Raw genomic sequence first — 114,684 nt, 5'->3', positions numbered from 1 at the left:
TCAGCAGTTGACTTTAATTCCTTCAAGCGATTGCTCAAGACTCATCTGGTGTTATTGCGTTATGACTAGTATACAAGCCCCTCATTGTGTATATGTATATTATTTATTGACTTTGTTAGCGCATTGTGTATGGAAAAGGGTATTATTAGCTCACATTATTGTTATTCAATTATTTTGTTTGACATTTTCTCATTCTTTAGTTCTTATATAAAGTTTTGTCGTACCGCGTTAACGCCAAGGTTTTCCTGTTTTGGCCATCTGTCCAAAATGGCATACGTGGGACTCACCATACATCCTCGTACGGGCGCCATTCAATTTATTTCATAGACAGATACGTATTTGTAAGATCTTTCACAGTATTCTTCCAAATAACAGTCTCTTTATTAATCGGTTGAACTGGGAATTACGCTTGCAAGCTGGGAAGGGTGCACGGCATCGTGAGGATAGAATCGTTTGACAAATGAAGGTGCAAAGAACATAGTTACAAGGGCGCTGAAATTCCAAATTCCAATTCTGTAAAAGAAATACATACGTACACACATACGCACGCGCTCACACACATATACTTATGTATGTATATACATACGTACGTAGCCACCTAGCTGCCTACACGCAAGCATGCATGAAGCACATACATGTACATCCATCCACCCATCCATCCATCCATCCATCCATCCATCCATGCATCTATGCAATTAAGATTCGAGATTCTGAAAAAAATATTAAAGGTCACATGCAACCAAAAAAATCAAACATAATTAAAACACATTTATCACTTATTCATGACATATAATATACATTGCTGCTTTTAAAAAAACAAATAAACAAAATTATAAGCGTACAATCGCGATTCAAAAGTGCAATATTTTGTACTTGGGCTTACTTCCCCCGAAACGAAGCCAGTCATAGCGGATGGATATGCACTCAAGTGTAACGACGGCTTCCGATTGGCTGTTCCATTTGCTGGTTTAGAAAATACATGTTCTCTGAATCCTCGATCCAATAAAAAATCATGTCAGTAGAGATGGTAAACTACTGCGTGGCTGGAATCTGTCATTCGTCCAAGTACAAAAGAGGACTGGAATCTGGAGTTTGCACCAGTTTCCGTCAGATCGAGTCATCCGAATAAAATGAATGTAGTTTGTTTGCAACCCACAGACATAAAAACATGTCATGTGTATCCTACGTGCCTAATTACATAATGTGGCAGAGACGGGACTCGGGTGCACGAGTCATAAATCAACTTATTTTTCTTTATGTCGTATAGTCTGATAGGTGTTACGTTCAAATTGCACGTTGTCAATGATTGAAGCTGTGTATTGCATGTTGTCTTTAGCAGACAGACATGTAGGTGTGAATAAACCAGACACTGAGTTTTCTCTGTGACAGAGACTGCTTACCACAATCAACAAGTTGTTTTACGTAAAGAGTAGATTATTTACTTGTTTGTGTACACAACCAAGACTAAACTACTGCTCACGACCTCAGACGCTGGGCATGCATACTGTTTCAAGCTCCGCGAACCTATTCACAGCGCATGCGTTATGGACGCAGCGCAGCACAGCTGTTGAAATCAGTTTTCCCCCCAGCGCTGGGGGAAATTTAGTGAAACGTTTGAACTCCGATTTCGCGGGCTTTTTTTTTCATCGCGGTTTTTTCAACTTTACAGGTTGAATTGGCATTTTTTATGATTTGTTTCGGTAAGTGCACACCGAAAGGTACCAGAATCTGCAAAGTTGTGTTTTACGTTGCATGTGACCTTTAAGATTCGGGATTCGTAGTGGTTGATATGGAGGTGTTGTTCCATGTAGTGTCGGTGGTGGTGGTGTCCCATGAAGTGGTGTGTGTGTGGTTGTGCCCCATGTAGTGCTGGTGTTTTTCCATGTAGTTGTGGATGTAGTTGTAGTGTTCCATGTGGTGGTAGTTGTGGCGTTATACTCTATAGTGGTGGATAAGGTGATGTTGTCCAATGTAGTACCGGTGGTGTGGTGTCTCCTGAAGTGGTGGCATTGTACCAAGTCATATTGGATGTGGTTGTGGTGCCTCATGTTGTAGTGGACGTGGTCGTGGACCCCATATAGTAGTGGATGTGATTCTGATGTCCCAAGTAGTAATGGATGTGGTTGTGGTGTCCCATGTAGTGGTGGATGTGGGTGTGGTGTCCAGTGTAGTGGTGGATGTGGGTGTGGTGTCCAGTGTAGTGGTGGATGTGGGTGTGGTGTCCCTTGTAGAGGTGGATGTGATTCTGATGCCCCATGTAGAGGTGGGTGTGGTTTTGGTGTCCCATGTAGAGGTGGATATGGTTGTGGTGTCCAGTGTAGTGGTGGATGTGGTTGTTGTGTACAGTGTAGTGGTGGGTGTGGTTGTGGTGTACCATGTAGAGGTGGGTGTGGTTGTTGTGTACCATGTAGTGGTGTGTCTGGTTGTGGTGTCCAGTGTAGTGGTGGATGTGGTTCTGATGCCCCATGTAGTGGAGGATGTGGTTCTGATGCCCCATGTAGTGGTGGATGTGGTTCTGATGCCCCATGTAGAGGTGGGTGTGGTTGTGGTGTCCCATGTAGAGGTGGTTGTGGTTGTGGTGTCCCATGTAGTGGTGATTGTGGTTGTGGTGTCTCATGTAGAGGTGGATGTGGTTGTGGTGTCCCATGTAGAGGTGGTTGTGGTTGTGGTGTCCCATGTAGAGGTGGTTGTGGTTGTGGTGTCCCATGTAGAGGTGGATGTGGTTGTGGTGTCCCATGTAGAGGTGGATGTGGTTGTGGTGTCCCATGTAGAGGTGGTTGTGGTTGTGGTGTCCCATGTAGAGGTGGATGTGGTTGTGGTGTCCCATGTAGAGGTGGTTGTGGTTGTGGTGTCCCATGTAGAGGTGGTTGTGGTTGTGGTGTCCCATGTAGAGGTGGTTGTGGTTGTGGTGTCCCATGTAGAGGTGGTTGTGGTTGTGATGCCCCATGTAGAGGTGGATGTGGTTCTGATACCCCATGTAGAGGTGGATGTGGTTCTGATACCCCATGTAGAGGTGGATGTGGTTCTGATACCCCATGTAGAGGTGGTTGTGGTTGTGGTGTCCCATGTAGAGGTGGATGTGGTTCTGATACCCCATGTAGAGGTGGATGTGGTTCTGATGCCCCATGTAGTGGTGGATGTGGTTCTGATGCCCCATGTAGTGGTGGATGTGGTTCTGATACCCCATGTAGAGGTGGATGTGGTTCTGATACCCCATGTAGAGGTGGATGTGGTTCTGATACCCCATGTAGAGGTGGGTGTGGTTCTGATACCCCATGTAGAGGTGGATGTGGTTCTGATACCCCATGTAGAGGTGGATGTGGTTCTGATACCCCATGTAGAGGTGGATGTGGTTCTGATACCCCATGTAGAGGTGGATGTGGTTCTGATACCCCATGTAGAGGTGGGTGTGGTTCTGATACCCCATGTAGAGGTGGATGTGGTTCTGATGCCCCATGTAGTGGTGGATGTGGTTCTGATGCCCCATGTAGTGGTGGATGTGGTTCTGATACCCCATGTAGAGGTGGATGTGGTTCTGATACCCCATGTAGAGGTGGATGTGGTTCTGATACCCCATGTAGAGGTGGGTGTGGTTCTGATACCCCATGTAGAGGTGGATGTGGTTCTGATACCCCATGTAGAGGTGGATGTGGTTCTGATACCCCATGTAGAGGTGGATGTGGTTCTGATACCCCATGTAGAGGTGGGTGTGGTTCTGATGCCCCATGTAGAGGTGGATGTGGTTCTGATACCCCATGTAGTGGTGATTGTGGTTGTGGTGTCCCATGTAGAGGTGATTGTGGTTGTGGTGCCCCATGTAGAGGTGGATGTGGTTCTGATACCCCATGTAGAGGTGGTTGTGGTTGTGGTGTCCCATGTAGTGGTGATTGTGGTTGTGGTGTCTCATGTAGAGGTGGATGTGGTTGTGGTGTCCCATATAGTTGTGAATGTGGTTGTACTGTAGTGGTGGATATGGTTGTAGTGTCCCATGTAATGGTGCATGTGGTAGTGGTGTCCCATGTAGTGTACTTAGTGGATGTGGTCCCTTATAATTGTGGAAGTGATGTGGGAGTGTGGTGTCCCTTGCAGTGTCTGTAGAGTTGGTGTTCGTTGTGGTGATGGTAGTTTCGTCCCATGTAATGGTGAATATGGTGGTTTCCCATGTAGTGGTGGATGTGGTAGTAGTGTCCTATTTAGTGGTGGATGTGGTTATGGTGTCCCATCTAGCGATGGATGTGATGGTGTCCCATACAGTATAGATGGCGGTCGTGTCCCCTGTGGCGGCGGCATTGCACCGGGTCTTGTTGGATGTGGTGGTGTTGTCCCCCGTGGTGATGGTGTCCTGTGGAGTAGTCTATGTGGTTGTGGTCTACAATGTAGTGGTGGAATGTGGCAGTGCCCTATGTCGTGGAGGTGCTGTTCCATATTGAGATGTGGTCGTGATGTCCAATGTAAGTGATGGCGTTATCCCATGTATTGGTGGATGTGGTTTTGGCGTTTGATGAAGAGGTGATGTTGGTGTCCCATTCAGTGGTGGATATGGTTGTGGTGTCCCGTGTACTGGTGGTGAACCCACATGTGGTTGTGTGTTATTTAGAGTTGGGTATGGTTTGGGTGTTCCATGTAGTGGTGGATGTAATGGTATCGCAAATAGTAGTGTCTATGGTGGTGTCCTATGTAGTGGTATATGTGGTGGTGCGGATCGGGTGGTCAGACTGGCTTGAACAAAAACTGACGAAGTCGCTCAGGATAATCTCAACCGAACCACGATTTGCTCCATTGTGCTGTTTTATCACATGTTACCTGTTTGTAATTGTCAAATTGGTAGTTCTTGCATTACAGCTTCGTTGCTTTCGTTTACACTTTTGTTTTTGTACTGGAACTTAAACTACCTGGTTAGCACCTTTGCAAATCTAAAACAGATTTGGGGAGTAATTAAAAACTCTTCACAAACATACAAGCATTACTGAGATGGCATAGAAGAACTCACAAGCTGCTTCTGGTAGTCTCAAATCTAAAATTCTCAAATTCTGCGACGAGCGCATGGTGTCCTCCACAAGATCTCCGATGAACTTTGACATGTTTTTGGATCATTTTTGTGCATCTATTCAGAGTTATTACAACTGAAATAAAATGTTATTTTAGTTGCCTTTCCAAAGGAAATCAGTTTGTGATACTTTAAACGGTTTTAGAAATTTTGGACAGTAAATAGTGAAAAGCTGGTTAGAGTATGCTTTCAACAAATCATCATCATTGTCATTGTTTTCAAGCGTTTCCGTCATCTCTGTTATTGTACTTGTTTGAAGTAGTTCTGGTGTTCATACATCAATATGAAATCGGTTTTGAGCTAGTCCCAGAATAACACGAGTGGGTCATGATTGCCATAAGCAGTGACAGGCACATGAAACTTTACAATTTCCCACCCACGGACGACATTTGATTTAATTTGTGACACTTTGGTTTAATTAATCTGCATTGAGTGAGCCAAAGATCTATGTCGCTATTGGCTTTTAAATTTTCAATGCATCGTACCCGTATTGTAATACCCGTTGATTGTGTTTTAATTATATTGAGTTACAAAAATTCATAAAAGACCTGCAATTAATCTTTAGACATTTTGTTTCATTTTGTTTCAATAATAAAGAAAATTATTATCAGGTTTTACCTGGCTCAAGCTAAATAGGAAAAAAATGTCTCTGTGCAAACACTTGTAACTGAAATGTTTCAAATAGATTTAATTAACTCTTTGTTTCAGGTTCGGCAACTGGGATTAGGTTACATAAGGTGGATGGTTTGCTCTCTGCCGTCTCCAGTTGCATATTTTTAATATTCAGATTAAATCTAGTCTCCACGACTCGTCATCTGTGTGGGAAGAATAAATGATGTAAAATATTCTTTACCTTTATTACTGAGACCGTCGTCCAGGGAAGCAACAAAATGCATTCTTGTTTACCATGACGAAGTAAAAAGTAAAAATAATTACACTCGTTCTATACTTTTTCTTATTTGTTTCACATTTTAAATTTGAGAGGTTGATAGATTTACAACCACCTTTTCAAGAATGTCTAGCATTAGAAATACTAATGTCATTGTTAAAAAATGCTCAGCTTGAAAACTGAATTGGTTTAATTCATGTATATGGAAACATAAAGACATGTTGATTGTGATGGGCAGGCTCTGTCACAGACCAAAGACCATACAGTGTCAGTTGTATTGACACCTATGTGCTTAGCTTGCCTTTTTAGAGGAATGAATGTTTGCATGTGCGCTGCTACCCCTTCCTTCTCCGTGACCATCTCGATGCTGGGTTCTTCTTGCAAAGGAGGACGAAGATGTATACTTTCCCTAACACTAAGTGCTGGACTTTAATGGATCTGTAGCTGGGCCCATCTCCGGCCATGTACGTATATGCATACACTGTATTGTGTGTGGTGTATGTGTCCAAGGTGTATTGCAGTTCGGATATCAGGAAATGATAGCTGGATTTTGTAACAGCAACGCAGCTGGACTATGCAGTGTGTTCAGTGTTCACCACTTATCCATGTCCTGTTTCATCGGAATGAGAGTCGAAATTCTACCCGTACGCATGTTCGTTGGCTGCATTACGTGAATGTTTGACTGTTCTGACATTTTGTGACAATGTAGTATGCGTGTCTATTGCTGAAAACCACTGGCTGCAGTATGTGGATATTCAAAGGTTATTCAAAGGTTCATTTTGTGACAATGTATTATGCGTGTCTACTACTGTAAACCCTCCAGTAGGATAGGTACTGTTGCATACGTTTACGGAACACGGTTCCCGATTACAAACCAATAGTTACAATACAAAATGCTATCAACATTACCAGACCACATCGCATAGACTACTTTTATAATAACGATTCCTTACTATTGTATGTCCACATTAAAGGATGTTAACAGATAAGGCGCTCATTTTAGAAAAAAAATGAAAAAAATATATATACTATACAGTTTTCATATGCTGACCTTTCGATTTGGTCGTGAGTCTTCCTATCTCATTCCATTCTCTTCCCACGGTGGTTACTTGTCATATCTTCCTACGTAACCTCTGTTCTAATACGACCCATTCATGATGCGAGAGTTCACGATTCGTGATTGGAGGCAATCAGATTTAGTAGTGCAATCAATCAGCGACATTGTTTCAAAACTGATCGTTCGCAAGGTGTCGGTAATTTCTGGATGCATCGTGAAAACTAGAACCACTGCGATCGCGATACTCAAATGTTTCTTCTAGATAGAACTCAGTCATGTCATATTTGTTTCTCCACACTGCTTGCATTTGTCAAGTTGAGTCTAGGTCGATGTAACACGTGTTCTGATTGGATAGTAAAAAGGGAGATAAATCTGCTGCTATTTTTGCCGCTTGGGGATGCTATGAGAACCGCCAAATATGGCCGTGTTAGATCAGAGGTTCGTAGGAAGATATGACAAGTAACCTCTGTGGGAACAGAATGATCTCATTCCCACTAAAGTGATGCCTTATGTTCTTTGATTCGTATGTTGAGTGTTTTACCAGTGCAGTTGCTGCTATAGTCAAAGCTGATGTTGAGACCACACCTTTTGGATTATCACTCAATCCCCAAATAACTCACATTCCAACCACTGGTTTCCCACTAATTACCTTCCGCAATTACTGTCTTTTGATCCAGCAGTGATCGCAGACGCCAGAGCTTATGTCACGTGATACATATCCTACGAATTCAGCCCGTGTGTCCAGGCGCATATTCTATACAAGGGTTTTATCACCTGGTAATGTTAGAATTTTGCAGTCATCAACAGTCTTCCATAAACATGTACTGCGCCAGTCATAATGTGTCAAACAGATGCTCATAAAGAATATCTCTTGCGTCAGATAACGCTGTACAATATACGAGTTGGTGTTTTATTATAGTATTGCACTCTTCTTTACACAATAAACACTGTCCTGGTGTCATTGGTAGCAATGACACCTTTTACAAGTTTTATCAGTTGTAGTCCATAGTTTATATTTCTTTGCTACACTGGGAAGATCGTGTGCTACAGACTCGCATTTGTATGTGGCTGTTAAATGTCGCTGGCATTTTGGAACAGGGTTTACGAGGAATATTTGTTCCTCGAGTTACATAAAAGCACGACATTGTGGATGAGGTGCGAGATACTGCAGGTTAACATCTTATAAATACGTCACGTGACACTCTGATCAGGGCCTTAGGATAAATTAAGAATGCTTTGGGTTAGTCAGGACATGACCCTCGGACAGGACAACCGCTTGGCAAGCTGGCGGACCATCGCTTCCCAAAATGCGCCTAGCCCTTGATACATCATGTAGTTGTATGGCGATTATATCATGAATAAAGTGTTGTGGACCCACTGATGGACTTCAGTGTTTGAAGAGACAGTTATCCCATTATCAGCCCGGGATACGTTACGATGTTAAGTTTAACAAAAACGTAAATTGTAATAAAAATTGACGTAAATTTAATACTTTGGGTTCCGGTAAATGTGATAAGTATTTGCGTAAAATACAGTAAATTTTAATCATTCATAAATAAACGTATGTTTGTTTTTCTTTGCATTTCATAATACATCATATAAGCGTGTTGGGGCGATAACACAAGAAAGAAATGGATACTGTTCAAATTTGGTACCATGGGATATTGGCGACATTCACCAACACCAGTTAAATTGCGTGACCTCGAGATACTTTGCAAGGTCACAGCGAAATTCTGAGATAGCGAGTGAGTGAAGTTTTATGTTGCAGTCAGCAATATTCCATCTGTGAATAGTCCAGTCTGGAACAGACAATGCAGTGGTCAACAGCATGAGCATCCATCTATATTTCTCCATTGATAAAATATCCAAAACAGACTATCCCATACTTAAACTGAGATAAAAGTTCTACCTGTCGGTGTTTGACAGCCATGTTCCGTCACTGCCACTGCTTGCAAAAAGGAACTAACCGGACAGTCTAGGGAGTACCGGGTAATCATTCTATTCCCACAGAGGTTACTTGTATTATCTTCCTGCGAACATCTGTTCCAAATTGGTTATTTCCCGCCGGGTTTCGTAAAATCCCCTTGCCGCAAATACGCGCAACATGAATTATCTCCCTTCTTTCTAAAAGACTTATCATGGCTAGCTTCTCCACTGTCAACGAGGGTGATGGAGACGCCATTGATCCGCTTTTACATGACTTGAGTTTTGTCTGGAAGAGACATTTGCGCATGGCAACCTTAAGTATACGAGTTGAGTTTTATGCTGCACTCTGCAATATTCCAGATATATGGCAGTGGTCTGTAAATAATTGTGTCTGGACCAAACAATCTAATGATCGACAGCATAAGCATCGATCTGCACAGATGGGAACCGATGAGTCAAAGTCAGCAAGCCTGACCACCTGATCCTGATAGTCGCTTCTTACAATAAGCATAGTCGCCTATTATGGCAAGCATGGGTTGCTGAAGGCCTTTTTCTACACTGGAATCCCAACCTAGAACAGGTTTTAGTTTCCTGAGGCATACTTAAAGGTCACATGCAACGTAAAACACAACTTTGCAGATTTTGGTACCTTTCGGTGTGCACTTACCGAAACAAATCATAAAAATTGCCAATTCAACCCATGAAGTTGAAGAAAAAAAACGCGATAAAAAAAAGCCCTCGAAATCGGAGTTCAAACGTTTCACTAAATTCCTCCAAGCGCTGGGGGGGGGGGGGGGGACTGGTTTCAACAGCTGTGCTGCGCTGCGTCCATAACGCATGCGCAGTGAATAGGTTCGCGGAGCTTGAAACAGTATGCATGCCCAGCGTCTGAGGTCGTGAGCAGTAGTCTAATCTTGGTTGTGTACACAAACAAGTAAATAATCTACTCGTTACGTAAAAAAAGTGTTGATTGTGGTAAGCAGTCTCTGTCACAGAGAAAGTTCAGTGTCTGGTTTATTCACACCTATATGTCTGCCTGCCTGTCTGCTAAAGACAACATGCAGTACACAGCTTCAATCATTGACAACGTGCAATTTGAACGTAACACCTGTCAGACTATACGACATAAAGAAAATAAGTTGATTTATGACTCGTGCACCCGAGTCCCGTCTCTGCCACATTATATAATAAGCCAGGTGTGATACACGTGCTTTTTTTTGTGTGTATGGGTTGCAAACAAACTACATTCACTTTTTTCCGATGACTGGATCTGACGGAAACTGGTGCAAACTCTTGTCAGTTTCAAGTCCTGCTTTGTACTTGGACGAATGACAGATTCCAGCCACGCAGTAGTTTACCATCTCAACTGACATGATTTTTTATTGGATCGAGCGCAAATTCAGAGAACATGTATTTTCAAAACCCAACATATCTATATATATTCTTCATGGATAACGACTTCTTTTAGTGTGTATGATTTTGTTTGCCAACAGTATATGAATCCATACTGAAACGACGCATCAAGTACACAAAAAGAAGTTGTTATCCATAAAGAATCTTACTTTCTTGTGACTTGCTATGAAGGCCCATCAAACAAATCATCTTTCTGTACACACAATGAACCCTCCGCATATCAGCAAATGAACCAGCCAATCAGAAACCGTCGTTACACTTGAGTGCACATCCACCCGCTATGACTGGGTTCGGTCTCCCGAGTTCTTCGTTTCGGGGGAAGTAAGCCCAAGTACAAAATATTGCACTTTTGAATCGCGATTGTACGCTTATAATTTTGTTTTTTTAAAAGCAGCAATGTATATTATATGTCATGAATAAGTGATAAATGTGTTTTAATTACGTTTGAATTTTTTGTTGCATGTGACCTTTAAATTAAGAAGTCTTGGGAAAAATCACTTTTGACACGTTGCTCGTGGCAAACCAAATCTGATTGCAACCAATCATGAATCCTGAATACTTGCACCACAGAAAGGGCCATATCTGAACAAATGTTCATAGGAGTGAGCTTACTTTTACCAGAGACCATATAATAGAGGGACGGCCCTCAAGCCAATGCGCGAAACCATCAGCGCTACGGCTTGTACTGCTCAGCCTATCCGGAAGCTGCGAGGAACGTGTGTTCACCTCAGTCATAGATTTTGCGTATTTTCATTACAAAGGTAAGATTTAGTTTTTCTCATTTATTCTCATGTACATACATATATTTTTAAGAGTGCATCTGAGGTTTTTAGTGGTGCTAAAGCGTATACATGTCTTTGTATTTGATGAATGCTGTCATGTGTGATCGTTGTTCTGTGAGGACAATGGCGGCGGTGCAAAATCGTCGAAAGTCCCGTTTTTGATTTTCAATAACAGCTACTATTTTTCAATACCAGTCCTTAGTTACCGGGGTGTAATAAAAGCAGATTAGATAAAGTTTGGTTTAGTGGTGTTTATAAATCTGTGGAGGACGTATAATTCCTTAATTTGACTCCTGCAATACGACGAAATGTGAACGTTTTCTGAAATATTTACTGCACAACACTTGATTTCCGCACGCTTTCACAATAACAGCTTACTACCAGCATTTTTAATATAAGTATGTGAACATGTACGGCGAATTCCTCTTTTGCTTGGTACTAAATTTTCATGGCTATGATCGGTATTTTATTTTTTATGATTTTTTACGTAAACCCGCATTTGCATCATGTACTGCACATTTCAGATACCATGTAGCAGACGACACAACATTAATTTTGTTTGTTAATATGACCCGAATATATGTTTAGTCAATTCTTCAAAAGTCCCATGCACTTATGGGTTGTTAATAATTGTACATAGTTCCATTTTTGTTCACTGTGATGATTATGCTTGTAGCAAATATCCTTATTTTTCATGAAATAATATATTTTTCTGTTTTTATCATTTTTCTTCTTAATGAAGTTTAATTACGATTTAAGTTACCTTATTCAACTTTATACTTATATCATTACACCAATCATAACATAAACATATTATTTTGTCTTGTAGATGCCCAGGAAAAAGAAAGTTCAATGAACAGTTCCTGAAGATTGCAGGTAAGTAATAATGGAAGTATTCTTATGTAAGGAAATATACAGTGTTAATTAAGTGCAATATCCCCATCTTGAGAGTAAGTAAACGGATCTTGTTAGAAAGAGCATTGACATCCAGCTATCACATAATTTCAACAAGTATTTAGAGCACTGAATTCATGTTATTTTTTCTTTAATATCAAACTTGATCATCTCCTTTTTCCAGTCCAATAGATGCACTGTGTGACAAACAGTGGAAGTCATTCTTCATTGACCTCACTGATGAACGCACAGACACCCCATGCCAGCAGGATCAGACCGATTATGATCGCGGTTCTGCCATTAACTCTGCGGTTTAGCAAAAACTGGGCGAAGATGTGAATAAGTCTGTGATGGCTGCTGACTTTCTATACAGGTGTGCATACTCCAAATAAAATCTTCCTGTATGCACATCTGATGATATATGATCCAAAGTACCTCTCGAGTGCTTGATAATGAGCTTTCATGGCAAAACCATTGAACACATAGTATAACTTTATTGTCACAATAACTATGAAATAAAGAAATTGACTGTCCAGATAACTTGGTTTTGTCTTCAACTGTAAAATCGTTTGTGACATGGGAATGTCTACTAAGGGCTTTTAGGATTTGAATCAGATCATGACCAAGTATTGAACCTGACTGTGATGCATCCATCATAGGGTTGCAAATACACTATCTTTCAGGCATCCATCATTTGAACTTCACTTGCAAGAGGCAAGACCTTTGAACTGTGTTTTTCATCAGGTTTGAAACTGTGTGGCTTGATGGTTATTCTCTTAAAGATATCCCTGGATGAAGTTGTGTACAGATTTAATATTTTTCATTTCATGTTTTAATATATTTAAAAATTAGTATATTCTTTAGTATTAGTCTCAATTTCAAACAACTGACATTCATATTTGTTTTTAGTGAAAGCTTGAAAGAATATTATCTAAATAGTTGTATTTAGCAATACATATACATTTATTGTTCTTTTATATAACATAACATCATAATGACAATCACACCTGCACAGTCCATGTCAGTTGCAATTCCGGTATTTTCGGAAAGGTATGTGACAAATTTTTATGGTAAGTGTCATGATAAAATTAAAGTTATGAACCCTATGAAAAAAATTAATTTCAACGGGTGGTGTGTTTTTGGGGATGCTTCACGACCTTTATATCACGACAAGTTCAAGTTCTCAAGTCTTTGTTTCATGCCATCTCAATCTACTGTGACAGAAACGGTCAAATGGTCACAAAATCAACTATACACGATTACTGTATGTAATGTACATTGACGTTTGTGAAAATGGTCCTCGTGGCTTTAGTAGTTCTGAGTAGCTTTCCTTTGCAAAAAAAACAAAACATATTATAATGTGCGTAGGTCTCCGTACGGCTCCGAAAGCATTATCACTGTCAGCCCCAAACTGGCATTCAAACAAACATTACTGTAACGTTCGTGGATAACGTGAAATCATGTTTCGTTGGTACTATCAGCTTCATAAAGTTACGCAAATTAATATGAAATCAAAATCAGAGACTAATAGCGTCATTTAGTGAACCACCAACCAGTGGCAACGGATACTTAAAAAAGATCATGAGGTTATGTGATGAAGTTCAGCGAACATCGGGGACATTGACAACAGTGCTGTTACATGACTGGCCTAAAACGGCACGGATTTCGCGAACGATACACATTTTCAGCGATTTTGTCAGTTGACATGTGCGACAGTTGAAAGGTTGACATCTTCTGAGAGACAAGATAGAGATTACGATTATTGTAATCAGTTTATTGGAGCTGTTCATGTAATCTTTGCCTGTCAGTCGCATCCAGTGAAATCCAGCTAAGGAATTAACTCTCGGTCCGGATATTACGCAATATTGTTTACATGGTTACCAGAGTGCTCATTTGCGAATGTCTGCGCATCTGCTGCGCATGTGTTCCGGTTACCGGAAGTTAGCAGCAGGGTGTCGATGCGTATCAGTTACATGCCAGACTGTAGCGCTGATGTTTAATGATAAACTGTTGGAGAGGGCTGTCCCTCTATTATATGGTCTCTGCTTTTACACAGCACTCAGCAATATTCCAGCTATATGGTGGCAGTCTAAATAATCGAGTCTGGACCAGACAATCCAGTGATCAACAACATTAACGTCGATCTGCACAATTGGGAACCGATGACATGTGTCAACCAAGTCCGTGTGCCTGACCACCCAATCATATTTGTTGCCTCTTATGACAAGCATAATCGCCTGAGGTTTGGAGGAAGATATGACATGTCACCTCTGTGTGAAGAAAATGGGGAGTAATATTTTTTCTTTTTCCTTATAAACAAAAACAGTGAACGAATTGAACTTCTTGTTATCCCAGATTTATTTCCTCATTATACAAGGGATAGAAGGTGGAAAAGCTTATTTGCCCTTCTTGGCCTTGATTTTCTTCATGTAGAACTCCAATTCTTTGCCTTCAAGGATATAACCGTCACACCTTCCACACTGCCCAGGACGACTAGCTACCTTGGCTGGAATAAGACAGGCACTGTGAGTTGAATGATGACAGGAATATTTTGCATAACATGTAAACATAGAGCAACACAGCTTTGTAGTTCATCTGTAAGAGAGTAACTGACATCCCTAACCTTTTCTTCAAGAAGTTAATGAAAATACTGCATAAAATGTTGAATAAAATTAATAAAACAAAGTCATCAATATGCCCTGCAACGGCTAAAAACTCTTCACGAATATGTCTACTAATTATGACTATGACTAGAGTATGTCAATGTTTTGGTGTGCAAATGGCAGAGTGGAAGGAGAATATTGTAAAGTTCTGGTCAAGAAAAGAAGACTACCACCAAATTCAGTCAAGGTCAAACCTGTTGCCATGGAAAAAATTTGTTTATTCAAACATCCAAACCGACCAAAATGCACTTCTACACCACCAGACCTACCTATGTGCCAAGTTAGTGAACGGTGAAGAAATAGTGAATGGTATTAAAGTTCTGCTCCAGAAAAGAGTCAAACCATCAATTTCAGTCAAAGTTCTAATCATGGAAACCACAAAAAATAAAATTCACACTCTGGTGTAACCCCCAAAAGACATCTAATGAACATGGTGAACACGTGTACCAAGTTTGATAAAACTAAAGTTTGGGAGATCTGCTCCTGGCAAGATTACACCCTCAAAGCAACCAACGGACAGAACTCGTTTCTATATCGCCCGAAACTTTGTTGCTGCAAGGGATAAACATGTACACTAACAGAAAAAATAACCCTTTCCATAACCAGGTAATTTAGGGACCAGCCTGCATAATTTAGAACAGACTTATGAAGATGTTACCATATTGAGTATAAAGCGCATGAATGCATACTCATATCATGAGTAAGGATTCAGGGGAAAGACATTTCAGTATTATGTGAAAATAGTTCATGTGTTCCCAGTGAATTCTGATTTGAATGAGTGAGTGCGTGAGTTTAGTTTTACGCCGCACTCAGCAGTATTCCAGCTATATGGTGGCGGTCTGTAAATAATCGAGTCTGGACCAGACAATCCAGTGATCAACATGAGCATCGATCTGCGCAATTGGGAACCGATGACATATGTCAACCAAGTCAGCAAGTCTGACTACCCGATCCCGTTAGTCGCCTCTTACGACAAGTTTAGTCGCCTTTTTGATTTGAATGAACACTAAACAAATTTGGTCAATAAAAGGAAGAATTTACATATGAAACTTTGCAAGACAAATATTTACCATCTCTCCTATTCTGGGAGGGAGAGTTATATATGCATAAATTATTACTAACATGAGTATTTCAACATAAGAAGATTGAGAATGCAAGTTGCAGTCAAAACTACGACATGGTATCACAGGACACTACCTGGGCAGAACGCCAGGCATCTGTCTCCTCCATGATTATGTACAATTTGTCATCATTCTGCTACTTACTATCTCATCTTGTCTAATCACCCTGACTAATCTTCAGGAAAAAACCCATATGTAGCATATCGAAGAATATTGTCACTAGCACACAAGTAATAGGACTGGCAATCTGAGTGAGCGACTTGAGTTTTAGGCTGCACTTAGCACTTCTCGAGCTATATGGCTTTGGTATGTAATTAATTTTGTGTGGGGACCAGACAATCCAGTGATCAACAACATGAGCATCAATCTGTACAATTGGGAACCGATGACCAAAATCAACCAAATCAGTGAGCCTGACCACCCAATCCGGTTAGTCGCCTCTTACGACAAGCTGAGTTGCCTTTTATGACAAGCATGGGTTGCTGAAGGCCTATTCTACCCTGGACATGGCATCCTGACCAAATATATACATAATTACCACTTGGTGAACAATGTATGTTACAGTTTCACATTTCCAAGAAGGTTTGAGTCAGAAATATTTTGCTAATGTTCTTTCTCAATGACAGTCAATCGCACTTTTTTATATAAGCATTGATCCACTGAACTGGGATACATTAAGTGTGAGTGAGCAAGTTTAGTTCTACTCTCACCAATATTCCAGCTGTATGGCAGTGATCTATAACTAATCAACTCTGAATCAGACGATCAAGTGATCAAAAACATGAGAATCCATTGGGATACAATTACGTGCCAACCAAGTCTCCAAGCCTGACCACCTGATCCTGTTAGCTGCTTTTTGCAAGCATGAGTCACTGACCTAACATGGATCTTCATGGGGTTTTCCAAAACAGCCAATCAACCTTGACCAAAAGGTGAAACGTACCTTGGGACCTGGGATACTATTACCGTGACCTCCTTCCAGATGGGTAATAAAAATAGCAATGCTTGGGACAGTTAATGGTAGATAAACACAAAAGCCAAGTCTGCAAGAGACCTACTGGCTCTGAAAACTGTCATGAATATATGTTGTTTTTTGAACTGATTAGATAACCTAAGGCAATCAGAGTAACTATGACATGTGCAAGTCTCTGGTAATCACTTTGCAAATACTGCAAACAGAATACCTCCAAGCATAGATATCATCATATTGCCCTCCATTACGTTAATGAGCCAATCTAGAATTAGAATTCTGTTTGTGAAGAAATAGAGGGTAGCTTTGCCATAAAAAAAACCCCTACAGACAAAGACTGCTTGTGAAAGAAGCAAAAAGCCGATTCTCTGAAAAGCATTTTGAAAATTCATCAGCAACATTATTCTGTGAAATTTCAGCTATCTCTTAAGCCTTCTCTTTTACAGTGTGCCTTAAACTGAAAAGTAGGTATGAAAGGCCATTTACTATTAATCTGTTGTACAGACCCTGAAGCAAATACATCAAAGAAAACCCACACAAGTCTAGAAAATGTGGAAGGTCTAGATTTCCAAAGCTTCAGTGTTTGTACCAATCTGCTGGATTCACTAGCCATCACAGGGCTTGTAATTATCAGTTGATCCCTAGCTATCAATAGCAACACATGGTGGCCTCCCCAACCACACTGAAAGACAGCTGCTCACTGAGCCAAGATCTCCTGCCTAACCCCTCACTCCAGACAAGCAACATGTCTGATTTCACTAGACACCTAATGGCTAACAAAACGGAGTATTATTTCTAACTGTTTTATTTTCCACTGGTGAGGAGAGGGAATCATTTCGAAAAGTTTTACCACCTAGGGTAAAAATGAATTGGAACTATGATGTGGATGAAAGTAAACATACATAACATTCATCCAAATCAGAATGCAATGACTGAAAAGTTTTTAAGTGGTGAAGATGTCTTGTTTTGTTCTCTGTCCAGAAGTGGACAATCACTGACAATCAAAATTCTCCCCATTTATACAAGCCAGTAGAAAAGATAAGATCTGCTACTGTCATTGTTGTGTCACCCTTGACTGTATGAAGAAACTGAAAAATATAAAATCATTAGGCTCCAAGCAGTCTGCCTCAATGATGTTGACACTTGGGACTTAAAAAATTTTAAAAATTGAAAAGACTTTGTCATGGGCATCATATGGCACACTGTTATCCCCATAAGAATGAAACTGCAGGGTATATAGAAATGATGTTCTGTCTGTCTATGCATCCGTCAAACTTTGTCCGAAGCATCTCTCTGAAACTACTTGCGATAGCTTAACAAAACTTGGTACACATTAAACCATGATGCATAACCTTTTATCTATAAATAAATAACTTTCTTGGCACTTGTGCACATGATTCTCCAACACCCAGCTGTGCCTTTCTTGGCACGCCTCCCTCTTAATAAACACTGAACTGTAATGAATTATCATTAAAAAACTTTTTTAGTTTTCGGGCAAAACTTCTGAAAAAACCTCACCGAGTTGGTATGGTGTTTTGATTGTGATCAGCGTTTCACTGAGTATGTTACGCTTATTCGTTTTGAGTTGCACTGCAATCCATGGGTCCGCTTTTGAGCCTAACTGACTATACACTCAGTATATAACATGCTATGTTTGTTAGAAAAAGCTTTATTTGGGATAACACTTGTTATATAATGCTATATTTAAGAAATACAGTTGGTTCTACCACCATGTATACTGTATAGTGTATCTTTTCTAAGATGTCGTATTTAATCATTTCTAAGCCTAATTTTGATTAATCTATGGCACATAACAAACGACGATGTCTGTGACCCAAATTACGAATCCTCGCACCGGGCTAACTGACACTGTTCTTCCTACGTGTCAGCCCCCTACGTTAAGACAAACGTTACTAGAACAACAAATGATGAACAGTTTCGTGAAGGTTTATGTGCAGGTTGAATATCTTCTCTTGATCATTTTAATTATATCTGTGAATCTCTTAAGCCATACAAGGTAAAATGACCGTCTCATTTCAGCTACCAATGAAAGCTTAGATCAGTACATTCAGCTGAAGCTGAGTAGTCATGGGACATTCCACGATTGCATTGTGGGAATATAAACACTGCAAACATGTCTCCGTGTCTGATTGAGTTGGACTATGAGACATTTTATATTTCTGAAAACAAACGTTATTTTTCCACCAGTGATGTTAGCTGTGTGATGCAACTGCAAACCAAGAAATGGGATGTGACGAAGCAGTTTACTGTGGGAGGCTGTACGAGGCGATGGCAACTGGCATCCATTGTGACGTTGGATACATTATAAGGTAATGCAAAAAAGTTCAATTACAAAGGGGCAGACTGTAATGGCACAGTGACGTCAACACATTGTGATGTAATGCAAAAAGTGCACATTATCGTCTGATAAAGGATTGTCAATCTTTCACTGAAGCATCCTAGAACTGGGATTACACTCATTAGAAAATGTTATATTTGGGATTAAACTCATTAGAAAATGTTATATTTGGGATTACACCCAGCACATTATATTTAGGATTACACTCAGTATAACAAGAGTCATCAGAAGAAGACATATCCCCCGGCCCCCACATACAGTCAGGCCGCGTTAGTCCGGACCCTGACAATCCAATTCCCGCGATATCAGAACAATAACTTGCTGTAACCAATCTTGTTTACCATGTAAACTCATTACCGGTTGATTCAATAATCTGGTGCTTCACTCTCCATATCCGGACGTTAATTAGCGGTAACAGATTAGCTAATTACACAGTTTTTCTCCATTACTCCGGCGGTACATCAATAAGGTTCGGATAATCCCTCCACACCGTGCTCCCCATTCCGCGGTAATTGTTAAGTGACACTTCAGAGTTGAACATGTCGTTAGTTTGTGATTTTGATCAATTAGTAGGTCTCACTTTCTGTTAGTTTGAGTAATGCCTGTCATGCTTATTTGCTGCATAAAACACCGATCATGTCAAAATGAGATCAGCTGCTCATGACGCTTGTCAGTCATAATGGCAAGTCCTGCCCCTAAGCGTAAAAGATGTGAAATTACTGCCGCACGATAGAGGGAAAACCCTAAAGCCAGTTTCGATCTTATGTGTAAACATTGTGGTCAAGAATTCAGATATTCTATCAGCAAGGGCACAATTTCGGACATTGGACATGTTTTGTGATTGGCTACGATCATTTGGTGGTTGACACGTGATCTTACTTTGTGACAATGCTGCCAGTTTATGCTGCCATAAATGCTTAGTCTCTGAGAAGCACTTCAACTTGTGAAAACTGTCTGGTCCGAAGTAAAAAGCTCCACCATTCAGAACTGTTATCATGTAGATTTCTTTCACAAGTGAGTTTTGTTACGTGTATGTATAATCTATCCAGACATGATTGTATGCATTGATTATCTGTTATATGAATATTCAAGTTGTTATGTCTACAAACTGTAATACAGTCTTTTGGAACTTGTATACCTTCGTATATGTTTTTGAATTGCCATGTCAAAGGGAAGTAACTCTACTGTAGTTGTGTTCAAAAAAGTTCGTTTCATTAGTCCGTACGTTTCACTATCCAAACGTTTCTGATGAAAAACAGAAGTGTCCGGATTAATGCGGTCTCGCTGTGTTTGAAAGGATGAATCATCTGACAAGTTACTTCATGTTTTCTTAGATTAAGTTTGAATCGTTTCCATGGAAATCATGAAAAATATAAATGCCATATATCTGTAAACAGCAAAAGGCACCACTTCAAGATCTGTCTCATATATCTGTCAAGATCTGTTGAAAGATATCAAATGGTTTCCCATTTGTGCTCTGGAACTGAAGCCTATCCATCCCATTCTGTGCTTAAGTCAGAATTGTTTCAATGGAAACCAGGAAAAATAAAAATGCCAAAACACTGCAAATAGCAAATAGCACCACTTTGTGGTCTGCTTCATATATCTGCCAAGTTCTGCTGTAAGATACTGAAAAGTTTTCAAGTTCTGCTCTGGAAACAAAGCCCATCCCTCCATTTTGAGACTAATGCAGAATCGTTTCCATTGTAACTGGGAAAATGATAAATCACAAAAATCTGTAAATAGCAAAAGGCACCACTTTAGGGTCTCCCCTAAATATCTGCTAAGTTTTGCAGAGAGAAATTTAGAAGTTTTTGAATTGTGCTCTGGAAACGAAACCCATCCCTCCATTTTGAGACTAAGTCCGAAACATTTTTATGGAAACAGAGAAAATACTAAATCACAAAAACCTGTCAAGAGCAAAAGGCACCACTTTGGGATCTGCCACACATATCTAACAACTTTTGCTGACAGATATTTAGAAGTTTTTGAGATGTGCTCCGGAAACGAAACACCTCTCACTTTTGAGACTATGTCTGAAACGTTTCCATAGAAACCGAGAAAATAGTAAATCACAACACCTGTAAATACCAAAAGGCATCACTTCAGGTTCTGATTGATATGTCTACCAAGTTTTGGAGAAAAATATAGAACAGTATTTGAGTTCTGCTCCGGAAATGAAACACCTCTCACTTTTGAGCCTTAGTACGAAACGCTTCCATGGAAACCGAGCAACTAAGAAATCACAAAAACCTGTAACTAGCAAAAGGCACCACTTCAGGTTCTGATTGATATATGTACCAACTTTCGCAGAAAAATATATAACAGTTTTTAGGTTCTGCTCCGGAAATGAAGCCCCCCCCACCATTAGACTAACGCCAAAATGTTCCATGGAAAAACAAACGAGTCATCAGAAGATGACATATCCCCCCCCGCCACCCCCCATATTTGAAAGGACAAATAATCCGACAGTTACTCATTGTGTTCAGACCAAATCTGAACTGTTTCCACGGAATTCATGAAAAATATAAATGCCATATATCTGTAATTAGAAAAAGTCACCATTTCAAAATCTGTCTCGTATATCTGCCAAGATCTTTTGAAAGATACGAAATGGTTTTCGAGTTGTGCAAGGGGAACTAAGTCAGCGAAGTGTTCATGGAACCGGAGAAAATAATACATCACAAAAACCTGCAAATAGCAAAAGGCACCACTTTGGAGTCTGCCACACATATCTACAAAGTTTTACTGACAGATATTAAGAAGTTTTTGAGTTCTGCTCCGGAAACAAAACATAACTCTCACTTTTGAGACACTTTTGAAATCACAAAAACCTGTAACTAGCAAAAGGCACCATTGCAGCTTCTGATTGGTTTATCTACCAAGTTTTGCAGAAAAGCATTGAACTGTTTTTGAGTTCCGCTCCGGAAATGAAGCCCATTCCTCCATTTTGAGACTAAGTCCGAAACATTTCCATGGAAACTGAAAAGAATAAATCACAAAAACTTGTACATAGCAAAAGGCACCACTTTGGGGTCTGCCACACATATCTACCAAGTTTTGCAGAAAATATATTAAACGGTTTTTGAGTCATGCTCTGGAAACTAAGCCCACCCCACCATTAGACTAACATCAAAATGTTCCATGGAAAAACAAAAAAAAATTAGAAATGCCAAAACTCTGTAAATAGCAACAGGCACAACTATAGGTTGAGATTATTATATCTATGAAGTTTGGTCTAAAAATATTGAACGGTTTCTGAATTATTGAATTATGCTCCGGAAACAAAGTGATTACGGACGGACGGACAGAGGCGTCCACTATATCCCCCCACATTACATGCCGGGGGGATAAAAAGTTACATTAGGGATTACAGTCACTGAGTGAGTTTAGTTTTATGCTGCTCTCAGTAATATTCCATTTACATGGCGGCAGTCTGTTAATAATAGAGTCTAGACCAGACAATCCAGTGATCAACAGCATGGGCATCGATCTGCACAATTGGGAACCGATGACAAGTGTCAACCAAGTCAGCCAGCCTGACCATCCGATCCTGTTAGTTGCCTCTTGTGGCAAGCATGGGTTGGTGAAGGCCTATTCTACCCCAGACATTCATGGACCAATTACATTCAGCATATAGCATGTTATATTGGGATAACACTCAGTATGTAACATGTTCTATTAGGGATAACGCTCAACACACAACATGTTTTATCATACAATGGATAGTGTTCTCGGCAGGATACAAGTCAACGGATATTTTAGGTATCCGATATGGTCATATGTGGATACCGATGCAAATTAGACAGGTCATATGCAAATTTTAGGGACTACTTTCGCAGTGTAAACAAACATGGCGTCAAGGATTGGTGATCAAGTCCGGTCGTGGTTACGGTACTGTCAGTCCTTTGATCCCAGAAAATTCGTGCCTGGATATGATAGATGGAGTAGGTTATGAAGCAAAGATAGAAATCCATAGTCTTATGAAGATACCAAAGACCAACTGTCAGTGTTAGCAAGAAGACCGCATAGGAATCCAGCTGCACAATGTCACGCAAACATAAAAGTGCATTTGGTGTTCAAAAGGGTATTTAAATTTTCTGAAATTCCACGAGGTTTTTTCTTATACTTTAAACATAAGCTAAGATTTGCTGACAGCAATGCGCTCTTTCACATAAAAGTTTACTGGGAACTAGATGATGTAACACTCAAATGGGTAATCAGTACAAACTTGTGTCACCGAGCTTGTGACGTAATATATATGCAGGCAAATCCCACGAAATTTTGTTTCATGATCTGCGGCAAATGAAAATGCATTTATCAAAAATATAAAGTAAGAATGACACTGTATGATAAATAGGTTATCATGAGACTGTTTGGGGATGGTTAATATTCTGCATTAGGAATAAACACTAAATATGTTTTTTTCCTAATGCAGGATATTAACCATCCCCAAACAGTCGTGTGATAATCTACATATATTTGGCATTACACTCAGCATGTAACATGTTCTATTTGGCATTACACTCAGCATGTAACATGTTCTATTTGGCATAACGCTCAGCACATAACATGTTATATTTGGCATTACAGTCACTATGTAACATGTTCTATTAGGGATAACGCTCAGCACATAACATGTTCTATTAGGGATAACACTCAGCATATAACATGTTTTATCAGGGATAACGCTCAGTATTAAAAACGTTATATTTTGCATTACACTCAGCATATGTTATCTTTGGGATACTGTACAGTCAGCATGTAACATGTTATATAATGGATTACACTTAGCATATAACATGTTATATGGGTTCTGATTAACAAATATTACATGATGAACACCTGTTAGTTTACAGATATACGATCAAGTCAAAACTGACAGGAAAGGACAGAGATTAACAAAGTGATTACTGTATCAGCTTATGCAAGTAAGCTGGGGGTTCACAAGCCATTATGTGTTAAGTGCAAGTGAAATATTCAACATTTAGTCACGTAGAAAAAACCTCCATAATACATCTATTGTCATGACCTGACACACCACTTATTCCATCTTTTTATTTTGAAATTGGGCCACATTTTTTGATGTGATAAGAATGTATTATTAGAAGTCCAGAAAGTCATGTTGAGAAAAATGCAAATCCCAACAATGTTCAAACATTCCTTTCATAAGGAATCCTCCATGTGCAACAAATCTATTATTCCTATTTGTGGAACAGATGCTTATTTCAAATAGTCAAATGACTGCTTGACACACAATTTTACTTTTCAAACAGCTACAGAAACACAAGCTTTTGAAAAAGTATAAATAAATTTACTTACCCAGCACTCTGCCTGTAGCAAATTCTTCTTCAAGAGCCGATTCCACCTTGGCTGTCTTCTTTCTGGCCTTGTACTTCTTCATTGTTTTCTTGGAGCGAACCTTATTCAGAACTTGCTCCTCTTCCTCGGTCTGGAACAAATGAAATACCAGGGCTTAGATGGAAAGAAGAATCAACAAATGAAATACCAGTGCTTAGATGGTATGGACCTGTACAAAGCACATCAACAAATGAAATACCGGTGCTTAGATGGAAGAACCTGTACATAGCACAAATGAAATACCAGTGCTTAGATGGAAAGAAGAACCTGCACAAAGCAAATTCCGTCAGCCAGGCTAATAAGAACCCTACTTGCACTTCATAACTACCAAAACATCTCAAAACGTGCAAAATGTGAGCTGTAAACCAATAAAAAATTATTATCCTTGACAAGATTTTTAACAGAAGTCCTTTGAGTTCAAGAGATGAAATTTGTGATAATTCTCAATACAGGTGACTATTGGGATATAAGGAACTATTGTGATATTGATAGACTATAGCATGTTACTACTGCGAAGTCCATAGACAATTGCAAGCTACTACTGCGATAATTCAGACAAAATTCAAATTTCAGATAATTGTCATTTTCTACCAATTTCTTTTACATTTAACTACTTAAACCATAAAATGTGTTTTTATAATTTTCAGGTCAGTATCTGTCAAGTTATCATGACATCTAGTTAACATGATTTTGAATTAAAACAATTCCACAAGTCAACACAACACATAGGATTTGATACCATTTATTACAAAACTGTGGTTTGCTTACTTTTTGATCCCCATAACTTTGTAAAATAACATACAAAATAGAGAATAAATACTGGCTCTGTGTCCTTCACATTTTTGACAAATGGTCACCTTTAAGTTTCAGAAAACTGTGTGTAAAAGTTGAAAATTATACAGTTCACAGGTACATGGGTTTTATTTTTAACATGAAGATGAAAAAATATAATCAGTGAACTGAACAGTCAGGCTCAACAGATTTTAAGACAACAATCTTGTGTCACTATGAAGGTATCAAGAAATGAAGACTATTACAGTCTGCACTGAATGATTAATCTGGGCACATCTGCTGATTTGCTGATAGGCTACTTCTAATGACATGAAGATGTGTGATGGCTGGGAAACGTGTTTTTGTTTTGTTTTCTTTTTATATCAAAACTGCGATACTGCCAAGAGTGTTACTGCAAGGGTTGCCTGCATCATTATCAAAATTTACACTACATCTCAATTTTCAGATTGGTTGGTTAGTTTGCTGTTCAATGCCACTCAGCAGTGTTCCACCTATATGACAGTGGTCTGTAAATAACAAGAGTCTGGACCGGACAATCCAGTGAGTGAGTGAGTTTAGTTTTACGCCACACTGTGCAATATTCCAGCTATTTGGTGGTGGTCTGTAAATGATCAAGACAATCCAGCCATCAACAACATGAGCATCAATCTGTGCAATTTGGGAACCGATGACAAGTGTCAAAGAAGTCAGCTAACCTGACCATCTTATCTGTTAGCCGCCTTTTATGGCAAGCATGGGTTGTTGAAGGTCTATTCTACCCCGGGACCTTCATGGGTCAGACAATCCAGTGATCAACAGCATAAACACCGATCTACATAATTAAGATACAATCACATGGAAACCAAGTGGGCAAATCTGATCACCTGAATCCATTACTTGTCTCTAACACCATGTATGTGTTGCAGAAAACCAATTCTAACCTGAACTTAATGGGTACACCTTTTAGATAAAGTAGCTGAGAACAATCCAACCAATAGTTTTTCACTGAAGACAAAAGGTGTGTGACATACCAGTTTGACAGTCTTCTTCCTTCCAAGAGGTGTGGCATAATGGGCCTCGTACCACTGCCTGAAAGGAGTGGAGTCAATCTGTAAGATACAGCTCTTTACAAGTGTCTTGGTTCTTACGAGTTCATTGTTGCTGGCATTGTACACCACATCGATGATACGTGTTTTTCTTGTGATACCTGCAATAAATGGAGCAGTGGTTATCTTAAGACTTTATTGACAAGCACTGTAACTAATCAAAGTTAAATAATGAAAGTGAAGGTTGCAGTTTAAGATGAAGTTGAACAGCAACAAAACCATGACTAGTCAATCTCTCTTGATACCATGCACTGTAGTTGTTCAAATGCACACATATTTTCATTGCTAACTTTGACTTTAATCCTCTCAATGCTGCCGTCGAACCCATTCGACAGGAGTCCAGGATAATGACATCTCCAAATAAAACTTGCAATAATTATTCAACAAGTCAGATTTACGTGTCATATGAATTATGTATGGAATGCACGAATTCTCAGCTTGATAAATATATAATCTTTAATATGTATATGTACCTTAAAACGAAACGCCTGCGAATTAAAAATGTTATCGCCAAATTTCTCGGCATGCAGTCGAAAATAATGGCCATTGTTGACTTTCAAGCACACCGCGTTGAGTGGTACCCAGTCTAATATTTTCTTCATAATGAAATATTTTTTGACAGTTCAATCAATATTTTTGTTCTTTGACGAAGAAAAAGCTCACGTCTCCCATTTTCTAAAAATTGTTAACTTTCGGCTTAAATAATTACAAACAAAACCAATCTCAATGTTACATCATAGATTGGACGAACAGGAACGATCATGGCAACGTCGGTAAACAAACAAGTCCACATGCATCATGATGCCGAACAAAATGTGCCATCCTTTTGATATATCCAACTATTTTATCTGGAATTAATTACATGGTGTGAATAGGTAAATGTTATTGTCTCTGCACAGAAATTACCATATTTAGCGAGTTTATTTTGATTTTGTTTGATAAACCTTCGAACATTCACAATGTTGACAGCCGTAGGTGACCCGAAAGGGCGTGGCCAACCTTGCGGTTTTTGTAAGTGACAAGACACAAAGGATGTTTGAAAATACACATTCATAAGCAGAATCTGAATTCATATATATTGAAAATAAAATGACTCAGTACCTATACAATGCAGATCATAAAACAATATCACAATATTTGTAATTGTACCCACTCTTGATGAAACCGGAAGCGTGTACACGGCATGGCACTCGTGGAGGTAAAATATAAACAAGTTGGAAAACAACCATTGATACATTTTCTAAATTGATTCAAATTCCCGTAAGATCCATACTATCCACCAAATTACCTTTCAGTCATCCTCAGTTATTTACTGTTAGTTGTGTTCAATAGCAGTTGTCATTTGTTGCCTGTGTTGTAGTATTTCTTAGTTAGCCGTCAATGTGTTGATCTTTAGTTTAGCAAATCCGAAGTCGATGATTTTCACGGTCTATTTTTTTTCAAAGATTGTTCTGACACAGGGAGACTTAAAAATTCGCAGTGTGTCGTAACAATAACATTATATTGTTCTGTGTATATCGTCACAAGAAGTACAATTTTGATGATTGAAGATGTCATGAATAAAAGCATTTTTGCTTTTGCAGAAACGAACGAAACCAGAGCTAGTGTGAGAATGTAACGTGCAGTAAATGTATTTCATAAAAATTAATTACTGCTTAGAAAACAACTGTCATCGTCTTTGTGAATCAGTATTTGTTTTAGACATTAAAACAGCTGAACATCACATCTTTTGTTCACGAATTTGGAGCAAAATTGAAATTATTTTGTTACTCCAAACAGCAGTGCTTTCGGAGTAAATTCTACCTAGTATAATGCAGGTAATGTTTCAGATCAAATTGTTTGACGTATGTGCATATTTGTATAAAAAAATCATGTCATGTGGCTCAGTCCGTGGCTCCATACCGCTTTTAGATATTGCACTAGTGCAATCTGAACTGCAAAATGTATCTCATGCTTATGGCCATACTTTTTACCTACTTGCACAGTGTCTATGTTCATATTTTACTGTTAAAACAGACTTCATCTGGGAAACAGACTGATGGTCCAAACTCTTGGAGCAATGATTCCACTGACAGTGACTGAAAGACAGACTCATGAAGTAATATGTAATTATCATACCAGACCTAGAATAATTTTGTTGAAGTGATGTTTTGAATATGGAATATCAAAACTACAAGTGACAGATAATTAAGTGTTGAGCAGGAGGTGTAACCTGTGTTAGTCTGTGGCATCACGGTAATCATGTGGTGGCACCAGGGACAAGTAAATTTCTTTTTCCTAATACTGAGCTCTGCAGTGAGTGTTTTTTGTTGTCCAGTTTGGAGCTATTCATTAAGATTTCAATTTGGATTTTTTTCATTGCCATATGTATATGGCAAAGACATATATATCAAATGCTTCCAGATCTTAAACGAAAGACTGCTCAGTCCTTGGCATTTTGTTATTCAAGGAAGACTGTTCTTGATATTTCTTGTTTTATGATGGTTTAGGTTATTGAACACTAAACAATTGGAGTATATCACCATCAGACACTTCAGCAAACAGAAACAATCCTTAAAAGTTCAGTAGACTCATTTCACATTGTGACATTGCTCCTAAACCCAGGAAAGGACAATACGGTAGAATAATATATATTTAAAGAATATGAAGCCTGTTTACTTTCACCAGAGACAATATAACTTATTATATGTATATGGTTTCCTTTCTTATCAAATGATAACATTTTCTGATAAATATACTGTTACTGCAGCAACATAAATGACATTAGTCATGTGTGATTCGTGATAATTCAGCAAACAAAGTGGTACTGTTCAAAACTAAAATAGCTCATCACCCATTTGTAATTGATGTACATTTTGGCACGATATTATAAAGACATAAAATACACAAAATAATATGTAACATCTATCCATATATTTTATGGCATACATGTAGTTGTATTAAAGAATTGTGTAAAATTGTCAGTTTTACACATTACTGAAAGACATTAATTAAAATTTGGTTATTTACACTTTGCTAATGTGCATTGACAGATTTTAAGTGTCTTTGCCCTTGTCTATTTGGGAGAGAAAAATAACTGTCATATTATTAGTATCAGATAGCATATTAAAATATATGAAAATATTTAAAGTTGTAACCAGTTATGAAACAAAGCATTGACAAATCCATCATAATTATTCAACAAGAACGTTAATTTATTGCATAAAATTATGAATGTAATTCAACTTTTCTGAAGTGAGACATATAATTTTTCCAATCATGCAATATGAACGCAATATTTATCAACTCATCTCCGATTTCATGTGAAACTATAACTGAAAATATATTTTAGTTTATAAAACATGTATACTGCAGTTCCTACTACACTGCATCGTCATAAAATGAAAAGCTTGAATGTTATTTTGAAACACAAATGCCACGCCCATATCCGCACACCTGTTGAGAATGATGTTTGTAAACGTTTTTGTGTCGGACCATGTGAAAAAAAAAAGAATAAGCTGGGATCAATATGAATCACAATTACATCTTTGCTATCTTTTATATTCAGTGGACAATAAAGTAATGTGCCTAATATGAACAAAAATTCAAATAAGAGATACTGAAAAACTTGCATCTGCAGTGTTGATCGACTACTGTTTCCGGGTTCACGGGAGCATACAAGGTCAAACTGGTTCGGCTATGTGCGAATTATATGGTCCAAAACACACCAAGAAAATTCTATGAGCTCTGACTTATCATTTTAAACAGTTATTTGTGTTAAATTTGAGTTTGTCAGACAAAATATCTCCAACTTTTCCGTTAATATTCAACAGCGAATGAATTTCATCAGGCAATCCCTGTCTGACATCACGTCCGGTGACCTTTGCACTTACTAGAAAAGAAGTCTGTCTCTCTTCATACTAAACGGAAAATGATACATGGAACACTTGTAGAATGAGAAAATCTCCCTCTTTCGCCAGGTCTTACACAGAAGAGTTCTGTAATCTTTCTTCTGACCAAAAAAGCTATATTTTATGTAGCTGGACGAAGCGCACCATGTTTGTTTTTCGTACGTGTAACATGATCTAACACCGTCTTTTTGCGGGTCTGTGCAAAAATTAATGAACCATAACACTTGAAATTTGCACTCATGAATGTTTATAAATCATGTATTTTATTCTGCTATTTTCATGACATGACACGTTTAAATAAAAAACGTAATAGTGCCATTTCAGTAAGACCTGTCATGACATCGAAAATATGATCTGTTTACGACGAACGTTTTCGATTTTTTTCCCCAGAATTTAGAATTTAATTTGTCGTCGCGCTGATATTTGCCGATACAAATATACCAAATTAAAGTCAGATACTTATGAAATATCAGTAGTAAGAATACTGAAATCGGTTTGCGATAATTGGACAATTTATACGGTTCCTAATATAAAACGGCTGTCAATCGAGTAATTCAGGAAAATTTACTTTATTTATGTTTGTCTTATAATTAATATCTGTACGTTTGAAATTACCTGGATATGTTTTTATAATAATGTTTATTTTTCTATCAAGTATTAATGAGCTGAATATTTTTTCAGTTGTTCCTTATTTAGTGACACATCGACTGTTTGGAATCACCCACCCTCTTACCAACGCCTTATGCTGAAACTAATTCAACAGGCTAAAGGTTAACATGAATGTCATAGTGTATGAAACAGAAAAAGGTAAAAAGGAATTGCTTATTGAAAAATATTCAAGGGAAGTGTTGAAAGTCATAAATCCTGTTGTTCAGTGTATTTGAAATATGAAATTTTATGTTTCTCAACAATACATTAATGGGCACACAGGCTATTGTGTTCTGCTTCCCAATGTACTTTCCCATGCACAAGGAGAAAAACATGCAGAGCTCCAGATAAGCTTTTGCAAATGTGCCCACTCTATTTTCCTGGAGTGGTTATGATGAAAATTAGCTGGGTATTTCAGTTTCCGTTACCAACTGTTTTAAGTGTGTATTTTACTTACCGGAATATGTCATTAGAAACTTTGCAAAACATCAAGTTTGTCTCGGCATGGTATGTTAGCATACACCTAATTAAAGCATTCCTGGACAAAGTGTTGCGACTAAGTGACCAATACGTAAATACACAGCAGGGAGTTGAGATGAGGGGAATGCCAGAAAAATGACATCTTATTCTGGTGACCAACGGATATTAGTAAAGTGTCAGTGAGCAACTGTTTTAGTTGGATATGAGGTGCTACATAAATGCATTTGAGTTAAACAGCTCATAGTATTACTTAAATGTATAACCATTGTTCATGATAAATTGTTGAGTGCTCAAAAATCATCATTGACAAAGCAATAACAAGGCATGGATTATTGACTTCGATTTTATTATTCTGGAACTTGACATCATCCTCATGTTTCCTTCTGTTCACCATTACAGAAAAGTTACAGTCCTTGTGTATTTTGACTAGGTCTGGCTACTGGATTTAGGTACTTTAGCAGCAAGAGACTTGTAAATGTAATCACTGAAAAGTCTCCCTTTACATCTTCGTTTTCTAAACCAGTGATGAATGGAGGGATGGGGGGTTAAATGAACTCACAGGTGGGCCTAACATGAGAAGCAGATCCAATGTGCTGGAACTAAGAAGCCCTGAACTTTGTCTTCAGACGGTTCTGGGCGTTGAAACTCCTCTCACACTCAAAGCTGGTGAGTTGCATACAGAGTGCAATGTTGGCAAGGCATAGCATCTTTTAAGGAGAAGAGTCACTCTTCTGCAGAGCTGTGCTGAGCTGGTGGAAGCTTTCAATATGGGCCACTTATCATACCTTTCAATCTGGGCCACTCATCAAGGAGTTGGGAACTAACTTGTTTTACATGCTCAGCAAGTCCTTCCTGAAGGTTCCCTTCTATCACCTTCACATTTTTCTGGGTGCCATACAAGTCACGGAGATGTACAAATTACTGCAATAGCATCGTCTGACTCTTCACCAGGTACACTGTTGACTGAGCGGCTCCATCACCTTGCTCATGTCCACAAATATGACACTGTCCTCTTCCCTGAACTTGGACTTAATGTTATTTGTCATATTCTTCAAATACTCCATTCTCAGAGTTTCAAATTCTTCATCCATGGTTTGTGGGTACAACAAATCTTACCCACTAACAGATGCTTTGCTGTCATCAATTTGAATCCTTTTTATGTTTTTCAAGCCCTAGCCATCTTGACCCGCCATAGCTTCAACTTTACACAGAGTTCCTTCAATAAGAGGCTTCAGTTCACTGAAGAGTAAGTTTTGCCTCTGCAGACTACAACTCAGAACTGCCAGTTCTGTGTGAACATCAAGCATAAACGCAGTGACAAGTGCTACTTTGTAGCTGGTAAAGTACTTGTGCAAACCTTTGCTGCTGCATTCTTTTTATCTGCAAATTTCGAAAGCCTTGTGAGGACTGATTCATAACTTTCAAACACTGCCTACACAGCTTTCTTCAGTCAAAACCATAGAATAGAATGCGGTTCCTTCACAGTCAGCTCAGGTTACTCCAGCAACTTTTGAATCTTCTTCAATGAAAGTGTCCTACTGCTTGATGCAGTAATGAAATTATGCAGTCCATTAAACTTGTCTCTGAACTTCATCAGGTATTCGTTTTTCTTAATTGAGTCAACACATGCTAGATTTAACCTGTGGGCCACGCAATGGGCTTGTACACTAAATGGTGAGTATTTTGCTTGAATTTGTTCCCTGCACCAGTTCGCTTTCCCACCATTGCTGCAGTGCCATCAGTTGATAGTGACACACATTTTGTTAGGTCTATACCCAAACTTCTCCAACTCAGCTGCCACACAGTTAACAATTATATGGGCACAACCATCATTGATAGGCTCATAACACAAAAACTTGGTGAGAGGTTCTCCTTTTTTCATGTATCTGACACAAATGCTACAATGTTTTGCAACAGTCATATCTGTACTCTCATCAAGCATTATAGCAAATATCCATGATGAATTAATGTCATTTACAAGTGTCTTTGTCAGTATATGGCAAATTGACTTCTGCATATCTGTAACTGTTGACCAGCTGAGATTCTTATATTTCACAGTAGATTGCAACATCAACAATCCATTTACTTTTTATCAGATGGTAACTCTGACTTGGCAGCGTAACAGTGTTAAAAAGAATCTTGTCATCATTAGAACAACTATCCTCATCTTCAATTTCAAGCATATTTACATCGACTCTATCCCATTTCCTCTCCATTTAAAAGTGAGAACTAGCATGTTTGTGTTCCATGCTTTCATTATGTGTGATAATGCTAGAAATCTGTATGTTCGGTGTTCACTTTTGATTGACATCTTACATTTTTCTAATCGACACTTCATGCAGCAGAACTTAATTTCATTTTCAATAGTTTCGAAAAGTAGCCACGGACATTTCTGCTTCCACTTGTTCATTTTTTTTCAGCTTGAGTTTGTTGCCATAGTGTTTTTTGTTTCGATGTAGGTTCATTGATTACTTTGGACAATATATTGTTCAAAATGGGTGATCTTTTTGTTGCGAGGGGCGATAACTCTCCTTTTAAGACGGTCCAACTTCTCGTTTCCGGTCTGGTTCCCGAGTCAATGTGCGCAGCGACAACTTGCTACATGTAAAGACAGAACCCAGCTTACGCGTTGCCGTGTTCACATTAACTAAAAAATATATTGTTTACAACGAAAACCCATTAACTGATGCATGTTTTGTTTTGATTTTTAGTTTAGAAAGGCATCCGTTGTTTAATTTCCAAATTCAGTACGAATTGACACAATAGAAGATAACAGGGAAAACGCCATGAAAAGTCACTATATTGTCACAGCATTTCCTATGACAGAACACGGACAGAGCAAGTCTCCAGTGTCATAGCATGGGTGAAGTAATGAAAATTCTTTTTGTATATGTTATCAGCCCTTATGTTGTTCCCAACAGTAATCCTTTAACTATTGACACTTTAAAATCTTACAAAGAGTTCCTATACAACAACCGATTCAATGTTAAAAAATCAGGGCTACACCTCAAGCAAACAAGCATCCCCTGGAAGTTCTTCATTGAGAATTTATGATCATTACATATTCCTGACAATTGAAAAAATTCTGTATAGAATATAAGTGTTAGTAAAAAACATATATATTACGTTTTAAGCAGCAGTTCCTCACTCATCTGAATCCATTTTGTTTTTAAATTCTGACACTACGTACTGTATATTTTTATGCATATTTATATATATTACTGTATATTTACATATGCAAGTGCCATTCACCTATTATCCAAGCAATTAGTCGGTTGCATCAGAAACATCAGTCATCATAGCTTGAAATAAAATATTTCCTCCTTGAAAAATATGTCCACCGGTCAGTATCGTGAGTTATGTTATATATGTAAACTTATTGGTTCATTTCTTACAAAAGTTTAACACAGCTTAAAGCTCTTAATATAATTAGTCATTTACAGAGATTTCTCTCAGCGAACATATAATTCTGACCGCCCAGGCAGATGTGTATGATAAAGTATATGTTCCTTGTTTGGTAACATTAAGTTGACAAAATATTTCCCATGACAGACAATTTACTATCTAACTTTCTGATTTTCATTCAACAGTTCTTAAAAAATTTTTTAGGCTATGTCTGTCTGTTAGTAATAACACAGAAAATGTGTTTATTATCAAATATATGTTTTAGATGATATAAAATCGAATTTAACCCCACAATTATTATATGAAGCTTATGCATTTATATATTATTACATATTTAACAGTAAAATGTACAATGTCTGAATAAAGTCAAGCATGCGTAATGTAATATAAAAGTACACATGCACCAGCATACAAGGAATCAGATGGAACATTGTACAGTGCAGATACAATGTAAAGTGGGAAAAGATATTGACTTTATTGATATATTTGTTAGAATTTGAAAAATCAATTTAATGCAACAAAACATAAGAGCGAGCTCTAAAAATAAAATGAGCTTTTTCATGACTATTATAATAATCTGAACATTGTGAAGACAAGGTGTATGTAGACACCTTGTCTGCAGGAAAATGTAAACCATTTGATGCTGACAACACTTAACAGTACCATTTATTATGTTAGATATTGAAATATATTATCAGTATGAATGTATGTAATGTTATGTTGTGTAATGAAAATAGAATTGGGAAAGTGCCCTTCAATATGTACTTAACCTAATGGTAGTTTTGCTCCTTCTGTGTCTAAAATAGTATATTCAATAAATTAATGTTTTTAATATTATTTCCTTTATTAAAATGTAAGAAAATCAAAACATGTTAATTCATACACTTAATTGATAATTAAAATGCAATCATTGAAGAAATTTGCAATATCTTTATGTATTATTTGCCTATACAGTGAATTTATATTTCGTGCACCACAAACCCATTACAGACATAAAAAAGCAGATTTTAGTTATGTCCACGTTTATCGCTATTGAAAGTTGGCTACATGTAGGAGATGATTGGCATAATTTGTCCGCTACTGTTATTTTACAATTACTTGACCATTGTTTCTCACTTTCCTCTGTACCTGCTAAATACCTGTGTTGTCCAAAATCTTAACCCCCACCATAAATGACCTGCTGAAATTTACATGAAAAGACTTTCACTTTCACATTTCGCGCACCGCATCAGCTCCCCGCCATTGTAAATTGCATGAATGCAGCCATATCGGCCGTAATACTAAAATGATTTGAGTACATATACACTGAAAATACACCGCAGTTTTAAAAGTGTGTGATACTCAGACATACTGCCAGACTTAAATAACAGATTGTAAAATGTCAACAAAACGACATGCCTATCCAAGGTGTACCATAGAAGCATGGAATAAATATTTTAGGACCTAACACTTGATATATCATCATAAAAGGGAAAAGATGTGCTGTCCATGCACCGGTGTGAACGTTAACGGTGAAGGTGAAGGCTATACTAGTTAACTGTCTCTAAGTGTAACGGTAACACGTACGGATCACATCATTTTTCAATCTGACCAATGGGTGATCATGGGCCAAAACATAGACGCAGCCCTGCGTTCAGCAACAGCAAATTACTAGCAAACATTCAATGTTAAAGATCACTTATACTCTAGTAGGTTACAAATACAAAATCAATTGCTGACATCTCAAACGAAATTTCAACCAATCAGAGCGGCGCGTCTCTGTGACATGATTGTAGGTATAGAAATGAGGGTCTGTGCCGTATTCATCTACATTTCTGGGGTTAAACATTTCGTTTACAGGTTTGTACAAACCTGAAATCGCGAAAGCTGTTGAGAAAAATGAAAGCTGTATGTTCTCACAATCTACTATCATTTAGTTTTGTCTTCTGCTTTGCCTAGTTTTTGAGTTACAACCCTTGTTTTCATAGACGATTCTGTCAAAATCACTTGGTATCGCTAGGTTGTAATGCGTGTTAGGTGGTATAAACTTACCCGTTATTTGTCATCATTCACTTCATGGTCAGTTAATGAATTTATAACAGGTATACTTAGTGGTAACGCCACTTAGATTACCCGACAAAGACCCCCATTTGGCATTTCTTGTGTCTTGGTCTGGTCAAAAGATTAACTGATAACACGCTGATTGATTAATTAGTTTTTCTGTGAATTTAAATCGGGGATTTGTCAAAAGGTAGTGTTTAGATAGATTAGTAAATCAAAATTACTTTTCACTGGCAGTAACATATGTATTTTATTGATGGACATTAGGATTTTACATGACATTGCTTATAACATTACAATTTCACTCTAGGAAGCGGTCAATATAATATTACTTACTATAATATTGTCACTTCGACCACAACCTCGTTTCCGAGGAAGAAAACGTTATATCCATGCAAAATCCTTTTGGTCAGCAATGTGTAGTAAGCAGTCTTGATTTCATTAACTCGATGAAACTTTAACTCCATTTTCTATCCTGGAAGAGTGGTAGGGGGCGAACCATCCGATTTAGTATATACCACAGGCTTCCACAACACTCACTTCACACACACTAGCATCCAATTTAAGCACAAACTACAGGATCTGGTGGAAATCTGTGCATAGTGACACCATCACCCGACCCCAAGGAACAATTGACGGCAAAACAACAATTCGACATGTCTTTGGTGACGTCGAGAAATCAGCAAAATGACGAGCTTCCTACACATTTTCTATTCATTTAACTGAAAATCGTTCCTTCTATGACATGACTGTAGGGCTCTGGTGACAGTGATAAAAAGAGTTCCAAAAAATTGAGTTTAGTTGTTCTTTAAAATAGGATACCCGTAGGCGAACCACGGGTTACTGAACTCTGTGCTGCATTGCTCATTCTACCTGTCAACACCACCTTGGCAATCGATGTCTGTTTCATTACACATGCAAGTTTTAGAAATATATTCCTTACACATGTATGTAAAACCTTTAACATATATGCATTTTTTTTTAATGTGCACCTTTTACAGTACGATTTTTGTTTTCAATGCGTAATTGGTCATTTTCACTGCGTAAAATCCCATATAAGCAGCTTATCCGGAGCTCTGAACATAACTTCTTTCAAATGAAACACCAGCCTAGATGCAAGCAGTTGGGTAGTTGTTGCTAAATCCTGATCCCACTACAGATTCTGACAACACCTCTAGTGGATACAATATCATTCCAGCTGTAAATCGGCTCTCTTCATATTAGGAAAAACAATGTTAACATGCTTTACAAAGTTGAAGAGAGGCACTGTAATAACTTTCTGAGATCATGGCCTGTACCTATTTTCTGACCTGTGATCAGCTGTCTATTCAAAAGAATTCTTACAATACAAAATGAAACAGTGTTTTTTGTCTCTCCTGTCAGACCTTAACCTACCATAGTTGGAACAAACAGTGTCCCTCAGGATGTCTGTGGTAGCAAATTCCAGATGAACTCCTTTTATTACAATATGTAATGAAGGAAATACACTACAGAAGTATTTAGATGTTTTATTCAGAAATTTACCCACTCAAAACTTGACTTGTACCTGGTGATCTATCACGTTTAACTTTGTTATATTAGGTTGCAACAGTGCAAGCAACAAAGCACTAAATCGAGTCCAGGGTAGAGATGTCTATCATCCAAGTTTCTCAAGCTGCACACACAATATAGACATAATTATTCCACTTTGGAAAAGGCAACTGATGGGGAAGCTGATATACTGAAGTCAACAGGTCATATATACCTTGTGTGAATGAATAGTACATTCTGCAAGTTTATGATTTACTATCATGACATTTTATGATGTAATTGTGGGTGTTAACATAGTTAAAAAATGCAACATAACAAGCATTGTTCGCTAGTTTTTCAATATCAGTGTGGCTACTTCAGTAAAACTTTTGGGAAGACAAACAAGCCTTGTGCAAGCCCCAACAATGAATCTGCATACCAATAAACAAGTACCATTTTCTTATACTGTCTGCACCTTCAGCACAAGCACCAACAGATACACCTTTCGGCATTGATGCAGTTAGTCATCTGATGTCTTCTGGGGTGCCTGCCATTATCTTGTCTTGATTTCTACCATTTGTTAAGCACTGACCCCTGCCTCAATAAAATCTGGCAGTTTATCTGGTGCTGAAGATATTCGACACAAGTAAGACGTGACATTCTGGTTAAAATATATCCTGATATGACATGCAGGGTCATGTACATGTAAAATTAGTTTTCTCCACTCCTGTGTTAATGTGATGTGAAAAACACTCGAAATTATTGTCAAGCTCGACACTGAAATTGTTTTTAGTTGATATGAATAAAATTGGTCTGGCCTAAATGTGAAGCAAAACACTAAAACCAAATGTAAGATTCAAGGTTTTCAGCAACTTTAATTTGTTCCGACAATGCTTATACTAATACCGCATGTAAAAATCAGAGCCTAGATGACTTGTATAATTTCAGGCAGAATTAAAGTCAAGATAATGGTAGGATAGGAAAAGTTCACTTTTGGCTTTTAATGGTAAACAAAGAAAAACTTACTCTCTGAACCCCAAGAAAAGTTTCCCTGGTCCAGTCGAAGTCCCCGGAACTTAATGCTGCCACCTCGGGTTCTCACGGTGTGAATTCTCTTGGATCCTAACTGAAGAAGAATTATACGAATATATTTCTGGTTGGCAAAGCAGACTAAATTTCACTAAATCAGTGTAAAATTCTGGGCATTGCAATGGTGCCATTCGTGCACTTAAAGTTCATATGGTGTCTTTAAAAACCTGGCGGGCCATGTTGGCACACTTAAGACATTGAACATAAATCTGAAATGCATTATGAGTTTGTTTTGATGCATGAACTAAAGCAAACTCAAAACGCAGACTTAAGTTTAACTGTAAGAAAATGCACTACCTTCCCCCACTCAAGCAAGCTGTTAATGCTGTGAAGACCAAGAACATTGCACATCACTTTCAGTTTCATTTACAAGCTGTTTCACACGACATTACAAAGCCAACAGTGTTAAGAGAAAATCTGATACACTTTCAAAAACTGATTCCAACTGGTCAGTTTCGAGAGATCCAATCACATTGCATGTAGTTTTATACTTTTGTCATTACAAAACAAATGCATCCATTTTTGTATCCAGAGATTGTTTCAAGGCATTAGTAGTCATAATCTGACTGTGGTTGTAGCAAATCATGTTGGTTTGATGCATTTGCGCAATTAGGAACCGATGACGTGTCAACCAAGTCAGCGAGCCTGACCACTCGATCCCGTCAGTCGCCTCTTACGACAAGCATAGTTGCCTTTTGTGGCACTTTGCAACAAATGCATTGGTTTTATATATATGAACGAATCAATTGCACAGAAGACTTCCAGATAATTTCATGCCCCTAATTGATAGTTTCGAAATCTTTGTTACACTGATTCAAAAGGCTTGATCAACATGCTTGTGATTCCCCAAATCTATCAATCATGCAAAAAAATACATTTGCCATTTCAAAACTACAGCTGCGGCAGTGTTCACGAATAGTGTCTGACCCTCTGACAGATTCACTAGCGGTCAGATAGAAATCACCAACCTGCCAGTCCCAGTGTCTGACTGAATATTTCACAATGTCTTTGTGTGAGGTTGTTATTTGTGGCATATGACACTTGTTTGCTGTTCAGAAATCTTATGTTTGTTATCATATAATGTTAATAATTTCAAGGCCAATTATAAGAAATGTCAAATCTGAAATGTTTGTTAAACTTTATTCTGTGGGTCCTGTGAATTTTCAGTGGGTCAGACAGACATCTGAAACTTACAGGACCCATTGTCCTTTTACTTTGAAACACCATCGTGAACACTGTGCGGGTCTCGGTACAACCTTGATAGAGCAGAACCAATGGGCAATTATTTGTGATTTTGTCAACTTGCACCCACATTTCGCATTAATCCTGATGTGCGTGGATTCTGCCTCCACTATCATTTATTCAAACTTCTAACATTGCATGCTGCCGAGAAACTCACTCAGGGAGCCAGTAAAAGACCTAACTTCGAAGGTATGTTTACGTCTTTACTTTGAATTCGTTAGCAAGTTCATTTTACAGTATGATAACAGGATATGGCCAGCAAATTTCATTCATGACGGGTAAAACTTTAGGTAATTGGACACAGTATGAATAAAGGACACAGTCTCTGATAAAGAACTAAGTAAGGAGAAACTAGTGCTACAATGAATTCACGGTCATGAACGTGATACATATCACAAATGTTGGGCAAAGAATGCAAATAATTACAAGTACAATATTGTAGTTATTGTTGATACACAATAAGGAATGCCTATGCTGTTAATTTGTCAAAGCAATAACCAGTGACCTCATGACACTCAAATTTGGTATGTTATAGCAGTTATAATCTACAGTACCTTGTGCAGCCTTGGCAAACTAACATCACTTGCATTACTGCAAGGGTAGTACATATTCTTTCATATCTTAATTTAAAGAAAGCACACGAGGGTTAGAGCAAATCACACTCCCATATTAAAAAAATTGTAAATATTCATCAATAAACTGTTCTGGTGACCACAAATACTGAACTGATTCTATGAAGGGCTATGGTTCGAGTCACAGAATATGCGAGTGAAATGAAACCGCCTTAGAAGAAACAATGATAATAAAACGGCATGCTTAATGCACACCCCTCTCCCTTCTCCTCAGGGATTGACTTGGGCCGCGATATTGCGATTTTCTCGCACCAGTTGATTTAAAATCGCACTCAAATCTACCTGCAGCGATTTAGAATCGCATCCTGCTCACCTCTATGATAGGAAGTTTTTAAATCTGTTTTACTGAGAAAGGATTTGTCGTTAGTTTGTCCTGTCAAAGATATTCCCGTTGCTTTCTACGTATTTTAATCTTCGAAACATAACTTCTGGTATGGAACATCGAACACCGTTACAGTGCTACACAAAATGAGCTGCGCTGCAAGGAGTATGGCAAACTCTGAACCTCTCAGTACTGTGTTGTTTATGCACTGTGCGACGGCGTACAGAGTTCGCATTCGGAAGTTGTGTTTTGCAACTAACGAAACCGGCATCTTATTCGATATTAAAATCTTTAAATTCTTAAAGACTACGAATGAAAATGAAGAAAAAACTTGACCCATTCAACACCGTAGGCCGAAAAATTGGCCAAGACATCACCAGTCCCCATGAGTAGTAGGTCGAAAAAGCGACCAGTCAGTAGTTGAATCAAAATGATTTATACTTTTAGGAACTTAACTAACATATGATTCATTTATCAAATCTATCACTCTTCATAATGCCTGTCAACACTTATTACATTTCAGATGGCCATATTTTATCGACAAGATTAGAATTGTAAACTATTTTCCGCAATGTTTTTGAAAAAAAACCTCTTCTCATGCTTCGGCAACAGGTCCGTGTCCAAGTTCTCAGCGAGCAAATCAACAATGCGTAGAGGATATAATTAAACAAATCACAGAAACTGAAGAATACAATCAACAACAGTACTCATAAAAATTGTCTAACGAACATCATAACTTACTATTTCAATCTTTATTGTGCGATTGTGTCATGTCATTCTTTTTCGTTTGTAGGGGGTGGGGGTGGGGGTGGGGGTGGGGGAACAGCATCCATTGCTGTTATCTGATTGGCTGACTTGGGTCACTTGTCTGATGTTAACCAATCACGATCCTTACTGCAGACTGAGGCTAAAAAGCGTCATTAGAAACCAATGTTTATCCAATAAAACCGCTTCTTACAACTATGAAAACACTTGGCAAGGATACAGTCATTTTGTTGATGTTCAGAGCTTTCGAATGATACCCGCATTCAAACGAATCGCCTCACATGTTATTCATTACCAGACAAAGATTTTAAAACGGAGGTTTTTCACGCTGTTGTATCACGTTACCAAGCGAATTGCCACTGATATCGGGAAATACACAACCATACATATTACTTCAGAAATCTTTCTTGAATAATTTTCTGATCGTGTATAAATGAACATATGGAAGGAAAAGTGAAGGGGATGTCATGACTTGTTACAAATAGAAAAAAACGCTCCAGGTTTTTCTTTCTCCGTGGTTCATCTAGACATATAAATGTCTACGCCTGCATTTTCATTAAAAGTTAACTTCAGTTGTAGTCGTATTACGTGAAAAATATGATAAAAATAACTTTCATATTTATAAACAGTAAGATTAGTCCTTTCAACTGGTGTATGATATGATTTATAAGTTGATATTTTCTCTTGATAAACAAAAACTTCAACTATGACCTCAGAGTTGCTAGGAATTCGGTGCCATGGCAATATATGTCTCTGGTTGACTGGTGTTGAAAGAGTTAAGTCATTGACCTTGATGACAACCAGAATGCAGACACCAATGGTGATGCTAGTAGATCTACAGACTTTTGATTCATTGCAATTCAGGATTGCTTGACTTGAAATTGATTATGACAATGTCTTATTTGTCTCGTATTCTTTTTCTTCTCAACGATCATGAGCAGTTAAATCTCACAAGATTTGAAAAAATCTCATGATTTTATCTCACATGTTTTCTGAGCCAGGTTTATCCCTGTCTCCTTTACTAGAAGTAAGGACTACACAATTTGGTTGCTTGTTGAATGCCACACAAAGCAATATTCCAGCTATATGGCTGGAATATTATATATAATAGAGTGTCACCATATTGCATTTGCGTATATGCTCATGTTGTTGCTAATTGGATTGTCTTTAAATATATATATATATATATAATCATGCAAATTAAATTCTACCATCAGTAATACAACCGACTGAAACAAGAGCAAAAAAAGAACTTGATCTGGTCAGTTTACCTTGGTTGATGCAGATGGTCTTCCTAGTTCAAACTTTCTCTTTTTTCGCATTTGGTTCATACGACCACCAGTCTTCCTCCTTTTATGCCACTTATCCCGTGAGATACCTGTCAACCAAAACAAATGTAAATAACATGAAGGCATTTTAATGAATCATGCAGCCTCCTTTTTCATCAATACGTACAAGAAGACTTCAGTAATCACTATGTAAAGCTTCTTCAGCCTCAGTCACCATGTGCTATCATGAACAGAGGCTGACCATCAACTATAAGCCTGCAGGACATTTTTTGCTGTTCCTCCTAGCATTGTGCCCCTCCTTTAAAGTCTTTACACCTGTGGTGGGTAAAAAAAATAAAATACAAATAACAGGAGATATATGTTGGGCACATGCATCAAAAAATTTCAAGTCATTTTTCAGATTTGTCATTCTTGCTTTGAGTCAGACTGTACATCCAATGTCTGGACTATAATAATAAAATTGGTTGTGGCCTACAGAAAATTTATGTCTACGTATTTGTCATAAGCAGCGCAATATGTTTTAGGGTCTACAGAGATTGGTCAAGGAATGCAGCTTCAAAAGAATGTGGGTGCCATCTTTCATCAGTTGAATGTGGGTATATACCCCGAATATGCATGGAAGCTTGAGGCTTAAACCAGCCGTGGCAAAGATTATATACTGACAATTAATGCACTCCCTATAAGATTGCATGATAGAAAGGTTGGGAGGGAGAAATGAAAAAGCTTATGAGTAGGAAGGCATAGCACATGGAATGCTATGAACATTCATTGAGCTGATGGTATCCCAATCAACCTGAATACCATAGGTGATTCTCACCATAAACCTTTGCATAATTTTATACACAAACTGCCACTGCAATTCCTTTAGTTCATCTGAACTTCTAGAACGATACATACATTAAACAAGTCATCAGAAGATGACACATCCCCCTGGTACCTACATACTTGAAAGGACAAATCATCTGACAAGTTACTTGATGTTTTCTTAGATTAAGTTTAAATTCGTTTCCATGGAAGTCATGAAAAATATAAATGCCATATATATCTGCAAACAGACAAAGGCACCACTTTAAAATCTGTCTCATATATCTGCCAAGATCTGTTGAAAGATATCAAATGGTTTTCAACCTGTGCTCTGGAAACGAAGAATATCCTTCCATTCTGTGATTAAGTCAGAATTATTTCAATGGAAACCAGGAAAAATAAAAATGCCGAAGCATTGTAAATAGAAAAAGGCACCACTTTGTGGTCTGCTTCAAATATCTGCCAAGTTTTGATGTAAGATATTGAACAGTATTCGAATTGTGCTCCGGAAACAAAGTACATCCCTCCTTTTTGAGACTAAGTCCAAACTGTTTCAATGGAGTGAGTGAGTGAGTTGAGTTTTACGCCGCACTCAGCAATATTACAACTATATGGCAGCGGTCTGTAAATAATCGAGTCTGGACCAGACAATCCAGTGATCAACAACATGAGCATCAATCTGCGCAATTGGGAACCGATGACATGCGTCAACCAAGTCAGCGAGCCTGACCACCCGATCCCGTTAGTCGCCTCTTACGACAAGCTGAGTCGCCTTTTATGGCAAGCATGGGTTGCTGAAGGCCTATTCTACCCCGGGACCTTCACGGGTCTGTTTCAATGGAAATCGAGAAAATAATAAATCACAAAAACCAGTAAATAGCAAAAAGGCACCACTTCAGGCCCTGATTGATGTATCTACAATATTTACAGAAAAATATGGAACGGTTTTTGAGGCATGCTCCGGAAACAAACCCTACCCCACCATAAGACTCACACCAAAATGTTCCATGGAAAAACACACACAACAAAAAACAATAAAAATGCCAAAACTCTGTAAATAGCAAAAGGCACAATCATAGGTTGAGATTATTATATCTATCAAGTTTGGTCTAAAAATATTGAACGGTTTCTGAATTATGCTCCGAAAAAATGATTACGGACAGAGAGATGGACCGACAGACGAGGTGTCGACTATATTCCCCGCATTACATGCTGGAGGGATAACAAAGATTCATACAACAAAACAGACAAAATCACCCTGCAGTGTGTCATTTCCTGTCCCTGGATGTTTTAGACTTGCAGTAATGTGACAGTTCATCAATGAAAATGGGACATCACATGGATGTCAGACATGCAGGTTGCATCTCTGAACCTGGGAAGCTTCACTATGCTCACAGGACAAATTTACACCACTTCAGCATCATTTTGCAGGTACATCTATAAACAATTTGGGTATAAAATGTTTTCTACCAATCACAAAAGTCATTTATTATACACAAAACATATCAATGTCATACATTATGCCGCAAGATAAATAAGATAGATAAGAACTTTAACACTGAAATTTAAATGCAAATGCACATCATCTATTTTTCGGTTAAGAAGGACTTGGCCAGTTTTCGTTTGACTACAGTAATTGTATTTTGAAACAAAACAAAAAAAGACACTGATTGGTTTTGATGTGTCATTGGGTATACACAAAAATGTCAATCAACAATTAGAATTGGATTAAGAGAAACAGTATTTACTTTTATAAATTAACTTTTTATTAAGCAGATCTTTGCTGAACTTTGACTCGAATCTTCAAAAATGTTACTGATCACGTTCAAGTTATTTTTATAACCCTATTTAAACCCTTTCACATGCGGACTTACTTTTTTTCAAGAAAACTTTCTGTTCAAGGCCAACGACCTTAGACACAGGACATTTTCGGAATTTTAGCAACTTTTAATGTCATGGTCGAACAATGTTCAAAGAAAATGAACCGATCTGGCCGATCTGAAAAGCTGGTGAACTTACATCCCGAAATGAACACATTTATAACGAATTAATAGGTGTACTCTTCGACAAGTAACTTCATATGGAATACAAATATTACACTTCACGTGTTTCACAAACATTAAAGTGAGGTGGTAGGGGTGGGCACCTAAGTACTGCGGTTGTATTCGTGAATACACTCGTCTACCATCATGCATGTGTTTGAACTACTCATTTCGTCTTACTATTGCATATTTCGAAGAAAAGCGAACTTCTGTACAAACTGCACCGTCGACAGTACTTATCAGCTATCGAACTTTCGAATATCACAAACAAAACAAATGATTACACGTTTTAAGTGACCGATTGTAATGGATGAATCATTGCTATCAAAGTTTCTGCCATACCCATATTGTTGATGGAGTAGGAAAGGAAGGTCAAGGTCTGTACCACGAGAAAATGAGCATTAGTCAAGGGAGGTAATCGACAAAATCCACGTTGGATGGCCACAATGAAACAACAATACGAAAGCCCACCTCACCATTTCTACATAGATCGTGTAGCTCTTATGGCTTTTACTATATGTATTTCACTGGAAGAAATATAGATACCAACAGATCCTCTCTCTCTCTCTCTCTCTCTCTCTCTCTCTGTGTGTGTGTGTGTGTGTGCAGAGACCATATAATAGATATTGTCTCTGTTGTGTGTGTGCATGGATACTCTAAAACAGGGATAGGTCACTCGCTTGCTTCCTTTACCATTTGTACTAATTAACGTGTGCCTCGTCATGCTCCAACGCACACAGTGACTTGGTTCATTCCCAGCGCAACTTCAGTTGTGTTTAACAGAACTTCAGCCAGTTTATTGTATTAGTCGGAATTTTACAATGAATGAATGAATAAATTATAGTAAGAATTAAGAGCAAGAATTTTGTGAATGAAATGAAAGAAATAAAGAAAAAGAATAAAAGAAAGAAGTCAATATGCGAATAAATGAAAGAATAAATGATACACCTCAGCCTTACCTCCCAGAACATGTTAAAGAAAGCAAGAATATCACAAGAAAACGTGTTAAGATCAGCTGTCCTTTTAAGAAATTTACTTTGAGACATTTTTGTTCACATTAATAATTAATTCAGATATCTTATTGCATTTGGAGAATGGAATGGACATTAACAAAATGTTAACTGACACTGTCACACTGCCCTCAAAAATAAAGTGTAAAACTGTCACAAAGCGTTCTAAAACACCTTTCCAGTTTTGTCAGATAATAAGATCAACAGGAAAGAAAGAAGTCATGGAACTATAACCCTGAAGCATCAATGGTGAATCAGAGCAGATCGGCGATATGTCACATTTTTCACACATCTCAAATACACCCTAACATTCTTTTTTAGATTATGAAACTATCACTATTACTTGCAAACACATTTCACCTGATAGTATATTCCCATCATATGTATTAAAGGTGTATGTGAAAGATGTTTTTGAAGAAATAACTAGATACACTCAAACAATGGCGTGTAGCATTTCAATGGCGATTCAGGACAGATCGGCGAAATGTCATATGTTTACACACCTCAATAACACCCTAACAACTTTTTAAGTCATAAAACTGTCACCATTACTTGCAAATACCCTACGACTAAAGGTATGTTTTCCCTCTAAAAATCAAACGAATGGGTGAAAGAAGATTTTATCAGCACAATTTAGTCTATCTTCGAGGTGAATCGAGAACAGAAGCCAGTGAGCTATAACATACCGACTTGATACTTTTCCACAAATCTACTGTCCTAATACGGACACTAATACCAATTATTTGACTTAAACTGAAGTGACGAAATAGTTAACCTATTTTCTACATGTAGGATTTCTGTTGTTACAACACTCGGCGACCTTAATCAGTTGTTGAAAATAAACCGGGCTCAGTAAACATTACGCTTCCACCATATTGGCTACACTAGTTACGTAACGACCCGAGACATACGTTTAGCGGCTTTTCGGGGACTTTCTTCTCCCCCTCTATATAGGCTCCCTGGTTGTATAAAAATGTGTAACAAGCTCGCCTATTTGCTGATTTCCTGACGTCAACAAAGACATGTCGAATCGTTGTTGCCATCAAAAGCTCCCAGATGTCGTGTGATGGCGTCACCATGCAAAGTTTTCCACGGGACCCCTCAGTTCGTGCTAAATAATATATTGTTTGTGAGTGCGAAGTGAGCGTTTTGGAAGCCCGTACGTCTTAATCGGGTGGTTTGACACCTACCTTGCTTCCAAGTTTGAAAATATGCTATTTAGATGTGTTTTCACCGAGTTAAAAATTTGAAGCTACTTAGTTACTAGGAAATATGTTAATTGTAACAAAACGATTTCATCCTCGCACGCAAGCTTGTGGTCGAAGTGACAATATTATGGACACCAACCTCGCTTCCAAGAGTGAAATTGTTATTTTATCCAATTATGAGTTCTGGCCCGGGATATATTCCGGGCACTCACAGGAGGAAAACAATAACAAACGAAACAATCAGTTTTCTCCGCACCAGTATCCCTATAAATCGGGTGGTTCAACACCAATCTAGTTCTCTTCATTGATGACTAAAAGGATTTTGCATGACACAACTTAATTAATTGTAACATAGTGATTTCTTCCTCGCAAGAGAGGTTGTCACAGTGATAATACGATCGAGATACTGGTCCAGGATTGTATTCGCTGCTGCTGCTGACCTTTAGCAGCTTAAAGTGAAACACAGTCGGTTAAACTGCAATGTCTACAATTTATAATCGCACATTACGATAAACATATTTGTAAAGCTCACGTTCTCCCTGCTAACAAAAACTATTGCAGGTGCCGTTATGCTATCATGACGTTTCAGACTGAACCAGTTACGAAAGGCGGTACGCACGTAATGCAATAATACAAAACTAAAGTTTGTATCTACTGTTCTAATGATCATAAAATATCAAGCAGCCATATGTTTAGGACGACCATATATTTCTTTGTTCATGATTATTTGAGTGAACATATGTTTAGGTTCAAATCCGTTTTTCTGTCAGTTCGGCATTTATGACTTGAAACAGGGGAGGTAACCCAGAAGACAGGGAAGAATTTTGCCTTCCTCTTAGGCATATACTGAAACCACAGACGTGTAGATATATGCGTCTTTTCCGAAAAATAAAAATGAACGTCATATTAGCAGTTAAGCAATATATCAGCAAAATGATTGACGACAGCGGACCTGGAATGAAAGTATTGTTAATGGATAAAGATACTGTAAGTATAACCATTTGCACGGTAGTCTGATATAGATGATATCTTATACTACAAGTGATAGGCAAGACACACCTTCATTGTGATGATATTTGTTATGTTGCTCTTGTTTCCCCGATTTCACTCACCTCTGGGAGGGACTACTGTTTTGTAGTACTAGTAGCACGTTGGGATATGTAACATGTAATTCGACACAGATCCCATATCTGACTAAGCAAGCAATCGTTTACAATCATTAGACGGGAACTAGTCAAATGGGCCGAAGGACGAAAGGACCGGGAAGTGCCAAGTCAAAAGAGCAGATAAGATGGAAAAAGTAAAAAGCGACGTGGTGAAAGTCAAATGGGCTGTGACAAAAAGCCAAAAGGGCCTTATTCTTAGTCACATGGCCCAAACAGAGTAAAAGTTCAGAAAGGTTTTACATTATTTATTGACACATATATAAGACAGACCACGGTGACGTCAGTGTTTTGATCACGTGAAACGCCCGAGTACTTCCGGTAGGCAGAAGTTAAACATAAACACGAGAGAACCACACAAACTGCATACATTTGATCGTTGACTTTTCATACGTAACAACTCTTCCCGGTCTGTATTTCTTTTTCTTTTTTGTTGTTTGTTGCGTAAGGAGACAAGTACACAACCTTTATTTTTCTAAAACATTTGTGAAAAGTATCATATTCACAATATCCAGATTTCATACTTCAGTACTCTGGCCCAGTACTGCAAGTCTTCGTTTTTTAAGCAAGAATGTAATGCAAAAACTCCCAAGTGTTTGTCTTGCATTTCTTTCAAACAATACAAATTTTAAACAAATAATCCCTTACATCCTGTTTCCTTGCTTACATATTGTCACACAGTCATACATGTTACATAAACACCACTCCAAACCTTCCTTGTCAACTATAACAACACATGCATCTACAGTTCAAAAGTCTTTAAATGGCAGTGAGTGACCATTTCATCACAGCTTTTCCTACTTATGGAAACAGATAAAGAAGTAGCTTTCATGTAAGCTAAGTCTTTAAATGGCATTGAGTTATCATGTCATCACATTAATTCCTACTTACAAAAAACACATACAAAAGCAGCCTTGATCTATGCTAATCTCATCAACAGGGTGGTTTCAAAACTTTCTAGACACTCTTGTGGTAGGCATCAGCAATATATTCTTTACTCCTGACAATCCAGTATGTAACTTGAACAGTCATCTCACAAACATAATTTTCTCTTAACAGATATGCGGCAAACATAGAGGTGATTTGCCATCGACATTGTGGTACTGTATCGGAAAAAGGTGTCCACTTTCCACATATTCATATGCTTTCAGTGACTTGAAGGCTCTCATAGATTCTAGGGTGAGCTGACCTGGAGTGTCTATCAGATAGAAATAAAATCTTAAGTACATAATCCGACCATTCTTTGCCTTTCACCGGCATGGCACCGTTTGCCATCGTTATCATCAGCCATTGTGGCTTTCTGCCTACCCATGTCTGAGTGAGCGTGGTTTGTGACGTCACTTCCGTAAACATATGGACACCGCTATACTGGCTAGGGACCAGTTATCGCTGCATACCAATTATCGCCAACACATGGTTGTAATGCTTGCGCAGACAGGTTGACTTGTACTTCCATAGTATTTCACACACTGACACATCCAAAAACTGTTAGGTTAGTACAAGAGTTAAAATTACTGTGAGTATTTATGTTGTAGACTTTACAAATATGAATCCCTCGGAAGAAGAGACGCAATCACATCAGGGTATGTCACGTTACCATTTGTGTGTTGACATGAAATTTCATGAACGATGAGAATTGAATGAAAATAATCCAGGCTGTATTGTGAATCTATGACGTGACAATTTGTTCATAAAAAGTGCAGATTTTAATTGTCTGAACATACCCCTAATGCCAACATTCATTCGCTTAACTTTGAATCGACCCAAATCTCCATTTTATGTTCTCGACAGATACCATGCAGATGATACTGACAAAATATAACTGTCAACTTTCAACTTTATCTTTTAGTTTTCCCCCGAGAAAACAATTATTGCCAATATTGCAAACAACTACTCAAAATGTCAAGTCTGATAAGTTCAACACTGCAATGACATCTCCGTTTTCCTGTAAGCTTATATCAGCATCCGTACCAAGTTTGTGTCAAATTAGATGAATAACATAAAAATTCAGAAAAGGCGATAACTGGTCTTGTTAGCTGTTTGGAAAGCACAATTTACTCTACCACGCTTCCTGTCGACCGCATTTTGGAGAAACACAATGGGCAACTGTAAACAAGCAGAAAACATCGGTGAATAGCTGATCTATCATCAAGACAAATTTTACTTCACTGTGTTAAGAAATAATGGAGCAAATTGTTAAAAACTACTTAAAAATGGCGATAACTGGTCGCTAGCCAGTAGCACTGAAACATAGTGAAGTAGATGATCAGTTGTGTTGCGTTGAAGCGTAAAAGTGTCATTTTCAGTAGCACAGGTCATCAACTCTACAAGAGGCACTAGCACTCTGATCTGACCTGGCATATTCTACACATCTGTTCCAAAACTTAGTGATATACTCAGTCGCGTGATATGACGTAACCTATTACTGTGTTCCTTAACGTCAACAATAACTGTCATCTAAGACACTACAAATATCATCATAACATTAATAAAATGGTAATAGCATGGTAATAGCCAAGCATGTAGCCAGGTTTTCATGTAATGAAAACATCTGGATCATGGCAAATAGCCCTATTTGCGACAAGGTTCAACAATCAGATACCAACGTTCGTATCCGGTACCAAATGCGTTTGCATGGGTAATAGATGCTCTTAGTATCATGTGGGGAGGACTGAACCTTTACGCATTCCCACCTCCAGTTCTACTACCGAAAGTAATAAAAAAATCAAACAAGGATGCTACAACTGACATTGGTTGCACCATATTGGGCCAGCAAGGGAATGGTTTCCAGTACTCATAGACAAACTAGGAAAACCATCACTACAACTGCCAGAATGGAGGAATCTTCTTGGCCATCCGTCCACCGAACAAGCTCATCTGTCATTGTTTCAACTACACGCAAGGATCGTATCAAAGCTTGCTTAAAGAGAAGAAGATATTCCGCTAGAACATCAACGGCAGTAGACAATGGTTCCTCACAGATCTACTCACACACTACGATGAAAAATGGATGCGATTTGAAACATATGCAAAACAGAAAGGCTTTACAGCATCACATCCTCATGTGGCGGATTATTTACGTTGCTATCATGGTATTCAAATGTTGTATTACAACATCTCACAAGTGCTACCTATGAGCCACCTGAACGGACATCCTTTGAATTAATGACACACAAAACCTCAGCCACAGCAACCCGGATGTCAGAAATACATGCTCTGGATTTTAGTGGAACACAATTTGACTCTAGACTTCATGATATTGCTAAAAATCAACTGCATGGTCAACCAGACTGACATGCCGGCATTATCTACTGTCCTGCAGCCAGAAGATACACAGGATATCAAAATAACAAATATATCTCCAACACACTAATACAAGGAGATAAGAATTTAAGAGCCTTTTCATCCTCTTATCTACTGAGACACCCATGGAAATCTCACAGACAACCATCTCAGTAAGGATTAGAGCTGTAAGACTGAGGACTTAAACCTCCATGAGCCTCAAATCTGCACAAAGTTAGAGGTTCAGCATCTACACTCACTCAAGATGAAAATTGCTTGCTCACAACCATAATGGAGGGCTGCTTTTGGAAATCGGACATTGTGTTTACCAACCATAGTCTAAGTAAACTTATCCTCAGTACTTTTTGTTACATTCCACTACTGAGTCTAACAAAACCTTATTGGAGGTCGTGTCAGGTAACCTTTGAGATTGACCAATCAGAACACAGATACCAAATCGCGAAAGTGGACATTTGCACATACCTTTTGAACGATTCCGAATGCTATTTAGCTTACGCTCACTACCGGCTGATGCACACACAAAGTCCCTCCGACCCCTAAATAGTAGCAGTTGTCTTATTGGTTAAATCTATTTAACCTCTCATGTTTGACTGGACGGTCATTGGTCGCTCAATGGTTACCTGATGCGACCTTCTACTAGGTTTTGTTAGACTCAGGGGTGGAGTGAAACGAAATACTCTGAGACTATGTTTACTTAGACTGTGCCAACCAGTACCTCAGAGACATAGCCGCTGAGAACGTCTCAGGCATTCACCAGTTTTGGCCTTTCATTCTAGCACAACTGAAGGTTCCACAAAGGTGCTGAGTTACTCTCACCCTTTTATCAGGTGACTTGTAGAGACCAAACACTCTGAGGTGTAAAATGAGTCTATGCGTACGTCTCAAACAGGCTAGCATGAGCGATTTTGTGCCTGTACATGTGAAAGAGATACTTGTACATGAGAAAGGTCGCAACATGTCTTCATGGGAAGTCTTCACGTAAAGTTGCATTAGGCACCAGCAGGACATTAGAAGGTCCTATACTTCCACAAGGAAATGTCAGCAGTCCCTTCACAAGAAGAAATGTTTGACATGTTGTGGGCCCCCACACCCCAAGATAACAGATGGATGTTGGAAGAACAGGATCGACTAAGTGCTGGTAGAGTCAGTGCTCCGAATATCGTACAGGCTCCTAAGTTCCGTACACTTTGATTTGTGCACAATAGCTGATTATGTTTATGTGTGGCAAAACTGGACCTTTGTTGGTTAAATGTGGTAATCCCCATCTCTATTTTTAGCTATCGTGTGTATTTGTCATGTGTTTTCCCTTTCGATGTATGATTGGTTATCGCGATATGCACTTGCGCAATAGCGACTCTCTCCACTCCTTGCTGGGTTGATGCCAAGGTCTCGATCCGTGAACCTCAACACATGACAGCTCAAAGCGGGAAATATAAAAAGCACTTACAATACGGAAGCCCAGAATAATGTATTTTAAGTGACCAAAAATGTAATGTCCAAATACAGTGATAGGTTTCATATAAGCTATTTTCAAAATTAAAAAAAACTAAGACGTACTATAGTTGATCCCCAAATTATGATATATTTTTGCTATGTGCCTAATTTCTGACAGTGACATTTCATTTTTTTCTCATGTAATATTTACTCACATGAAACATTTGCAGTCTTTGATATACAAATGGATGTAACATATATAGATGTAATATATAAATAGTTTATATGGCCGTTTTGAAGTCTATTTTGAAGTAGTCACTCATTGTCAGAAATGTATTGATTGGTAGTATTAGCCCATGCAGCCTTAAAGTTTTGGCTACTATTCATCACTCCGACGTCCACAGCAGGGTAAACTCTTATGGCTAAAGTCTCCGCTCGTCTTGCCGATTCGATTCCCCACATGGGAACAATGTGTTAAGCCCATTTCTGGTGTCCCCCACCATGATATTACTGGAATATGTCAAAAAGTGGAGTAAAACCACACCCCTTCACTACTCTGCAAACGCAGCCTTAATGTTAAATGACAACATAAATATTACATACCAATGGAAACTACATATTTTAATCCATGAATGTTGTAACAACAAATACTTAAATGTCAATACACAAAGATAAACTATACATATTCATAACATGTCAACAACACAGTAGAACAATTTGTCAGTCAGCCAAACTGTTATTTACACAGAAGCTAATACAATTTTATATAACACAAACGCATAAATCACACTTTTACAATTAATAATCCCAAATAATATCAATAACAATACTGTCAACTTTAAAGAAAATGGCACTTTCAAAATCCATTCAGCGCCGCGAATCATTTGGTAGTGGTCATGAACTAGTGATTGCAGTCGACCCATACAGGTTTAAACACCTTAATTCTGGATGACGAAGCTGAAGTAACACTTGACCTGCTGCGGAAATCTTTAGAACATTCTAGGTAAAGACTTGCAGTGACAGAAGTTGTTTGTCGTATAATGTCATATCAAAAGACACTAAAAGACCTGATGTCTGTGATTATGACCGAAACAGATGCCAACAAGATACAATTCTGGAACATGTTCGTTCAGTATTGTGTCAAATTGGACAGTTTTAAAGTAGATAACTTCAGTCTCGTGTTTACTTTTTTAGATGGGCAGAAGACGCCAACATGCCAAGCAGGCCCTGCAGTTGCCGCAGTTATGGGTCAGGGTCTGTTTTTCCATACTGCGTCAAAACGTTACAAAGTGACTATCATGACTATAAGTGATCATGTCGGGGGGATGTCCGAGGGAGGGAGTCTTGGCCCATCAGTGCTATCGGTGGCCGTTGAAGATGGGATTGCCAACCAAATAAAGGCCGCAGCACTAACAGGGTTCGGCATTACCTGTCGTCAACTGGTGCTAAAAGTGGCACATATGTGCTTGAGACTTAAGCTGACAACTCCTTTCAAGAATGGCATGCCTGGTAAAGGGTGGATAGCTGGCTTTATGAAGCGCCATCCCAACATACATCTGAGGGCAAGAATGCTCAATCCGTGTGTCACAAATAATTACTTTGATGAACTTGAGGAACTTGTCCACAGTCTTCAACTGAACAATAAACCACACTTAATATAGAACATTGATGAAACAAGTGTTCCGCTGACACACAAACCAATCAAAGTTCTGGCGGTAGCTGGTGTTAAAATGTTCCTGGGCGTGTGGGGAACATAAGTGATAATGTCACGGTTTTAGCCTGCATGATTGCTGTGGGGGGGGGCAACATCCCCCCTATGGCCATGGTAATGGGGAAGACCCCAAAATGCCTCCAGTCTTACAGTACTCCGGCTGGAGTGCCTGGCACGGCCTACACATACCAGAGTCGTGCATAGATGGAGGACACTCTGGGTGAAGGGTGGTTTGAGGCCCACTTCCTGAAACACTGTGCACCTGAGAAACCTCAACTTATAGTGCTGGACAGCCACAATTCGCAAGAAACACTTGGGCTTCTTGAGAAGGCAAAGGCAGATGATGTAACCATCCTAGCTTTTCCTCCTCACACAACCCAGTGGCTTTGCCCTTCTTGACAAATCAGTCTTTGGCCCACTCAGTAGGGAGTGGAACAGGGTTTCCAGCGAATTCATGGTGCAAAGTCCCAATAATCTAGTCACCAAATGGGAATGGCCCTGTTTGTTCAAACAAGCTTACGGTAATGCTTTGACGCCCTCAAATGTCTGCAGTGGATTTAGGAAATGTGGAATATTCCCTGTAAATAGGAATTCCATCCCAGATAAGACTTTTGCCCCTAGCAAACCCCTTGACGTGGACTTTGAGTCATCTGGAGAAGGAGTTGCTGATATTCCAGTTGTCGTCTGCTACACCAATAGCTGGGACATCAGTGGATCCATCTACTTCTGAAGCAGCGTTACCAGAGGGCGCGGCTCTCCTGTTTGACGCTGACTTCATTTTGTCTGTTTTGACAGGTGATACTCCATCTTCTTTAGATGAACCAGGCAACTTAGTTGTTGAAATAGCTACAGTGTCTGAGGCTGAGACTATGGACGCTATCAAATCCGAGTTTTCTCTTCCACCCCCTGTAATGAAAATCAAAATCAAATCCATGGAAGCTGACTTCCCATCGCATTCTGACGAGCGATGAGATCATTAAGATGAAAACAGAAAAAAGAGATGAGAAAGAGAGGCTAGAAAGAGAAAAACAAGTGTGTATGGAAGCCAGGCAATCTCGTCAGAAGGGTGGGAAGCCAGCTTCTAAATCTAAGATTATCTTATGAATACCAAAAGGATTTGAAATTCATTTTAGATCGATGAATTACTCGCTAAAACACACAAAAAAATGATTATTATTTTTTTTGTCACTTGTCACTATTTCTTAGGACACCCGAAACTCCATGCAGGTGAAACCGCTAGGTGTTCTACAACATAATAATGACATCTGGTTACTAATTTGGGAGTCCAAAATTATAATACTAATCATGGGTGTTGGTCTGCTGTTTTCATGGCACTGTGCAACATTTAGTTTTGATAAAATTATTTCATTTTGTGTTAGTGAGCAAGTCATTGTTCTAAAATAAAATCAAGCGCATGATAAACAATACTTGTTACTACCTGATTGGCATATGTGCTGGAAGGAAATGTTCTGTATTTGGTATTTTAAGCAACATATATTCAAATTAGTGTGCCAAATTATTAGCAGTCATTGTTGCCAACAGAAAAAATGTGACATCCTGCATAAGCTGATCATGTAATATAACCCGTTAGTTAAAACGCTGTTATGAGGTAAAGTGGTCAGTTGTATAATTATGGGAACTCCGCCCACAAGAAGTATTGCATAAAAATCCAGTCTTCAGAATAACGCCACTAAATCAAAAAGTCTTATTGCCCATCCTGTATTATAATCTTGTATTGTTCAAACTCTTACCTTTTGTGATGCATTTCAGGATATCTTGATTTTGGCGACACTTGACATACAACATATCGACACTGCCCCCACGAGACATTGTGGTGCGCTGCTGTACTACAGGTGCTCCCAGTTAGTGATTCAGTTTCCATTTTTTTTTTGTTAATGACACTTGAAATACTATTTTCCTGTATTGCAGTGCATAAACTCCTTGTGTCAAAACCATAAAATTCATTTCATTATGATGCTAAGTGAAATCTCTATTCCCATGCTTCTGTTATCCGAAGTGTTAACAGTTAACTGTGTAACTTTGGATGGACGCGCTGATTCAACCTCAAACCGTTGATGACAGTGATGCACTGTTACTATGTCACTGCAATTCAAATTTTCCAGTGGAATGTGTTAGTAAAGAAGACCCCCCTACCCTTCATCAACTCAAGTTCATTATATTCTACTGATAATTATGAATAAAGAAATGTAAAAATGAATATAGTTTTGAACTTGATTTACCTCCAGTCATTATTCCAAGTTAATAAATAACCAGTAGATGTAAATTGTATTAAGCACTAACAGCAGCGAGAGTGTCATTTATATAGTGTACGGAATTAAAATATGTGTACGATATTAGAAGAAAAAGCGTACAGTATTACAGTCACTCTGTACAAATTTAAATGACTGAGGCTAGCCTCTTTTGACTGAACACATGGTAAAAATGGAAAACGGAATGCGCAACTGGTTTAATGAGCAGGCAAGATGATTGGATGACCTTTTAAGCAACATGCGCCATGACATAGTATTTGTAACCGAAGTGATTCAGGTGATGCCTGTGACCAAACATGTACAGTATTCGGAGCACTGACTCTATAGTTCCCATGGGGAACAAGGGAGCACATATGTATAATAGCATGAGTTAAGATAAGTACAAAATATCAAATTATATATATAGAATAGCGAAGTCATTTGAGGAATCCATGAATATTTGGTCCAGACATTAGTATAAAGAGACAGCTGTCATATTACTGAGTGTGGTGTTAAAGTGGTTCACTGAACACCACATCACCGAACACATCTCTCGTCAAAGCAACTAGATTCAGCGTTCTCACATGCATCCCTCCGAATGTGACGAGGTTTAGACTTTGACTCCTTCTACAATCTCATCTGCTACAGTGAAACCCTCCATACTCAAACCAGCCACCTTTGGTTTTTATGGTTGCACCATTGTACCGCTCCCTGGCATGTGTTCAGTGAACTTGTTAGAAGAGCTACTGTGTATCATCACAAGTGGTTATCATTCATTGTTCAGAAGCTGCTAGAATGACACCGGCAAACCTATCTCTCTCTTGTGATCATTCCCGAGATACACAACTTCACCCTAACGTGGCTATGCTTGAGGGTAGCATCGAACTTGTAGATCTGGCAGATATGCTAACATCCACTGCAGACAATCTACAGACAGTCTATAATGAAGACCCCAAATGATCCGCTCTCTAGACATACCTGGCTCACATTTTGCAAGATCTAGTGATTCGGCTTCATGATTCATACTGGACATGAACCTACTTATGCAACAGTCAAGTCTGGTACAGCAATGCAAAAAACCCACATTGCTAAATCACACTTCATGGGACTAACACTACAGAATAGAACTGCTTCGCCAACCATGGTGGAATCTGTACCTAGTGAACAGAATCATCAGTGATTTTTTCACCAAAGTGGAACGAAATACTCAATATCGGTCGAACTTCTGAAACTACAGAAGATGCAATTACTAGAGTTCTTGTAGAAAAAGTCTATTCTTGTATCAGTGCTGTTCAAGTCTCTATAAAGCTGTGTACATCCTTGACAGTTGTTTAGTTATTTATTCCAACGCCTGAAAAATATACCTAATGTGCAATATGTTGATTCAAAGACAGCACCATGAATATTGTCCGCATGGTATGGAGACTTCATATTTATAGCTTCACATAATGTTCTTAGGAAGTGATGTCCTTGCATGTGATAGGATGACATTGAAGGTCATGGTCACTCAGTGTGTATGTGGACTTCCCCACCCCCCAAATCTTGTTTACATGTTAAATGTGAAAGTTGCTTTGGTTATCTTGATTCCTTTTGGATGTACTGTGGTTCAGACTCTAAGTGGATTTTCTTCTCTCTTCAGACCGGTGTGGTAAGCATGGTCTATGCACAGTCTGAGATCCTACAGAAAGAGGTGTATCTGTTTGAAAGACTTGACACAAGTGGGCGGGAGACCATGAAGCATCTCAAGTGTATTGCCTTCCTCCGCCCCAGCAAGGAGAACGTGGACCTCCTATGTCAGGAACTTCGAGTTCCCAAGTATGGACTTTATTACATTTGTGAGTAGTTTCAAGAAACTTTCTTTTTTCTTTTCTTTTGCTGAAAATGTCTGATGTATATGAAAGAAGACAAAACAAATCATGATATTCTTTCATCATGGTCAGAGTATTATTTATTGTCTGAAACTGCTGTTACACTGAGCCAATGCTAGAGGACATAAGACCAATAATATAGATTTGCACAGCAACATGATGCTTCGACATTGCGTAAATGTTTTACAGTTTTTTATTACATGCTGGGGGATATAGTCGACGCCTCGTCCGTCCGTCAGATCTTGAAGTGGTGCCTTTTTGCTATTTACAGATATATGGCATTTCTATTTTTCCTGACTTCCATGGAAATGATTCAAACATCAAGTAACTGTCGGATAATTTGTCCTTTCAAATATGTGGGGGCAGGGGGGATATGTCATCTTCTGATGACTCTTGTTTATCTGTTACAACTATTGTCAATGACCTAATTTAGGGATGGTGTGGTATCCTAGCAGTTGAAGGGTTTGTTCATTACACCGATGACCCGGGTTCAATTCCCCACATGGGTAGAGTGTCTGAAGCCCATTTCTTGTGTCCCTCTGCAATGTTGCTGGAATATTTCTAAAAGCAGTGTGAAACCATACTTACTCACAAATGAACAAATATACTTGAACCATTTTTATCAGTTTCAGATTGAGTATCGACTTTTTTTAACAGAAGGAAAATGTAAGCACACTCTGTGTTGCTTTCATGTTTGGATTATGGGGATTTATTGTTATATATTTTTTACATCAGCAGTTAAACAGCCCTGATTTAAGTCCATGCTTGCATGACATTCAGATGGACATTGTTTCAGGAGAGATAAATATTTATGGAATGTTTCTGCTTGGAGAAGTATGTATGGTTTGATATTTCCCAGTAGGTGATTAAGAAAGTTTTTTATTTTTTACCGAAGTGTTCTTTTTTAACACTTTACATATTAATGTGTACTTATTGAAGAACTACAATTGTGGATTTCTAAGAGTTATCACAGTTCTGTATAAAATGCTTGATGCATAAAATTGACTTAAAGCTTACCATGTAAGTTTGGACTTAATGCGTGTTGCCTAATTACTGATGTAATAAAAACCAAAAGAACCCCACATGAAATACGCATTAACCACAACCAAATGAGAATTCACTAAAACGTACCAATTGTTTGAAGACAAAACATCAAATAGAGACCCATAAATCTGTGTTGTTACTAGTAATTTGTATCTTTACTAAGCAATAGGCAAGTCTGAACTTTCCGTGATTAACCTACAGGATGCCACAGGGATGTTTATGTCCTTCCACTTAAACCCTCACTTTGAAGTCAAATGAAATTCTAAATATATCACGCACACAAACATAATTCTCAGTTTTGAATTTCTCGTGAAATTCCTTGAATTTCTCGTGAAATTCTCTGTTCATTGATATCATTCACTATTATCTTAGACAAAGTTAAAGTACTTAAAATAACCACTTTAAATTGGATTCATCGTAAATGTTGCCATTTTGCACACAGGAGAAAATCGCGATATACAGCATTATTTGTTGTATGTTTTGAAATATGTAAATCAGGTAATTACTGGGAGTACTGAATTTTATAAATAGAATATTAATGATCACTGATATCAAGTTTTCATATAACCAATAATGATATATCTGAAATATCGCCGATGAACCCAGAATCGGTTGGGATGTTTTTGAAAATACACTTACATGAACACCAAAGTGTGCTTTCCATCATATTGGATAGTGTTGACAAAATCATGTTTTGAGAAGGCCAGTTTTGAGATGCCTATTACATCACATTTTTTTCATAGTCAGCTGCGACAAATGCATCTTCGAATTCCCCATAAATCTTAGAATCAAATTACAAATTGTCTTTGTCACCAATACAAACTCTCTAGATGAAACAAAACGAAAGATATTGGTTTGAAAATTAATGCTGTGCTCGAAAGACAGGGCTTGTTTGAAATGTAAACAAAGAAAAATTCTGATTTTACCCTACGTAGCATTTTCGGAAATTTTCCAACATCCAGCCATTTAATCATTTGCTTACATGGCTCAATACACTAAGAATATTTAGGGGAATAGTATTGTAACAAGAAATAGCAATTTAAAAGTAGGTACAATGCAATCATTTGATAATTCGTAAGAAACTGTCAAAGTTTCCATGCAGCTTGACACCGTGCAGAACAACAACAGTACTTATCAACATTTCTGGCTTCTTCTGTTATTTACAATGTAAATGATAAAACATATAACAATACCCAGATAGTCAGAATCATTCTAATTAGTTACATCTCATATTTATGTACAAACAATCCCTGAATCAAGGGAAGAGGCCTACCAAAATCCTGTGTACTCGTTTCACTGAAGCCGCCATTTTAAAAGAAATCTGTCATCGGTAGTGATGTCACATGTCATCATTGTTGCACATATTAGGCAGTTTCTTTGAGTTGAAAATCGGTTGAACAAGAGTAAGCACAATGGCCCTATCTGATTGCACTTTCAGTATTATGATGCATATTTTGCATATCGTTCAGATATTTTTCATGAAACTAATTTCATTCATTTATCCTTGTTCAACATTGTATCATGTGGATATAGGGTATACGCTTTTATTCATTGAAAGCTTGAATAATATTTACCTGGGAAATTGACTCATTAATTGTACTATACCACACAAGTGTTGGAGGTTCAGACATAACCATTACTGCAAAATGTACTTTAGTTCCTGTGATGTACAATACTCAATGCGATGGGACCATTATTGCAGTTTCATATGAACAGGTTAATAAACGTCAGTTTAATTCAACCTTATAAGTAAAACTGATGAAATTAATGAAAATGATTTATGCATTTTATGAAATGTATAGGCACACATATTTAAAGGAATTATCTTGTTCATTGAATTTGTGTCATTTTTATAGACAAAACAATTATGAAAATTGATTGACCTTTTTCGAGTTTGTCAAAAACGTTTGATGATTCATTATCATTGCTTTTGCTAATACAATCGATAATTGTTTAAACTTTATATAAACCAGGTCATGTCTTAATTTGGACAAACCTCACGTTCATATTCTAATAGTTCCATACTAAAAAACGAGATCTCTTTCTACCTGTCATTACATACTTATGAAGAGAAATAATTACATAATCATAAGAAGAAAAGTTTACATCCTGAGTGAATATTCAGCTGTTTTGAAATGTTATTTTTCATTTATGCTAAATTGATGCCAGACAGGTAAGTGTGTTGCTCACAATAAGATATGTTGTAAAACCGTCTAATTGTTGATATATTCAGGACACTATTTCAATGGTAAACCATTCATTTTATGTTTTGTCTGAAGAGCGTTGAATTCTGACAGTTGAGACCTTTCACACAGTCAGATATATGCTAATCATCAAAGTAGTGTTTTTGACATCAGCTAAAATGTTGTATTATTTTCGGTAATTTCAATGTGTTGAAGATATGGCTAAGGCTCCGTTGAAAATGATGCAAAATTAGTCAAAACACATCTGTTACAGGAGAACAAGATAATCAAAGAACTAACGTATGTATTGGATAGGGCCATCCATATGGCAATTACCTGCTTTATAATGTAGTACATTGCCATCTTTTCTTTTAAATTGTGAAACTTCCAAAAGGTATCTGCTCACATTGGAGAACAAGGTATTGGAATAGTTCGGTTCACTGTAAACAAAACATAACGGAAATATACTGTCCATACCCACAGCAAATTCTCTCCATGTGATCTGAGTTACATTGACCTAATGGAAAACATAGCAGAGTTATATACCCCCTTATCTTTATACGTATACACTTATGTCGTTCAGACATCAAGCTGTATTTTCTTCGTTCACACTTTTCGTAAAGATGACAAAATCATAGAGTGCTTTTAGTGGTGAAATTCATTGCTTTCAAACGCATACAAAAGTTTTGGACAACATTTAGTCGTGTCTGAGGTTGCCACGGTTTTATTTATACCAATGGATAGGAAATTAAATATTCTACATTTCTGTGTAATTTTATGGATACAGAACATTCGGTTTCCAAACCTTATGAATATGTGGGCCTGAAAAAAAAATGGCATCTAGGGGGTTGCATCCTGATATGTTGTGTCAGAGAAAGATACTGCTGTGTCATACATACAGTTGTTCATTGAAAGTTTCTCTGGTGTATTTCTCTAATTATGAGGTTTACACTGTAGCCACTTTTTGAAATCACTGCTAGTGAACTGACAGCATCAGCACATTTATTCATGACGATATAACATCCAGTATACATTTCCTGTTCCATACAAATGTTCCTCCTGATTATTTGGAATTTCAGTTAATTTGGAATTTGATAGGAACACTTTGGGGTTTTCTGTTTCACAATTACACTTGTTAGCTGTTTGAAAATCATTTTTCAACCTATCCAATATATGTTGTGTTTGTGCATAGTTCAAAGGCAGTAATTTCTCCCAACGTGTTGAATGATCCAGATTGGAGTAACGTCATCAGCAAACAAGACGTGAAGTTGTTGGCAGAGGCTGATGATCAGGAGGTGGTTAGAGAAGTTCAGGTAACCTATAATCTCTTGCCCACACAAGTCAAACTACATGTCATATGGCAGCGTTGCAAAGGTTGTAGGTTTGAATTGAACCATAGCTATCTGAATATATAAATGTATTGATGTTAAGCTAAGGATAGCGACTTTTTTCTTGGCTGTACTCATATTCTGGTAAAAGTATGATTGTGTATGTATGTGGAATCAGACCTTGTTGGAGTCTACTGTAAGTGACAGCAGTAAAACAAGTGATGGTGTGGGACTGTGTGATATTTCAGTAACTAAATACAAATTACTTTCTTGTTTTCCAATGATGGACCACATCAAATGTTTGATGTGGTCAAACATTTAGTTATAATATCATTATAATATCATTAAGGTTAGGGTTGTTTTTATGTGGACAGCTTGTGTACATGAAAAGTTCAGCTTTGGAAGATGCATAAGAATCATGTACTTAAATGTATGGCCTTCTTCTACAGGAATTCTTTGGAGACTATATTGCTGTAAACCCACATCTGTTCTCCCTCAACCTGTCTGGTGTCTGTCAGGTAAGTGTGTGGAGACTCTGTTCTTCAGTTTTTGTGTTCTTTTTTTCTTTTTTGTATAACCATCAATGATCCAAACATGATAACAGCATGATAGGTCGTATTTGTCTTGTAAAATGTACAGGAACTAGCAGTTACCTGTGCAAAATATACTCCGATGACCTCCAAATGTGGTGGATGTGTCAGATGATAAGATAAGCAATGTGACAAGATAAGCAGTGTGACAAGATAAGCAGTGTGATAAGATGAGCAATGTGACAAGATAAGCAGTGTGACAAGATAAGCAGTGTGATAAGATGAGCAATGCTCAGGCAAATTTATCTGTTTGTTACAAAATAGTGCAAACAGTAATTTTAGAATGCCAAGCAAGTAACTTTTTAAGACTTTATCATTGTGAGAGATGTGTCCTCCAGAGTTGTCTTCATTTCCTTAGTAATTGCTGAATAAATCTTCAGTTCATGTTAGTTGTTCAATGTGGCTATACGTACTTATATACTAGGAACATAAAGAAAGAAACTGTGCATACAAAAATTTTAAATCTAAATTTATCAAACCTGTGTAGACCCATAAGGATTTAAATTCAGAGATAAGTGACATGTACGAACATGCATGCACGTGCCTTGAGAAGTGCAATATGTTAATGCACATGCATTCTGGTATAGAGAAACAGAGCAAATGAATGCCACACAATACTGCCACTTTGGAAAGCTCAACTCCTGCCTAATTAAAAATAATGTCCTTGACCTTGCAACAGATCTTGAGAGAATCTGGTGTTACATCCCAAAAGCCTTCCTTGCACATTTGATAGGCTCTACGTGTCGTCTATGCACTGCTGTTCCCAATGCGGATGGCGGACATACTCGTTATTGAGCTTGTGACATGGTCGTTTGACCCCTGTCCCATTGTGGACTCATGATGTCATTGTTATTGACAATTCCATTGAAATTCTCCTGGCTTGTTATGGTCTCATGATCCCTCCATTAAAGTTTATATGTACCTTTGACATTGTTATCGTACTTGTCAACTGGGATAATATTTTGACAATGCACAGTTTCTTTATGTGCCTAGTATACTATCAGTAAGGTTACATGGCATACCTGTAGGTCACAAAATAGTTGTGATTTCTCGGATATCCACTTGATATACACTAGAAAACATCATAACAAAGCATCTGTCCCAGAAAATTCCCTTGCGAAAAGATCATGAATTCTTCATGAATTCTTCATGAAGACTTCATGAAGTTTCTTCATGAAGAGTTCATGAAAACTTCATGAAGAATTCATGAACATTAAATGAGACATCTACTTCATGAAGAGTTCATGAAGATACTTCATGAAGAGTTCATGAATTCTTCATGAAGATACTTCCTGAAGAGTTCATGAAGAATTCATGAAGATACTTCATGAAGAGTTCATGAAGAATTCATGAAATACTTCATGAAGATACTTCATGAAGAATTCATGAAGATACTCCCTGAAGAGTTCATGAAGATACGTCCTGAAGAGTTCATGAAGAATTCATGAAGATACTTCCTGCCTTTTTCTGCAACACAAGTCACATAATCTGACCATGCCATGCAAGCTGGCAGGCAACATATAAATTCATCACCAATAGATGTAACATAAATTAAATATCAAGCAGCAAAGAGGACACAAACAGAAAACTAGATTTTGATGGGATTTCCTTTTTATTCAAATCTTCAGCAGAAAATTCTGATTAATTATTTAAAAACAACACAAAAACCTGTATCCAAACATTGTGCTCTAGAATTAAAGAAGCTGTCATCCATATATATTTGTTCTATCTTTACTACAAATTGGATGTCAATCAGTCTGTATCCAGGAAAATGAACTCATTAGGAACACCATTTCATGCAGTAGATTGTAATATACAATTTCAGAAAGTGTAATCCCTTCAGACTATATGTTTTTTAAGTAGACAATGAGAGTCACAACCAAAAGAGAATTTACAACAGGGCCTTTAATCATCTACCTGGAAGTTGTACATGGGGCATCACAATTTATCTCAGAAGACACAGGATGGAAGAACCTTCAGGAAGAGCAGTGGTAACATCACTGAAGATGCCCACATTGGTTTAAGAATGGTTAGTGACTGAGTGAGTTGAGTTCCAGCAATATCACGACAAGGAACTCAAGAGAAGGGCTACATACATTGTACTCATGTTACAAATCAAACCGAAGTCTTCAGTGCGAAGAGTGAACACTTTGGCTCAGGAATATAATCATCGAGAACTTCATCTTTGTGTTTCAACATTTGCAGAATCGCCCCCATTTCCTCAGAATCGCCCAGTGGAAATCTGAAAAACATTGCAACCAACAACATTTAATCATAGTCTTTCCATTTCAAAGAGTCTAAAGCAAATACTGAAACTTTGTTGTTTTAAAAAAAAATTGCTCAAAATGTTAAGTATATATAACTTGTTTCAGATAATTTTTCACCTGATTAATTAAACTATTTTAAATAATTTAATAATTTAATTTTACACTGATGACCTTAAATTATTTTTTTTAATACAAAGAGTGCAAATCAAGTAACAAAACTGGCTTTTAAATCACTAGTCTACATTCATAATCAAATATATTCTGAAATATCTGCATTTCCCAACACTTAAAATAATCAGCACATCATAAAATAGAAAAACGTATCTTCATGTAACTGAACCTATTTCCAACTCAAATAGATGACTAAACATTGTGGCACATTCACTTTTAATTGACAATCTGTAATTATTCCAAAAGTGAATACAAAAACGACAGAGAGAAAATGAAACATCCCTGAAAGTGCCTATAGCAATTATCTCCCTTTTCATTTGAATTTATTTTGTTGTTTATGATCTAAACCAAACAAACTTAGCACCAAACTAGCACCTTGAACTCTGACACCATCTGCATGTGCTCAGATTTAAGCCACCAGCATTACATGCCCCTGTGTAAGTCCCATCGTACACAACGTTCACATTATCATTCCGTACACATTACTGATTTTCCTTCTGACACTAAGAGACATACACTGTGTAAAACAACACTTGATACACTTCTATATGTTTAAAAAATGTTTCTGTCATTCTCCTCAAAGCTTATCCCTTCACCAATGTTTGTTTATGCATATTCCGGCACTCAAAATAATTTCAAAATTGTTGTTATTTACGTACCGCTCATGGAAATCACCTTGGGATGCATCCATAGGCAGTTAATCTAGTCGATTCCTTTATCTTGAGTCAGTTCTTGACATATCCATTGTTGCATTATCCACGAAATGCACGAATCGCAAATTCATTAGTGATATTCATCGCCTGAATCGTTGTCTGTTGGCGAAGTTGCATTTGGCGCCTTCTGCCTCGCTCTCGCGCTCGAAGACAGCAGCAATGGCGTCATGCCGGGAAACGGTCGCGTCTTTCCGTATAGAATGTTGCAAGTTTGAAGTAAAGACATTTTTTGATCGAAAAGAAAAAATAAGTGTAAATATAAAGCTTAGATCAGGAGTAAATCGTGTCTATAAATAAAATAAGATGTATGATTATTGTTATCCGTTCTTAAAGTCGCAATAGATTTCGGAAGAACGAAGGGTGGGGCAGTTTTGGCGCGAAAGTTACTCCATCATACCGACAGTGTATAATTTCTCATCTTATGAACAAATAATGGCAAGAATTACAATATTTATGTATCAATATCGAAATCAGAACTTGTCAATATACATGTCGTATTATTGTCAACGGCGGGGATCCCGTAAAAACATGTTCTGAGTTCACGTTCCGTTGTCGATCATAACTTGGAAGAATAGTTTATAATGCACTTGTCCCTGGTCATAAATTTGATTTCATTAGTCTAAACTGACGTAGTTTTAGGGTCATATCGTGCTGGACAGGGAGTGACAGTGGAATGTGTTCTAAAATCGAGAGCATTGAATGTTTTCAACGAAAAGATCAACTTGCGGGTTATGAAAGCTGTCAGAAGCATGGCGATATCAAAATATTTTTCCACGTTTCTTTTTTTTCTAGTACCGAGTCGACTGTTAATGTTTTTGACAGTTTTATGTTTTTGCTTCGTTATGAACTTTGCGGAAGACGTTCTTGCGATAGTAAAGTATCTGCATGCATGTCCGATCGTGAGCAATCACGGGAGAAATTCAAAGAAATGAGACGATTTTGACAGGAAAACTTTACTTTATGGAGTAAATATGAATAAGGAAGACAAGTAGAAAACTTCCTCAGTACCAACTGGTTACGCAGCTATTTTAGGAAGGTAAGTTTTAACTTGAACTGTCCCTATGTTACTAAAACAACTCCTGTTAGGCACAGAATCGTTTAGCGTTCTTTCATGCATTGTTTGTTGTATAAATTATGAAACAACAACAAAAATTACTAGACAAACACTAGTAATGCCACGAGAGATAGGATTTACAGATAATTTAAACTTAATTAAATATGTTGAAAGTATGTTTATGCCTCATCTGTAATCGTTTACATAACAACTTATCTAACATGAATAAAAGTATTGTAGCTTGTAATATTTATTCTGTATTTTCTTTTTAATGTAGTTTACTCTGGAAATTTGTAGTGAATAAGACTAGACTTACTTCATGAACAAAAACTTCATGAAGTAACATATAACTTCATGAAGTGTGAAATAACTTCATGAAGTTGAAGAACTCTTCATGAAATATGTCTTCATGAAGTAACAAAACTTCATGAAGTGTGAAATTACTTCATGAAGTTGACAAAGTCTTCATGAAGTGTGTCTTCATGAAGTAACAAAACTTCATGAAGTGTGAAATTACTTCATGAAGTTGACGAAGTCTTCATGAAGTGTGTCTTCATGAAGTAAGTTCATGAAGATTAAAGCGAAAGTTGATGAACACTTCATGAACTCTTCATGAAGTCTTCATGAACTTCATGAAGACTTCATGAACTCATGAACTGAGTTTCGCAGGGGTTACTTGTGAATCATCATGGATATTGTGATGAAAGGATTTTCCTTCATTCATCTTAAGTGCATGGTGCTTTCTGTTGTCAAAGGACTGACAGTAGATCATTTGATGACAATGGTTGATGGGTCAATGATGTCCCTTATAGATTAGTTTACGTAAATTTGAAGAAATATAGATGTTTCCCAGAAATTTATGATGTGTCTATATGCTTTGCAGTCACTGACATGGGCGCCACATGCTCTACAGAGAACAGTGCAAGGATTAACGGCTGTTTTACTCTCACTGAAGAAGTGCCCAATGATCCGCTTTCAGAATTCATCTGAAATGGCACGCAGACTGGCAGAGAGTGTCAGGGTAGGATGATGATTATGATTATGATGAATACAGCTGTTTAATTGCTGTTTCAGTGGCACTCTTTTAGCTTTCCTAACTGAAAGTCAAGTGAGCTTATATCACCTCACTGTGTCCATTGTCCATCTTCTACTGTCAAAGCCTTTGGAGCTAACACTATTTAATATGTATCTATTGTTTTCTTATTGCAGTTACCAAACACAACCAGTGATCTATTGTCATGTTTACATGTCAGTTGTCATGGACACAAACTTATTAAGGGCAGCAACTCCATGTCAGTATTGGTTTACTCAATGAACATAGATTCAGTGCTCAGTAGCAGGTTTGAAAAGACATTTCTGTCAGGGTAATAATGTGTAGTGCACTGAACATACTTGATGTATTGACTGTTACACACTATAAGTATCAACATTATTGTTATTAATACACAGAAGGACGGCAAACATGCCAACTAACTGTACCCTGTATATGACTGGGGTGTTGGTTCTCAAACGGCATCTACCTGAAGAGTTGGCCTAGTATCTCTTAGTGTGCTCCTCTACAAGATAACACTTATTACTTGTAGTTGGAAGGAATGTACATGTATTATGAAATTATATTGAGTACATTAGCAGTCGTTGAATGTTTACCAAATATTCAAGTTACATAATAAATATCTTTCATAGGGCTTACAAGTTTCATATTGTCACCTATAAACTCAGTCAATAAATAATCACGTTGAGAAAATAGAAGAAGGTGGGAAGCTTTTAACCTTATTGAATTGTCAACTATGGCAATGTGATCAGTGCAATAGAGGGAAACAAATTAAGGGTTCTGAAAGATCATTAAAATAACTTTAAATGTTTTTTTTTACCATTTACAAATGCATAAATGTAACGCCGAAAGGCCTGCAGAGGTTGAATCTCAGGTTGAATAATGATGGATACATGGTTTAGGTTAGTGTCATTTATTGTCCATCATATGCTCCCACGTTCATGGATATGAAAAAATAATGTCCTAACACATAATATAGTAACATTAAGATTTTTCCTGATCCTGATGCTTATCATGCTCATTTCCTGATTGTTTGTGAATGATATTGGAAGAGTTGAAATCCCTTGAAATTCCGTCTTTAAACAGGACGTACAATCACACTCACCCATGAGTAGCATGCCTTACTGTTGGCACCTGTATCAATCACATGGCCAGCCACGCTTGTCACTCTCTCTTCTATCGCCCTGGTGAACTGTTGGAGGCACTTTGCAGTCCCTATTTCTTAGTCTAAATTGTGCCGTATATGGCTTTTGGTCTGTACTTATTATCATTATGTCTTAAAATTATTCATGAATTTTGTGTATTTTTTAGTTGTTGGACATGTTTTTCATCACTTGAACTTGGGTTTTGTGTGATGACATTGTGTTCCCGTTGTAGGTACTGGCTGCTGCAGGCATTTGTTATGTCCATTTTGCATTGCAGTTTGCTCTTCCAGTGTTCACTGTCAACTCTGTGAGAAGCTGTCTGAAACAGAATTTAGCTTGTATTTATTTGCTGTTCATAGACATGCGAGGGACAATGTTAGAAGGCACTCTCAAGTTCAGCGTTTAGGCCTTCAGTGAAGAGATCGTACCACCAATACTACTACCCGAGGAGCCAGTCATCAGTCATCTCCGCAGTCTTCAACTACTACAGTCTTTAGCAACAACAATGGGATCAGCACATCTCTCATCAAATGGCCTTCTGCATCCACTGACATCTGGTATTACAACAACAACTTCAACAACTTGGACTCATCATCTACCTCGCTGCATGCTACGCAGAACTTTGACACAGGCCTCTCAGATGAAGCAATTCACATAGCAGATGATGAATATGATGGAGCACTGCTTAGCAGATGTAATAAGATAGAAATCATCTTCAATGACTGTCACCCTGCGTGCACTATCAGCAGGCGTGAATGCACTCACGGACGAAGAGGATGGCATGGACGAAAACTCTTGTTTGAGAAGATCTTGGCTACCTGCTACAGCTAGACGTAGAAGTTTGGAAGGTCCGCACATACCACGTTCAAGCAGAAAGGATTTGCCACATGCATACCCAAGATGTTACAGATCAAAATATGGATTGTCATCGCCATTGGATTTGGAGCATGTTCGCACGCATGTGTAAAAACTTTCATGGAATGATGATTACTCTACACCAGGTTTACGTATGTGGAAGGAATATTCAGACATTTGTCACAAGGATGACATTTGGAGAACTCTCAAATGAAGCATTTGCGAAGGCATTTACGCATGGATATGAATAGAAATGACTGTAATGCAGAGAGAGAATTACTTCGCTGATCCTTATTGGATGAGATAGAGCGGTTGTCTTCTAGGACTCAAAAGTAATGTCGTTGATCACCAACAGTCTGGATTGGGATCTCCTTCTAAGGAATCCAAAATGAATCCCTTACATATAAATTGGTGTATGAAGACTTTGACTCGCTCACCTATCCACCGATTGAACCAATCAGTCTCAGTACGGCCTTCGGTATACCTACAAAGTATCAGAAGCAACACATTCCACTGTTTAACACGAGGAGATTTCCTCTTCATCAAATGGAACCATTTTTGAAAGCCCTGCATGTGGATGAGAATTATAAGCTTATCAATGAGGGTGGGAACAGAACATATAAAGTAGATGATGAAAGGATGGCACAGTCATACACCACTGCTAAACAGACCTTTGTTGGACAAGTATAGGCTCAGGATATTAACAAAGCTCTCATTTACTGATTTAGAAATCCAGAAACTGAAGAGGATAGGATGATCTTATCAGGTCTGTTTACATAGAAGTATCAGCAATTTGTGTCTGATCACTGGCCTCAATGTCAGCAGGATTGTCTGTCATGAGGAGACAAGCATTATTGACTACATTTTCCTGGAGTGACAGATATACCAAGCTGTTACTATGAGCACTTTGGTCATCACCGTTAGTCACCATGGAGGAACAGGAGACCTCACCGAGATTATTACACGTGATTAAGGAGAAGTCATGATGATAAAGTCTATTGGTTCCTTGGCCGTTGTTGTTCTACTCTACATCTCAACCATACCTGAAGAAGCCCCAAGTTTTCCGCAATCCAGAAAGTCTGGGCGGCATGGTGTCCTTTTATCCCTCATCTGGAAGCAGAAGGAGTACCTTTGGGAGAGACACCCTTGCAGTTGTGCCAGAAGCAAGAAGCACTGAAGATCAGGTTCAGAATGACTGTAGTCTTCCACCCCCAGCCGTTCCTGTACAACCTTCCACAGTGGATGGACGTCTGCAACGCTACTGGGAAAATTGGGGTATTCTACAAGACGACTCTGTCTCTCAGGACAGACTACAGGATTCAGCTAAAGGCTACGCCACCAGTTCTCTTCAACTTTGCAGAGGATCAATTGGAAAAGTTAGCTGAGGCCATAAAGTCCTTACAAGAAAAAGGCACTGTCAACACCATCTCACGCCCAGATTCTACTCCCCAATCTTCTTGGTACCAAAGAAAAATTCCAAGGAAAAGTGCAGACTCATTTACAACATGAAGGAATTGAGCAAGGATTATCTACTCGAACCTGAGAGATTCAAGATGATCCACCTGTCTGAACTCCAGCATCTTGTCCACTCAGCAGATTATCTTGCCAGCATCAATCTGCAGGATGCTTATCTACACATCCCAATACATCCAGAATCCAAGAAATATCTTTGACTGTATGATGGGGCCGTAGCCGTTTACTGAATAAACTTTGTCTGTCTGTTTGTATGTCTTTCTGTCTGTCATTTTCAACAGTCGTCACATTCAATGGAACGTTAGCCATTTGGAATATCATCAGACCTCTGTTTGTTTAAGCGACTGACCAACATCATTACTCAACCTCGTCGAGAGCTATTTGGACGAGGGGATTCAAGTTCATCAAGCAGCCAGTCAACTCAGACTGCAACTGGATTTCATCATCAGACTGCTGACACAGTAAGCAGTGGCTAGTAAACCTACTAAAATTGGAGTTTGGGATCAAAACAGCATCTACAATTTCTGGCATTATGGATAGGATCATTTGCTCAAGATTCAAGCCATGGTATCGCAAGCAATACTCTCTCCGTTAAAACTATGAACTTGACAGTGTCTTCTCAATCTGCTCACCTCACCTCAGGTTATGACCCACAGAGGAACACTACAGTTGACTGATGAGAGCACCACTGTAAAAGGAGATTATTCATGGATGAGTGTGATTTTATTCCCTCTTCAAAGAATGGGAACGTCAAGGGAATTCAAGTGTTCCACTATCATTTGCACAGAGGGAGGAGACAAGCATAATAAGCGTGAGTCAGGATAAGTATAAAATATCAACTTTATTAAAAAAAATACATTTTGTCAATATTCATGGATGTCAACTTTCTTAAATACAAGGTAATGGTAACCATGTCATCAAAGGCTTAAGCATATAGTTATACTGCAGATCAAAATTTTTAACTAATCGTGCAGTACTTAGTTCCTGCACTTACTGCTCACAGCCGGCCAGGCGATGTGAAAAGACGTAGACTGCAATCACTTCATCATCCTGGCTGCTACTCAGCTGTGCATGCGTCTCCAGAAGGTGACATTAGCCATCTCAGATGATTGCTTTTCGCCTTGCAAGACGTGTGGTTGCTAGCTGGTGGAATATCCTATTGCGTTTATATAGCAGCTAATAAACTGACTTGTGTATACTTCTGTTTTTTCTTTTCAATACCACTGTTCTGTTCAACGAAAAGTGTAGGCATTTCTCTATTTTCTGTAGTTAATTATCTCTTATAATATAACAAGAGTTATATTCCATTTTGTCTGTATTATGGTCTCTTTCTTATTCATTTTTAAGTGACTTGAGACTTTTGTTCTCAATTATATTGTTGTATCCTTTACTATTATCTGCAATGTCTTATGTGCGTTCTCTGTTTTTTCTCTTTCTGCTTTATTGCAGATATATGTACAGTGCATGTTGAGCTCTTTATAAATGGGGGGAGTCTCAAAAAGACCCTCATCGCCACTGTTTGAATTGCACTACTCAATTTTCCCTTGGCCATAAATGTGCCTGTGCTGGACTTTCACCAAAGAGTTTGTATGTTTATCTACAGGTTTCTAGGAAGCACCTTGTTCAAAAGCAACAATGGGAGAAAATGTCATCTTCTAAGGTTGATGGGGTGACCTCGATGCTATATTAACTTCAGTGTGTCTACTGTTTCCCTGTGCACAGCGGTCATCTACGTCCAGATGATATTGTCACCTCTTATGTCACCGTTTCTGACGCTCCGGCGCTTCTGGCATCGTCACTTGGTGCTCGACCCAGCATCGAATGGGTCAATACTATGCGCTGTATCAGGTGCCCCAGGCTCATATGTCGCAGTCCCTTCTAGTATTTCCAGGGCACGCTCTGTACCTCAGGTGTCAATGATGTAGCCATCTTACCGAAAGAAACTTTGCCCAGACTATGAGGAAAATGTTGAATCTAATCACCTCTGTTATAACCACGTGTATGACTGGATTGCGGAAAATGTTGAATCTGATCACCTCGGTTATAACCATGTGTATGATTGGATTGCCAATTGTTTGGTGTCCTCTCTTCCTTCTCTGGGACCTGATATTGACAAGTCTCTTACTATGTGGGACTTGCCTAACAACAATGATGATGTGGCAAGGTGATTAACTGACCTTTCGTGAACACCTTTGCACTGCGCTTGCCAATGCGTGTCATTCGTTGAATGTGGGAATTTCAAAGGAAGTAATGTTTCACCAGCCTTGGTCATCATCTACAATTTTTAAGAATGCTATTCATGATGTGTATCAGAGGTCTGTGAATTTGCAGGAAGATGGATGCAGTGATTCTTGCCATCAGTCATGGAAAGGATCGGCTACACGGAATTTGTCTCATGGTCGCCATGGACAACACAATGGTGGTATGGTTCATATGGAAACAAGGGTCAACCCAATCACAGTTTCTCCTTGACCAGATATTTCATCTGTTTCGGTCTGTCAATGACCATTCAGCACTTACTGTTGTGCCAAAACATTTTGGCAGATGCTCTTTTGAGGCCAGACAGAGCCCAAGCTGCACCCAGGGAATAGCCCTGAGTTCTCTGCACATAGACTTGTTTGCAACGAGTTAAAATCATCAACTGCAAGTGCATGTCTCACCATTCCCAGATCCGGCTGCTTGGGCGTGGGAAGGTCTCCACACTTATGCATTTCCACTTTCAGTATTTATGCAAAAAGTTCTTGCTAAAATCAACAACTTGCCTTCAACTGATTTTGGTCGCGCCATGGTGGATGGTCAGGAGTTGGTTTCCTTTCTAAGAAATCTAGTGGTAGGCAGTCCTCTGCCACTACCCATGTGGAGAAACCTTATCGTACATCCTCACAGCCGTCGACAGCATCCTGGTCCAGATTGGTTCAATCTACACAAATGGATCATTTGAAGAATGCACTAAGTGCTAAAGGGTTTTTGGCCAGAGCAACCAAAGCCATTGTGATGGCACACAGAATTTCTACTAGACTCTTGTATGATGGCAAATGGCAGTTGATTGAGCATTTTTGTGTGTTCAGGAAACAGGATCCGCTGAATGTATCTTCACAGTTGACAGCAGAGTTTTTGCTTTATCTTCGGACGACTAGGCATCTGAAGGGAGTCACAACTGCCACATATTTGGCTGCAATTAATTCAATTTTAGCGGTTCCCACTGACTTGGAGAACCAGAATTACAGGCCACGCTGTGTTCGTTCAGACTTGAAAATCAGAAATTGAAGTTTCGACCACCTGCATGGAATCTGTCTTAGACCATCTTCATGGTGCACTTTATGACTCCCTTAAAAATGCTTCACTTACTGATTTATCCAGGAAATTGGCTTTCCAGTTGTCAGTGACTGCAGCAAGAAAGAGTGAGCTGCACGCCATTTACATAATAGAGTCAAGTTTGAGCATTGTCGTCATGGTTTTGTACATTTGATACTTTGTTGGGATTTCAGAAGTTCAATTACCAGGACAACTGAACTGGCGGTTTTCTATTCTGCCCTTATCGGTCTGTTGTTGGCACTGGAGATGATGCTAACTTGTTATTGTGTCCATTATTTTGTCTGGTTTGCGCGCTCAAAGCTTACATTGATCGCACCAGCAGCATCCGTGGTAAAGATTATTTCTTCCCCAATCCCAGGTGTTGAAAGCACATGTCAGCAAAAACACAATTGCCTTATGGTTAAGAACTACCATTGTGCAGGCATATATCCCCTTACATCCTCCTATCGACATGAGATTCTAGTGGTTGCTTTGAAGATGGAGCTTCATAGTAAATGTCATCGCCAGTCATTATTTGCGTGGCTGTAAAAGATGTTAATGATGTACACAGGTTCGGACCATAGGTGTTTGCCCAGCAATTCACCATTCCACAAAGTTTGTGACCTCCTAGATTGTGTGTTTCCATCCCACAGACCATCATGTGTAAAATGAGATGTTTTCTTTGGAAACAACAAGGTATGTCAGTTAACTAGTAGAACTTGTGAATTCAAGTCCTTGCAATTTACTTTATTCCTAAAGTTTCTCACGCTTTAAAGGTCCCAGGGTAGAATAGGCCTTCAGCAACTCATGCTTCCCAATTGTGCAGATTGATGCTCATGTTGTTGATCACTGGATTGTCTGGTCCAGACTCGATTATTTACAGACCGCCGCCATATAGCTGTAATATTGCTGAGTGCAGCATAAAAGTAAACTCACTCACTCACTCACTCACTTTGAGATCTTGAAGGCTGGTTCTTGTTGACAAATTCTGTCAAGTAGATGGGAAAGTCATCCTCATACAACAATCTCTGTGTTAATGGCAGAATCTTCAGTCTTATCAGTTGTTGTTGTAATGATTCTGACTGCATGGTTCTGAACTAGTTGAAGACTATGGATATTGCCAGATCCGTTGATGAGTGAATTGCAATAGTCAAGTTTCGGGGCAACATAGGAGTGACTAGGAGCTTAGTTGTCTTGGTGTTTAGGAATCTCTGTATCTTGCCAATGTTGCGAAGATGGATGATTGCAGCTCTACAGGTGTTCAGCGCCTGCTGGTTAAATGACACGGTGTTTGTGAACATCACTCCTTAATTTTTGACTGTTTAACATGGATCAACCAGAGCATCTCCAACTACAAAGGGACAGCTTGCAACCTTGTTCAGCTGCTGTTTGCTGTTGATGACTATGTGCTCAGTCTTGTCGTCATTCAACTTTAAGAGGTTGCTAGACATCCATTTGTGAATACATCTAGTCATCTCATCCTGAAATCCTGCAACTGCAGTGGGTTTCCTTACTGATGTACAACTGGCTATCATGAGTGTATCCATAGAACTGCAGGACATGCTTCCTGATGATGTTCTGTAGTGGAGAGATATCGATAGAGAAAAGCATTGGTCCGAGCACTTATTCGTGGGTCTCGCCAAGTTTGATAGGGTGTGTCTTTGAGTAGGCCTCTTCTAATTTTACCTGCATGACTCCATCTGACAGGTAAGTTCTGAACCATCCACAAGCACTTCCACAAATACCGAAGGGGTGCTGCAGTCTTTCCTTCAGACTGGCATGTTTACCACAAGAGTGGTCACTCTGGTTTTAAACCTGTCAATCCATCAACAGAATTCTTTTCCACACTGTTTCCCCAGTTTTTAGATACAGCCTTGCGAATCAGGATGTACAAAGTATTTCGTTTCATGTTTTATACACAAGGAAAACCAAATCCCGAACTAAACAAATAATACAAAAAACATTGATGGAAAGTGAAATACAAAAACCCAAATTAATTATAACAACAACCCAAACCTATCCCCAAACTAATTCAGACCTAAAATTAATACTACCTCTTAATGTGTCCCTAAAACTAAGTACTTTATTCCCCCCAGCCACCTATACCTATGTCCACCCTACTATAATTTACGTGCCTTGCTGAAAGAGTAGGGTCAACTGTTTTATCACAAAACAAGTACAGGTCCATCTCAGAACAAACTCTACTTTGTCACAAAGTAAATGGGAAGTTGTTTCGTCTTGAAACAAGGGCTCACCTATCCGTAGACAATAAAACACCTGCTGCATGCTACTTGTATGCTTGATAACAGGCCTGTCCCACTAAGTGCAGTACACACCCCCACCCTTGGAATGGAACCTTCTAGTGCATGCAATCAGTCCCTCCACTGAAATGGCAAAACCAAACAAACCAGTGGCAGCCATAACCTGTGTATGAAATAATTTTACAGGATCACTAGTAAACCGGGCTAGGAACTTTTAAAGTTACTAGCCCAAATGAAAATTTACTAGTTGAACTACATAAAAATACAAAACTTTCAAAAGTAGTTGTTATTTCTTTCATGAAGTTCAAAGTTAAACATCATCGTTACAAATTATCAGGACCAGATGATTCAAATTTCAGTTTTAGAACTATTCAAACAGTGTCAGTCTAGGCAAGCACTCTGTCATTTAATCAGGGCAGGGAACGAGAACATGGCACCATATGCAACTGAGAATTTTTGACAGACTGAAAATTTACACTAGCAAACCATCATTCTATTTTTACTAACCCAGGGAAGTTTTACCTAGCTCTGGGCTACCAGGCTAGTGGTTATTTTGAACACTGGCCGTAACCCATGTGTCTCTGCAAACACTGGTAAGAAAATCCATTTAATATTGCCAGATTTATAGGTTTTTATACCCCAAATTAAATTACTAATGCTCCAGTATAAAAAAACCCACAAACACCTATCATACCTAGCCCCCGCTACAGAATAATACTGAGCCTATGTTTACTTAAACTGAGGAACGGTTCTCTGGATTTTCTTCATAGACTTTCAAGACTTCCCTTCAATGTTTTTCAATAAACAGTTTTCTTTCTTACTATTTAGTCAAGAGAGGTTGACTGGTCATGTTTTTGTTGACATTTAACTTCATCTAACGCTGTGCCCTTCCTTTTCTTTACTTTTTAAGTTTGATTTGATAATTTGTGACATATTGTTATGTCACCTATAATATTCCCAGAAATTATTGAGAATCATGTTGCGTCATGTAACTCATTACGTTTATTAACTTCTGGTGTTTTACTTACATAAACATGTTAAAACATCATCCTTTTACAGTCTCAGTCTTGTTTTAGTACTTTGTTAGACCTCCTCGCTCAGCAATGCATGCCTGAATACGCCTAGGCACACTACCCATCAAAGTTTGTAGGTAATCGTGTGACAGGGTATCCCAATATTAAACCACCTCGGCCTTCATATCTTCAATATTTCTCAGTCCCTTTTGGTTTATTCTGTCCTTCATGACTCCCCACACATTCTCAATTGGGTTTAGGTCTGGGCTGTAACTGGGCCAGTCTAAAACTTCAACATTTTCGCCCGACAACCACTGTTTTGTGTAGCGGGCAGTGTGTTTTGGGTCATTATCATGCTGGAAAATCCAATCATCTTCATACAATGTTTGTGCTGTCGGAAGAAGGTGACCATTTAGAATGTCAACGTATCTTTCTTTTGTCAAGTTTCCCGTGAAAACACACAATGGCGTCACTCCGCGAGCCGATATGCCACCCCACATGTGAAACTTCGGGCTATGTTTGGGTCGCTGGTAGATAGGTTTGACAGTATCTTTGGTCCAAATTTTCACACAATTAGGGAAAAGCCAAACAGAACTTTCATCCGAAAAGAAAACATTATCCCAATCTTGATTTTCATGAGCCCGACACCAGTTTAAACGTTTTTCCTTTTGTGCATCTTTCATCAACGGCGAGGGAATTCCACGTTTTTTCACCCAATTAAGTCTCTGTAATTCCTGCCTAACTGTTTTATTGCATACCTGAGGACTTCCTCTGCTAATCATTTCATTTCTGATGTTCTCAACACTTTTCAAGTTGCCCCTACTCACAATCTGCCCAAGTCTTCGGCGATCCACAACACTGAATTTCCTAGGCCGACCTGCCCCTGCTTTGTGCTCTATCCCGGTTCCTGTTTGAATATTTTTCAAAGGAATACCATGTCTACAAGCTAACACTTTAGCACCAGCCTCACCCCTTTCAAAATCATCTAGAATGAGCTTTCTTTTCTCTCTTGCTGTAAATTCTGCCATGTCAACACAGGAAGCCGTCTGCCAAGACAAGGGAGATAACTCTTGACATAATGAGCTGCCTTCTAAGCCTTCAAGAGTTGTCTCCCTTATTTAGTATGCTTAGTGCATAGTGAAAGCCCTTTTTCCAATCTTAGCATCATTAGAAAAAAAACAAAGATTTTCTCAATAATTTCTGGGAACACTGTAAGTGACAATACTTGTTCCTTTCACAAAACAGGCAATATGAGGATTGGATGATTACAATATGCATTGATGAAGACATCAACCATTGGTTCACCTGTATAGGGTGATAGTGCAAAAACGTTCACTCACTTCTTCTATATTAATGGTGTGAAGTGTTTTATATGTTTGGACCTTGTTTTTCAGCAAGTGATCAACAAAGAAGCTGCCTTGTTTGAGTTCCGTAAGACTGATGTGGCACCAGTCCTCCTGATCCTAGACCGCCGAGATGATGCAGTCACACCACTCCTGAATCAGGTGACCATGCATGATAAACATTCAGTGCATCTGCACACAGTTATGATCAGCGCCACCAGAAACCAATTGTCAGAATCATCTCTACATATCTAAATGTATTATGAGGTTAAGAAACATTTCAGATTATGACTTCTCCAGCTGTATATTTTGGTGGACTAGTCGCCCAATACAAAGTTTTCTTCACTTCTTATCATTGGTTTGATTTCTGCTCATGGTCTCAAACATAATTTCACCTCTATGCTACAAATAGTAGAAATCAGTGCAGACTAAAGCCAAGATTGTGATTGGTGGATGTCTTGCAAGCAAAATTGGAAGTGCTGCTTTCATGTGACTGATCTAATCTGGCAAATGTCAATTGTGAGCTTTTGTTAACTTTATTGATTTACTGCTGTTGTGTTTAATGAATGAGCCTTGAAAGGGAAATGAGGTAATAATCATTTGTAATTTATGATTTGTGACTCATGTTTATAGTGGACCTATCAGGCAATGGTACATGAGCTGTTGGCTATCAACAACAATCGCATAAATCTAACCAGTGTCCCAGGCATTACCAAAGACTTGCAGGAAGTGGTGTTGTCTGCTGAACATGATGAGTTTTATGCCAATGTAAGTAAGCATATTTCTTAACTGTAACGTGTTCATGTTCAGGGCCCTTATTCTCAAAATGTTCGTAGCCCTAAGAATTCTTACGTTTGAACATGTGTTTTAAAAATGGGCTTACAAAGTATGTAAGACTACAAACTTTTAGCTAGCTATCGATGGCATGCTCTAAATGTTCTTGGTGTTTTGTTTTTTTCAGAATATGTACGTGAATTTTGGAGAGATTGGTTCAAATATCAAAGATTTGATGGAAGAATTTCAAAAGAAATCCAAAAGTCAAGCAAAAGTGGAATCTATTGCTGACATGAAGGTACAGTCAAATTATCTGTTTTATTGTTCCTTATCCTGACTCATGCTTATTTGCATATCTCCTCTTCCCTGGCAAAAGTAGTGGAATACCTGAAATTCCCTGAAGTTTCCATCTAAGAGAAGCAGACATGAAATACACTCACTCACATGTTGCCTCCCCTTTCCCGCACAAATGGTCAACTGACCATGTTTGTCACTCTCTCCTTATCGCCCGACGTGGGCAGCTGGAGGTATCCAGGGTTCCGATACAGCGATAAGTTCTCTTTTTATTTTGGTCTTTTAAACTAAATTCTGGTCGTATACGGTATTTACCTTTGTATATGCATTATGTTTTTATCCCCCCGGCATGTAATGCAGGGGGATAGAGTTGACGCCTCGCCTGTCCGTCCGTCCGTCCGCCCGTCTGTCTGTCCGTCCGTCCATCAGTCCGCCCGTAATCATTTTGTTTCTGGAGCAGAACTCAGAAACCGTTCAATATTTTTTAGAACAAACTTGATAGATATAGTAATCCCAGCCTATCCTTGTGCCTTTTGCTATTTACAGATTTTTGGCATTAATATTTTTTTTGTTTTCCATGGAACATTTTGGTGTTAGTCTTATGGTGGGGTGGGCTTCATTTCCGGGACAAACTCAAAAACCTTTCAATATTTTTCTGCAAAACTTGGAAACGTGGTGCCTTTTGCTATGTACAGGTTTTTGTGATTTATTATTTTCTTGGTTTCCATGGAAACGTTTCGGACATAGTCTCAAAATGGAGGGATGGGCTTCATTTCCGGAGCAGAAGTCAAAAGCTCTACACACAATGTAGCAGTTTGACACAGACGCCTTCATGCAACAGTTTACAATGCAGATGATGAGTTTGATGGAGCAGCGTTTTGAAGAAGAGAGAAGACTGCACTCATCATCATCGTCAGATGCAGCTGGAATGAGCACTCAACTAGATCTGCCAGAAGATGAAGCGGAGGTATATGCACGCACCCATGGGAGAAGATCGTCGCCAGCATCCCCTACTTCACATCGCAGTTGAGAGAGAGATCCACCCACACTGAGTGGTTGCACTCGAACGAGTGAGGATTTGCACTCGCGTGAGTGCACTCTCGGGACTGCTTGTCAACACAAATCTTCTTCAGTCTCCTCAGCTCATCAAATGCGCCACCAACAGTCATCATCCCCCTCAGCCGTGGACTCTCACAGGAGGGATCGTCACCACACAACGAATACCTCACACTCATGGAAGGATGAAGATAGACATTATCGAGTGTTGTTACTGGAGGAAGCCCTCTTCTCGGACTTTGAAGTCACATTGTGGAACACAAATGGACTAGACTTAGTCTCACCATCTAAGGACTCCAATGAAGTTACAAGATGAAGAATGACGATCAGTCCAGCCCGTAACAAATCCTACTAGGTAGATGACAAGAGACTTGCTCAGCTCAACACCACTATGAGGCGCACCTTCTTCGGATTAGCTTGAGAGCCATCAATGAGACTCTCATCACAAGCTGGTAACTCTGAAGGAGGATCATCAATTTATGGCTGATCATTTAGCCTCTACTATTGTGGGACTGAATCTACTTCGTCGACAAGGTCTCCTGTCTGCAGCGTCATGCCTACTCGGTCTGCTCACGTCACCTCAGGACATGAACAAACAAAGACGTCTACAGCTACGACAGCTATTCCTGAGTCACGGTTTCTTGTCTTGACTGGTTCACGACGCTGGACATCTTGAGATAATACCCGCTTTGGTGGACACGCCAGTTGAAGGTCTGCACAGGAACTTAAATGTTATAGTCGGCATTCAACAACCATCTCTGTGTAGACATGTCTCTCCAAGCATAGGGTGCCCATCTAAACAACGAGGTTGCAGCAGGAATCTGAGAGAAGGAAGATCGAACTCTTCCCATCAACCAGTTGGAGATGAAAGTGGTGATGCATGTTATCCTTCACTGGTTGACAACACTGAAAGACAAGCTACTGATGATCCACACAGACAACTCAACAGTGGCTTTTTACATGTACTAGCAAGGGTCAATGAGATCATCATCTCTACTACATCTAACGTTTCAACTGTTCGACATGGTTGACAGTCTGAATCTCCAAATAAAAGCCTCACATACCAGAAGTCTACAACATCATGGCAGACACATTTTCTCGTCCTCTTCGTCCATCACCAACAGAGTGGATGCTGCATCGAGAGGCGTTTCAACTAATCAGCCAGACATTCGGATCGCCGCAAACAGACATATTTGTAACAAGGTTCAACAAACAGACAACAACCTTTGTATCACCGGTACCAGATCCGTTAGCCTTGGCAACAGACGCTCTCAGCATTCCATGGGAAGGACTAAACACATTCGCATTTTCCCCCTCCAGACGAAGGAACTACAACTGACTTCGGGACTTTTGGGATCTAAACATCGTACTCCAACATCTCACTAGTGATGCGTACGAGCCACTTGATCGGACCTCATTTGAACTTCTAATTCAGAAGACGCTGGTTTTACTTGTCTTGGCTACAGCTGCATGAATGTCAGACTTCAGAATGTCATGCTCTAGACTTCAACCCCACAAGCTTTGATGCTAGTCATCAGCAGACAGCTCATTCGGGTCTATGATGGGATTTTATTGCAAAAAATCAACGGCTAGGTCAACCGGATAGGCAATTCCACATACCGGCATTATCTTCAATCCTGGAACCTCATGATTTATCATCATGTCCAGTCAGATCATTGAAGATATACTTTGTATTTACCAAGTCTAGAAGGCAACGTTTCAAGCACCTGTTTATCCCTATATCCACTGAGACACTTACAGAAGTATCCTGTAACACTATCTCAGTGTAGATCAGAGCTGTTATATTGGGAGCCTATAAAGCAGCAGGATTGGAACCTCCGCGAGCCTCCAATCCAGACAAAGTCAGAGCCTTGGCTTCTACACTAGCGCCACATGGGAACTGCTCGCTATCAGTTGTAATGGAGGGCTGCTCTTGGAAGTCAAACACAGTGTTTGCCAACCATTATCTACAAGACATAGCCACGGAGGACGTCTCTGGCATTCATCAGTTTGGGCCTCTTGTCGTTGCTCAGCAACTAACAGTTCCCTGAAGGCACTGAGTTCACTCACGTGACTTGTGGAAGCCAGAAGCTCTGTGGAGTATAATGGTGGAAAGTCCATGCACACGTCTTAAACAGACTAGCATGAGTGATTAGGACCCTTTACTCATAATGAAGATACCTCTACATGAAGAGGGGTCGCAACTATTTTTGATTACAATATATTGACATTTAGTTGCATCAGAAACTAGCAGGACACTAGTTACTTTCGATGTCACCACATTCCAGTCAACAAAGCCTTCTGCTGAAGACAAGTTCGACTGGATGTGATCCCCCAGAATCTACAATGAATAGTAGATGAGCAGGACCGAATTATCACCATTACAAGTTCCCGCTGGGTGGGGATGAAATTATTGGACGTAATTTTGACAGCCAGCAGAATCCAGCATGGCCTGACCCACCGCCATTTCTTTTGGATTCTGTAAACAATAAGCATGAGTCAGGATAAGGAAAAATATGTAATTTTCTAAATAAAATTGATATTTTACACTTGACTCATGACGAAAGCCCTCCCAGCCGCCCATCACATACACGCTCAATTTCTATAATTCTCGGGTCGGGCAATTTACAAGGAGAGAGTGACAAGCATGGTCGGTCAGCTAACCGTCTGCTTCTTTTAGAAGGGAACTTAAGGGATTTCAGGTATTCCACTACCTTCGCCAGGGAAGAGGCCATAAGCAAATAAGCATGAGTCAGGATAAGTATAAAATATCAATTTTATTCAGAAAATTACAAATTTTCGATCAGGTCAACTAGTCAGAGGCCATAACCGATATATTCTGCATTATCGTGAACAAGAAATATCAATGCTTTACAGATGCATATATTGGTGTGAGACTACTTGCTTGAATGATTGCTTGAGTTCTGTTTAACACAAGTCAACTGTGTTGTTCTGATATTTAAGTGTTACATGATGACAGTTTTTAAATTGGCCTGAAATTTTGACAGTCCAGAAATTTTGACAGTCCATCATAATATTAAATGATTAACATGACCAAGGATTACGTGTCAGGGCTTTAGTGTTCATTTTGCCCAAGTGACATAAATGCTGTGAAATACTAGTCATCTCTGTCAGTAAAAACACCATTCTATTCCGGGGAACCGTTCAAAAACTGGTCATTGATTTTCTACAAAAACTGTCTGGTACATCATACAGATCCTGAAGTGGTGCATATCAGTATTTGTGGCATTTTTCACTTTCATTTCTTCCTGTTTCCCAGTAAACAGTTCAGGCTGAAATGGTGGTAGGTTTTGTTTTCTCTGGAGATCTAAAACATTATTCAAAGGGTTATGCCCTAACTTTGGACATGTTAATGTAGAATCTGAATGGTGCCCATTAAGCCCATTAAGGAAATCATTGAAAATAACTCAAACTTATGCCATACTTACATAAATCTGTGATTTCAGAAATAATTTCATATCACTATTTTCAGCCGAAAATTATTTTGGTACCAAAGCCATTTTCTTTGTTTTATTAAAGTCTTTATTTTTCCTTATTCTGACTCATGCTATTTATCTCCTCCCTCTTTGTGAATGATAGTGGAACACTTGAAATACCTTGAAATTCCTTTCTTAAGGAGGACATACAATCAAACTCACCTATGAGTAGCCTCCCTTTACCTTGGTGCCTTGTTTGTCATTCTCTCTTCTATCGCCTGGTTGGAGGTATTTTGGAGTCCCAGTTCGGCATATATATCCTTTAATTTTTCAGTCCTTGATCTAAATAGGCTTCTGGTCTGTATTTATTATCATTATGTCTTAAAATTATTCATAAATTTACGTCTATTTCAAGTTGTGGGACATGTTTATCATTACTTGAAATTTGTTTTCATTTGATGAAATTGTGCTGCTGTTATAGGAACCAGCTGTTTGTGGCTGATCCACATTTGTTATGCCCATCTTGCCTTAAACAGAATACAATTATTATTCCCCCGGCATGTAATGCGGGGGGATATAGCCGACGCCTCGTCCGTCCTTCCGTAATCATTTTGTTTCCAGAGCAGAACTCAGAAACCGTTCAATACTTTTTTACCAAACTAGATAGATATAGTAATCTCGGCCTATGGTTGTGCCTTTTGCTATTTACAGATTTTTGACATTTATATTTTTTTGTTTTTCCATGGAACATTTTGGTGCTAGTCTTATGGTGGGGTGGGCTTCATTTCCGGAGCATAACTCAATCACCATTCAATATTTTTCTGAAAAACTTGGTAGATATATCAATCAGAACCTAAAGTGGTGCCCTTTGCTATGTACAAATTTTTGTGATTTATCATTTTTTCGGTTTCCATGGAAACGTTTTTGGACTTAGTCTCAAAAGTGAGAGGTGTGTTTCGTTTCCGGAGCAGAACTCAAAAGCCTTTTCAATATTTTTCTGCAAAACTTGGTAGATATATCAGTCAGAAGCTGAAGTGGTGCCTTTTGGTATGTACAGGTTTTTGTGATTCATTTTTTTCTCGGTTTCCATGAAAAAGTTTCGGACATAGTCTCAAAATGGTGGAATGGACTTCATTTCTGGAGCAGAACTCGAAAACCGTTCAATATTTTTCTGCAAAACTTGGTAGATATATCAATCAGAACCTAAAGTGGTGCCTTTTGCTATGTACAGGTTTTTGTGATTTATTATTTTCTTGGTTTTTATGGAAACATTTTGGACCTAGTCTGAAAATTGAGAGGTGTGTTTCATTTCCAGAGCAGAACTCAAAAACTTCTAAATATCTGTCCGTAAAACTTGGCAGATATGTGTGGCAGACCCCAAAATGGTGCCTTTTGCTCTCTACAGGTTTTTGTGATTTATTATTTTCTCGGTCTCCATGGAAACGTTTTGGACCTAGTCTGAAAAATGAGAGGTGTGTTTCATTTCCAGACCAGAACTCAAAAACTTCTAAATATCTGTCCGTAAAACTTTCTAGATAAATGTATGTGTGGCAGACCCCAAAGTAGTGCCTTTTGGTTTTTAAAGGTTTTTGTGATGTATTTGTTTCTTGGTTTCGATGGAAATGTTTCGGACTTAGTCTCAAAATGGAGGAGTGGGCTTCGTTCCCAGAGCATGGCTCAAAAACCATTTCATATCTGTCAACAGATCTTGGCACATATATGAGACGGATCTTGAAATTGTGACTTTGCTGGTTACAGATATTTGGTATATATAATTTTCATGAATTCCATGGAAACAATTCAAACTTGGTCTAAAAAAACAATGAGTAACTCTCAGATTATTTGTCCTGTCAAACATGTGGGGGCAGGGGGGATATGTCATCTTCTGATGACTCTTGTATGTATTTGCTATTCATGAACATGCAAGGAACAAAATTAGAAGGCACTCTCAAGTCATGTCTGGCAAATTGACTGATAGCACTAATTTATTTGTTAATATATTTCTGCTGCTGCTGATATTCATGTTTCTAGTGAATCACTGTGCATGTCCGGGGGAGAAGAGCATGGAAAGAGCAGAGTTAACATCTACATCCCACAAGAGGTCACCATCAGACTTAGGTTTTTCACAGTCGTCTTTGTTGACGAGGACAAAGTCTTCAGCTTCCAGGTCATCAATGTAGTTGTACTCTCATCAATGTAGTTGTAGCCAACATATTTGATGATCCCCATATACTGCTCCCCAAGGTACCAGTTATCAATAAGTCATCTCAGTGCACAGGATCTGCAGGCAAGAATGAAGAATATGACATGGACACATATGGATCATATCAAAGCTTATTTAAAGAAACGAGGATATTCCACAAGAGCAGTGAAGGCAGTAGCCGTGGCTCTACACAGATCGACTGGCATATTATATGATGACAAATTGATGCAATTGGAAATGTGCCAAGTGGAAACGCTTTACATCATCGAAAACCTCACATCCTTCAGTCACAGATCATTTATGTAAGTCACAGATCATTTATGTCATTTACGATATACTCAAGGACTCAAAGGTTCCACATTATAGACTTACCTGTCAGGACTCTGCTCAGTTATCACCATGGAAACAGGGATAAAGCTGATGAAAATGCCAAACTTACTCGCCCTACTGCACTCGTTCAAGTTTGAGGACCAACAATGAAACTTTAAGGCATCAGCTTGGGCTCTGAATGTTGTATTACATCATCTTACCACTTATACATACAAGCCACTAGACCGGACATCCTTAGACTTGTTGACACAGAAAACACTTTTTCTGCTTGCCTTATCTACGGCAGCTCAGATGTTGGAAATACATGCTCTGGGTTTTAGTTGAACACAATTTGACTCTGGACATTGTTATATCACACATCAAAATTCAAATGCCTATTCATCCCCTTATCTACTGAAACAGAAATATTCGAAATACTATCTCAGTATGAATGAGAGCCATTATACTGAGGGCATGTAAAGCAGCAGGATTTGAACCTCCGCATGCCTCAAATCCATGCAAAGTTAGAGCCCTAACATCTACACTCACTCTAGATGGCAATTGCTCACATGCAACTATAACGGAGGGCTGCTTTTGGAAATCGGATACAGTGTTTGCCAACCACTACCTCAGAGACATACGAGATGGGTGCCAAAGCTCTTGACAGCAGAACAGAAACGTGTCAGGTTCCAGACGTCCCTTGACAATTTCAGACCTGGATACATCACTTTCAACCAGAAACAAAACTACAGTCAAAACAGTGGAAGCATCCTGATTCACCAGTTCCGAAGAAAGCCGAGTCTGTTCCTTCAGCTGGAAAGGTGATGGCATCAGTGTTTTGGGATTCCAGGGGTATTCTGCTCGTTGATTATCTTGAAAAAGGTCAAACTATCAACGGCAGATACTATGCTGATCTACTGAACCAGTTGCGAGAAGCAATCAAAGCCAAACGACGAGGGATGATCGCTAAAGGTGTCCTCTTCCACCAAGACAATGCGCCTGTTCACAAATCGGTGGTGGCCATGTCAACAATCCGCGATTGTGACTCATTGACCATCCTCCTTATTCACCTGATTTGGCTCCTTCTGACTTCCACCTGTTCCCCAAAATGAAAAAGGAACTCGCCGGTCGCCATTTTGCAAGTAATGATGACGTCATTTCCGCTGTGACTGATTTTTTTAGGGTAGCTGAAGAAGCTATCGGGCCTTGCAGCATCGCTGGCAAAAGTGTGTGAACTTGGAAGGGGACTATGTAGAAAAATAAATTACAAACGTGGACTTTGTAACTTTTTTTCACAGAGAGGCTTAGAACTTTTCAGCCAACCCTCATAGTTACAGAGGAAGCCTCAGGCATTTACCCAGTTTGGACCACTAAAAGCACTAATGGTTCCACAAAGGCACTGAGTTACACTCACCCTTTAATACAGGTCTCTTGTAGAGACCAAGACGCTCTGCGGAATAAAATGGTTGGGAGGTCATGCACACATCTTGAACAGACTTGCATGAGTGATTGAGCCTGTACTTGTAAAGGAGATACTTGTACATGATGAAGGGTCGCAACTCTATGATGGATATCATGAAGAAAGACTTGCCGTAGATAACTAGTTGGAAGAAGAAACTAGTAATCTAAAGTCTCACCCTTTATCACATATCTTGTAGAGACCAAGGCTCTGAGGAGTGAATGGTTGAGACTCCATGTGTACGTCCAAGACTGGCTAACATGAGTGATTATAACCCTGTACTTGTAACAGAAGATATGCGTACATGAAGAAGGGTTGCAGCTTGTCTTAATGGGAAAATGACATAAAGTTGCACTAGATAACTAGCAGGTTGTTAGTAGATATATATATCCACATGGACATGTCAGAAGTCACTTCACAAGAAGGGAAGTCTGACACGTTGTGGACACCTTAAGGGAACGGATTAAGGTTGGAAGAACAGGACCAATATAGTGCCATTATAGATCCAAGGGGGAGGAATACAGGATGACGGCCAGAGAATACCCACTGTCTGTTGGATTCTGTAAGCACAAAACGTGAGTCAAGATAAGGAAAAATATGTATTTTCTTTTTTAAATAAGACTGATATTTTATACTTATCCTGACTCATGACATCAGTCCCTCTCAACCGCCCCACTTATGACATGTTGGATCTGACTGGGGGTTCAAGTGTCAGGTTTATTTCGCGAGAGTGACAAGCATAGCTGGTCATGTGACCGATGAGAGTGCCAAGGTAAATGTAGGCTACTTATGGGTGAGTGTGATTGTACATCCTCTTCAAGATTGGAACTTGCAGGGATAGTGTTCCACTATCATTCGTAAAGAAGGAGGAGATAAGCATAACACCATGAACCAGGATAAGTATAAAATACCAATTTTATTCAGAAAATCACTGTCTTTGCAATATTGCTTTACCCTTTAGGCTACTCTACTGCCCCTTAATCTGGCCTTACAAATTAAGGCAATTGTTCACTGGTTTCACACTATTAGAGAAGCCCCCAACAGCATGGTTGCTTTCTTTAACAGCATAACAACCAAGTGATAAACTCAGTGAAAGAGTTATCTCTTTGTAAACTTGGCACACTCTACACAAGTGGTGCATTCCATTGAATGTTTTCTGTGTTTTTTGTTTTGAGTCATCTATCTATGTCTTGAAAGTTTTTGACCAAATTCAGCTAATAAAAATATTCTGATAACTATATGTGTGTTTTTGACATCATTGTAGGGTTTTGTTTTGTCATCAAAATTCCAGTTGATGACTGATGAAACATTTGAGATCATTTTACCCTGTGACATCCTGTGACACCATTACAGTTTGAATTTCTGATAGATGGATGATGTCACAGTACATACAATACATCAGTACATTAAATCTAACATTTTACCATGTTAATTGTGCATATTGACAGTTGTACAGGTATATAACCAAATAAGCTATTTTTGCAAATGAACAATTTGTTATGTTCATATGTCTGTAAAGCGACAGCAAGAACTTCTAACTTAGAAAACATATCTTGGCTACCCTACCCACATGATGTTTGTGCTTATTGTTATTGGCAGGCATTTGTAGAGAACTATCCCCAGTTCAAAAAGATGTCTGGGACCGTCTCCAAGCATGTAACAGTTGTGGGTGAGTTGTCCCGATTGGTGGGCAGCCACTGTCTGCTGGAGGTGTCCGAGACAGAGCAGGAGATAGCCTGCCAGAGTGACCACTCAGGAATACTTCAGGTAACTATGTTCTCTTCTCATAGCTACTCAATGCATACACTGTCTCAGTGCCCCAGTGTCTTATGTAGACCTAGGGATACACACTGTCCCAGTGTACACCTTAAGTTCAGACACTTAAGAACATCAGTTTTCGCATGAAGAGTTGTTAAGTCTGTCACTAACTTGGAAAGGATTACTTAATTCTAAACTCAAGCTATCATTCAAGAATTTTTTACATATTTGATATAGCATGACCTGCACACAGGAGTTTGTATTGCTTAGTGTTAGAAAGAAATATAGGTGTATGCCAGTACTATATAAACAGAAAAGGATGTAACGATGAAACCACCCCCTCCTCAGTCAAAGTTAGAGTTCACCAAGACAAATATTTTAAGGCCCCACTGAGGCCAACGGTTGAACGCCAGATCATGTCCTTACAAAATGAGCCATGAATGGTCACAATCAGATTATTATTTCAAACGTTATGCACCACAACTCATTGAAAAAAGCTACCTCTGCAATTTCAGATTCAATCATCAGCAGCATCCACGTTTCTAAAAACTTTATGCAAAATCTATGTATCATTTCCTCCACCGTAAGCAGGCTCTTTTTTCCAAAATCATCAGCAATCATACTCACATGTGGGCCATAAGTGGCCTTGACACTCAGGTGACATGAGCAGTAAATTGGTAAGAATATTTGGAGAAGTTAAATGTTTTAAATATTATTTCATGAAAAGGAATCATTATCAAGTACATTTTTATAAGTTCTAAAATTATTCTTACATCATCCAAAATAGAAGGAATGTTCTAAAGTTCATATTTCGTGCCCATTAGTAAAAACACAAAATCTTACAGTACTGTAAAATGAGAAAATTTTGCGAGCAGGATATTTTTATGATATTGCACTTGTCCTGACCTCACAAGAAAGTTTAGACACAGAAAAGGCATTGAATGTTCATGTTTTTTTTAACTTTATTCCATATTATACCATAATATAACTTCTTTGAAAACAATGAAGCATACTTAAAACTTATTGTCTGTAAGCACTATCTTTTATTAGAAGATTATCAACTCTGTTTTGTCAACGATTCATTCAGTCACTTGCCTGCAGACATTTTGTCAAGGAGCACCGATGCTTGCTAGCCATGTACAACTTTCTTTGTTTTTCTTCACTTGGTCATAGCTGAACACTACCCACTGAACATGGATCAGCTTCATTACACTAATCCTTAATTCATCAAGTTTCGATGTAGCGAAAACATTGAAGATGACAAGTGATTTCTGGCTTAGTGGCAGGTTGAGTTTTTTCTTGATTCCTTTTGTGTAAGGGACAAACACATGATCAACGTAACCCAGCATGCTGTTTCCATTACTCCAAATGACTGAGAGTGTGGGTCACGTGCCATTCTGATGGAAATTTGTAGTGGGCATGGCATTTGTCAGTCTGGCCTTGGTAAATTATTTGTGGGGGTAACATGTCTATGTTGGCTCAACTGCCAGGCAATAATGTTATCTTTCTTTTGTCCTCTAAGCCTACAGTGCCGACTTCTATAGATCCCTGAGAAGCTAAGGTCCATTTGGAAACCGTTACAATTTTCACTCCTGTCTATTTATTACCAATTCCGGTGGAATATTGTACTTAGCCACAGATCAGAAATGAACTCTTCCTTTTGTTCATCAAAGCAGACTGGCAGTTTTCCCACAGCTTTTGTCCCTTTTCTGTTTCACAAAACCAGTATGTTGCAAATATGATTCTACCCAAGATTTTGTGATTGAGATAGGGTGATCGTTTTTTGTTAGTTACAATGCCTTTTGCTGTAGCCACAACAATGTTATTGGTGCTGATTTCCCCATTATCACAAATGCAATGTACATGTTCTCTCACAAGTTCATCAAGTTCTCCCAACAGCAAAGGAAAGGCCTCATCATTCCGCAATGTTTTCAGTCTTTTTCTGCTGACATTTTGGCCATATATGAATCTAACCATGCTTTCTCCAATTTGCTTCTCTGATACTGAACTAAAATGTTTAGCTGCTCTTGGATTTCCATGACTGATGGCATATTTAGCAAGTTTACTTGTAGTCATAGGGGAAAAGTTATTATTCTCACACTTGCGTTTGGCTGTGATGTTGTCTGGGGTATTATCCATCCTGCTTTAAATGGTACTGTTTGCAGCCATCATGTGGGCACATTTCTGTCAAGAATGGTTCTGTAATGTCAGATCTCCACACTTTCTAACTGTCACAAACGTCAACATTTTTCGTTGTGTACTATTGCGCTGATAGCTGGAAATTTAACCATGTGCTGTAACAACACATCGTGCCATTCAGTTTAAAATCGTGCCATTCATTTCATTGACACTTTTAACGTTAAGTGTGTTAATTAGAGATTGTTTTGATCTAGTTTCTTTCATCTGCTTTAATTCCTTTGGTCACCCCAGTTGAGCTGACCTGAACTGAATAATGTTATAATATTATTTCAAACACTCATATATCATTTAAATGTTGATGTTCATATAGACTTATCAAAAGATGATTGCGTGAAGTAAAACCTGATAAACTGTCTTACTAACGAAAAGTAAAACCTGTCCCTATAAAAAAAGTCTCAAATGTGAATATTCTGGGAAAACAAGAGATGACCTAATATATAGTGAGAAGCACTCTACAGGTGAAACTTATGAGAAAAAGTGTCCAGTAAGAGCACTGGACTGACATCACTGTCGGTTTATAAACATTTGTAATGCAACATCCCTCAGGATAGCAAGAGTAAACACTGCCATAACAAATGCATCATGACCAAAAACTTATGATCTGACAATAGTTTTAATAATATTCCCTACCATATGGTCAAACAAGATTCTTAAGTGTCTTAAAATCCATAATTCAAAGATAATGAAACAAGTACATCGCATAAGTATAACAGTATTTTCTAAAAATTTGGCGAGTGTCTGATGTGCTCCATGACAGTGGATAGTGACAATGCTGTTTTCTTGTTTCAAATTACAGAAGATCAAGGGCCTCATGTCGAATGACAGTGTGCGTCCTCTGGATATGCTGCGTATGGTGATGTTGTATGCATTACGCTATGAGAATCACACCAACAATGATTTGTCAGGATTGGTGGACACACTTCGGAAAAAAGGCCTGAGCGAGGACTACAGATCTGTGAGTGTTGACACCTGTCAGCAGCTCCCATTTAGAGGATTCAGTATTTTATGTATAAACGATTTCCAAGATAATTGAGTTATCTTGTAATTCAAACGCCGTGAAAACGGATGAGTAAAACATTTTATCCGTAAGATGCACATTTGAATCTTGACAACTTCACATCAAATTATGCATTTTTCTTTTAGTATGTTTAGTAATTAATCTTTCAACAAAATGCAAATTTTTAACTTACCTTACCATAGGTCTTATGCATATTACCTCTAGCTTCGCTAAACGAGATCAGACAGTCGTTGATTCGCCATCCCCTCGATGGCTACCTCATGTAATCTACGAATGTAGTCACGGAAGTGACGTGATCTCTCCACTCGCGCGAGAGCGCAGAATCCAAAATTCACTTTTACCTTTAGCGTTCGTGCGAACGGACGTGTTGGTTTGCAGGTTTTTTTTCCTACTGTGTGTAGTTTCAATAAAGTTGCTACTCCTTGGTAGGTATGGTTTGTATCCCCTCATTATGTATCAAAGTCAAGGCATACAAGCATTTAATGTGCTTACCTTGCTACCTCGTGTTGTTCTTTTCTCACTCAGGCTTGGCTTGGCCATGTCGGAGGTGAGAACGACATGGCGTCCATGAGGGTAGTTCATCTTGTTGGTGGTTTGCCCGTCATGTTTCTGCCCATGCTTGGTCATTTTCACTTGTGTTTTCGGTATTTAGCATACTTTTTTCTGCCATGAATTTCAGCGTAGCGAAGGCAGCCATTGTGGTTGTTATTTTTCGCTGCCCCGCACTTACGGGTGTGCCTATTTTTTACGTAGGGGTGCAACTACTTTCTACATTTTTATGTAGGGGGTTTTCCTCCTAGTATTGTATTAACATGTCGTCAAGTCGTGGTTTCTTGTCGGTTACAGTTCTGTGTATGACTCGACACTATTGTACTGTCTGCAAGGGGCAGAAATCAGCCAAGGACCCACATCCCTGGTGTCCGGATTGTGCGTCCGCTGTTTGTTCCATCGATAGTCGGTGCCTACACTGTCAAGCGTTATCTCTCACCGATTTCAAGACCTTTTTGGCGGTTCGGAGGAAACGTTTTACGCAACGTAAGAGAAGAATGTCGTCGCCAGCGTCTTCCTTGGGATCCTTACCTGACGACCAAGATCTACCACCGCCTTCAATACCACTATCAACGCCGAGTGTGGAGCGCTCATCTATTACGCCGGCGCGCTCCTCTCCAGAGCCTACGCGTTCGGACGCCTTTGTAGATTTATCTCACCCGGATGCCTTATCCCATCCTGAAGTTCAGAGGCTTCTGCGATCTCTCTTGACGCCGGGCGCTGCTGTACTCCCTACCTCGGTATCTACACCTTTACCAACGACAGCGCCTAGACTTACGCCAGCGCCGTTGCCTGTACCAGCGCCTCTGCCTGTCCCGGCGCCACTGCCTGTCCCGGCGCCTTTGTTTACATCAGCACCGGTGTTTTCGTCAGCGCTTATTCCGACGCCAGCGCCTATTCCGACGCCAGCGCCTGTACCAACGCCAGCGCCAATATTGTTGCCGGACCCTGCTCCTATAACTACGTCTTATCGGATCCCCAGAGTGTCTCATACGCTGACTAAAGAAGAAATGTTACAGCGCCAGCTGGATGAAGAGCGCGCTCGTCGTTTAGAGGCTGAGCGCTCCCGGCGCAGATCTCGTTCTAGGTCCCCGAAGGGTCGGCGCTCTCGTTCTCCACACCGTAGCAGGCGCCGACGCTCCCGGTCGGTTTCCCGCTCTCCAAGGCGCTCCTTAGAGGAAGACTCACGTACCAGAAGTAGACGTAGAGTGCGATCTCGGTCAAGATCACCACGACGTCTCTCTAGATCCCAGCGTTCGCGATCGCCGGAACCACTGCGGACTTCCGGCAAAGAATTTAACACTAAGAACTCTGCTTCCAACTCGAGTCAGCGACGAGAATCAACCTCTATTTCCTGGGAGGAACACGAGGAACAGTTCTTTTGCCCAGACTATGAGGAGGAACCTGGCAATGTTGGTGATAGTGATGGCACCTATCTTCCCTTAACTGCTGTCTTTGAGTGGATTGCCGACAGATTACCGGACTGTCCTTCCCCTTCTTCGGATTCAAACAACCCGGCGTCGATTCACTTGACTCCTGAGTTACTTATTCCACCACACCCTATGGTGGCCGATGCGATTACTTTGTTAGACTCGGACTTTGCGAAGTTATCCTTAAATCCGACCATCAAAGCGTCGAAGTCTAAGAAATCAGATTATAAAGTGCACAGTCTGGATTTTGCCAACAACGGGGCGGCGCTAGACGATTCATTTAAGAGGTTGTCAAGTTCAACTCCGTCATCTTACAGAGTTCAGGATTCAAAGTTAGCAGCTGTTGATACTGAACTGAAACGTATGCTTAAACCTATCTCGGCGCTTGCGTCAGCCACCTCCGCTGCAGCCTTGGATTTGTCAGAGGATAATGCCTCGAGGGTGGATCATTTAACTACCATTTTTGCTTGGCAAGGCAGAGTACTCCATGACCTACTTGGACACTTACGTGCGGCGCTAGCCATGACTACTACTATGCGCCGATCTGGATTTTTAGATGCTTGTTCTTGGCAAGAGGAATTTAAACGTCAACTTCTTCGTGCACCATTTACGTCTAAGTTCCTCTTTGATGAAAAGATACCGTCGGTGTATAAACAACATGCCGAACTTACTAACACGGAAGTGGTGCTGTCAACTTTCGAGGCCTTGGGCTCTGCATTTCGTGGCCGAGCCAGGGGTAATGCCAAGAAAAGATATGTACCCAGGAGAGAGTCGATCCGTTCCTCGTTTGGGAGGGGACGAGGTCGTACCAAAGACTCAGATGTCCAGCGCAAGCCTCAAGAACGTGGCAGGGATGCCCCAGCTACGTCCGGTCGAGGTAGGGGCAAGCGTCCCTACTCCGGCCGCTGAAGCCATGGACTACTACGACTGGGACCTCCCACCCCCAGTCGTACCAGTTCATCCGACCCCTGTAGGTGGGAGACTAGGGATCTTCTGGGCCAACTGGACATTCCTGGAAGACCCGTTTGTTTGCAAGATCCTGAGAGCCGGCTACAAGCTACCACTAGCCAGAGCTCCGCCGTTGACTACCACTCCCCTGTCACGAGGGTACTCAATAGATCAACAGGTACTTATCCTAGAAAACATCAACATTTTATTAACAAAACATGCTATAGAGATAGTGTCAGAACCCCATCTCTCCCCGGGGTTCTATTCACCCATCTTCCTGATACCCAAGAAAGGTTCCACCAAAATGCGGATGATTCACAACATGGCGACTTTCAACAACCTGTATTTAGCCGAGCCCCCGCATTTCCGAATGACATCACTGGATCAGATCCGAGCCAAATTGTCACCCGGAGCTTGGATGGCCAGCCTAGATTTACAGGATGCTTACCTGCACGTTCCTGTATTCCCACGCCACAGGAAGTTCCTGCGTTTCATATTCAACAGAGTACACTACCAGTGGCGAGTGCTGCCGTTTGGAATTTCTACGGCCCCGTGGCTTTTCACTCGGGTCACACTGCCTGTCACCCGGTTTCTGCACCTCCGGGGGATAGACTTCGATCCTTACATCGACGATTGTTTTCTAAATCACTGCAATCCTCAGTTGCTACGCAAACAACTGGACTTCTCCACACGCCTACTTCAACAGTTGGGATGGATTATCAATTTCGAGAAGTCGCAACTGAAACCAACGCAGGAGTTAACGTTCATTGGGGGGTTGTTCCTGACTCGGCTCAATCTAGTCAGGGTCCCTCCCGATCGATGGCAGAAGATTCTCGCCTTTACGGATCGAGCTCTGTCCCTACCTCTCACCCTCAGAGAATGGCAGTCTCTGTTGGGCTTGTTGACGTCGGCGCAGGACCTCACCCTCAGAGGACGGCTTATGCTGCGCCCACTACAGAGGTTCCTATTACCATTCATTCGAGAGAACGACCTCCAGTCGTCATTTCTTCTACCCCCGCACCTGCATCAGTACCTCAGGTGGTGGACGGTAGAGTGGAACGTCTGCGCCGGTGTTTGTTTGACAAACTTCAACCACGACCACGAATTGTTTGTAGACGCATCCCTCTTGGGATGGGGTGCTCATTTGAACGGCCAGACAACCTCAGGGCTGTGGTCAGACGCCGAAAAGGAGTGGCATATCAACAGCCTGGAGATGCAAGCAGTCATCCTAGCGGTTCGCCACTGGCTACCGGTCCTAACAGACTCCAGACTCCTGGTAGCGTCCGACAATTCCACGGTCGTGTGGGTGATTCACAATCAGGGTACAACCAGGTCCAAACAACTTCTGGACCAGATGTTCCTGTTAGCAGATCTGGTAGACAGCAACGGCATCGTGATCGCGGCTCGTCACATTCCCGGCTGCAAAAACATTCTGGCAGACGCCCTGTCGCGCCCCGGCAAACCATCCCCGACGGAGTGGATGCTTCATCCGGACGCATTTCGCCAGATTTGCTGGCAACTCGGGAGACCACTGGTAGATCTTTTTGCCACCAGTTTCAATCACCAGTTACCAACGTACGTATCTCCCGTGCCGGATCCACAGGCGTGGGCAGTCGACGCGATGTCTCTATCATGGGAAGGACTGGACGCATATGCGTTCCCTCCTCCAATTCTTCTCTCGGATGTAATCGCCAAGATCAGACTGACGCAGAACCTCCGACTGCTTTTGGTCGCACCTTGGTGGCCAGCCAGATCGTGGTTTCCCGATCTTCGACGGCTCGCCAGCGGAGACCCTTACAAACTTCCAGAGTGGTTGCATCTGCTTCGACATCCACACAGTCGACAGCTGCATCCGGATCCACGGCGATTCCATCTTCACGCATGGGTCATCTGCAGAGAGCATTAAAGGCTAAGGGCTACTCTGCGCACGTGGCGAACGTTATAGCTCGCGCGCATAGAGTTTCTAGACATCTCAAAGGCAGTACCTTAGGCACCTATTTGTCAGCTTTGAATTCTGTCCTTGCTATCAAGTCAGATTCACAGATGTCCAAGATACCGGAACTTATTGCGCTTCTCAAAGATTTCAAGCTGGAAGACCAGAAGACCAAGTTTCGTCCTCCAGCTTGGGATCTTAATGTTGTCCTTCAACATCTCAGAGGGCCACCGTACGAGCCATTAGAAGAAGCCTCCTTTGAACATCTTTCCAAGAAGACGGTTTTCTTACTATCATTGGCAACAGCGGCTAGAGTCAGCGAGATCCATGCTCTTGACGTTACTCAGATCCGATTTGAACAGTCAAGACACGGACGTGCTCATTTGGGTTTGCTTTGGGATTTTGTGGCTAAGAACCAGCTTCCCGGGCAGCCTAACAGGTTATTCTCCATCCCTCCTTTGTCTACGATCTTGGGTCATCATGACTTGGAGGAGGAGCTGCTATGTCCAGTCAGGGCTCTCAGATGCTATATTAAAAGGTCAGCCTCTAGGAGACGATCCCGCAAAAGGTTATTCATTCCCTTTGCCGTGTCCTGCAAAGGTGAAGTAAACAGAAATACTATTGCCCTCTGGCTCAGATCGACTATCCTGGCGGCCTATGACGACAAGCACCTGCCTCATCCGGTAGCAAGTAACCCGCACGAGATCAGGGCCTTGGCGTCTACGATGGCCCTCCATCGGAACTGCACAGTACCGCAGATCATGGAGGGCTGTTTCTGGAGGTCATCAACTGTCTTCGCATCCCACTACTTGAGGGACTTGGCAGTTGAAGACGTGGAGGGATTACAGTCATTTGGTCCATTGGTGGTTGCTCAGCAACTTACCCGACCATCCGCCCATTAGGTAACTACACTTCTACTTACCTTTGGTCTTAAGATTAACCTCACCCCCAGGGTGCGTCGGTTTTTCTTTGGAGTTCTATTGGGTTGCTCTTTGTCCTGTTCCAGGTATTATCCTGAGACCGTTGACATTGGCTTTCCCGAGTTCTCCTGATGCATGTGCACTGTTTGCTGAGGGATGGTCCTCTGGAGTCCACACCACCATCCATCTGTCGAAGCCATATGCATAAGACCTATGGTAAGGTAAGTTAAAAATTTATTAAAATCTAAATATTTTAGATATTTAAATACTTACCTTACCATAGGGCGGTGACTCCCTCCCAACGCTGGATGCTCCTCCCCACTTTGGACTCTTCGGACCTTCCGGTTGACGGTAAAAGTGAATTTTGGATTCTGCGCTCTCGCGCGAGTGGAGAGATCACGTCACTTCCGTGACTACATTCGTAGATTACATGAGGTAGCCATCGAGGGGATGGCGAATCAACGACTGTCTGATCTCGTTTAGCGAAGCTAGAGGTAATATGCATAAGACCTATGGTAAGGTAAGTATTTAAATATCTAAAATATTTAGATTTTAACAAAACTTTCACATTTTTCCTTATCCTGACTCATGCTTATTGCTTATCTCCTCTTCCCTGGCAAAGGTAGTGGAATACCTGAAATCCCTTGAAGTTCCCTTCTAAAAGAAACGGACGTAAAATATGCTCACCCACATGTAGTCTCCCCTTTTCCTGCGCAAACAGTCAGCTGACCGACCATGCTTGTCACTTTCTGCTTGTCGCCTGACGAGGGCAGCTGGAGTTACCTGGAGTCTCCACTACGGCAATAAGTTTTTCAACTATTTCAGTCCTTTAACTATGTTTATGTCATATGCGGTATTTGGTTTATGTATGTGTATCACAATTTGTTTATCTGGGATTATTGTGTGTTGATATAGACATATTTCGTCAACCGAGACTTAGTCTCCGTTGATGAAATCGTGTTTACAGTGTAAATTACGGCTGTCAGCGGATGACCCGCTTTTAGTTTCTCCGGAGTGTAAGCCCTTATATTTTTCCACTATTTGCTGTGAATTTTACAGAAATTTATCTGTTTCTGAATTTATTGTATAAATTCGTTCTTTTTACAGGCATGTGAGGGACAGTCAGTGTTGACTTTCATTAATCATGTCTAATCGGATGATTTAGATTCGGGTAGCCATTTTTTTCATTAACTGCTGAATTTCATTCCAGTTACCAGTCAGGCGTGTCCCTGGGGTTATACCTTTTGGTCCAGCGAGTCGTCTCCTAGACAACAGAAGAGTACTTCATCAGGAACAGAGCCAACGAAAGTCGTCTGCAACGAAGTCATCAACGAAGTCATCTGCAACAAAGTCGTCACAGAATCAACATTCTTTGACAAAGAAGTCCTGTGGTGATGAGATCATCCCTCTACAGGAATGACATATATACGATGAGCCGCCGTTGATGCTACACTTTGAGCAATGTAGACTTCGTCAGCAGCCTTGGTCATCGCAGTAAACATCACTACAAGTCAACTGTCACTGGACACAACGCACACATCTACCTGGAAGACAATTTGTCTACATCAGCTTCAAGCAGCGGAAGTTTTTTCGCGTGCTTTACTCATCTAGACACATGCTCGCCAAACAGCAGGGTTACGAACAAGCCTAAATGCTAGCAAGAGTATCACCGTTTGAACAAGATTTCACGATGATCAGTTAGTTATCTGCTACACTGGTGACGTCGCGTCTACAATCTGATTGTTCCTCGAGAGACAACGCCCTGTGCAGAATGTGATATTATTATTCCAGTGTTAGGAAGTCATCTACATACTTACAGTCTTTCAACAATGGAAAGATGTTGTTTACAAACTAGATTAGCAGTCTACAGCGTCATTTGATTCTTCAGATGGCATAGAGATCTTCTAACAGCAGACTCAATGTTGCCTATCAGGAAGCTTGCAGCAATGAATTGCAGTTTCTGATCGGACAGACAGACAGCTATAAATAGACTTTCTTGGAATGTCAACTTGTTCATAATGAACAGCGTTGATGATCTGAAGAAGAAGAATGATGCATCTTCACGGCATAGAAGCTCATCATGAGAGAAGTCAACTCAGTCTACAGTTGGACTACACTATCAGGCTACTAACTCAGCTCGGATGACTTGAGAATCTAACTCCTCAGGATTTGATTCATTACTACATTGAAATACATCGCTGTCCCAGGATCGGTGGGTCAGAGTTCAAGCCGATGATGAGAACAAGTTCTACTCTCTCTGTTATCACTATGTCAGTGATAATGTCTACTCGATATGCTCACGTCACCTCAGGATAGGGCCAGACAAAAACGCCTACTACTACATCTATGACAGCGGTTCCTGAGTCATGGTTTCATGTCCTGACCAGTTCACACATCTTGAGACTATACCTGCTACGGTAGACACGCCAGTCAATGTTTGCGCAGGATCTTACATATTAGGTAGACACGTCTCTCCAAGGATGGAGTGCCCATCTAAACAACGAGGTTGCAGCAGGATTCTGGAAGAAAGAAGATCAAGCTCTTCACATCAACTGGTTGGAGATGAAAGTGGTGATGCATGTTATCCATCATTGGTTGACAACACCGAGAGACAAGCTACTGATGATCCAGATGGACAACTCAACAGTAGCCTTCTGCGTAAACAAGGGTCAACGAGACCTCCATCTCTCCTGTACCTGATGTTTCTACTCTTTGATGAGGTCAACCGTGTGAATCTCCAAATGAAAATATCTCGCATACCAGGAGCCTGCAACATCATGTCAGAAGCCTTATCTCGCCCTCTTTGTCAATCACCAACAGAGTATATGCTGCATTGAGAGACATTTCAACTAATCAGCCGGAGGTTTGGATCACTGCAAATAGACTTATTTGCAACAAGGTTCAACTAACAGACAGCAACCTTTGTGTCACCGGTAGAACATCCGTTAACTTGGGCATCAGACGCTCTCAGCATCTCATGGGAAGGATTAAACGCATTCACGTTTCCACCTCCAGTGCTGCTACAAAGAGTCATCAAGAAAATCAGACAGCTGCCAGGTCAACTGGACAGACAGTTCCTCATACCGCCCTTGTCTTCAATACTTGGACCTCATGACTACTGAGACAGCTGAAGGCAACATATCCGCAGATAGCAAAATATTTATGTCACTTACAACATTCCAGAGGTCTGAAAGGCTCTACATTATCTACATACTTGGCAGCTCTCAGCTCAGTCGTCACCATGGAAACGCGAACCAAGCTGACTAAGTACCCTAGCTACTTGCATTACTACACTCCTTCAAGTTGGAAGATCAACAGCATAGGATCTAAACATTGTACTTCCACATCTCACAAGTGATGCATACGAACTGCTTGATTGAATCTCATTTGAGCTGCTGATTCAGAAGACATTGTTTTTCACTTGCCTTAGCTACAGCTGCACGCATGTCAGAAATTCATGCTCTTGACTTCAACTGCAAGAGCTTTGATGCAAATCATCAGCAGACAGCTCATCTGGGTCTATGATGGGATTTTATTGTGAAAAATCAACTGCCAGGTCAACTGGATAGATAATTCCACATACCGGCACTATCTTCAATCCTGGAACCTCATGATACTCAAGATTTATCATTATGTCCAGTCAGATCATTGAAGATATACATTGTACGTACCAAGTCTAGAAGGCAACGTTTCAAGCACCTGTTTATCCCTATATCCACTGAGACACTTTCGGAATTATCCTGCAACACTATCTCAGTGTAGATCAGAGCTGTTATATTGAGAGCCTATAAAGCAGCAGGATTGGAGGCTCGGGGAGCCTTGGCCTCTACACTAGCACTACATGGGAATTGCTCACTATCAGCTGTAATGGAGGGCTGCTTTTGGGAGTCAAACACAGTGTTTGCCAACCATTATCTACGAGACATAGCCACGGAGGACATCTCTGGAATTCATCAGTTTGGGCCTCTTGTCGTTGCTCAGCAACTAACAGTTCCCTGAAGGCACTGAGTTCACTCACTCATTTTATCACGTGACTTGTGTAAGCCAGAAGCTCTGCGGAGTATAATGGTGGAAAGTCCATGCACACGTCTTAAACAGACTAGCATGAGTGATTAGGACCCTTTACTCATAATGAAGATACCTCTACATGAAGAGGGGTCGCAACTATTCTTGATTACAATGTCTTGACATTTAGTTGCATCAGAAACTATCAGGACACTAGTTACTTTCGATGTCACCACATTCCAGTCAACAAAGCCTTCTGCTGAAGACGAGTTCGACAGGATGTGATCCCCCCCAGAATCTACAATGAATGATAGAAGAGCAGGACCGAATTATCACCATTACATGTTCCCACTGGGTAGGGGTGAAATTATTGGACGTAATTTTGACGGCCAGCAGAATCCAGCGTGGCCTGACCCACCGCCATTTCTGTTGGATTCTGTAAGCAATAAGCATGAGTCAGGATAAGGAAAAATATGTAATTTTCTAAATAAAATTGATATTTTACACTTATCCTGACTCATGACGAAAGTCGTCCCAGGGGACCCTACACGTGGGTGAGTGTATTTTACGTCCCCTTCTTTTAGGAGGGAACTTAAGGGATTTAATGTATTCCACTACCTTCGCCAGGGAATAGGAGATAAGCATTAAGCATGAGTCAGGATAAGTATAAAATATCAATTTTATTAAGAAAATTACATTACATAAATCTTTTCACAAAAGCTAATGACAGTGGAACTTTGGCTAGGTGTCATTTTTCTCACACAAGTAATATGAGTTAGAAGCATATTATAGAAACCTAGCTAGAGAGTATTTCCGTTGTTATAATGTACAACATGCTATGTTTTTGTTAAGGGTTATGAAACAGTGAACACTAGTTTTTGAAATAGATCATTAATATTTGAATTTCAGTGCTGCAACAAACACTAATTTTAGTGTGACTATTGAGAGAATATTATCCTAATTAGATTTTCATTTGATTATTGATATATTAAAAGTAGACTACTTTAGTTACAGTGCCTTGGCACTAATTTCTATACATTTTCAGATGGTTCAAGCCATGCTTGAATATGGAGGGAAAAAGGCCCGTGGAAGTGACTTGTTTGGAATGCATGATCCTGGTGCAATCACAAAAAGAATCCTTAAAGGACTGAAGGTAACAAACTAACTGATAGAAGTAAGTGCATGACTATCAGATTTTGTACACATTTGAGACCAGCCGACTTCATTCAGGCGAAGGAGTCGGTTGGATTGCTGTATAGTTCTACACACTGCATGATTCAATGGTTTCCCAGACAGCTTCTCCACAAAGGACCGACTCTGGGCAGACTTGGTGAAGGACTTCACCTGGTTTACTCCCATCGCTGTACCATCCAGCAGTACATCACCATGAGCAAACTCAACTTCAAATTTCAGATTGTGTGCAACAACCTTGGCACACTTAAAATACCTGTGGAATTCCTTGCTTTCTTCGTGAGTCTTGACATGCATCACCAGAGGATCATCCTATAAATAAATATGTGCAAAAGTGCACAATAAAATTCTATCATGAAGAGCCCGACCTCCAGAATTGATTGGCATATATAAACGATTAAGAGAGGAACGAGGGTGGTGTGCTCTGTTATCAGACATGATCTTTCTGGTCAGGAGGTCAAGACCCTGGATGTTTTGTTTTGTCCAATCAACTACTCTAAAGGAATAGGAGAGGACTGGCACAGCAAAAGTATTAGTGGCTTTGACTTTGTTTCGAGCATTTAGCTCGGAGCTCCAGATTTTCTTTAAACGAGATTTATACTCAGCCCGAAGTTTATCTTGAATCTGGGCATTCTGGAGCTTGTCTCGTACTTGCATTCCAAGATAGGTGTAGGCTATTATTATTATGTGATTGACAGTAAATATGGAAATTAATATTTTTGGCTTAATCAGAATTTGCTTTAAAGTCTGTAACACTGCTATTTTCTGTAAGAATGTGAAGGCTAACCATTAAAGCAACTGCAACAAATCCATTCACCATCCATGAGTCACCGACAAAAACAAAATAGGGGTCCAGTTTTATTTGATGTGCTTTGGGGTCCTGGTGTGTCAAACAGTGTTGGACATACTGGTCATCTGTTATCTTTCCAGGGAGTTGAGAATGTATACACTCAGCACAAACCTCTTGTGTACTCCATCATAGATCAGTTGATCAAGGGCAAGCTGAAAGAGTCCAGCTATCCCTACCTCGGTCCCAGCCAGCTCAAGGACAGGTAGTAACACATTGTTATCTATCATCGTGTTCATGTATGGCCAGCTTTAATCTCAACAAGAAAGTAATGCCCTTGATTTCATCACATGTCTATTTTTTTGTAAACTTCTGTGGGCACAGTATTTCAAACATAGTGGGGAGAGATGCCTTGGTTTTGATCCCCTAGGCAATTGTGCCTGTAAATATTGAAAGTCACAAGGACTGAAGGTCCAGATGACATTGTGTCTGTCTCTCAGTTATCCCACTTTTGTCCATTTGCCATACTTCTGTTGTACTTTCTAACTAACAAATCTTCCCCCAAACATCTAGGATATGAGCCTGAACTTCAGTAGGATGTCTGACATTACGTGATCAATGAATCTGAGACACAGATATAATGTGATGTCGCCTTAAATGATATGTGTTCATGCCATTAAATTGAAAAAAAGTAATAATTTATACTTTAAGCATTAAAAATCTTTCAGAGACTACTTTTCAGACACCACAACACTCAGAGAGCTGAAACTTGTATAACAGTATGATATACAGAACAGCAACAGAAACACAAGTTCGAAAGGCTCAGTTTGAAAAAATTAAATCACATTAAAGTTAGTGTTCATCTTTATGTCTTCTCCTTAAAAATCTGTGTTGTTATGATGTTATCACAGTAATGTGATGTGTTGCCTTTGCACAGGCCACAAGATATCGTTGTATTTGTGATTGGTGGCTGTACATATGAAGAGGCCTTAGCAATCCACAGCATCAACAGATCTACACCAGGAGTTCGAGTAGTGCTTGGTGGCACTACAATACACAATTTTAAGAGGTTGGTGTCTAAAGTGTCACACACTATGTATGTATTCATTCTATATGGTCAGCTCTATCTATAAAGTAATGACACATTCCATAATGTTCCTCTGAAGATAATCAAGTCTGTCTATGAGGTAACAATACATACTACATATGATCTGTACTGAACCACAAAAACATCCATATAGAAACTAAATGGAAACTGGTTTATTTGCAGACAGTCACTGCATTGATATGAGAATGAAAGCAAATGAATCATTCCTTCATGATGATAAAGTTATTCCTGGAATAAGTTTAACTTAACATGGTGTGTCACGTGTGACCTTCTACTAGGTTTTGTTAGACTCAGTGGTGGAGTGTAACAAAATACACTGAGACTAAGTTTACTTAGACTGGCTCAGTGACATCCGAACCAAGTCCAATTCAATGCGAGAGGTTTAAATAGATTTAACCAATCAGACAACGGCTACTATTTAGGGATCGGAGGGACTTTCAAAATATTCAAGTCACTGACACAGATCTCTCCATAAACAAAAATCCCCATATAACACAATTATTTGACCTGCAGTATATACGCTTTGGGGTTTCTGTTCACATGGTTACCATTAGCTAATATTACCGCAAGATGACATCCTTGAATATTGCCAAAAACACCATTTTCAGCGACCGTTTACTCACCGTTGTCATGGTTGTACGTACGCCGTGTGCATCAACCGGAAGCAAGTGTACACTAAATAGCATTCGGAATCGCTCGAGTACAAACCTTTCCGAGATAAAAAGTTCGAAAGGTATGTGCGAATGTCCCCTTTCGCGATTTGGTAAGCTGTGTGCTGATTGGTCAATCTCAAAGGTTACCATACGCGACCTCCCATAAGGTTTTGTTAGACTCAGTAGTGGAGTGTAAGGAAAAGTACTGAGGATAAGTTTACTTAGACTGTCACTGCGCCTTCTTTGGATTTCGTCCCAGAGGTGCCATATTGTGTTCAAATCTGGACATAGGTTAAGTCATAGCAGTGTGCAGATGCTCCTATAGGAAGTTAGTTGTTAGTTTGGCACTGGGGGCAGCATCCTCGATATCTCCAGGATATACGTTCCAATAAGTCTCCACTATACCCTGGACGCATCTACGGCTCTGCCCGATAAATTTATTACCTCCCTTTGCTGGCTCCGCCTTCTCACAGTAGCCAGTCAACTATGCCGCCATTATAACCAAGCTTGCCAGTATCAACAGAGGTAGCGGTCGCAACTGCGAAGGTTTGCTCGCAGTGCGTCCCAGATTTTAGGGAAATCATACAAACAAATTGACAGTTCCGAAACAACATATGCAAGAATGCCTTCTACCCCTTCCAGAGAACCTCTGCGTGGTTTCTGTTGCCAAGTATAATCGGTTAGATAATTAAAAAAAAACGAAAGTGAGTTGTGATTGGTTCGCTCAACTTCCCAGCGTAGACACCTGATTGGATCAAAATTTCTCAGCTGACAGAAAACAGTCTCTGCTCATATGGATGTGTGCCTATAGTCTGCTGAGCTGATTCTGTTTCACTGCACAAATGATTGTCTGTGTGACCCTCGGTCTTCCACTGCGTAGATGATCATCTGTGCTGTTTTTGACATTATACCACTCCCTCAAATGGTCGAACATCTGAATACTGCAGTATTACCAGTATGGAGATATCCAATGGCTTGCTCCTTCTGATTTCGGGTCAGTCTTTGGCATACTGACTGCGTTCAGGAAATGAATGACTGGTCATTTTTCACCCAATGAATCGATGAAACAATAAATTTGCACGGTTATCTTGCTTTTAATAAAGATGCTTTCACCATCATGACCATGTTTATTGAAGGTGAAAATTTTGACACACACACAGAATCTGTATGTGCTGGTTTGTGAGTCTGTCTTCATGATGTCAGATTACTTTGAGACATGTAAAAATCCATATAATCTTAGTGTCATGTGTAAAACTTATGCTCTTTTAATGTGTGATGTTTCTTTTGTGGTTCAGTATACTTTAGTAGGTAAGTAGAGAGATCACATCATTGTGTATGTACAATCATATATGCTACTTCAGCATCAGTAGATGTGTCTCAATGAAGATGGAGTATATAGAGCTTGCAACTGAATTAGCCTCTGACCAGTACCAGTTTCATTTCAGTTTCCTTCAGGAGATTTCTCAGGCTGTTGGGGCATCATCACCCAGTCATCATATGGGAAGAGGGACCCGGCCATGATTTTCATAGGAGCATGAGGATTATGTATGAACAATTTCTTCCAAAGCATGCAATTGTTTCCATGATTACCAGACATTTTCTGTGTAAAATGCTCACAACTCGTCAAGTTATGGCTTGTGATACTGTTCCTAGTCTGTGTTGTTTTTATGTATCATTATTTGATTTATATACAATGCAACTGTTAGAAATTCGGGACTGAAAACAACTAATTCTGGCCAAACTGAACCTATTGTGTTCCAGTTCCAAATTCATTATGAATGACAAGCAGTATTATCAATAGGAAGCCAGTGATTGGAACAAGGGAAAGTCCATTCCTTTACATCATGTTGAAGGGACAATAAGAGAGTTGAAGGTTCCTGTCCGTTCACCTTGTCCTCATGCTCATTGCAAGTTAATTTGGACAACATGAGGAATGGCATTCCAGTGTATTCTTTGAAGAGCCCTAAAAACACCTCCTTCAGCAGATATTAGTCCTAATGAATAGTCCCGGTACATCAGCCAATATCTCATATCAGTAGTCATGGTAATGTTCCAATGGACAACAATGATCCTTAAGACCATTATGGCAGCACCATACCCACCACCTGAGAATGCTTATGACATCTGTGAATGGTTTTATCCATGCAGGAAATGCAGAACTTTGGATAAATCAGCTGACAACCACTGACACCAGTCCCCCCAAAATGCTACTGTTTTCTTTGTTCACATTGTGTTCCGTTTGACAGGTCCAACAGGTTCTTTGTCATGTATCTTCATTGACCTCAGATTATTTCACCTACAGTTTTAACAGGTGCTCTTCAACTCAACCATTGACATTCATGTGGTGGCCCTTCAGTACTTGCATTGGTTTCCACACTGTCATATTGCTGGAGTATTGCTAAAAGCAGCACAGAAATAAACTCACTCACTCAGTAGTTGCATTATATTCATTGGCACAATATCTTTACTTTGTTGATGGATGCCATTAAAATCAAGATTTTTTTAAATTTTGGAAATGCCTTTTTTGAGTAATGCAACTGTAATAATTATATTCACATATAAAACTGGAGGACCGTTTCCAGTATGACTGCACATTGTACATTCTCAGTGTCCTGTGATGTCAGCTTTTTTCAACAGATGTCCTCTTCACTGGCTGTTATCTAATGAGTTGCAAGGGAAACATTATCAAAACCAGACCATTGTGCCATATCTTTTGTTTCTGTTCGAGCATGGGAAAATTATTCCCAAGTTACCAAGTTCATAGCCAAGTAACTGCAGATCAACTTGTGCAGTACTCTTTACCAGCACTGAACAAAGTTGTTGATGGATGAGACAACCTCAATCAGAGCACTTCAGTCCCACTGTGATCCACAGAAAACAGAGCACAAAACCGTTTTGTTATCCTGTATGTGTGTGTGTGAACAGGATATCACCAAGATAACAGCAGCGGCATGGCTCTTAACCATCACTCCTAACATTTGCTTGGTAATTGCTTGGTAATTTTTAGCCATGAGCCTAGGTCATTGAGAAAAGAAAGGTATTACAAATATCTATTCATTATGATGTTTAGGCAGATCTTCCAATTATATACATTGGGACCATGAAAGACAGCCATACTTTGCTTCATGGTGTCGCAGTAGCCCCCTTCCCCAGTTGTGGGGAGAAAAGGAATCAGGGAAACTACAGGGATTTAAAGGCGTGGAAACCCTGCCAAATATGGTACATAGGATGCTGATATCAGCAACAAGCACTACTGGAGCAGTAGATCAGCTTCTTGTGCAATTCCTTATTAATTAAGCTACAGTGAAGAGGACATTTGTTGAAAAGTCCAACTGCTTTGAATAGTTTGAGAGCAACCAAAACAGAATGTATGGCTATGATGTATTAGAGGTAGTATTTAGCCACCATGATAAATGTTTGTTTGATTCCATTACTTGGTGTACAATGGCCTATTTGTTCAGCTGTAGCAAAATTTGGTCTTTTTCATATTCCACATTAACGCTCTATTATTCTGACCAGATTTTGATTACTCAAAGAGCATGTTTGGCTCAGGGATCTGCAGTTTGCCATGCATGTTTCTGCTGATGTCATCATACTTGTCTTAAAATATCTTTTATGTCCTCAATAAGTACGTCTTTGTGTATCAATGGCAACAATTAGGTGTATGAAGTGTCTTGTTTTGGTTTGTTGTCCAAGTGACACAGAGCACTTTAGTGCCATGATATAGTTTTTATTTGTTTTAATGAATAAAATCCCCGTGAAACAAAGCAGTAATGAAAACTGAACTTGAGCTCAGCTTGAGATGGAGAAATTGCACTGAAACTGTTATCAGATAGTCACACATTGGTTGCATCAATTTGGTTGTTATCCAGCGTACTGTGCAAAGATTCAGTTACTTTCTTTATACATATTAAATTAAAGGACTCATTTCAAACCTCATTGTCAAATGGCAATGCTCACTAGCTCCTTGATGTTAGTTACTGGGTGACGAATTTTGAAACATATTGTCAATTGTAGGTGCAGTCTGGTACCTAAGAAACAACGGTACATTGTATTTTTTGCAGTTAGTCCTTGAAAGTAACTGTTTGGATCCAGAATCCATGTGTGTATGTAAATGAACATATACTACCGACAAGAAATAAGGGAACTAATGAAATAATAGCGAATTTGAAACTGCTTTAAATATCCACTAAATCAATTTTAGGCATCAAGTTCAATATCTGGTGTGTCCACCATGTTGGGCAACACATTCACGGCACCTTGATGGCATGCTGTTAATCAATTTCCGGATGGCTGCCCGTGGTATTGCCCGCCATTCCTCTTGGAGAGCTGCACCAAGCTGGGCCAGGTTGGCGGGTCCTGGGTCTGTGGCGTACACCCTTCGACCAAGAACGTCCCAGAGATGT

General features: G+C 39.4%; 2 protein-coding genes across 2 annotated transcripts; one reads left to right on the top strand and one right to left on the bottom strand.

Annotated features, from left to right (window-relative positions):
* Positions 1-14,348: 14,348 nt before the first annotated feature.
* Positions 14,349-43,811, bottom strand: LOC137278136 (small ribosomal subunit protein eS8-like). The gene is made up of 5 exons (XM_067810306.1): positions 43,653-43,811; positions 39,358-39,457; positions 26,285-26,460; positions 24,444-24,573; positions 14,349-14,514 (listed from the first exon to the last, which is right to left on the bottom strand). The coding sequence occupies exons 1-5, from the start codon at positions 43,794-43,796 to the stop codon at positions 14,405-14,407; spliced, it is 660 nt and encodes a 219-aa protein (XP_067666407.1). The 5' UTR covers positions 43,797-43,811; the 3' UTR covers positions 14,349-14,404.
* Positions 43,812-49,603: 5,792 nt separating this feature from the next.
* On the top strand, positions 49,604-114,417 carry LOC137278135 (vacuolar protein sorting-associated protein 45-like). Its single transcript, XM_067810305.1, has 14 exons — positions 49,604-49,721; positions 60,234-60,429; positions 64,923-65,002; positions 65,467-65,535; positions 70,696-70,833; positions 82,299-82,409; positions 82,881-83,015; positions 83,209-83,319; positions 93,379-93,546; positions 96,533-96,691; positions 107,585-107,692; positions 108,661-108,782; positions 109,455-109,586; positions 111,724-114,417. The coding sequence occupies exons 1-14, from the start codon at positions 49,605-49,607 to the stop codon at positions 111,797-111,799; spliced, it is 1,722 nt and encodes a 573-aa protein (XP_067666406.1). The 5' UTR covers position 49,604; the 3' UTR covers positions 111,800-114,417.
* Positions 114,418-114,684: the final 267 nt, after the last annotated feature.

Source organism: Haliotis asinina, chromosome 3, assembly GCF_037392515.1.
Source record: "Haliotis asinina isolate JCU_RB_2024 chromosome 3, JCU_Hal_asi_v2, whole genome shotgun sequence".
In the NCBI taxonomy this organism is placed as follows: domain Eukaryota; kingdom Metazoa; phylum Mollusca; class Gastropoda; order Lepetellida; family Haliotidae; genus Haliotis; species Haliotis asinina.
This window is presented reverse-complemented; position numbering and strand designations above follow the sequence as displayed.

Bases quoted from the DNA above. Each gene is read 5' to 3' on its own strand.
- LOC137278136 (XM_067810306.1), bottom strand. From the start codon at position 43,796: ATGCCTTCATGTTATTTACATTTGTTTTGGTTGACAGGTATCTCACGG. The intron at 26,461-39,357 runs GTAAGTTTTTCT...CATTTATTGCAG, and splicing joins CTTTTCTTGGGGTTCAGAGA to GTATCACAAGAAAAACACGT. The intron at 24,574-26,284 runs GTATGTCACACA...CATTTGTTCCAG, and splicing joins GGAAGAAGACTGTCAAACTG to ACCGAGGAAGAGGAGCAAGT.
- LOC137278135 (XM_067810305.1), top strand. From the start codon at position 49,605: ATGCGTCTTTTCCGAAAAATAAAAATGAACGTCATATTAGCAGTTAAG. The intron at 83,320-93,378 runs GTACAGTCAAAT...TGTTATTGGCAG, and splicing joins AATCTATTGCTGACATGAAG to GCATTTGTAGAGAACTATCC. The intron at 108,783-109,454 runs GTAGTAACACAT...GCCTTTGCACAG, and splicing joins CCCAGCCAGCTCAAGGACAG to GCCACAAGATATCGTTGTAT.